The sequence below is a fragment of the Haliotis rufescens genome, unplaced genomic scaffold (assembly GCF_023055435.1).
Source record: "Haliotis rufescens isolate VD_foot unplaced genomic scaffold, xgHalRufe1.0.p SCAF_8, whole genome shotgun sequence".
Lineage (NCBI taxonomy): Eukaryota > Metazoa > Mollusca > Gastropoda > Lepetellida > Haliotidae > Haliotis > Haliotis rufescens.
The window spans coordinates 23712314-23856492 of NW_025964372.1; the positions used below are offsets into that span (position 1 = coordinate 23712314).

The following is a 144179-nucleotide window of genomic DNA, read 5'->3' on the forward strand; positions in this document are numbered from 1 at the left end:
GAAAAATATACTTGAAAAGTAGGTCCATAAAAAACAGGATTAATTTGATCTTTTTTGTTTGTATTTTAGTCAGATATCAAAGGTCTCTGGAGAAAAAAGCTAAATCCTGACGACACTTTAAACAATAACCCCGGTACCATATTCGACCAGGACACTCTCAAAACTAGAAATTGGGGGCTCTTTTTAGAATATTATTTTGGTCAATGGTGAATGTAAATTTCGTGGTTTATGCTGACCATGGCTGACACCCAGAAATATTTATATACAACAGATATATTTTTCCAGAATTTAATTGCCCATAATTATGGGTGCATATAACACACGAGAGCGTAGCATACGCAAATAAATAAGTCTTGTGTGCATTGATCAATCGGAAGGGGTGCTAATTGGGATTGTTCACTAGCCAATATATTAGAAAATATCGCCGAGGGTACTTATTAGAGCGAGGCACTTATTACGTCGAATATGGTATTTTGACTTATTGACCAAAAAAATTTTGAAATAAAATAAAACTGACCTGTCCTAATTGTTCTTCTTTTCATCCTACACAACATTTATGAAGGACAAATATCACTGGACACATTTCAGAGCAATCACAGATTCTCTCAATAAAAAACGGCATCAAAGCAACCAACAGATTAAATTTGAATAAAATAAACACAAAAAGGTCATCATAATTCATCCTTTTTCTGTTTGGGTTCAAAAGCCCAGAAAGATGAGGACAACCCTTTGGTGTCTCGCTCCCGCTTGGCGAACGCTGTGAATGTTGAGATACAGTTTCCTATGAAGTGGTCCGCCTTGCCCAGAATAGCAAGGTCAAGGTGAGGGCTGGCCGGACTACCCTGCTTCACAAACTTAACCTGAAATAGGAAAATGAAATGAAATAAACATGACTCAGATTATATTTTTAATAATTTACTACTGCAGTAAATCAATTAATTGAAAACAATCTTGTTTGGGTAGACAACTTTTTCAAACAGTTTTTCTTCAAAATGTTCAAAGAAAATCAGACTCGACCCCTTCACTAACATATCTTTTTTTAGAGTCTTTTTTATTCTAAATTCTACCCAGTGCAAAATTAGGTGTCCCGTCAAATTAAAAATTAGTGGTTATTTGAACTACATAAAGGGGATGTAACTGTTGCATCACTAAAACATAGTATATGGTTTAACGCTGCTTCTAGCAATTTTTCAATAATATGTGAAGATCCAGGCTCGAATAAGTCTTCAGCAACCAACGCTTGGCGACTGCTTGTTGTAAGAGTCATTGTATCCCAATTGTGTGGATCAATGCTCATGACATCAATCACTGGGTTGTCTGGTCAAGACTTGATTATTTACAGACCGCCCCCATATAGCTTGAATATTGCTGAGTGTGGCGTTAAACAACAAACAAGCAAACAAACAAACACAAGTAAACCAAGGGGAGACAAGAATGGGATACTTTGAACCCACATACAACCACCATCATTGTGAAAAAATACCTTTTTCATGGCCTTCTGCATGACATCTATTAAATCTCTATCATCTGTGGCGACGAAAACCGTACCAGCGTTTAACCTTTTGACCTCAGCCTTGACCTCCTTAACAACACTTTTATCGGACGGGTAACACGTTTCCTTGGTAGCCTTGCCCTTTTCTCCCCTGTAGCCGGTGCACTGAGGAGATGCGAACATGTTGTTGGAGCTGTCCATGTATTCACACGCTCTTTTCTGCAACAAAGCAGCGAAAAAGATATCGATTGGAATGTCTGCAACAGAAATATGGAATCAAGGTCACTATCCCCCAGAAAACTGCCTCCTGGAAAACTGCTCTCCTTGGAAAGTAGCCTCTGGAAATATGCCTCTGGAAATGCTGGAAAAGTCCTTTGGTAATGTTCCCCATGGTAAATGTCATCCAGAAACCGTTTTCCTTCAACACCTCAGTGTTCCTGTTTACCTGTAAAATTAGGCTTGGCCTGGTAAGTCATGTGACTGCCAGTCCCTGTGAACTTGCAAATAGAGTACTGTATAAATCTTTGTTGTTGAAGAAAACCTATATATTATTTTAACGAAGTCAGCCTGTCTGTTACCATCAGGGTTTCCCCTATCAATTTTTAGCGCCAAACAAATAATTCCCTTTTCTTCAAAGTTAATAATATATCTGTCGTGACTTCGTCTCGAAATATTAAAAAAACAGAAGAGAAAATAGTGACTGTACTTTGTGTGAATGACGTGTAGATCTAACTACAGATCTTACTTCAGAGAGGACGTTATTGCACTGAACATGATGTTGAAAAAATTATAAAGAATTATAACCTGGTAATTTTCATACATATTCTCATTTGTTGAAGTTGGGACTGACAAAAATTAGGAGTGACTGGTAATTTTTAGAGTCGTCAGTCCACGAGGACTGGCAGTTTCAAAAGCCAGCGGGGACTCTGCACCTGTTTGTTGTGTGTACAAGCAACAATCAATGGATGATGAGTTATGTTCTAGAAACGACAGACTAACAGATATTCTGCATTCACCCCAAAAACTGTTATAAAATAGCAAACCGTAAGGCTAAAAAAAGATAGTCTTGGTTCTCAGGCACCGCCCGCATCATCATAAAGTCTGCTATACGTTTCGTTTTTATTTCTATTTACAAAAAAATCATAGTACTTAAAAACAATGCGATTCAATATAACACCCGCACTGCTTTACTGTGTATCTCGTGTTATGGCGGCAATAGGAGTGGTATGCTTATTATTTATTGATGGTACTGTTTATTTGGTTACATACTCGTACGAGTTTGAACAACAACAACAAAAAATAAAAACAACGCCCGCCCGCACTATATTTTCATTAGTCATTGCCTGAGAACCAACTCTTTTAATTTTTTAAGCCAAACTGATGTATTTTGAACCCATGCAGAACTTGGGGAACTCACTTGGACAATTGGTATTGTTTGCAAAAACATCTCAGTTGAAACATGTAAGGTATTGAATTAAGAACCTTAAAATAGAATACAAAATAAAATAAAATAAATCCCTTGGTATCTAAACAGTGCCATATACATTTGAGTGAAACTATCACATCAACTATGCATAGTCTGAAAAGGACAAAGAACTTACAAAATCGACCCCATTCCTGAGATGAATCCCAATAAAAGGCTTGTCTTTTATATTTTTGGCGATGAAATCGTTTGCCATTTTCTCAAATTTATCCGACCAGCGGACATATTTCTGTAGTGGGACATCTGTCCGTTGGACGGGGAAGGCTCCGGGCGGGCCAGTGAAGGCAAGTACTGGGTACTCATCTCCAGGGTATCTGCCAATGACAACATTACAAACACTTCTGAGGTTAACTGAGTGTAAAAGTCCAGTTTCCACCTTTGCTGAACTAGGCTGGAATTTCGTGGCTTGATCGTTTGTTTGTTTGTTGTTTAACGACGCACTCAGCAATATTACAGCTATATGATGGCTGTCTGTAAATAATCGAGTCTGGTCCAGACAATCGAGTGATTGACATCATGAGCATCGATCCATGCAATTGTGATACGATGACATGCATCAACCAAGTCAGCGATTCTGACCACCCAATCTCGTTAATCGCCTCTTTATACGACAAGCATAGTGTTATGGCAAGCATGGGCTGCTGAAGACCTATACTACCCCGGATCTTAGATTGGTTAGAGATTGCAGACAAACATAAAAACACCCAACTTCCCCCTTGCAGTTTTCACTGTGATTTTTTAGATTCATTTTTGATATATGCCCACAAGACAGATTGTGCCAAGCTCCTCCCAGGGATAGCCTATTGGCTCAGTTCTCTATATTAAGCTGCCACCAGCCACAGCTATAGTATAGTAGGTGGCCATTTATATTGCGTATATCTCCACATCACATAGGGGCATGCTCAAAGCGTTATTATTACCTGGTCCCTGGATCAATGTGCATTCAACAATCATTCTCAGCTTCCTGGGGAGCATACAACCAAAGCTGCCTGTCAGGCCCAAGAAGGTTAACAACCACTTTGTCATCTCATCCTACCGGGTACCCATTCACAACTGGGTGAACAGAAGCACATTTTGAACAATGTCACTTGCCCAAGGAGACACCACATGTGCTACATGTGCTTCAGTGTGGGGCAGGACCGAAGCCCTAGTTCTAAACTCTCAGGAGCCAAGCTGCCGAAACGCAGTCACCCATCCAAGGACTCTCCGTAATCGACATTGCTAAACTTCCCCCGATTTGTGCGCTGTGCACAGGTCAACGTGCAACCACTACACTAGGCACTTTACAACCATGAGATGACCACGCAACCAACTGACGGTTACGATCACAAACACTTGACTACTTTCACACAGTCAAGTTGATATAGATCGATTGTCAATTTGAAATTCCACTTCATTTCAGCCATAATATTGTTACTCAAGAACTTTGTGTGGTACTGATTTCATTTTTTGTTTATAAAGCGTCATTTTAAACAACCCACAATATTATATAAAATGGATCAGCAAAACAAGAAATATATTGGTTTGGGTTGAATCAAGGGAGGGAACTCCATCCCAACTGACTGAAATTGTCAGCTCTGATTTTATCATCTAATCACATAATGTTTGGTATCACGTTGGCTTGGAATTGCTCTGCACATGTGTTAGTCAGTGCCTGTTGCATTTTCAAGGGAGGCGGACGTCTTACTGTGAGCTAGAATAATGCGCAACTTCAGTTACCATGGTTACAGAAGAACCAAACCTGAGAGCATATAATTACATCGGATAATTTCAACTCACAAAATGCCAAAGGTTACCAATAGCAACTACTTACCTTTTCTGCCAACGTTTAATTTCATGGGCATTCCCGGTTTCATAATAGAGAGGGGAAAAGAACTCGGACTTGTCAAAGTCGATATTGAATGTATCCCAAAAGGATTCAAATGGGTTGCCATCTTTTGCATTACAGTCATTCTCTTTGTCTCCATAGGTCCGCTCACTGTGACAGAATGCTGCAAACAAACAGAACACCATGTCAGACACAACACATGCCATTCAGACACAACACTTTGTACACCAGATCATATATTATGTCAGACACAACATACTCATGATGATGTCCTTCAGACAGAGCATGCCATTCAGACACAACATAATGTCATACAGACACAATATAACATCATTCAGACACAACATGTCATTCAGACACAACATAACATCATTCAGACACAACATAACATCATTCAGAAACAATATAACATCATTCAAACACAACATAACATCATTCAGACACAACATGTCATTCAGACACAACATAACATCATTCAGACACATGTCATTCAGACACAACATAACATCATTCAGAAACAATATAACTTCATTCAAACACAACATAACATCATTCAGACACAACCTAATGTCATTGAGACAACATAATGTCAGTTAGACACAACATTATGTCAGTTTGACAACATAGAGTCATTCAGATACAACATAATGCCATTCAGACAATATAATTTCATTCAGACAACATGTCAATCAGACATAACATGTAATTCAGACACAACATGTAATTCAGACACAACATAATGTCATTTAGACACAACATAATGTCATTCACAAACAACATAATGTCATTTAGACAATGTAATATCATGAGGCAACATAATGTCATTCAGACAACAATGTCATTCAGACAACATATTGTCATTCAGACAACATGTCATTCAGACAACATAATGTCATTCAGACAACATAATGTCATTCAGAGAATATAATGTCATTCAGAGAATATAATACTCAGGCACAACATAATGTCATTCAGACACAAAATGTCGATCAGACACAATACAATGTTACTGCAACTCTACAAAATGTCAGTAAAACAAAAACTAACTGGTGAACTAAAATGGCTAAATCCACATAACTACAACATGCACAATGGACAACAAACACTTACCAATCCCACATGAAAGGAACAGATATTCTCTCCTCTTTAGGGGTGGTGTCATGGAGGTTGGTTGCTAAACTATTTGAATCTAGTGACTGAATTTCTAACATCGGAGTCATGACAAGGACCCCGTGTATTTCTGTTTAACTGAGTGAGTGAATCATGTTATGTGGTAACTTTATTATTAGTGGTATGCAAGAAGGGTTACACGAGTTATGCCCCTTTGTAAACAGAGAATTTGTTCCATCTCACACAGTGTAGAATGTATGATCATGTATCCTTAGTAGGGCTGGGACGGGTAACTCGGGTACTCGGGTCGGGTGGTAACTGAGTAGGACCCGGGTACCCACAGGACGTGGTTAGTCACATGATTATATTGTTTAATGGCAAAAATTATCTAGCACTCTATGGTTACACTATAAGTGACATATGTTCACATTTCTTTCTGACTATATAACATTCCTTCTGACATTATATGTTTGCATAATTATATAACTTCAGTGAACTTCCGTGTATGCATGACCAGATCGGATTATACATGTATCTAAATATATTTTGACAGGAATATGGTCAAACGTTTCTCAATCGGACATTTTGTACCTATCTCTTGAGACCTACAGCGGATACCCGGGTAGTAAATTTGGACTCGTCCCAGCCCTACACTGAGTTACGGTATATATGTTCTTCTTGATTGTGATGTCAAGTACATGTGTTTCATGTTGTCATGGTAATGCCAGTTAGGCTGAGGTTTCAGTTATGGCTTAGGATTTGGTAAAGATACCATGTTTTGAACTACAGTCATCGCTCTTGTCATTATTGACTAATGAATTAAGATGATGAGTAACAAAACATCGAGTGAGTTAATATTGGAGTTATTGTTGTCAATGGTTGTACAGTGACTTGGAATGTACGTACATATGCGCTTCCCTGGCGGCCAGAGTGTTGGTGCCAGCTTCTTCATGAATCGCTCCATGGTGATGACACGATGGAACTTGGCTACCTCGCTAACTTTGAAGTATGTATCGAAGGAAACCTGGACCTGTTTAAGAGAGAAATGAAAGTGACAAATCTCAGGCCATTGCAACATATAAGTTTCAGCCTCATAAACCAGACTGCATTTGAATGATAATTCTATCCATTTTAGCTATTATACATATTACATTATTACAGACTATTTTTCAGTTGGGAATTTTCAGTTCAGGGGATCATTTATATAAGTAATCAAGCAGTAACTCTTGTGGTCATGAACACATGGTTTTCAGAAGAAAAGTCAAACAGATCTTAAGGAACCCATGCTTGCCGTAAAAGGCGACAATGCTTGTCTTAAGAGGCGACTAATGGGATCGGATGGTCAGGCTTGCTGACTTGATAGATCCATATCATTGTAGCCAATTCCGTGGATCGAACAAACAAAAAGACAGAGTGGTGTTTTCAATTGTTCCATGTCAGACTTACAGATCTTGTCTCGTATCTGCGATATTCTACCCATGGAGGAAGTATAAGGGTACGGTTGACAGAGGCTGCAAATCGCAGAGCTCCCAAGAACTGGTCTGCTTGGTTTCCAAACCTCCCTGAAAAATATGAGAAATAAATCAGAATTGAAGCACCCACTGGCATAGAGGAACTCTCAACTGGCACTGTTGTATTTTGGTTTTCAGGAACAGATGGAATCGAAATGCACATAACCATGATAACTGCTACATGTGCAAATGATTTGTATTGAAACAAGAATCTTCAGGAGATGACATATCCCCCTGGTCTGGTGCCACTTTCGGTTTATTGAGTTTTGCTGTGACCACTAGAGACGTACCCATACAAGGACAATAAGCAATATAGTCATTGCTGTGACCACTAGAGACGTACCCATACAAGGACAATAAGCAATATAGTCATTGCTGTGACCACTAGAGACGTACCCATACAAGGACAATAAGCAATATAGTCATTGCCGTGACCACTAGAGACGTATTCATACAAGGACAATAAGCAATATAGTCATTGCCGTGACCACTAGAGACGTACCCATACAAGGACAATAAGCAATATAGTCATTGCTGTGACCACTAGAGACGTACCCATACAAGGACAATAAGCAATATAGTCATTGCTGTGACCACTAGAGACGTACCCATACAAGGACAATAAGCAATATAGTCATTGCTGTAACCACTAGAGACGTACCCATACAAGGACAATAAGCAATATAGTCATTGCTGTAACCACTAGAGACGTACCCATACAAGGACAATAAGCAATATAGCCAGTGCTGTGACCACTAGAGACGTACCCATACAAGGACAATAAGCAATATAGCCATTGCTGTGACCACTAGAGACGTACCCATACAAGGACAATAAGCAATATAGCCAGTGCTGTGACCACTAGAGACGTACCCATACAAGGACAATAAGCAATATAGCCAGTGCTGTGACCACTAGAGACGTACCCATACAAGGACAATAAGCAATATAGCCAGTGCTGTGACCACTAGAGACGTACCCATACAAGGACAATAAGCAATATAGCCAGTGCTGTGACCACTAGAGACGTACCCATACAAGGACAACAAGCAATATAGTCATTGCTGTAACCACTAGAGACGTACCCATACAAGGACAATAAGCAATATAGCCAGTGCTGTGACCACTAGAGACGTACCCATACAAGGACAATAAGCAATATAGCCATTGCTGTCCACTTCCTCTGAATTGAGCTGACCGATGCAGGTGAAGATGAGGAACACTGTCAGGGTGATCATCACTGGAGGAAGGAGCATCTTGCTTGGAAACCTGGAAAACAGGACTTGGTTACCATAACAACACATCTACAGAATATACACCAGAAGACAGCTTCATAAAACCAGAGGTTTCAGAGGAGAGTAAGGGGCAATGTGAAGGTCAAAGGTTGTATTTTGTCAAAGAAATAATTCACACTAAAAACACATTATTCTAGTCTGTATACTACATACTTACTTCATATCAAATGTGATAATACATGCAGAAATGACTGAGTTAAGGGAAAACATCACATTTCAAATGTTATATTGTTAGCAGAATGTGTTAACTAAACATGCAACCTCTAAAGCATAACACAAAACAACCGTTACAGAGTGTATGACTTATTCAAAATACTTTAAAAAGCATAGTCTTGAATGGAAGTCCCCTGTTTGAAACTGGTACAGCAAAGCTTAAGAAAGCTGCTTTCTTCATGGCTAACATTGACTTCCTGTGAGTCATTTCATTGGCCGGTCATAGTTTTTGCGAAAGGTTGTTCTGATGTGACCTGTAATGGGATGTCCTCGGCGATAGCGAGAACTTCTATCCGATTTTAATGAGATTGAGGTTATCTAAGCATGTTAATAATCCTGTTTTCTTTATTTAAAGCATTCATTGTTTATTGTTCAGCAGGCTATCTCTGCAGCCGTTGTAATATGCAGCTACCAGCCGACTCTTCTTGCATCAAAACATGGGGCTGTGTACTCGCAGGCAGATGACCACAGATCACTGTGTCGGATTAAAAAGACTGATTAATGAGTGATTTCGGTAATTCGAGGCAAATTAGGTGTGTCGGAGTCAGAGTGCGAGACTGTCATCTTAGTAGCACTGATTTAATCGGTTCCCATCATAAGTGTCAGGTAAAACTGATTGTCGGATTAACGAGTGTTGGATTAATGAGACTTGACTGTACATGCAATGTGGCTGCACTGAAAGCCATGTCTTACCAACACTTTATCTATGCATCATTGCTCGGATCATAATAAAAACAAATTTAGCTTCAGAGACCCTAGTTTCAGGGGAGTTGAAAAAGCTGTAACACTGGAAGGGTTTATACACACGAAGTCAAGTTTCCAATGACTGGGCACGAGTAAGTTAATCCCCTGGGCGACTTTGTGAGATTTTGGCAAATAAAGGCTGAGCAATACAATAGACCATGTTGCATGTTGTTGTAAGCCATTAGTCCGGATTACACACATCACTGAACACAAAATTGTGGCATTTCAGATTTTTATTTACCATTTTATATATCATTAACATATCACAGTCATGCACACAAACACATAGATATGCGTTTGACTATGAGATAAATATATACAATCACTCAATACACCACACTTAATTTTCTAAATCTAGATGAATGGCATGTGAAGCTGATCTTGCAAAAAATGCAATGTCTATGTTTCCAGCACTTTGTAACAACTTTGTTCGACTTCCTGGGAAGAGCGTCACATTGAAAGGTCGACTTCCTGTGCAGACACCACTAGAAGAAGGGGTTATGTAAACATGATGAAGGTCAAAGGTTGAAGCTTGTGAGCAAAATAAGCATAAGTTAGGGCCTAGTCCATGGCTACTGTGTTTCCGTACATGTGTCCATTATTTCTTTGAAGTCACCCATAAATAAGGGTGGGGCACTGGACTTCTTTCCATCTTTTTTGCCTCTGCCAAGCCATGAGTGAGTGAGTGAGGGGGTTGGGTTTAACGCCGCTTTCAACAGTATTCCAGTTATATCGCGGCGTGTCAGCTTAATGTGGGAGGAAAGCCCGAGGTGATGCAGGTGTCAGACGTTTACCCAAAACCCATGAGCACGGGTATGGTGCTGACAAACCTAGAAACATAATTGGGGCGAAGAGGGATTCGAACACACAATGATAGGTTTCTGGCATGCCCAAGGGACGCAACTCTGCACAACGAATTGCGGCGTCTTAGACGACTGGGCCACAAGTGCCCCCTGCCAAGCCATGATATTCATGAGTCAGTCACTTATTGAAATTTTCCATTCCTATCAATACTGATAATAAAGGCTATTGATTATCAAGGCATGACAGCCACATTGATTAACCCAGATTCATAAACATGATTAAAGGTGTTGTTCTGATACCCAAACTATTCTAAATGTTAGCTGCTATTGGTTTTATTGATTTTCTTGTTGAATGCATCCAAAATACATAAATCGTTCAAATCTTCATAAATATACAGATGGTTAGCCTTACTACATGTACTAAATGTAACTCAAGTTAATCAATATCAACATCAATCAATCACTGTGCATCTGCCATAAGGGCATCTACGTACAATGTTATATATATTATATAGACTCCCTAGCTGCTACCAGTTCTCTTATCAAATGCTTATCAGCTAATAACGTAAACATGTGATATGATTATGGCAACAGATCTAATGTTAATTTAGTAAATGAACATTCTACCATGAATTTGGAAATTACTTGATTCTGATTGAGTAATCAGCATGATCAGAGGCTATTAAATCATAATAAATCCCCTCTGATTGAAACACCTGGTTCGACGGCCGCATCACCGCGGAAGCTAATATTCATAGAATAGTACTTTTTGCAGTAATTGTTGGTAGGCATATTTAAATAAATATATCTACACTTATAGGTTACAAAATGCAAATTTGCATTTACTACAATATTCAAAGGATGTGTGGCAATACATTTCGTGCTGAAAACACAATAGAAATCTTCAAAGAGAATGTATTTTAAGTTTTGGGGACAACTGCAAAGAGATTGGAATTTGGTGTTTCTCTATATACGACTGGGACATCATATCTTTTGCATCACAATGAGCAATATGACATCATAATGGTGACGCGCTGTGTAGAACGAAAGCTTTGCAAAGGTTGCTTAGTTTTCTTTAGGTGTGCCCACCTCATGTTAGCTTACCAAGTTGCCATGCTTATATGCTTTCGATGCCTGTCATATGATCAAGTGAAGTATTACTGTGTAAACAAACTGCTTAAGCGTATACAGCGCCAAATTTTGCTTACAGGCTGTTGTTGGTGATTATATAATTCAGATCGACAACCCACTCAAAACACTGGACTCAACCCATGTCACTTCACTCAATATATTTGCTAACACCAAAGAGTGTGCATTTTATTTAGTCATGGCAGAATGGAGATAAACATACTGTGTTTTCAATGTAGAGCTAGGCTACCTGTAGATTTAACCACGCTAAATTTAACATTTCAAACCTCACGCTGCGCTTTCGATTCCAAATTCAATTTAGCGCAGTTAAATCTACAGGTAACCTACCTCTACATTGAAAACACAGTATGTTTATCACCTAATTAGATCTATCAATTGCCTAAAACTGAACTTATGGCATTATAAACATTTTATTGATTAAATCATTAATTATTCATGGTCGTTTAACTTCATGGTAGAAACACTGACCACTTGAGTCCTTGCCATTGTTAAACAAGTAGATTTGCCTTCATGCTGGTGAGCATCCTTACTTTCCAATCACCAGTATCACTAGCAGCATTGACAAGAGGAATGATATTTTTACTGAGCGCTGCAAAGACGTACAGTGCAACGAAGAACGCGCTGTGAAGTGCACCGCACTGGCATCGTTTTAGCACAAAGCACAACAAACTGTCAATGCAAAAACACCTGCCTGTTCTAAGTGTGAGGAGGAAGTGACCGGCGACAGTGTCGGCTTGTGAAGTCCTGTACCGGTATGTCCAGCGGGGCACCTGTTGTTCAGCACGCGACAAAATTATATCCCACGCTACTTCCTGGACACCTGTCGATGCAACTCACCTGTACAGCAACCGTCGCATCACTCTCCGAGCAACAAGCCCTGCACAAACTGTACACGTGTTGCACCTTTATTTGTTTGTGTACGAAATAGGCGATTTCTAAGGGAGACTACTCTCTCTTGACTCTTTCAGTGTGGACCATGAAATATTATCAAAGGACCACGAGACGCGACGGGCTGGTGTGGCTGTAGGGGAATTCGTAATTCGTCGCCACTATCAACTCGTAGACAAAATCCACGATGAACTCGTAGACAAAACACATACAATAGGGAAATAGAACTGAATTGTGATTTATTAATTAGGCTTCGATATACTTACGTGGTTATTTATTTATTTATTATGGTTAATTACAAAGAATCCTTCAAATCCTTTAATAATAATAATAATCATAATCATAATAATAATAATAATCATCATCATCATCATCATCATCCATCTCGTGGAAGGTCAGGCCTATACTTACTAATGGATCAATGCAGGTTAGAGACAAACTCCAGAATGCCCATATCAAAAACAAATTTCGGACAGAATATAAATGTAGACTTAAGAAAAGAATTCAGAGCTTCAAACGTCAAATTAAGTCAAAGCCACAAATACTTTTCCTGTACCCGTCCTTTCTTATTCCTTTGGTGTTGTTGCTTGTACGAAACAAGAAACTTAGGGTATTGACACCCTCACACGAAGAATCATGTCAGACAATAGATCCCGCCACCCTCGCTCTTCCCTCGATTCACTCCCATATTGTCAGACATCCCATTTGTCAGCAATCTGACCATAGGTCACGCCACAAGGCAGCGTCATAATCCCCATCCTGTTGAACATCATGATCGTTGATATCTCCAACCCAAACTTCTAAATTAGCTCATGAGGAAGCAGTATGGGTAAATAGAGATATTTCACAAATCCGAAAAACAGGGGCAAGAGGTGGAGCTGCGTTGGGTCCCGTCTCCCAAAGACTTCTTGGAAATTAAAAAGTAGACACACTGGCGAAGCTAGCTCTAGACAAAGAGGAGATACAGCCTATTCCCGTCAGTAAACTTGAGTTAAAAAGCAAAATCAAAGCCTCCATAGCCCAAAGAATGCAAGCCCTGTGGGTGGCAAGTAAGATCGACAGAAAATTCAAAATTCAACCCAAGATCCACCAAAAGTCATACTCGTACTCAATGAAAGGAAAATTCTTACGCCTCAGAGTCTGTCACAAAAAGCTCTATGACAAGGTATGCCCATCCTGCAATCAACCCGAATTCATTGCTGTCTTGTTACTGGAATGTCAAGACCATGCCCCAGCCTGGGCTCGATTAGGACGAGAATTGCAGTTAGATCCGCTATCTGTCGTACATCTCCTTAAACCACGAGGATAGCGAAGGCCAAACTTACTATTTCTGAGAGATGGACAGCTACTCGAAAGTATATATACAGAGCAGCCAAAGATAAAAAAATGAAATCATATCAATAAACCAAATAGAAATCTTATCAATACAAAAAGAGAAATTTAATGAATACTAAAACTCACAATAGATATGTGTACCCTATACTCACACATACGTTCCAAAGAGGGACAGGTCAGCCGCAATTGCTGAGGCAGAATGCGGACTCTTAAACTCTTAAAGCATCAATGGATGGTATACGCAGAGTTGAGTACATTGAGTCTCAGAGAGGAACCCCACAAGTATTCTTTGATGGGTTCAACTACTCTAAAAATCGAACCAGATGCCAGACAACACACTGGAGATGTATCACCAAGACCCACGAAGAAATGTTCCACTGTTGGGGACTTCTTTAAAGATGTCTCGGACCACTACCATCGCTTATATTTACCAGTTATAATGAGATGGCGTGGTTTAATTAACGTGGAGGCTCTTTATGATAGAGCTGTTTTGAGCACTTTTGCACACATTTATTTGTCTGATCCTCTTAGGAAGGATGTCAAGAATCATGATGGAAACAAGGTATTCCACAGTTTTCTTAAACGAGCCAAAGATGTGGGATATAGTTTCATTGCCAGTGTGCACTTGTTTATGGTTCTGTACTGTTGGACGGTACAGAAATGAGTGTCAACCTGCAAGCGAAGTGCCATATCAAATCGGCCCAGACTCTTCAAGGAAAGGGTATAGGAACGGTAACTGCATCGTGTAAATGTGCAGTGTGTCGAGGAGAGAAGCAACCATGCAGACCACGATCTTAAGCGACATGTTGGAGTGGCTCGATCCTTTCTTTACCGTCTTCGCCATGCTTGTGGTATTGTCACATCGCCATGCTTGTGGTATTGACACAGAGTTACATCCATGGTACGACCCAGAATATATTGTGGGTGTCATGGAATATGATTAAAATAAAATTCTTTGGAATGGGCCTTATCCAGGCCAACAAAGCCGACCTTGTCCTTTTTGATAAATCCAATGAAATCATATATGAAATTGAATCTTCTGTCCCTTTTGACACCAGTGTGATTGACAAGACTCAGGGAAGACACGACACCTAGCTTTCGAAATGTCCAATCTCATTAAAATCAGATCTTAGTTCTCGCTACCGCTAAACGTAGCGAGAACTAAGATCTGATTTTAATGAGATTGTCGAAATGTCACGCTTGCATCCCAAGTACCAATTTTTAAGTTGTCCGACTCATGGTTCTCGGTGCCTTAGGTTTGGTACCTCCCAATCTTTTGACTGACATTGGGAGAGTACCCGAGTTTTCTGCTATGAATACCACCCTTCTGACAATCTGGGTAATGCAGAAGTCTGCACACTGTTCGAAAAGTTCTGGGTAGGTTCGACTAGGCAGCGCTTCCTGGGAGAAGTCCCATTCGCTGTCTGGCCTGCGTGTAGAGGAGGCAAGGGCCCTGAGCTGGTGATGAGCCTAACCAGCCTGACTGTGCTGGATCACCCAAACCCTCTTTGCTGCATTTTTTATTTTGATCTGTACATAATGATAATAATAATAATACGTACAGTAATCCACTCCAACCACTTACCGAACGAACATCTTCTTCTTAATACTGTTGCTTAGGTAAGTGAAATGCAGTGATAGTAATCATTTGTAATTATTATCATTTAAGTCCAATATAACTAAACCGTTAATACGAAATCATTCCTGTTTGTCTACGGATTCACCGCAAATTGTGTCTACGAGTTGGGCGCACATCCACGGAATGGGTTTGTAATAGTACTCTGCGTGACATTTACCCATTGTCTTTATGTAAACGTGTATTGCTGGACTGGTCTAGGTATAAGAAACATTTAGTTGGCAAGGTGAGTGAAGTGTAGTTTGAATGGTTTGATCCCAACTTGCTAAATCTTGCTATTGATGTATTGCGAGTTTCAAAGTATCGTGCGAAGTTTAAATGTATCTGGCGAAATAAAAATGTATTGAGAAATATGTATTTATCTTGCGAAGTATAAATGTATATGGCGAAGTTTTGATGTATCTGGCGAAGTTAAAATGTATGTGAAGTGTGTATTTATCTTGCGAAATTTATTTGCATCTTGTAAAGTTTAAAATGATCTTGCGCGGTATGCATATATAATACGACTTTTGCAGCGTGTAAAATGGATGTGACCGGTTTGCTGTGCCATGCATACAATGTGGCGTGTGCGACCTGATGAATTATACGAGGTATTGAGGTATTTTAGACAGTTTATTTGTAGAAAGTCAAAGAGGCCCACAGTACATTCAAAATGCAAATTCTATGTATTTCATAAAGTGCTATGAAATATATACAATTTCTCTAGATTTGTTGGAAAATAGATAGCCCGAGCAAGGTATTCTTATTTATCTGAAGGTAAACTGCACTATTTTTTCAAATGCCCTAACAACAATATGTTAAGAAACGATTCTTTTTTTTCTATTTGAAAGGTTACTTTTAGTGCTTTATGGGAATGGAAATGAAACAAAATCTGTCAATTTAGATATTTTGAATTCAGTCCATATGCACACCCAAAACGTTCTGGTAGATTTGCACTAATGTAATAACATAAGATTTAATTCATACTTTAAGACAAGTATTAAGTATTACATACTTAATGACTTGCTTTTCTTAAAAAATTGAGTACCTTTCCACCAACCGCAACAAACCGTTGACCGCTCGTTTATGATTTTGTTTATATAACCAACATGTATCAATATAATTTGATATATTATTATTTTGTTTCTGTTACTTTGTACTGGAGCGGTACTAAAATGAGTCAGATAACTTGTTTACCAATCCTGTTTCATTTATTAAATATATTTAAATCATGCTTATTTGATGTTGAACTTTGGAGTTTTGTTAGCGACTGATTCAAAACACGCACTTTTGTTCTTTTTAAAAACAATTTTAAACATATTTTTATTTCAACTGAAAATTGGGATCGGTAAACGAGACAGCGCTTATTTTGATACCTCTCCCTATATGGAAATCAAGTACCAAAGATAGTCAAGTGTATACATAATATTTACACAAACAATACGTTGGAGGTCAGTTATCAGCAGTGCCCGGTTTTGATAGTCAGAATGATGGGGTTAAACGTAATATTAAGTACAACATAATGTACACAAGAAACATATATATTACATGTGAGGGATTGATATATTAATTAACTTAATTAATCTTGTTCTGTGAGGAGGCCAAGAATTTCGTTTTACAGTAAACTACGGTTATAACGAAGTCAAAGGGACCACTAATTTTAGTTCATAATAACCGTAGTTCGTTATAAGCATATATACAACAAATGGCCGGGACTAAAAAATAAGTTCGTTATATCGGTCAGTTCGTTATAAGCGTGTTCGTTATAAACGTAGTTTACTGTATTTTCATATTTTTTCAGGACATCCAGCATTTTCAGTAAATCATTGTTGTCGTTAAACCCGACGAAACCTTTAAAATATCAAATTGTCGGTCCTATAAACATTCGCATTGGTTATGACTGATATTTGACCCAAGGTTTAGTACATAGCTAACTTTATCTGGCTAAAATACAACGGGATTTGTCCAGTACTGGAGAGACCAGTTGATAATATTTATATTGCATAAAAGTCCAATCAGTTCCGTCAAAAACGATAACGATTATTTTGCCGGGTTATTACTTTGCCAAGGTCGGTGTGTTTCTCTGATATATAAACCTGGTTCTGAAACATGAAACCTACCAATCGATAATATGACCATGTTGCCAAAAATTGATATAGCTTAGGTTAGATACTAGAACTGGCTTTCACTTTGAGTGAATTCATTGGAGTATGAAGAAATGCATTTCCAAACTCCACCGTCATATAGCTGGGATATTGCTGAGTGGGGTGTTACTTAAACAACAAACATCACACGTTCGTTTCTTCCTAAAGGAAATGAAACTTTCAAATTAACAATTAAAAACAAACACCTGATATAAATGATGTCCTCAAATCATTCCAATCTCCATCCTAAGCCACCAGACTTGAAAACATAAGTTTGTCCTATGTAGTGGGAATTATTTTACAACCAGTGGAACATGTGTTGACTCAATGAGCAAGGGAATCAATGTGTGTAAGGTCACAATTATAAAGAATTTCTAATTGAAATATTGTAAAAAATAGGTTCTGTATATGTGAAGTCAATATGGGGATAGTTTTTTATCGCCATTGGTTTGAAGCATTAAAATAACATTGTTTGTCAGCCTTGCTGTAGCCTTGGATATTGTATTGATCTTTTCTGTGTTTCAACAGCTGGTTATTGAGGGAGCTTGTGTTTTCCAGGGGGTCCAGACCCCTTCTGAAAAACCAAATGTTGTGTGTTGTGGGCAGTAAAATCATATTGGATATTGATATTTCCCTTTTACCTCCCTTTTAAAAATACTGGATCCGCCCTTGTATCTTACAATATTGTAAGATATATCTAAGTCCATATATAATATATTAAATATTACATTTTGCCCCTCCTAACATTATCTTACATTCCAAAAGATGCAGCAGAATAAAATCACTAGAAGTGTTCCTAATTGCGTGAATCGATGCTCATGATATTAATCACTGGATTGTCTGGTCCAGACTCGACTATTTACAGACCGTATTTACAGTCATATAGCTGGAATATTGCTAAGCGCAGCGTTAAACAACACTAGATATATAATATGTATAATACACTAGATAATCGAGAATGACATATTCTAAATATTATCATGTAACAATAGCATTTATTCCAGTTGTCAGTTGGTTGCAAGACTACTGTCATCTTGGTAAATTATACAACATCATTGCTGGTGGTGGTACAATGTCCTGTGCACAGCACACAGGTCACAAATCGGGTGAAGTTAAGCAACGGTCGTGGTGAGTCCTTGGATGGGTGACCGCATCTTGGTGGCTTGGTTCCTGAGAGTTTCTAGGGCAGCAGTGAATGGGTACCCGGTAGGATGAGATGGCAATGTGGTGGTTAACCTTCTAGCGCTTAACAGGCAGCTTGGGTTGTATACTTCACAGGGAGCTGAGAATGATTGTTGACTGCACATTGATCCAGTGACAGGGGTAATAATAGCGCTAAAATTTGAGCATGCCCCTGTGTGCTGTGGAAATATGCGCAATATAAATAGCCTGTTATTATTATTATCCTCTGGTAGATGTCATTGAGGCATGTTGTCCCTTAGCACATAGACCAAGGCTGTTGTACCATCATGAGCTCAAGAATAAAACAACCATACCAACCTGAATTCAAACAATAGAATTATATTTCCTGTGATAAAATATTTCCAACAGAAATCCCTCCAGCTCGGGGTAAACCAATCTACACCATCCATCATCCTATTCCTCAAGCAATAGTTTTTACAAGATAAAAGATATAAGGCTTCAGGTCAAGTTTCTATGTACATTTATTTCTGTTTTGAACAGTGTTGTTTGAGAACACCATATATCTGTTTCAAGTTGGCATCTGTGCGCATGGCCACTGCATCAAAGTGTGTTCTGCTGGCTCTGAAGCCGGAGGATCTGAGCAGTGTTACCATCCGATCAAGTCTGAAAGCAAAGAGCATATGTACATATTATGTAACAATGTTCAAGCCTAGATACAGCTTTTCGTTAAAGGAGGGGACCGATTTGTGAGAGGTAGTCATGTCCTTTGTGTTGCAAATGTCCCCAAATGAGTGATAAAGAAATCATGAGAATCTGGTATGGTTGATGTATAATTTCTCTAAATTATCATTTTGCATAATGAGGTGAGGTGAAATGGGGTTTAACGTCGCGTCCAAGATTATTGCACTTATATTGCAACATGCATGTACGTGTGTGTGTGTGGCTGCTTGTACTAGTCCGGACTGATACCGATTTATAGTGCTAGCTCACTGAGATACCATGCCGCAGTTTAACATGAATACCTCACTCAGACACAGTATACCGACTCCGAGACGACCAGTCCTTGTTTTAGCCCCTTAATGCCGAGCCCCAGACAGGGTAACAACAAGTACCATCTTTTAACGTCTTTTGGTATGACGTGGCGGGGGATCGAACCCCAGACCTTCCGCTCTCCGGGTGGACGCTTTACCAACGGACCACGGAGTAGTTTTTTGCAATTACCTATGTTGTCCCAGTGTTGTTAAAATGCATGTTCAGAACGGCCAGTGAATTCCTGGCTCAGAACCAACTGCAACAACAATAGCGTGACAGCATCATCATGGTTGAAAAAGCGTGCACCCTGCAGCCACCTGTGATCTCGAGTGAGTGAGTGAGTGAGTGAGTGAGTGAGTGAGTGGCTCTGTTATTTGTATGTAATTGTACTGTGGTGGCACGAAATGTTACTCTTGCTTTCAGTCACCGGTTGATTTTGGCTGGAAAATAGCTGACTGCACCATTTAACAACACTCACTCACTCATTTGGATCACTGGCACATTTCAGTCCCTTAAGGATTCATTTGGCCCCAAAACGAGGATTTGGGACAATGCACTAAAAGCGACCAGTCCTCATTTTATCCCTTGAATGCCGAGTACCAGGTAGGGTAACAACACTACCATCATTTAACGTCATTTGGTGTGACAGGGGATTGAACCACCGCCTTTCCGCTCTCCAGGCTGAGTGAGTGAGTGAGTGAGTGAGTGAGTATGGTTTTACGCCGCTTTTAGCAATATTCCAGCAATATCACGGCGGGGGACACCAGAAATGGGCTTCACACATTGTACCCATGTCGGGAATCGAACCCGGGTCTTCGGCGTGACAAGCCAACGCTTTAACCACTAGGCCACCCGACCGCCCCCTCTCCAGGCTGAGACTCTATCCACTAGACCATGGAGGTGGTTACTATATATATTGGTTAAATATTGCTAAATATTGCTATTGAATCCTTCCAATACATACTTTGGCACAGTGATGTCTCTGTAGTTTTTCCTCTGTAGTGTAGAGCAGTAGAATGGTGGACACATATCAGATTGTCTCCCTTTGCTGATAGAATTTGAGAGTGATCTCCCTTTAGAAGAGTCTTTCTCTTCATCGTCTTTTACTGATTTCATCTTTTTAGTTTGTGTGTCACATTCTGAAACATATTCACGTTTTCTGGATTCTGAGTTGACCTTGGGGGATTTGATTATGTTCAAGTCTTCTTGGGAACTGTCATTTTCAGTACCACTGTCCCGTAGAGACTTTGAATCTTCAACAGTCAATACAGATGACAAGTTAACACACTGTTCTTCCTTTGGCAGGTAACAAACTGACTCTTCTATCAAACTCGAGAGCAAGGATTTTGTTTTCACAGAGATTTTGAGGGATTCTGTCTGTTGAGTCATCTTGGTGAGAAAATCTGTGTCGAAGATGCCACCACACCTAAAATAAAAATGTTAAAAAAAGATTTAAGATGGACAATGATACATGGCTTGTAGGGCTGGGACGAGTCCAAATTTACTACCCGGGTACCCATCCCCCTATTAGCCGACCCTACCCGGAAACCCACTGTAGGTCTCAGGAGATGCCTTAAAATGTCTGATTGGGAACATTTTTAGCATAGCCCTGGCAAAACATATTTAGATTCATGTATTAAACAATCTGGTCATTCATACACTGAAGTTGAATTAGGTTATATCTCTATTCAACCATATGAAAAATCAGAAGGAATGGGTGCATAGTCAGAAAGAAATGCGAATATTAGTGGCTTGTAGTGCAATCTTAGAGTTCTAGATAATTTTTGTCATTAAACAACATATCACATGACTAAGCACGGGTCCGGGTAGTCCTGTGGGTACCCGGGTCCTACTTAGTACCCACCCAACCAGAGTACCCGAGTACCCGAGTTACCCATCCCAGCCCTAATAGCTTATGCCCGGTCTAGACGTCTTTTTGTGGCATGTGTGAATGTGTGTTAAAAGTCTCAAAGACTGAAAACACCTTCTTGAATGCTACAACTGAATGTGTATATTTTTATCATCCTACTGTCCCCTGTCTGTTGTATATATGTACATATGCTGTGTTTGTGCATTTAGCATGTCCCTTGGTGATGTGGAATTTGGTGCTATAGAAATAGCCATATTATTGTTATTATTATTAGATTGTACTCTCAGTAAATAGGGTAATTATAAACTTCTCGATATATATTGTAAGATTTGAGTCAGCAAACAAAGACATGTTTGAAGACTGTGAAATCTGACTCACTTTAATTTTTGAACATTGACTATTTTCTGATTTTAGTGAACCACTAAGCATAGTGCACAAATTCATGTCATTCAATCCCAATATATAGAAGTCAGATGTTCTGTAGTCCAGCAGTTAAGTTATATAATGTGACGTCTGAAAACATGATCAAGACTGCCAGTTGGCTTAAATTTCTGTCTGCAAACGATAGATATTTCTAAGAAGGCACTAAACAGTTCAAGTGAAGTAATAGGTCAGCAGATATTTTCCAAATCTGTTCATGTTTTTAATCAAGGTGCTCATGTGATTTGATACATTTCGTGAAGTAAGACCCGTTTTATCACAATATAGATCCTGATTATCGATCAGATCGTCCTGACTGGGCGCCACCATTTTATGTGAAGCAAACGCAGGTGATACGAGAGGTGGAATCTGATTGGTAGGCTTAGAAGGGACATAACTGGTAATAGCCACTGGTGGCGCTACGATCTAGCCCACTAATTCCAGCTTAGTTTGGCAAGGTTGGAAACTGGACTTTTAAAGTCAGTTAACTCTCTTGCCTCTGGAAGATGGGTCACCTCCTGCAAATGTATGAACTCACCACATTGGACCTAGGACAACAGCCGTTCTGCCTGGGGAGGTCACATGACAGTCACATGGCAGCAAGGAATATGGGTCCTCTGTAACAAATGTTTGATAGCATTGTGAAATTATTCATTCATATTTGAGAGAACAAATACTGTTAATATCCTAGCTGCAATGAAAATAAAGACTTTTCATAAAAAATGAGTGAGTATATCAGTAAGAGATCGTTCAGTTTTTTGATGCACTAATGTGCTGAAAATAATAAAATAATGACCCTCCCCTAATGCTGGTCATATATTTGGATGACCCTCCCCATGTCCTTGTACATTTCTTTCATGACTCTCCGTGGAAAGACAAAATGCAAAAGGATCATATATATTATTATAACATGTCAACGTGTACATGCCCCCCCCCACCAATTATGTGTATTATTTTTCATGAGACTGTCATATTTTTTGGTAACCCTCGCTTATTCCCTCTGACCCACCCCAGCCTATAATAATGACTGGTCCCTAAAATCACAACATTGGGTGAAGCAGTACAAAGATGGTCATTACTTACAAAACCTACTGGTATGGGTACAGAACTGGCAGACGAAGGATCAATTGGTCTACTGCCATTACCTAGAGGATCCTTCTGGTCTGGGTAGAACTATCTATAGGCCTTAATTAGAGGAGTCTTCTGGTCTGGGAAGAACTGTCTACAGCCATTACCTAGAGGATCCTTCTGGTCTGGGTAGAACTGTCTATAGGCCTTACCTAGAGGTGACTTCTGGACTGGGAAAAACTGTCTACAGGCCTTACCTAGAGGATCCTTCTGGTCTGGGAAGAAGTGTCTACAGGCCTTACCTAGAGGAGACTTCTGGTCTGGGTAGAACTGTCTATAGGCCTTACCCAGACGATCCTTCTGGTCTGGATAGAACTGTCAAAAGGACTTACCTAGAGGAGACTTCTGGTCTGGGTAGAACTGTCTATAGGCCTTACCTAGAGGATCCTTCTGGTCTGGGTAGAACTGTCTACAGGCCTTACCTAGAGGAGATTTCTGGTCTGGGTAGAACTGTCTATAGGCCTTACCTAGAGGATCCTTCTGGTCTGGATAGAACTGTCAAAAGGACTTACCTAGAGGAGACTTCTGGTCTGGGGAGAATTGTCTATAGGCCTTACCTAGAGGATCCTTCTGGTCTGGGTAGAACTGTCTACAGGCCTTACCTAGAGGAGACTTCTGGTCTGGGTAGAACTGTCTACAGGTCTTACCTAGAGGAGACTTCTGGTCTGGGTAGAACTGTCTATAGGCCGTACCCAGACGATCCTTCTGGTCTGGATAGAACTGTCAAAAGGACTTACCTAGAGGATCCTTCTGGTCTGGGTAGAACTGTCTATAGGCCTTACCCAGACGATCCTTCTGGTCTGGATAGAAATGTCTAAAGGACTTACCTAGAGGAGACTTCTGGTCTGGGTTGAACTGTCTATAGGCCTTACCTAGAGGATCCTTCTGGTCTGGGAAGAACTGTCTACAGGCCTTCCCTAGAGGATCCTTCTGGTCTGGATAGAACTGTCAAAAGGACTTACCTAGAGGAGACTTCTGATTTGGGTAGAACTGTCTATAGGCCTTACCCAGACGATCCTTCTGGTCTGGATAGAACTGTCTACAGGTCTTACCTAGAGGAGATTTCTGGTATGGGTAGAACTGTCTATAGGCCTTACCTAGAGGATCCTTCTGGTCTGGGTAGAACTGTCTATAGGCCTTACCTAGAGGATCCTTCTGGTCTGGGAAGAACTGTCTACAGGCCTTACCTAGAGGAGATTTCTGGTCTGGGTAGAACTGTCTATAGGCCTTACCTAGAGGATCCTTCTGGTCTGGGTAGATCTGTCTACAGGCCTTACCCAGACAATCCTTCTGGTCTGGATAGAACTTCTACAGGCCTTACCTAGAGGAGACTTCTGGTCTGGGTAGAACTGTCTCTCTTCACAGATCTGACAGTGGATGAGTTGACGGACTAGCCCCACAGACGCATCAGCGTGCACCGGTCCTCTTAACACCCTCACTGTCACCAGGAGGAAGTCGTCGAAACTGGCACAGAACAGCACCTGAATACCCTTGCTGCAGCTAGCAGCACTCCTGGAACATAATGTCAACACTGTAGCTTTTTCTGGAATATTATTTTAAATCATAAAGACCATACAAGGAAAAGGAAAAAAGAGGGACCTCCTCACATCATGTTCATTAAATTGTACACTGATGCATACATAGAGTACATCATGTACATGCTCATCAATGAATTCTTTTAAAGCTGCCAATGTAAATGTTATTTTTTATCATTTAAACATTTTGCCAAATTATTTGGCATCCACTAGAAAAGCTGAAATAAAAAATCATGAGTGCTGTTTTGAGTGCAAATTAAAGCTGAAAGTGATACATTTTATTTTATTCCTTATTCAATCTTTCTACCAACAATTTAAAAAAAATTTAACTTATAAACATGATACATCTGTCAATCCTCTGGCCTTGAGTAACACTATCTAACAAAATATCAATGGAGTTTGAGGAGTCACCAAGGTTTCTCTCCACAATATCTGCCATACCGAATTCCATGTTCACAGAATCAGATGTTTCAAGCCAGCAATTATTGAATAAGTCAGGGGATGCAAATTAATCTGAGACATTTTCTAGCCCAAATAGGGATAACATACATACATCGCCTTACGAGTGTGAAATTCTACCCCATCTTCCCGAGGCAAGCATAACCACTAGCCTATATCAAGGCCTAGTTTCTACCCTTGCCACATCAAGGCCACTTTTCTTGGCTCGACCCTGGTGCCACCTCGCGTGGACCACGAGTTGTGCCCCTTGTACCTAAAACGCGATATCCAATCAGATCACTGTTCTAATCTCTTAGAGCTTCACAAAGGATGGCGACTACCATAGTCGACGACCAAGGCGTTCAGACAATGAAAACATCCGCAATTTCATCCCTTACACAAAAACATAGATAATCATTGGAGGGTTGAGTTTGTGAAACGTTCTCTGATTTAACTAACGATATGTGCCATAGTCCAATCATATTTAGCACTGGAAAGTGGGCTTGATGTGGCAAGGGTGGAAACACGACATTGATAAAAAGGCTTGGGGATGCTCTTGCCCCAGGAAGATGCTGGACCCGAGGGTACCATTAACTTCGGAATATTTGTGTCTGGTTGCAAGTTTGTACATTCTGAGTTAATACACCAAAGAGTGCCGTTAATGAGCACAACATGTTACACAGGAATTCATGATATGATATTCAGAAAGACAGTCACTGCTGTTGAGCAACTATTGAAACACAATGGGAGATTTGTTAATCCCTGAAAATGATATAAATGTATGCCCTTTCAGCATACTTACCCGTACAAGTGACTCACAGGGGCCATAACTGTCTGTCAACAGGTTTAAAAAAATGGAGCCACATGGCTCTGGAGAAATAATGGTTGACATGTCTAAAATCGGATCAGAATTCTGAGAACAACATTTATAGACTAGGTTCAAAGTTTTAGCTCCATATGGCTTGTACTTTCAGAGGAGTTGTCAGAAAAGCAGAAACATAAGAAAAATGGGTATGTGATGGGAAAGGGTAGAAGATTGAGAAAAGAAGAAGAAGTTGGTATATGCAGAAAATGGCTAGTATTGACCTTTCCAATATTGCCGCCATTGTGGAGTGAGTGACTGAGTGAGTATAGTTTTATGCTGCTTTCAGCAATATCCCAGCAATGTCACAGCAGGGGACACAAGGAATGGGCTCCACATATTGTACCCATGTGGAATTGAACCCAGACCTTAAAGCGAACACTTTAACCAGTGGGCTACCCAACAGCATCCCCTCCCAGCCCCCTACCATTATGGACATGTATAAAATATGTTCAGAATTCTCTAAACAGTTTCAATGACACCTCTCTTTCATACAGGTTTGTTTGTTTGCTGTTTAACGTTGCACTGCAATATTGCAGCTATATGATGGCAGTCTGTAAATAATAGAGTATGGATAAAAAAATCCAGCGATTGACATCATGAGCAACGATCCACGCAATTGGGATACGATGACATGCATCAACCAAGTCAGCGAGTCTGACCACCCAATATTGTTACCCGGTAGTCACCTTTTATGGCATGCATGGGTAGCTGAAGACCTATTGTACCCCGGATCTTCACGGGTCCTCAAACAGACAGATAAATGACCAATAAAAGGACACAATATTTATAAGATAACTTGACTTTCCATCAGTTGAACTAAAAAAATCCTTTGGAAAAATGTTAATTGGTAAATAATTGAAATGATCAAAGTCATGCAGCCATTAATCATGACCAATATTCCTCCAGTGCTGACCTTGCCATGCATGCCGTGACAATCCTTGCCGCCATTTCCTTGGAGTAGTCAGTTTTGATGACATTAGCACCGTAGTTCCGCAACACTATGTGTGGAGTCCGTGCAAAGCCGGAGACGTTCGGCACCACAAGGGAGACAACTCCATTGTTCTTGGTGTTGGCGAAAACAGGATCAAAGTAGCTGGTGGGGTTCTTGCGTGGGTCCAGATAGCTTTGTTAAAAAAATACTTCATATGATGTGTATACAGTCAAGTCCAGCTAAAACGGTGCAATGAATACCATATATGTCCGCAGATAAGCCAAATTTTCTCACGGGTTCATAATTCTATTTTCAATGATACACAAAATGGCGTCTCGTTGTTGATTGCAACATAACGATCATTATGAGGTTAAAAAAAGACAACAGAAACAGCTTCCCACATTAGGGGAGTGAATGACTGGTTTGTTAAATCTTTATTAGAAATTATAATGACTTTTTCTATGTAATTACAACGTTTTTCATCTTATAATATTAAATATCTGCAAGTACCGGTACAGTCTTGCAGTCCAACTTTGCGGTGTGTCATTGCCTTTCACTTCCTGGTTCAGCTTATCTACGGGTCATATCATGTTCTTTCATATTTCAATGGTCAAGTTAATACCTCGGCTTATCTACAGGGTCGGCTTATCTGCGGTCATATACAGTTGTCAGATAGGAAAAATCAAGTTTCAGTTTTCACCCATTATCATCATAATTAATTAAATATTTCAGCTGAAAAGAATTATCACCCTCAAGCATGGAGAGTCCTGAGCAGACACCACAAAAATATAGAGTTTGATATTGATCCATGTGCGTAAGTTGCGTTTAATGCCGCTTTTAACAGTATTACAGTTATATCGCAGTGTGTCAGCTTAATGTGGAAGGAAAGCCCAAAGTGATGCAGGTCTCAGAGGTTTACCACTTCGGTAAAACCCACGAGCACAGGTATGGTGCTGACAAACCTAGAAACATAATCGGGGCGAACCGGGATTGGAACCCACAATCATAGGTTTCTGGCATGCCCAAGTGACGCAACTCTGCACAGCGAATCGTGGCGCTTTAGACGACTGGACCCCTCCAAAACTTTTGTGCCTACAAGCCAGAACTATGCTCTTAGCTTAATATTCAGTAGTTTTAGAGGTAGTCATCAAGCAAAACGTACAGTAACACATGACCTGACTATATAACATTGGAAATCACTATCTGTATATTACACCAGTGCAATAACTACTAGGTAGAATTTATGACTAGGAAAATCCTATACATCTGTCAAAATACCACAAAAATATCAGCCTCATGTTGGAATTAAGCAGTGCTTGGAATGAGTGCTTGATAATTACCTCTAAAGGTTATAATATGGACCATTAATAGCTGAGGTAACAGAACAGAATTGTCCATGCAGTGAAACAGGTCATACGAAAAGGTTTGACGAAACCAAGGGAAGATAACTCCAGCCTGTGTGGAGAATGATGCTCTTTGTTTTCGCTTAACCCCACTCTCAACATTATTACAGTCATATGATAGCAGTCTGTAAATAAATCTTCGCTTGTCATGCCGAAGACCCGGGTTCGATTCCCCACATGGGTACAATGTGTGAAGCCCATTTCTGGTGTCCTCCGTGATATTGCTGGAATATTGCTGGAATATTGCTAAAAGCAGCGTAAAACCATACACACTCACTCACTATAAATAAGTCAGGTCAGGAACTAGTGATAGATATTATGAGCTACAATCCAAGACATCAAGGTACAATGACACATATTTCATCATCTCACCGAGCTTGACCTCCCGATCTAGTAAGTCACCTTATTAAGTACTAAACTGAGGAACTATTATAGGTGTACATGCCTCCTGACCAGCATAGGCTACTGGGGACCTGTTCTAATCCAGAATCCCCACAGGGCCACAGAATGATGGGAAACTGTAGTAGTGACTCACACAAAGTCAAACGCCTCCATCTGCAGCACAGCGAGGGGAAGAGCTCGGCACACATGTAGTGTATTGTCATCTTGACTTTCCAGGGGCAGCCCTGGAGGTCGGCAAAGGTCAGGGGTCAAGGTTGCCACCTGAAGGTCATTCTTGCTGCAGTTGTGTTTGACACAGTTGTGAGGGCTGGAGTCTGTTATAGTGACGTGAACTTGGCTTTTCAGTTGCTTCTTCCACTGCATGCCAGCCAAACCTGAAGACAAAACATCAGATTGCTAAATAACGGATTCAATTACTTATATGAGTGAGTTGGGTTTAACACTACTTTTACAACCTTGACACTATTCCGGGCCATAATACAGTGTACCAATGTGGAGGATCAAAGCCAGGACATTACCGGTAAGTACACTGGGCAATCATGGATTGTTTTTACTCAAACTGCAGTTTTACTTTTTTTCCCATTTGAAAAAATACAATTGTAAAATATGATAATAAGCTGGACTGGACAATTGATATGATAACCAACCCAGTGATATGATAACTCAAACCCAGTGAAAACACATTGGTGCAGCACACATGGCAACCCCCCTCAGTTAAACATGTTCAGATTTATAGTTGGGTTGGTTTGTTGTTTAACGCCAGCTATATGACGGCGGTCTGTAAATAATCGAGTCTGGACCAGACAATCCAGTGATTAATATCATGAGCATCGATCCACGCAATTGGGATCAATGACATGCATCAACCAAGACAGCGAGTCTGACCTCCCGATCCCGTTAGTCACCTTTTACGACAAGCATAGTCACCTTTTACGGCAAGCATGGGTTGCTGAAGACCTATTCTACCCTGGAATCTTCACGGGTCTGTTCAGATTTATAAAATATTTACCTTGTGAGCAATTAAAAAAACTAAACAGTTAATTACTCATAACTGTCAATCAGAGGCTTCAGCAGTCTCCAACTAATTCAACGTTTATCTCAAACCATACCTCCTCCATTGAAGTATGATTATAATGAGTCTACCAGTTTATATATATATGTGCATGTGTGTGCATGTGGGTGCGTGTGTAGACATATATCTTGATGAAAACATTGATATAAGTAGTATCTGATACTACATCAACATTAACAGCGAGGATACAAAAAGCATAGTCGCTTTTTAGGGCAATGGGTTTCTGAAAGAAGTATTCTAACACAGATCTTCCCAGCGCACCAATTGCATGAAAATGTCAAATACTACTGTGGGTAACAAGCAATCAGTATCATTCAGGAACCGTGAAGATCCGGGGTAGAATAGGTCTTCAGCAGCCCATGCTTGCCGTAAAAGGTGACTATGCTTGTCGTAAGTGGCGACTTACAGGATCGGGAGGTCAGGCTCGATGACTTGGTTTAATGCATGTCATCTTTTTCCAATTGCATGGATCGATGCTCATGATGTCAATCACTGAATTGTCTGGTCCAGACTCGATTATTTTACGGACCGCCGTCATATAGCTGGAATATTGCTGAGTGCGGCGTTAAACAATAAACAAAGAAACAAACAGCATCATTCAGTCCCCACGGGAATATTCCTCGCAAATGTTGAGTAGCATATGTGCCAATGCATGTACCTGATCCACTGCTTGTGTCCACAGCATACAGGGGGGTCTCTTTTGTCCTACTTAGCTCCGATACAGTTGCTAGAATCAGCTCTCTGGAAGAATGTGTACGAAAATAATTTAGAACTACAATTGACTTGAATTGAATTAACTTGATATGGCTATTTATTCAAAATTTACACATCCAACTTTGTTAATTAGCCCTTTAATCCCAAACAAGTATTCTGACTGATTAATGTTTTTTCCACTGGGGAAATCCTTGACAGTATTGGTCAAAAGAATTGGTCTGAAGGATTACATGTCACAGTTGACCCGTTGACTAAGTAACATAGATTGGGAGGGGGGGCACTTGTGTGTCATCAAGGTACGGATACTGTAAATGTGCATACTTTCGCTAAGCATCATTCACTTGCTGAAAGACTCCTATTCACTTGATTGTCTTGAATCAGGCCAGGGTTTTCTGTTATGCACACATGTGCGTCCAGTATACACAAATGTGGAGAATGGACACAGAAAAAGAATATACGAGTCCCAGGGACACACAATAATATTCACTGTACCAACATCGCATCAAGAACAATTATAGGTGTCTGTCATTTCATCCATCAATCATGACCACTGTCCACATGATCATTGATTCATTCCCGGCTCCAAAGTAAATATCTAAACGTACAATACACGACACCATGTCATTACTTACAGGACCCTCATATTGCCTGCTAGGAACCTTAAAATTAGTTATTGGGGGTCCCCTGGACTCCAACTGTTGTAAGTCAAGGTCAAGGTCAAGGTCAAGTCAAGGTAAAACCCTGGGTCAAACGCACATACCTTTTAAAGTTATATCGTGTAGAATATCACTTTGTTTAATCTTTATTTATCATATATCATATGTAGCAGAATGTAAAACAGTATGTATTTTAACTTATGTATTTTAAACTTAGGTAAATAATTGAGTTAAGTATGGTAATAGGTCCTTAAGCTAACCTGAGCACTCTCTACTAATCCTTAGGTAAAGTAAGGGGGATAGTTATGTAAGGTCTTTAGTGATCTGGTCCAGCCACAGCTGATATTTTAGTCTTGTTGAGTACACTTTTATCATTTTAATTGCATATTTCTTATAAAGTATAAGTTGCCGTATGATCCACATGATACGCAATGTTGTAAATATATTACTTATTCTTCAAAGTCATGATACGTTAGTGAGTAGTGTGATACTAATTACACTGGCCATGACTTAATGTTAAGCAACCATATTGTTATAAGGTGCTTTCAGTAATTTATATAGTTTATAGCTTGAAGCTGTACCTATTAGAATTGATTTATTATTAGCAATAATTTATAGCTTACAGCTATAAATGTAATAATATATTGTACAGTATTTTAGTACACTAAGTCTTGTATGAGTTAGTTGATGATTATGTACATAGTTCTAGGAAAGTATTAGTAAATATGTACTGATGTAGTGCATATAAATATTAGGTTTATATTACTGTGTGTGTGTGTGTGTGAGAATGTGTGAGAGAGAGAAAGCGTCTGTGTGCGTATTATATACATTTTACTTAATTGTGTCATTTCATTATTAGGCATAGAGGCACATATAAAGCCATACTGTTGGCACTGACGTGATGAGCCTGCGTCCCTGAGACGAGGTTGGTATTTATGTGCTAATAGTTGTATGTATATATTGTTGTATTTTTAGGTGTATTGTATCATATAAATGGGATTTGTAGCTGTAATATATATAGAGCTGATGGTTGTTCTGATTATATATGCTTAAATTCATGCTCATGGTAACAAGTAAATGAAATATGTTTGTTTAATTATACATGTTATAGATTCTTGTAATTGTATATTACTAATTCAACCTTATTATATTATGTTTTAGGGAATTATCATCCATAGCCATATTGTGGTGGGATCTCCATATCCCTGATATGAACAGACCGAATAAATCCCATGAACCCCCAAACAAGTATTCGTCGTCATTACCTAGACGTTATACCGCTGTAACATATATATAATTAAAAAAAACTTATCTCTAGTGTGTGTGCAGGGGCGTTTATCTACAATTGTGAAATTTTGGATTTGTGTGTAAACAATTACAATCTTGCATCAGCTGTTATGGGTCATTTACAAATCCAAATCATATCTCAAAATATGTTTTCAAGGAAAATGTTGAATAAACCTACCAAATCAGAATTTCACCACTATCTATCCTTAAAGTCAGATTCGACTACGATTCTTAGTTTTACAATGAACCATTGCCATCCAACTTTCCCGTTGTTCGTGGATACCATGTGCGGATACATATTAACAGTGAACAATCACGGGTCACTCGTCAACCATACAACAAGGTGCGGATACGAGCTAAAATTATTTAATACGACCACAACTGCTTGAGCGGGCTCTAAATTTTTGAGTGATAAATAGCTTGTATCTTGCTGAAGTGTAGTCTTACTGCCAATGCCATGGCTCAGACACAAAACTTTTGAAAATTAAAGTTACCTGAAAATAAGCAGTTTTGGATTGTACAGCTTAGATTTTTCGAGTGGAGTGTTGCCGTAGTCATTTCGGCAAAAAACACCACTTTCCGTGATCCATTTCTCGCTTTTAACATGTTCCTGCATGGGCGCTGCCATTTTGATTTTTGTGGTGTTCTGTAAAAGTAGAATTATGATCCGAAAAGTTCAATTTCAATGATAAAAGTTTCGTTTCATTGCCCAAGCCAGCCCAACAAACTAATTACACATGTATATTTTGTTCTGGCTTCAATGTTCAAGTAATTTCTATTGCTGATCTAATACATTTAAATCTTTATTTCCATATTCTTTCATATTAAATAATACATTTTCTTTCATACCACAATGGGTGATACATAATATTTTTGTATATTGTCCAAAATGTTATTGTTGTTTTGAGTGTATGATACAACCATACTGCTATATACATCCCATTGCCTATCACCAAACAAAAACCCCAAAACATTTCTTTAAAATGTCTGAATTGAAAGTAATACAATTTTCCACAAATGAATATAACGATGGTAAACTATTTTATGGACGTACATTTTACGTTTTGTGAACGTACACTTCTTTCAGTCTCACCTCTTTTCAAGCCAAAACATAATAATTGCTTTTGTTTGTCAGACTTTGGAATATATAGATGACTATACTTCTTGTTTTTAATTCAAAATGAAAACACTCCAGTTGGCTTCAGAAGGTACAAAACAAATATTTTATATAGTTGTGTAAACACAGATGGGACAATTTGACATACTGTTGACTTTCCTCTACGCTTTCACTGTTCACATTTTATATAAAGTTTGCAAGTACTTGATTTAGAAAGTTTAAATAAGATATAGACAAGGCATTGTACTGAAAGTTTATGATAGAACTAATGAAAAATTAGTAAACAAAATTAGATATTTAAAAAACCCAGTTTACTGAGAAAACCTTCATATTGTTTTTGTTTGTTGTTAACACCACACTCGGCAATATTCCATCTATATGACGGTGGTCCGAAAGTAATCAAGTCTGGACCAGACAATTCAGTGATTGACATCATGAGCATCGATCCACGCAATTGGGATACGATGACATGCACCAACCAAGTCACCCGATCCCGTTAGTCGCTTATTACGACAAGCATAGTCGCCTTTTACGGCAAGCATGGGTTGCTGAAGACCTATTCTACCCCGGATCTGAAATTGTTGAATATTGGTGTATATGATGTTGTTTCACATTATAGTTGCCTTCCGTTATTACTTAAGAGCGGACATTATTAGATGACAGACAGCTACGCGAATCTCAAAGAAAAGGGAAGAAAGAAGCGTGGTTTATTTCACGATAAAACATTGTCCTATCATGACGTCATGTCTTGAGATTCGAACATGCGCTCTTATTCTGATGGGAGCGGTCGGGTACCCTAGTGATTAAAGCGTTCACTCGTCACGCCGAAGACCCGGGTTCGATTCCCGACATGGGTACAGTGTGTGATACTCATTTCTGGTGTCCCCCGCCGTGATATTACTGGAATATTGCTAAACGCCACGTAAAACCATACTCACTCATTTTGATGACGTCGTTAATAAGATAACGTTATTTTTAAGAGGGAAGTGTCTAGTGACTTCTTCCACATAGATCTAGTAGCTTGGCTACGCAGATAAACAAAATGGCCCGAAAGGATCTCACCCAAAAGCGGCATAAGGACAAAAGGTACAGATATCCGACTTGAAAATTGTGATCATATCCAGAAAATACCAAACTAAACACCCCTGTTCATAAAATAGACTTGTCCGACGTTGCCTAGGTCGGATTATATTCAGGGGGTCATCTTTATTATATACAGGTAAATATTTTTTCAAAATTATATTTTATCGACATATCTTATAGAAGCTGTAACGTTGATATCTCATACATCAATTAACATCTGCGCCCGCATGGTTTTATAACATCTACAATGTTTTATTGTACAAAAAAACAAACGACCATGAGTCGTTTATTTCTTAATTATTCAAACTTGAAAGAATTATGTGGACAGGCTTATCTTGGCACAATTTCAAGATGGGTTACAGTAAAACATAAACTGTGAAAACAGCTCATTCTAATTTTCCACTAATTCAATATTTTGAAGGAAAATGTATCATTATGGGGCTGGGAAACAGCTATAGACTTTATTGTGTGATACGAGACATAAGTATACGCCTCTCAGTCAATCTCATTAAATTCAGATCTTAACATTGATATTTAAATCAACACTTTCAATCAACATGAAAGCAGCTTTAGGAAAAAAACATGTTTTCACAGTTTATGGTTTTAAAAGTGAGTATTAATAAAATAGGATCATTTAATAAAGACATGTTTCGGACAAATATTACCTTTCCAGAACCTAATTTTGACAAATATCGTTTCTTTTTGTGGTCAAAGGGAGATAACTTTGTAAAATCCTAGTATTTCCGAAATCATGCGTTTATTATCAACCTTGTCGGTTTGTGGTCAAAGGGAAGTAATTCCGAAAATGATAATAAAGAGTTGTGTCCCTTGTGTAAGACCCCAACAAGCTCCTTCCCAGCGCGTGACACCTTCGTTACACTCTCGGTAACATCGCTGCCACCAGTGTGGGCGCAGCCATTACAAGAATCTTGAAATTTGCCCTCAAACCCCATATGTAGTAACGTTTATACTTTTGTTTATGTCTTTGGGAATGCCATCATATTTCAATTTGAAAAGGTTTACGACTGACCATGTTTTCCAGACGAATTTACTTTGTTGTTTTGATAATCAGATTGGTTCGAGATTGCAGACCAACGGAAAATCAACCAACTTCTCCCTTACATTCTTACTATATCAATAACACGATAGTTTTAATGAAACAGAAATTCAAATTGACAAACGAAGAAAGTAATTTAGCAGCGATAAGTGTATTCGGTGCACGACAGTCGACACTTGTTTGTAAACATAACGGTCATTCGGTTGCGAGTTCAACTCCAAGCATGGTTGTGGCCACCTATTCACAGTTGGGAGTTTTGACTGGTGGCAGCGATAGTATAGAGAGCTCCGGGAACGTACTATCGCTGTGAGGAGCTTGAGACCCCAAGGGAGGTAGCTGTAAGATCACTTCAGAGTGACTTCCCCTGAAATAGTTAAGTAGCATGTCTTTTGGTTTGGTTTGTTGTTTTACCGCACACAGCAATATTCCAGGTATACAATGGCGGTCTGTAAATAATCAAGTGTTGACCAGACAATCCAGTGTTTGACATCATGAGCATCGATCCACACAATGGGGATAAGATGTCATGCATCAAACAAGTCAGCGAGCCTGACCACCCAATCCCGTTAGTTGTCTTTTGCGACAAGAATGGGTTGCTGAAGACCTATTTTACCCCGGATCTTCACCTAGCATGTAATGTTTAGAGTTAGTGGTAGAGAAGACTAGAAGTCCAGCAAAGAGTCACTGTATCTGGTGGACTGGAATATACTCATTTTTTAATTTATTCCTTTGTGTAGATTCTTACTGTTTTGAAAAATATTAATTGGACATAAAATACAATGAAAACATTTTTATTGTCTGTCTAAGACAGACAGTGTCTTTTACTTTTTCCCTTCTACCTTGTGAAAGGGCAAGTAAAAAAATGACGGCGATTTTGTTGCGAATATTACTTTTCCTGGATACATTAATCAATTTCAGAGAGAGAGAGAAATTCATAATATTCGTCGAAAGTATTTAAATGTCAGTGAAAGTGCTGAAATCACACGCTCTGTAATCGGCTTCCAAAACAAACCTATATGGGGGCGTGGCCTTAGGCACAGCGGTGACAACTGTTTTCATTGGCTGATTCTTTAACTGTTCTACTTATACTGTGTCTGAAATAAAAAATATCAACATTGCATACATTGTTGAATGTGTGAAACGACCTTTGATCTTGACATTGTGAATATTTAAAATAACAATAAATAATCGATAACTTGCGTTTAATTACTAACATCCTGTTTGGTTGGACAAAGTTTTGTTCCGTCAAAACATCAGCTGTCCTCGGACCTATTCAACAAAATAAATGCTTGTCTGGGATGAATCCTCAGAGTAAACAAACGAAGGCATCTTCTGTGTTGTTACTGAGGTGACATAAGTTATACAAGGTAATCAAATGGATGAGCAGGCAGCAAAAGGCGGTCCTATTTTTAAAGGTCCGATGCGGAAGCAGGCAGTCTGGGCGTCGGCCCGATCTTCATGATCGTTGAAATTGCGCAGCGCGTCAGAAACCGGTAACCCGTTTTTAACCTCCAGTAAGGGGATTCCCCACAGTGGTAGACTTTTTGTTTCAAAGACGATTTCGCTTGTTTTGTATAGTCTGTTTTGACGGTATTTCGGTTTTTTTCAAATTCAATTTTGGTCAAGAATATCTGATTAAGTAAGCCCTAAAGTATTACAATCGGCCAAGTTGCCAAGTTGACTCTACCTGCCCTTGAATACATCCTGTAGTGAGTATCGTGTTAAATTAGCGTCTCAGGTCAATAGATTCAAGACTGTCGGATTTTCATGGCAAATGGTACTAACCGAAACACATGTCTGGATATGTATATCTCACATTTAAACCTTTCATGTTGTGAAAAAGTGGAATAAGGTAATTTGACAAATGGTAAACGAAGTGGTATGGACTGATTTACTCGATAATGTAGTGGCTCCGGAGATCTCTTTTTGTGCTGGGCACGGGTGGCCCAGTCGTCTAAGGCGCCGCGATTCGCTGTGCAGAGTTGCGTCCCTTGGGCACGCCAGAAACCTATGATTGTTGGTTCGAATCCCGGTTCTCCCCAATTATGTTTCTAGGTTTGTCAGCACCATACCCGTGCTCGTGGGTTTCACCAAAGTGGTAAACCTCTGAGACCTGCATCACTTCGGGCTTACCTCACACATTTAGCTGACACGCCGTGATATAACTGGAATGCTGTTAAAAGCGGCGTTAAACCAAACTCAGTCACTCTTTTTGTGCCCACGAGGATACGACCAAAGTGCTAAGTGGAAAAATAGAGGCTCAACTTACAGCTAGCTGTACTTCTGCCTTTTATTTAGAAATGGTGAAGCTTTTGGTGACAAAATAATGCTTCAATACAAATAAGCACGTTAGGTTCTAGTATTTCATTTTGGTGAAACAAATATATCAAATATATGACATTGGTAAATGTTTTGGAATCACTCGAGTATTGATCTTCATGTATATGCAGACTTTTTAAAAAGAAAACGCCATTCAGTTGAACCATCGTCCATGTTTCGATCATCATGTTATTTTTTTACACCCTTTCCGGACGAATTCATAAACGATATGACGTAAAGGTATTAATAGTAGCAGCAGCAATAATCATATCAATATGAACAAAACATGAGAGACTAACAACGACGGTTAACTTATCATTACATCATCCGGTTTATACAGGTTAGGTTTGTTTACTTAAGGGTCCGTCTAGTCGGTATTGAGTTGAGAGTGGATTCAAATCTACAATGCCATCCCTCCAAAATAACAAAAACATGAACTGAATAGCTTGAAAACTGACGGATGTCGTGCCTTGTCAATTAAGTGTTTTTTTCACTCATATAGCTTTCAACAATCATTCAATTAAAGATATCTCCTAAACGGTGATCGACCATGTGATTGCTCCCTTTGCGTGTAGCCGTGTGTGCTTGTAGTCGTGTTTGTTTTTGTCAGTCACAGATTCATGCCAGTGGGTCACTGTAACCGGTTAAAACTTGTGAGGACCACTCCGTCAATCTCAGGCTCAGCCCTTAAGGTCACGGAAGCGGCAGGTGCGTCACATCGCCCGCCCTGGCCAGTCCAGACAGGTACATGCTGGTACGGCGACCAACTGGTGGTGTACATGACACGACATCGTATTTACATAACATGTTTCTGAACCCAACACACTCGCACTGATTAAGATGTTTACATCGCCTGGAACAGTGCTGCTGAACGATAACGACTGCTGGATATAGTTTCACGTGAGTACATGGGTTGGTTTGGCTAAGAATGACGAACTAGTTGCAGGTCTGATGTAGGAATTATGATCTATCGATAGTCTGTTGAACTGATCATTTCTCGTGATTTTAAAACATTTGTCTTGAATATTTAATGTATTCCCAAGTGATGGCACTGTTCATTCAGCGGCGTTGTTCTTTGCCGTTCAGTGTTGCGTTCTTAAATCGTGCCTGGATCTGGGGACATGGGTGGCCTAGTCGTTGAAGGTGCCGCGATTCGCTATGCAGAGTTGTGTCCCTTAGACACGCCAGAAACCTATGACTGTGGGTTCGAATCCCGGTTCGCCCCGTATGTTTCTGGGTTTGTCAGCACCATAGCCTTGCTCGTGGGTTTCACCGAAGTGGTAAACGTCTGAGACCTGCATTATGTCACAGCCTGCCTTCCAGATAGGGATGGGAGTAAGTGAGTACGGTTTTACGCCGCTTTTAGCAATGTTCCAGCAATATCACTACGGGGGGACATCAGAAATGGGCTTCACACACTGTGCCCATGTGGGGAATTGAACCCGGATCTTCAGCGTGACGAGCGAACGCTTTAACCACTAGGCTACCCCACCGCCCCTCCAGATGGGGATGGAGGCCACACTATATCCTACGCCTACTGTACTTCCCATACACTGATTGCAGACGATGTCGATCCCGCTGACGTTCCGAGAGGTCGATGACGCCGATTATGACGCCGTGATGGGCGTCCTGCCTGACGCGTGGGAGGGCAGAGACTATTTACCTGACAAATATCCCGAGTATGTTGCCGACCCGGACTGCACCTGCTTCGCCTGTGAAGTGGAGGGAGACATGGTAAGCTTTACAAAAACAAAAGAAGCTGTGAGGTGAAATAGGGTTTAATGTCGTGACAAGATTATTGCACTTATATAGCGACGTGCATGAATATGTGTGCTGCTTGTACTAGTCCGGACTGATGCCGGTTTTATAGTGCTAGCCCAATGAGACATCATGCGGCACTTTACCATGAATACCCCAGTCAGACACAGTATACTGACTCCGAGCCGACCAGTCCTTGTTTTAGCCCTTTAATGCCGAGCGTCAGACAGCGAAACAACAAGTGCTATCTTTTAACGTCTTTTTGGTATGACGCGGGATCGAACCCCGGACCGTTCGCTCTCCGGGCGGACGCTCTACAGCTAGGCCATGGAGGCCCCCCAAAAGAAACTGTGCTTTAATAGAATATCAGCATAATGTTAATGCAGTTCAAGATAGATAGATGGATAGATAGATACAATCCATGAGGATTCGAATCCCAGATTCACCGTTATAACGTTTCTTGGTTTGTCAGTACCATACCCGTGCTCGTGGGTTTCACATGCATCACTTTCCTCCCACAAGCTGACACGATGTGATATAACTGAAATACTGTTCAAAGTGGTGTTTATCCAAACTCAGGGGCGGTGTGGTTAAAGCGTTCGCTCGTCACGCCGAAGGCCCGAGTTCGATTCCCTAAATGGGTACAATGTGTGAAGCCCATTTCTGGTGTCGTCCGCTGTCGTAGTATTGCTGAAATATGGCTAAAAACGGCCTAAGACCATACTCATTCACAATATGACTCCTTCTTAAGTAAGGGGTGGGGTGGAATTGTCAATGAATTGGTTCAGCAGATCGCGGGTTCGAGTTCCGGAATCGCTCCCTCCCACCCTCACTCACTCACTCACTCTGTTCGCAGGTTGGATTTCACGCTGCCCTGATTGTTGACAAGGGAGAGACGATGGTGAGGATTGGAGGTCGGGTCAAGGTCACGTACCAAGGTCAGGGTATTTTTCAGGCGCTGCTTAGACACATGTATAAAGCACATGGAGACAACGACCAACTGAAGTATGAAAGTATCGTCGTCATTGACACTCAAGCCGAGCGGCTACAGCGGCAGTATGCGGACCAGCATGGCTACTCCCACATCCTGCAGAAGGTATACACATATATTTTCATAGCGAGTGATTTGTCTTTTACGCCGCTTTGAGCCCAGCCTGGTTCCAAGGGTATGCTGCGCTGGCGCTGGACTGAGCGCAGCGCAGCATACCCAGGGAACCAGGCTGCTTTGAGCCAAATTACAGCCAAAACACGGCGTGGGACATGTCAGCTCACGTTTCCACCACTTGGGTTCAGGCGGGAAGACTGGGAGGAAGGTGGACACGCAGTTCGTCTTATCGCCTCTTTGAAAAGTATTTCACATCTGTCACCTTACTGTTAGATGAGCGTTCGCCCGGAGAGCGGAAGGTCCGGGGTTCAATCCCCGGCCGCGTCATACCAAAAGACGTTAAAAGATGGTACTTGTTGTTACCCTGTCTGGCGCTAGGCATTAAGGGGCTAAAACAAGGACTGATCGGCTCGGAGTCAGTATACTGTGTCTTTGTGGGGCATTCATGTTAAACTGCGGCATCGTATCTCAGTGAGCTAGCACTATAAATCGGCATCAGTCCGGACTAGTACAAGCAGCCAGCCAGCCACCCACACACACACACATGTGCACACACGTCGCTATATAAGTGCAATAATCTTGGACACGACGTTAAACCCCATTTCACCTCACCTCACCTGTTAGATGAAACGTACAAGTTTAAATTTCGTGAAATCAACGAACACGGGTATAACACCGACAACGCAAGGATCATCATCGTGTCCAGGTTGGTATTCGAACACCATCAATCCTGGCACGGCTAAGGGGCGCAACTCTTAGACATATCTCCCGAACGTTTCACTGAAAGTAAACGTCTTTCTTATCTTTTACAGAAAAGGTACTTATACAAATTCGAGTCAACAGGTGTCCAGATGGTCAATTGTTGGCCCCAATCAAGAGTCCCTCATCGAGTGACCGCCAGTGACATGTCGGCCATCATCTCGTCCGGCAGTATCTGCAGGACACTCTTCCCAGACGGGCGAGTTTTCCTCCACTGTAAACCGTACAAGCTGGTGGCGTCCAATATCAGACATTTCATGCATAAAACTTTAATTTTAGCCTCTGTTGATGGAAGTTGTCTCCCTTGTGGTAACCACGCATGTGCAGAGGAAACTGAAAGTACCAACTATGGCGGCCATTCAAATCAGTTTCTTGAAAATATTGCGCTTTTCTCCATCGGGGACTTCTATCATCAGAAATCAGGCCTACATTACAACATCGAGCTGTATGGAGACGATTTGGAGTCACTTCCAGAACATCTGAGTCGTCACATATCCTACATCAAGTCAATAGCAACGCCATCTGTAGACCTTGTGGTGCATACGCATGTACGAGCGGATGTTCGGTGCATTGATGACGTAATGAACAAATATGGCGTTATGCGTGACAACATGTACGTTGAAACCATTCACTTGTTTGAGAGACCATTTTCCACAGCTCTAAAAGAGACTGAACCAGAGATAGCATGAAGATATTCTGTAGAGGAGATTGTAAAATCTTATACTGATGGACGAAAGTAAGGGAACACAGCACTGCAGCATTGCAGTATTTGTGTACAGGAAATATACATCATGTGTATTCATATTTGTGTGTTATTTAATATTATATCACGATTATGATTGCCCATTAGAGGTTTCAAATATCAACAACAACAGCTGATTGAAACAGCTGATTTTAAGCAGTTCATACATATTTGTTAGAATGCATCACGTTTTCATATTATTTAATACAACCATTTAAAGTTCATCAAATGTTAACCCTCTGGATGCCGAGTTTTTTTTCTGACGCACATTTTTTTAAGATCGGAAAAGTGAAGGTTGTGCGAGAATTGCGCTCACGCGGCACTGGATCTACCTCTGGCTATAAAACTACGCAGAGGTGGAGAATATTAAATTTCTTATTTGATAGTGTAAATTTAACTGTAAATATCAAACCGTTTTTTAAGAAAGACACTCCTAAGTGTTGTCCGAGAATTGTTTCTGCGTTGAAAAACAGTAAATTTCTCCGCTTTTTAGCGTACACCGATAAAAGTACTGTGCGACAAAAAAAATTATTAAGAAGCTTTACGGAAACTGTGAGCGAACAAAATACTGCCTAATATCTGAACGACATAACTACATATCAAATGGAATTATATGCGTATGTATAACGACATACATTCAATTCCAAAAATAGCATGCCGTAAATGACGAAAACTGATTTTTCTCTATGACGTCAAAAGGTGACAGAGAGGTTACACACGTACAAAGAAAAGGGGGCATAACTCCGCTATGCTTAGCTCTAGTTTGTTGTAACTCAGGTCACTTGGTGAGAATTAGCTGTGGGTAAGGACAATATATTTTCGTGGTGTTTTGTTCAGGAGGAACCAAACTATTCCAACACAAATATCGATATTGAAACTGTACACGTTTAGTTATAAAATATACCTATAAGAAATGATGAAATCGTACTTCATAAAAAGGAGGTAATAGAGAAATGGATGGCCTTTTCTAACCTATAACTTAGTCCTTAGATTCCAACATTCTCCTGATTGTGTAAGTGTAATTTGACTAATGTTGCATCATTATTAATGGAACACAAGCCTTATCATCAAATGTTATGAAATACCCTAAAAATAACACGATTCCTTTTGACGTCATGGCTGGTTTCATGTCTTTGATAACGTCGAAAAAAGACGACACTGGTATTTTGATTAATATATATCTCCCCTAATTTTCGTTCATGGTGTGGAAAATCTCTATGTGTGGAACGGAATTTGACGCTTTTTCGACACAACATAAAATGACTGCTCTCACCAAGTAAATAATGTCTTGAATATGTAAACAATTAGATAGTTTATTGTGTATCTTAATTGGACAAGACACGCACCTGTTTGGCATCAATTTACGTAATGAAATTCCCAAAAGAATATTTCAAAACAACCAAAATTATATTCAATATTGGACATATATTTGTTCATGATTATGTTATATTTTCTTACACAATAAAAGATGCAAGGACGCTCTATTGGTATAGAATTATCAGGATAATCGTATACGTTTGAACCAACGGGGTACCTGGCATGGGTTTTATTTTTATACATTTTACAATTCCTGGAGAAATAATGTAAACTGTTTACTATCCTGTGATCACAATATTGAAAAAATAATGTAACTATCGATTATATAATGCAAAATGAGAGGAATAATTCGTAAATTGTTTGTGACTAACGCGCACCTGGCGAATCGTTAGATATCATCCAACGACATAAAAGACAAATCCAAGACCAAGACATTTCAGAAATGTGTGCATATATTTTACCGAAAAATATTACCAATTTTGTTAAAATAATATATTCAGTTTTAGTTATAAAATAAAATGAAACGGCTATTCGTGGACATTGGTTATATGAACTTATAATATTGACTTATTACACAATGCAAGAAATACGTACATGCTGCAGTTACATTTACACTTCATCTTGTAACACTTGTCCAAAGGAAATAAATATCGTAGTCGACACTATAACCTATCACATTGTTATGTAAACAATGTTCAAACAAACAGGAGATTATCAAAGGTTCGTTCATACATGTTGTGGCCTATATATGTACGTATGATTTCATTTTGAACATTGACAAATATCCAAAGTGAAATTAATTGTGTGAACAAATGTATAAAAGACATGCAAAATATACACCATAACTGAAACTGTAAACAGCATGATACAGTGATCGTGTGCACTCCCATTCAAGGACCTTCACCTCAAAGAAATTACCAAATATGTACAACAATGTTGACGTATGACATCACTACCTGTGACCCACTTTTACAAAATGGCGTGTACACTTTCAACAGTACGAGGGGACTTTCGTTGATTCAGGGATCGTATAAACATAAATGTGACATGTAAGTAATCAGAAACATTCTGACAATCTATGAACTGTTATTTGATGTCATAATTTTCATTGAAACAAACGGAAATAGTCAGAAATTCCGATAAATACCGTTGTCTTTGTGCGTGATTTTGCGTCAGTCATGGCGTCAACCAGAACGGTAACTTTGACAACTTCTGTTGAAAATATCAAATCATTGCAATGTATCTATTTGAAATTCCCTAATTCTTCCTACGATTCTCTTCCCATGCATATTCTGAAAATGTTGAGCCAATATCTTGAACGAATAGACGAATGGATAGCTCAAAACAGGAGAATATGCTACACTGTGTAAAATCTGAATTTTGCTTTGTTTACATTTCAACCATGTGCAGTTTTTCGAGCACGGCGTTCGTTTTCACACCTAACTTATTTTGCTTGATTTCATCTAGCCACTTTGTATTGGTTACAAAGACCACTGGTCATTTGATTCTAAAATGTATGAGGATTTCAAGGATGTAGGTATCGCAGATAAGTTTGAAATATACGCGATGTTACAGGTGTCTCATAACCGATGTACCTGGAACGTGATTTTGTAAACACTATCCAATATGGCGGGAAGTTCACTTCGGCGTTCGTGTTTTCTTTTTTCCCAAAACATTCTAAACGATTCTAGGGTTATCGGAGATGTTTTGGAATGATCATTGGTGATTTCATAAAAGACAGATACCCGTGATCACTAATATGCTATTTTTGAAATTCATGTCTCCGAGTAAATATCCGAAATTTAGATTTCAAAACATGCTGTAAATAACGCCGTGAGTGGTGATTTAGTAATGTGTAAAAAATGGCGACATTTACGATGTACCTAATTTTCAGAGGTCATGTTCAGTACTTTTGCTTGGCCTAAAATGCCAGTGGGTGATATCACAGAACAGGGAATTCCCCACCTTATTCAAAACTGTAAAGTGTATTTGTGTGGGTGATGTATTTTGAATTTTATTCGACTTCAAAGTGAGGGCTGTAGAGGAGGGACATATATGTCCCTCTGGCATCCAGGGGGTTAAAGCACCTCCTTGAGTGTTGTATTTGTATATAAATGTGTATTTATCATCCAAAACTGGCCATGGCTCCCACAGGAGACATCGCTTGGGTGAGATCAAGCGATATCTACATTGTAGATATCGCTGCAATGAAATTGCATCACAATGCTTTGCAGGCCATTGTGACATCACTGGGGTCGTCACAATCAAATGACATCACTAATGGCTCTGTTACTGAAGCTTGTAGCAGTTCTTTTTACGCTTAGACACATCTTATTACTGTCTACAAACTGAAAAAGTTGGAAGAATGATGTTGGATGATAAAAAGAATCTCATACTTGTGTCTTTTGATATCAAATATATCAACACTCGTCGATAAAAGTTTAAAACTCCGAGGTTTGCTTTTATCGACTCGTGTAGATATATTTGTTAAAAAAAACACTTGGGTGAGATTCTCCATTTATCTCTTGTGATATCATTGTTCTTGTAAAATACATGTAATAAGTGTGTGCGCGCGCGTGCGTGCGCGAGCGTGTGTATGTGTGTGTGGATTCAACACTAATACTTATAGAGAGAGGGACTCGCCTAAATGTTTATGTTAGGGAGAGAGAGCCACTTTTCTTCCCCTTTTCTCCCACCTCCCCACCCCGATCCTTTTGTACTTTTGAGGCAATAAATTATGTAAACCAAGTATGGTAACACAAAGCACTGCTGCAGTGGAGTGTTTACGTACAGGACGTGAACATCATGGAAAATACTCGAATCAGATTGTCCGTTAGAAGTTGCAAACCTCAACAACAAGCTCTGATTGATACAGTTGATTGAAAGGCCGCTTCACCGCGGGAATTATGAGAAAGTAATTCTTAGTCAGTCATGGTCGCCAGGCACTTTCAAATAGTGATATGAACAAATGTAGGTTATCAAATGCAGAATTGCGGTTCTAATTATATTCAAGGCTGCGGTACAAAGACATTTGGGCAGGAATCAACTCCGAGAACTAAACCGTGCTAGGTTAATGTCCTTGATGGGTTTCCAGTTAATGTTTGCCGGCCGTGAAGATCCGGGTTAGAATAGGTCTTCAGCAACTCATGCTTGCCGTAAGAGGCGACTATGCTTGTCGTAAGAGGCGACTAGCAGGGTCGGGTGGTCAGGCTCGCTGACTTGGTTGATGCATGTCATCGATCCCAATTCCGTGGATCGATGCTCTTGATGTCAGTCACTGAATTGTCTTGTCCAGGCTCGATTAGTTACAGACCGCCGTCATATAACTGGAATATTGCTAAGTGCGGCGTTAAACGACAAACCCCCCAAAAAGTTAATGTTTACAAAGGGAGTCCGAAAGACTAGTCCAGAGTACCAGTGGAAAATGAGTTACGGCATTCGAATCCTATTTCGACTCAATCTCATTAAAATCAGATTTTAGTTCTCGCTGCCGCTAAACAAAAATCTGAGGACATCCCATTACGGGTCACGTTAGACCGACCTTTGGCAAACTCTGACCGACCAATGGAATTACTGACAAGAAGTCGACATTAGCCAATCAGAACGCAGCTTTCTCGTGCTTTACGGCACTAATTTCAAATTGGCGCCTACGCTTCGAAACATATTTTGACAAAATCTCGCTTAAAAATTTGAAATCTGAACAAAAGAACGTTCTAGAATGGCTAATATATGGTCTAGATTGTATAGATTCGGTCGTTAAGCCCGTAACTATCGTTCGGAATACCCCGTTTTAACGTTTTCGAGGCTGCATGATCAGAAATCACATTCCGACTGTCACTTTAATGATCTGGTAAGCGACGCTCTGATTGGTCGGATGAAAGGTCGTTCTGACGTGACCCCTAATGGGATGTCCTCTGATATTTGTTTAACGGTAGCGAGAACTAAGATCTGATTTTAATGAGATTGATTTACACTCCCATCGGTTTTTTAAATGATTTTACCTTGCTAACACTTCAAATGAACAAACCCAGGCACATGCTTTAATACTGATGCCGATTTGTCTTAGGCGCAGCATAATCCTGATTTGGGTCCCTGAAAAGGGAAGGTCGATGGTTCGATCCCCGGCCACGCCAAACCAAAGGACGTTAAAAGATGGTACTTGTTATTACCCTGCCTGCTGCTCGGCATTAAAGGGCTAAAACAAGGACTGGTCTGCTTGGGGTCAGTATACTGTCTGCGTGGTGTATCTATGTTACACTGCGGCATGGTACTTCAGTAGGCTAGCACCAGACAACCTGACTACATACACGCACGCACGCGACGTTAAATCCCATGTCACCTCCCTCCCCTTGGCGTGCCAGGATCTGCTGATTGCAGACACGAGCGATGTCTTGTCAGAAACCCACGAGCGAGGGTATGGTGCTGACAAACCTAGAAACATAATAGGGGCGAACCGGGATTCGAACCCACAATCATAGGTTTCTGGCGTGCCCAAGGGACGCAACTCTGCACAGCGAATCGCGGAGCCTCAGACGACTGGGCCACCCGTGCCCTCAACAACAAACAAACAAACAAAGCGAGAGAACATGCCCACTTTAATTACACAGACTATAACCACAAATGCAGTGAGGTGTAGCCCTTAATCACTTATAACAACATTCAGGCTGAGGCCACCGTAAAGTTTAACCAAATTAAAAATTGAATTTCGGTGCTGGATTTTGTCCGCCATGGATATTGCGATTGTCAGCCTTGGTCGTAAACGACCGAGTCCTTCAGCTTTCGCATGCGTTCCCGAAATTGTATTGAATTTTATAACTGTTAGGAATTGAGATGATGATTTAATATACTTTTAAATCTGACGGGTCGATGCTTTAACACCTCACGTATACTAATTGACGTCGTTAACCAGTTACACCATTTCAAATCACCTCAAGGGCGGTCGGGTAGCCCAGTGGTTAAAGCGTTCGCTCGTCACGCTGAAGACCCGGGTTCGAATCCCGACATGGGTACAATGTGTGAAGCCCATTTCTGGTGTCCCCCGCCGTGATTTTGCTGGAATATTGCTAAAAGCGGCGTAAAACCAAACTCACTCACTCACTCACTCAAATCACCTCAGGAAATATATACTGCAATGAAAGCTTGAGTTGGGTGTTACCTATTTGAACAGCAATATTTCCTTTATATTTCGGAATGGCAACTTATTGAAGTAGGATGGCACAACGTGACTATCACTGGTCGCTGACGTTTACCAATTTTGGATGATACTGATTTACCAAGAGTCTTTTACAAAGCGAATGTGGGATTCGAACCCATGGAAAGCGGATCCTCGTACGAAGAGTTGAGTTGAGTTGAGTTGAGTTGAGTTGAAGTGGAGTTGAACGTCGCATTCAAGATAATTGCACTTATATAGCGTGTGTGTGTGTGTGTGTGTGTGTGTGTGTGTGCTTGTACTAGTCCGGACTCATGCCGATTTTATAGTGCTGAGATACCATTACTCCGTTTAACATGAATAACCCACTCAGACACAGCATACTGACTCCAAGCCAACCAGCCCTTGTTTTAACGTCTTTAGGTATGACACGGCCGGGGATCGAACCCCGATCTTCCCCCTCTCCGGGCGGACGCTCGACCACTACACCACGGAGGCGGCCCCCTGGCAGGAATAATAATAATAATAGTCAGCTCTGTCTATAAATCGGATAAAGCGTAATGTTAGTTTGTAGGTTACAAGGCGGCAGGGTGCCTAGTGGTTAAAAGGCCCGTGTTCGATTCCCCACATGGTTGAAGCACATTTCCTGCCGCCACCTAATGGTAAAGGCGGCGTAAAACAATACTCGCTCACTAAATTAATAACAATATGCAAGGTAATGAATTATTGTAGACGTCAACAGATAATTTCGATATAACAAACCGATCTAAAGTTTCCTTTGAGGTCGTCATATCCTTAGTTGATTGAGTGAAAACGGGTGTGGCTTCTGTGTGACTACTGTATGACACATGCATTGTATGTTGTCTGGGAAGCCCTATTACCGCAACCACGGTAACACTACTCCTACCCCGTTATAACGCATCATGCACTATGTATATCGAGTGAATAGACGTCTAAGTCAAGTCAATCTGGCCCAGGTATTGTATAGGCAGGGCGCCTCCCTGTACCCGTACAGCAAGGCTATTCAGCTGTGGCCGTTATTGTGATCACCTCGCCTTACGGGTACGTAAAAACCGCTATAGCTGTCACGTGACTAGGCTTCCTACCCTGCTGTTGGTGTTCGGGTAGACATGATACTGTCAATTATCGGGAACTCAGGTATGACGAACTCTTCTCTTTCGTTTTAATGATCATATTACCATCTACTATTTAGAAAGTGTATGTTAGAGATCGCGAAGAATGTAGTGTCGCTTGAGTATCAAATAGTTGCATCTGATTAATCATTACCTCGCAAGGATATCTATGTGTGACAACAGGCTTTGATTTCTTGAATGATATACGCAACATGTATCAGAACCGCAGGGATCTGGTATGAGTTTATAATCTATCCACACATGCCTATATATGTCATCAATATTTTTATTTGTAAGCAAGTTTAGATTTCCCGAATGATATACACTGCAGGTGGGCCTATTTTTTTTATTCATGTTGAAAGTTGTGACGGCAGGGTTAGATTTCTTGAACGATATACACGTTGATTAAAGGTTTTCGTTTCGTCTGAAAACTGGTCCGATTTATGACATTTGAAAACATGCCTATATTTTTTTATGGTTAAAGTTGTGACAGCAGGGTTAGATTTCTCAGTGATATACACGTTGATTAAAGGTTTTCGTTTCGTCTGAAAACTGGTCCGATTTATGACCTTTGAAAACATGCCTATATTTTTTTATGGTTAAAGTTGTGACAGCAGGGTTAGATTTCTCAATGATATACACGTTGATTAAAGGTTTTCGTTTCGTCTCAAATCTGGTCCGATTTATGACCTTTGAAAACATGCCTATATTTTTTTATGGTTAAAGTTGTGACAGCAGGGTTAGATTTCTCAAGGATATACACGTTGATTAAAGGTTTTCGTTTCGTCTCAAATCTGGTCCAATTTGATACCTCTGAAAACATGCCTATACTTTTGTTTACAAAGTTGTGACAGCAGGATTTGATTTTCTCAATGAAATACACTTCCAACTGACAAATAGTGGTGCAATGAATGGATGTCATTTTGCACATCGTGACTTGTTTAGCGTAAGAGGCATTGTTTGTCAATTCATATCGGAATTTGTATACAGATAACAACAACAACAACAACAACAACGTGTAGACCTTTGTTTTGCTGTCAGCAGAAATTAATATGGCGTCAGTTAGGAGGACAACGCGACGTTTTATTATTCCACGCCAACCTTGAATCCGGAATTTGTTAATCCGGACAGTTTCTCGTTGACAATCGTCGGATTAAACATTTTCCGGTATAACGAATCGTTGTTATGGGTAATGTCACTTTGTATACACGTAAACGTTCCCAGAGGTAAACGTCCAGTGTAGGGTGTTTCCGGATAAACGAGGTCCTGATTAATGCGGTTTCACTGTGTAATCAAGTACAGCGAAACACCGTTAATCCTGCAGTAATTGGAAAGTGGTATGTCCGTTTTAGCGGTGTCGTGACTAACTAGGTCTCACCGTATTGGTATTTCCACTTGGTTATGTATTTCTTTAACATGCGATGGTAAATCTAAAGTCACAGTGTTGTAGAAATTATAATTTTGAGAAAGTTCCCACAGCATACAAAAATCTGAACAAACCCAAAGCAGCCATTATAAGCAATCAAAGACTGTATAGTGGGAGCTTCTTTCAAGCATGTTTGACACACATTGTGTTATTTTTGTGACATGTTTAATCGTTTGTTCTTGTATACAGCCTTGTGTAGAAGGGTGCGTTTCGGCAACTATCGTTTAGTAACCGTGAATGTTGTTCAGTTGTTCATACTGTTGTAACAGGTCTTTACTGTTAGTGAACGCGATCACCTTTAAAGTTTGAATGTATGATTGTTTAAATGTTTAAATGTTGACCCGCGTTTTAAGAGTTATACATATACGTGTAGTTAAAGGGGAAGTGTACACGCAAAAATCACTTTCTTTCTTTTTCTAAACAAAACGCAATTTTAGAATTAGTTAGTATCTGTGTTTGAAAATATACACTCATTTTTTTCACAGTGAAAGTAGGAAGCTCACAATAGTGTTAAAATGATATGCCGTTATGAGGCCTTCGTTTTACGAGCGAAATAGGCCTGAGTTATCCCCCTTAGATTATGACGTAATTGGTGCCAATTCAACTGGGTCCCTGTCTATTCTCAACGCAAAAGATATCAAGGACCAGTTTGCGGTAAAACAACATGGTCTACGACACACTCCGGCGCAGTGGTGACTCAGCATAACACAATTCTGGCTGGCATCTGAGACGCTAGAATCACAAAACTGTACCTACACCACGTGAAGCGGCTCTAACAAAGCATGATGACGTCATAATGTTTATCAATTGGCACCAATGACGTCATATTGCAAGGGGCATAAGCCATGGTGTTTTTGTTATGGAAATAGAACACTTGGTAAATGTGAAAAATATAAATCGTTTTAATGCAAAAAATATGTTAATTAAATATGATGTTTTTATATTTTTGTCTATGACACTTGTTTGTTAACACTTTTAATGTGGAAAAAGTACAAGAAAAATTGGTTCATTTCCGTGTGAACTTGCCCTTTAAATGAGTATATTACGTAATACATATGTCGACGCACATATTCTATCACCCCATGAGAAAACACAACAAAGCCAGCCCTTACATCAATGCAGCCATGGTTGTCCATACCGACCATGTTAAACACGCCTTACACTGAAGTTCCGCACCTACCTGTACAATATGCTTACATTAACCGAGGCGTGACGAAACGAAATATACTATTTATAATCGGCAATGTTGTTTTGTTAGTCGAGGTAAGGTCGTGGCCGAGATCCCTGTATGAATAGGCACACATCAAATCGTGACACACCCAGTTTACAGTGCTGACAGAACGGGCTCGATATAATAAAAGGATAAGGGTGGGATCCATCTCAGATCTAGGATACAGCGGTATGGCGCACACACGAAGTTGTGATGTATTTAGAACGGGGATGGCTCGACCATAACGGAAATATTTCATAAGATTGATGGCTCCTGGTCAATGTAAATATTGTTTTGGACCTTAATTCACACATGTTGTTGTTTTAACGCCGCTCCCAGCTCTTTTACAGCTATATGGCGGCGGCCTGTAAATATTCGAGTCTGGAGCAGACAATCCAGTGATTGATATTATGAGTAAGGCACCACACCGTCGGGGTGCGATGAGACGCAACCAACCACGTTGTAAGAGGCGACTAACGGAATCGGGTAGTCAGGCTCACTGTCTTGGTTGATGCATGTCATCGTTTCCCAATTACGTGGATCAATGTACATGACGTCAATAACTGGCTTGTCTGGTCCAGACTCGATTTTTTACAGACCGCCGTCATATATGTGGAATATTGCTGAATGCGACGTTAAACAACAAACAAACAAACCACGTCAGCGAACATGGCCACCTGATCCATGTTGCTATCCCCGACAAGCACAGGTTGTTGGTGACCTCTTCTAACCCCCGGCCCCCACTGGTACCCCTCATTCACGAAGCTATTTTAGTGTTGAGAGTGTGTTATCTCCAATACTACAACACATATGGGGTAATGTTAACACACATATGATAGCACACATATGGGGTAATGATACCACACACATGATACCACACATATGAGGTAATGCTAACACACATATGATAGTACACATATGGGGTAATGATACTACACACATGGTACCACACATATGGGGTAATGCTAACACACATATGACAGTACACATATGGGGTAATGCTAACACACATATGATAGTATACATATGGGGTAATGCTAACACACATTTGATTGTACACATATGGGGTAATGCTAACACACATATGATAGTACACATATGGGGTAATGCTAACACACATATGATAGTACACATATGGGGTAATGTTAACACACATTTGATTGTACACATATGGGGTAATGCTAACACACATATGATAGTACACATATGGGGTAATGCTAACACACATATGATAGTTCACATATGGGGTAATGCTAACACACATATGATAGTTCACATATGGGGTAATGCTAACACACATATGATACTAGACACATGGGGTAATGACACCACACATATGATACCACACATATGGGGTTATGTTAACACACATATGATAGTACACATATGGGGTAATGCTAACACACATATGATACCATACACATGGGGTAATGATACCACACATATGATAGTACACATATGGGGTAATGCTAACACACATATGCTAGTTCATACAGGGTAATGTTAATACACATATGATAGGACACATATGGGGTAATGCTAACACACATATGATTGTACACATATGGGGTAATGCTAGCACACACATGATAGTACACATATGGGGTAATGATACCACACATATGATAGCACACATACGGGGCAATGCTAACACACATATGATAGTACACATATGATAGCACACATATGGGGTAATGCTAGCACACACATGATAGTACACATATGGGGTAATGCTAGCACACATATGATACCACACATATGATAGTACACATATGATAGTACACATATGATAGCACACATATGATAGCACACATATGATAGTACACTTATGATACCACACACATGATAGTACACATATGGGGTAATGCCAACACACACATGATAGTACACATATGGGGTAATGCTAACACACATATGATAGTACACATATGGGGCAATGCTAACACACATATGATAGTACACATATGGGGTAATGCTAACACACATATGATAGTACACATATGGGGCAATGCTAACACACATATGATAGTACACATATGGGGTAATGCTAACACACATATGATAGTACACATATGGGGCAATGCTAACACACATATGATAGTACACATATGATAGTACACATATGATAGCACACATATGATAGCACACATATGATACCACACACATGATAGTACACATATGATAGCACACATATGGGGTAATGCTAGCACACACATGATAGTACACATATGGGGTAATGCTAACACACATATGATAGTACACATATGGGGCAATGCTAACACACACATGATAGTACACATATGGGGTAATGCTAGCACACACATGATAGTACACATATGGGGTAATGCTAGCACACACATGATAGCACACAAATGGGGTAATGCTAACACACATATGATAGTACACATATGGGGTAATGCTAACACACACATGATAGTACACATATGGGGTAATGCTAACACACACATGATAGTACACATATGGGGTAATGCTAACACACATATGATAGTACACATATGGGGCAATGCTAACACACATATGATAGTACACATATGATAGCACACATATGGGGTAATGCTAGCACACACATGATAGTACACATATGGGGTAATGCTAACACACATATGATAGTATACATATGGGGTAATGCTAACACACATATGATACCACACATATGGGGTAATGCTAACACACATATGATAGTATACATATGAGGTAATGCTAACACACATATGAAAGTACACATATGGGGCAATGCTAGTACACATATGATAGTACACATATGGGGTAATGCTAACACACATATGATATCACACACATGGGGTAATGATACCACACACATGATACCACACATATGGGGAAATGCTAGCACACATATGATAGTACACATATGGGGTAATGCTAACACACATATGATAGTACACATATGGGGTAATGCTACCACACATATTGAACCACACATATGATACCACACATATGATAGCACACATATGGGGTAATGTTAATACACATATGATAGTACACATATGGGGCAATGCTAACACACATGTAATAGTACACATACGATACCACACATATGGGGTAATGCTAGCACACATGATACCACACATATGGGGTAATGCTAGTACACATATGATACCACACATATGGGGTAATGCTAACACACATATGATACCACACATATGGGGTAATGCTAACACACATATGATACCACACATATGGGGTAATGCTAACACACATATGCTAGTACACATATGGGGAAATGCTAACACACATATGCAGTAGTGATAGCAGTGATATGAACTCTTTGAAAGAGATATACTGACATGTTTTACACTATTTGTGTAATAACGAAAAACTATTATCTAGAAGACTTCATGGAAAATGAACACTCGACCAACTTGAACCACGTGATTCACAACTGGAACCTCTCAAGATGATTTCACTTTGTTTTACAGATTTCCATTCTATGAGGAATTGAGAAAGGACCAACATAAGTTGTGGCCAACTAAGGACACTCACTTAATTGATAAGTGATTTTCATCATATCGTCATAACTCTCTAAGCAACCATGTACAGTGGCGGTCGGTTGAATCTCGGGTGGCAGAGTGACCGCGTCCACCGAGCCGGGTACTCCACCCGCTCCAGCAGGGCGAGCAGAGCCAGCACATACACAGAGGGGCCTACAGACCCCGTCCTACTCAGAAGGACCCTGGAAGAGGTAAGATTCTAACAGTAGCAATATGCGGTGACGTTGTCCCTTCCGTACACAATGGTTCAGTGGTTCCGTCTCACGTTGTAACCGACCCGTGACGATCCAGGGTAGAATAGGCCTTTAGCAACCTATACTGGTCATAAGAGACGACTATGCTTGTCGTAACGGGATCGGATGGTCAGACTCGCTGACTTGGTTGATGCATGTCATCATATCCCAATTGCGTGGATCGATGCTCATGATATCGATCACTGGATAATCTGGTCCAGACTCGATTATTTACAGACCAAAGTCATATAGATGGAATATTGCTGAGTGCGGTGTTAAACAACAAACAAAGATTTTCAACCATTCAGACTATCAATATCACATTTGATTATCCTTAAAATCCGAGGGCATGGTTGACAGTGATCAAAGAAGACCCGTGGCTTCGACTTACCCGACACTGAGCCTCAGTTTGTCAGTACCCTACCGTGCTGATGGCATCACTGATTTGCAGAGATCATTCCCATAATTGTCCCCACTAATTTGTCTTTGAAGCCCAATGGAATCCGTTTCGACACATAATCGAGGATGGTGATTCTCTGTCGTTGACGTTGTATATTTCGCCTGAGTGGTAAAAATGGACCTTCGCCTTTCCATCCACATCAAACTACCCCGACAAGAAAGAACTGATGTACCTTTCAAAGCAGCGTTGAAACTCAAATCCCCAAAGTTTATAATGTGATTCAAACCAGTTTCTTTTTCAAACACGTCTGGAATAAATGTTAGAATTGTTGACTTAAGTGAATTATTTCTCCACGCTGTATCTTCAGTCTAGTCATCAGCGTTTTCACAAGAAATACAATTACATGTTAAACGTTTGAAGGATTATTAAATAAAGCGTACTTTGTGTATATACTGAGATCTAAATTACTACAAGAACTGTCGATTTTCATTTCAGCACTTCAGACCACTCTTTCAAGGGGTGAGTATGAAGCTTTTACATCTCATCTGTAAATAATCTTGTAAAAGGAGGAGGCAGTAATTTACAGCAGTATGTAAGACCCGTGAAGATCTGGGGTACAACAGGTCTTCAGCAACCCATCCTTGCCGTAAAAGGCGACTATGCTTGTCGTAAGAGGCGACTAACGGAATAAGATGGTCAGGCTCGCTGACTTGGCTGATGCATGTCATCGTATCCCAATTGGTGGATCGATGTTCATGATGTGAATCACTGTATTGTCTGGTCCAGACTCGATTATCTACGACCGCCGTCATATAGCTGAAATATTGCTGAGTGTGGCGTTATACAACAAACAAACATCAGTATGTACAGCGGACACCCGTGAATCCGGACTTTGATAGGCTCTGGGACTTAGCAGACTGTGTATCATCTAACCCCAGTGACGTGGAGTGGTGATCATGTTATCAGTCACCGGTTTACCTGGTCCAGACTCGATTGTTTACAGGCTGCTGTGATATAGCTGCACTATTACTGACTGTGGCGTTAAACAACATTCAGTGACGTATATTGACCAGTATTGTGGTATGAAATATATAGGCGCTGTACCTATTTATACCTACAACATTCGTCACATGAATTATAATTCGATAAGATAACGTGTAAATAAAACGTTTACTTACAGTACAACTGTTATTGTAGTTCGTATACGGCGGTGAGCAGATTACCAACAATGAGTTGCGACAACATCTTCTGGACGACACCTACAGACGCCTCCTACCACGTGACAAGTTGTATGCCGTTATGGATCTCGTCGACTACAACCCCAGCAAATCCATCAGCTACGTGGCCTTCGTCAGACTTGTGAGTAACTCCTCGAGAATACAAATCCTCAATGACTGACGCCGGTCAGGCTCATCACTTTGGTATATACACCATATACATTTAACAAAAGAGCAGTATCGACTCTTGAAACGAATGATGCAATTTAGTTTTGTTTCTGGCATGTTGAAATTATTTGTTTTTTGCATGTGGAAATGTAATCTTGTTTCTGACATACTGAAATTTAGCCTTGTTCCTGGCATGTTCAAATCAAGTCTTTTTCTTGGCATGCTAAAATTTAGTCTTGTTCCTGGCACGTGAAATGTTGTTTTGTTTAAGGCAGGCTGAAATTTAGTCTTGTTCCTGGCATGCTGAAATTTAGTCTTGTTCTTGGCATTCTGTAATTAAGTCTTGTTCCTACTTTCTGAAATTAAGTCTTGTTCTTTGCATGCTGATTTTTAGTCTTGCTCTTGGCATGCTGAAATTTAGTCTTGTTCCTCGCATGATGAAAGTAGTGGTGACCTCTGACTGAAAGATACCTTTACACATTCTGTTTCTAGGTAACGGGAGAGGAAGCAGATGGGGACAGATTAGATAACTCCGACGACGGCGCCAGCGAGGACCTCAACGACGTGAGCATATTGTACGACGTCTGCCGCAACACCACGGATCCACAGGACCTTTTGGAGTTTTCTTCTGGATTCTCCTGGCTCCCCCCACCTTTCTTCATCTTGCTGATCACTGTAGCGCAGGTGGGTGATGCATTCATTTCTTCATATGCAGTGAGCACCTTGCCGATAGAGCAGGGCATGCTTACCCTTTTTGCGATAACCCTTCTTCTTCTTCTTCTTCTGCTTCTTCTTCTTCTTCTCCCGCGTCTTCTTCTGCTTTTTCTCCTGCTTCTTCTTCTTCGTCCTCTGCTTCTTCTTCTTCTTCCCCTTTTGCTTCTCCTTCTTTTTCTTCTTCCTCTTCTGCTTCTTCTTCTGGGGGCGGTCGGGTAGCCTAGTGGTTAAAGCGTTAGCTCGTCACGACGAAAACCCGGGTTCGATTCCCGACATGGGTACAATGTGTGAAGCCCACACTGGTGTCCCCCGCCGTGATATTGCTGGAATATATTGCTAAAAGCGGCGTAAAACCATACTCACTCACTCAGGTAATGTGGACGAAAAGGATGTGCTGTCCTGTGATCGAAACGGTAATTTTGAACCCAGAACATTACCTAGCAGTGTAAAGAATAGAGAGATCTATGTGTATTGATATAGCCAAGACCCGCTTTGACATGACTCGTACATTTCTTAGAGCGGCGTCACACACAACACATTAACTGTAGCGCAGAACGTTCATCCTCCGCAGATTATCGTCTACGCTGTCTACGCAAGTGAGCAGACGACGCCAGTGACGGCCATGGACGGCGTCCCCATCGACAGCCCCCTCATCTACAACCCCGCCCGCAGATACGAAGTGTGGAGGTTCATCAGCTACACCTTCCTACACCAGGGGTAAGCTCAGGTTTAATGGCTGTTCTTGAGTAGCATTAATTAAAATATGAGAGATGCATTGAACTGTATGTTATGAAATGCTTCCAGATGACGAGGGCGGTGGGGTAGTCTGATGGTTAAAGCATCGTTTTGTAATTGCAAAGGCCCATAAATCACACGAGTGAGTGAGTATGGTTTTACGCCGCTGTTAGCAATATTCCAGCAATATCACGTCGGGCTTCACACATTGTACCCATGTCTGGAATCGAACCCGGGTCGTCGGCGTGACGAACGAACGCTTTAACCACTAGGCTACCCGACCGCCCCTCGTAAATCACACGAAGTGTCCATACTCGACCATCATGTCCATAAGAATTCAGTCATGTTCATAAGTTACAACATTCAGAGGCTTTGTTCTGTTCTCATTGACTAAACTCTCCTTCTGTCCCATCCCATCTTCCCGAGTCAATGGAGTTAACTGACTGTAAAAGTCCAGTTTCCACCCTTGCCGAACTAGGCTGGAATTCCTGGGCTCGATCGTAGCGCCACCAGTGGCTATTACGAGTTATGTACCTTCTATGCCTGGGTTATTGACCAATCAGGTTCCACCTCTCGCATCCCTTGCATTTGCTTTAAACAAAATGGCGGCGCCCAGTCAAGACGATCTATATTGTGATAAAATGGGTTTTACATCGCGAAGTGCTTCAAATCATGTGAGCACCTTGATTAAAAACATGAAAAAGATTTGTGTTGACAACGAGTTGGCGGTGCTCATGTTTTGCAAATCCTGCAATCGACCCAAATCTGCAACACAGTTTACGAACAGGATTTCGATTTCGTTGCGCAATTTTGATTGGACTATGCATAGACTCGTTAGTCCAGCCAAAATGTAACTCAATAATACCAGCCTAGTTCGGCAAGGGCAGAAACTGGACTTTTACAGTCAGTTAACTCTCTTGCCTCGGGCGGAAACTGGACTTTTACAGTCAGTTAACTCTCTTGCCTCGGGCGGAAACTGGACTTTTACTGTCAGTTAACACTCTTGCCTCGGGCGGAAACTAGACTTTTACTGTCAGTTAACTCTCTTGTCTCGGGAAGATGGTCCCATCCAATTTAACAAAGTTGTCGATTAAGAAAAGAAATGTTCGAGATTCATTCCTAAGGGTGCCAAAATTCCCTGGGGTGCACAAAAGTTTTGATTCAGAGCTAAAACGGTAAACTCTCTGTTGGTTTGTATACCGACCGTCCGAGCCGTGATGGCTAAAGGGGGCAATGCCAAACACACATGCAGATCGACACAGACCACAGCTGCAAAGTTAATGGATTCCTTGTGCGTGCCAGAAACCTATGATCGTGATTATCGAGTCTGTTTTGTTTGCCAGATACGTGGATCTTCTGTTAACCGTCATACTTCAAATCCTCATCTGTTTCCCGTTGGAGATCGTCTTCTCGTTCTGGAGAATCGCCATACTGTACATCATCGGCGTCATGTCAGGTGGGTGTGCTTGTTTCAGTAACACGAGGTGACAAAATGGGGATCTGGTGGGCACAAAATGGAGATTAGGTGGGAATAAAAAGGGGATTCCAGTCTAATTCTGGTCGTCATAATAAATACAATGAGGCTTTGTCTCTGTGGAATTCAGGTAACCATAGAAACCCGTGAAGATCCGGGTTACAATAGGTCATCAGTTACCCATTAGGCTACATGCTTGTCGCGAGGCGACTAACGGAATCGGATGGTCAGGATCGACTGCTTCGTTTCCCAATTGCGTGGATCGATGCTCAGGAAGTGAATCAACTGGATTGTCTGGTCAAGAATCTTATTAACAGACCACCGTTTATAGCTGGAACATTACTGAGTGTGGCGTTAACAACAAACAAACAAACAAACCATACACCATTGTTTGTGTTTAGATCCAAATTGTTGTTTTAACTTGAATCAAAATTGCTAGGACTGCACTTTCGGCCGGAGCCTAATTTCTTTTTAATTGTATTTGATATGTTTTGCTGTGTTTGCTTCTTATCCTTTCTGCGTGCGTGTTCCAGGTTCATTGCTGCACTCCATCAGTGACCATAAGACGTCATTGGTCGGAGGCAGTGGGGGCACATACTGCATCTTAGCTGCTCACTTTGGGGCAATGATATACGTAAGTACGACTCCTCTCAGAAATGTTTCCATATGTCCTACTCAGACATTCCTGCTTTCAGTCTTCTTTAGATTTTCGGTATTCCACACATTATTGTATGTGTGTTCATTTCGTTGTTGTTTAACGCCGCACTCAGCAATATTCCAACTATAAACGGTGGTCTATAAATAAGAGTCTTGACCAGACAATCCAGTTGTTCACTTCCTGAGCATCGATCCACGCAATTGGGAAACGAAGCAGTCGATCCTGACCATCCGATTCCGTTAGTCGCCTCGCGACAAACATGTAGCCTAATGGGTTACTGATGACCTATTGTAACCCGGATCTGTACATAATCGAACCCGTCATGATCCGGGGTAGAACAGGTCACCAGCAACCCATGCTTGCTGTAAAAGGCGACTAACGGGATCGGGTGGTCAGGCTCGCTGACTTGGTTGACGCATGTCATCGTATCCTTATTGCGTGGACCGACGCTCATGATGTCAATCACTGGATTGTCTGGTCCAGACTCGATTATTTACAGACCACCGTCATATAGTTGGAATATTGTTGAGTGCGGCGTTAAACAACAAACAAACAAAACGAATCTGGACCAGACAATCAATCCAGTGATGAATAGTGTGACGAAATATCCACACTATCGGGGTACGATGACCCTCTATCAACCAAGTCAGCCTCTTACGAACAGCATAGGTTGCTTGGGACCAATTCTAACCCGCAATCCCCTTTGGATTGATAAGTGCTAGAGACACTGCTAATAATCATCTTTCACAACAGGATATCATTGAATAAAAGTGTGCATGTAAATCACAACGAACCATAGACGCCGGTACATATATATTGTTCCACAGAAATAGAACATATGTTAACTTTTAGCAACAAGACATAATGCCAGCCCCACATTCATGTCTTGACAATTGATTTACACACAAAGTCTTGTAACATCCCTTCTATTCCTATTGGCCCTGACCCGTGAAGATTCCGGGGTAGAATAGGTCTTCAGCAACCAATGCTTGCCGTAAAAGGTGACTACGCTTGTCGTAAAAGGCGACTAACGGGATCGGGTGGTCAGGCTCGTTGACTTGGTTGATGCATGTCATCGATCCCAATTACGTAGATCGATGCTCATGATGTCAATCACTGGATTGTCTTGTCCAGAGTCGATTATTTACAGACCGCCGCCATATACCTGGAATATTGCTGAGTGCGGCGTTAAACAACCAACCAACCAACCTATTTGACCTATTTTAGATGGAGGTGGCGGACAGCTTTCTTGTTAATAAAAAAAAGCTTTCGCTTATCACGTTAATAGTCCCGATTTTGATTCCCTGCAAAGAAGCAATGAGTGCAGCCCTTCGTTAATGTCCAACCGACCCCTTCAAGCCTTGATACAGCTGTAATATTGATGGGGAGTGACCCAAGAGCTGCGATTATCCTAACTAACATTTTAAACACGCTGGACTGTTAAGGCTGTTTGTGCAACGATGCCCTGTTGTTCAAATTGTACTTCTTCTTCTTAACTACAGAATTGGAAGGAGCTGAAGAAGGCCGATGACAGCCCCATGAAGAGGATATTTTGTCACCCTCTTTTTCGGATGGTGGTCATTGTCCTACTGGGTATGCAGACTTCATGTCCGTTCTGTAGCACTACTAGATCATGTTATGTGAAACAGTATACATCGTGTTAATACAGGGGGATGGCCAGCGGTTGGGGGGTTTCTTTAAGAACACATTACGCTACATATTGTCAGGAAAATTGTATGCCACAAACATTGCATTGTTGCAATGTTGCAATGTGTGTTTCGTAAATTATATTTTGGCCTATAGTGTTACTTAAAATAATATCTGGTTTTGCATCAATTGTAGCCCCTCTCTCCTCCAACGGTGTTGAAATTGTAATATAACTGCGGCATGACACAACATTCACTGATCCCAGTTTGTATGTATTTCAGGGATCATACAGATCAGCCTTGCGTTGTACAGGAGATTCTTCGCTGATGACATCGTCAACATGGGGATAGGCCACTTCGGAGGAGGAATTCTCGCGGGTCGGTCCATAAACAGCATAATATATTTAGTACTTTTCCGTAAGGGGCCGTACATTTGCTGTATCCCGTACACACCTGGGCCCACTTGCACAAAGCGATCTTAGTGCTAAGATGATCTTAACTCCCATTTACATAGGCTTACGATAGTCTTAGAGCTAAGGTTGTTTTGTGCAAGTGTGCTCACGAGCCGTCTGTTCATGTTTGATGTTCAGTTTGTTGGGTGGTTCCCCCATTGCAAGACAAGTCTTAACCGATCGCCATACATGCAGAATAAGGTTATATCGAAGATGGATATAACGTACTAATTAGAACTATGTACTGACTTCTTTACGATATGTTTTCACATAAACGTGAGTAACAAAGTCTGAATAACGAATTATTGTCTGTCGATCTATTTGTTCACCTTAAATACAGACACAAGGCATAAGGTGCACAGCACACGTTAATGACAAAACTCAACTTATAATCATGAACACAATTTCCTCAAATTCAACCAATAGTGTATGCCATCTTGTTATTTATTGCGATGTCAGGGAAATTAAATAGTATCTTGTGTCGACCGAGTCGTTTTGGGCTGTGGCAAATTTCAATACGACAAAACGACTCTTAATAATAATTGCTCTAGATTTCCTGATTACCCATTGGATGATTTCATAAACGTTAACTTGTGGTTTTAATGTTCAAATCTACCACGTGTGGTTCTATTTTAGAACTCGAGTTCATAAATACTCATTTGATTATTTCTCCTGTCATATGGAGGTGTCACATGAATACTATTTGATCAAACCCCATTTCCCATGTCATGTGGAGGTGCGATGTGTATATCATTTAATTAAATCCATTTCCTATATCATTTGGAGGTGATATGTGAATATCATTTGATTGAATCTCATTTCTCATGTCATATGTAGGTGAGATGTGAATATCATTTGTTTAAATCCATTTCCTATGTCATGTGGAGGTGATATGTGAATATCATTTGATTGAATCTCATTTCCCTTTCATGTGGAGGTGCGATGTGAATATAATTTTGATTAAACCCTATTTCCCGTGTCATATGTAGGTGCGATGTGAATGCCATTTTATTTAATCCAATTGCCCATGCCATGTCAAGATGCAATATGAATATCATTTGATTGAATCTCATTTCCCATGTCATGTGGAGGTACGATGTGAAGACCATTGAATTAAATCCCATTTACCTAAGTCCTGTGTGACTACGAGATCCCATTGATTTATACCCATTTCAAATATCCTGTGCAGGTGCGATGCTCTGTGAAGCTTTCCTGAAAGATCGCCACAGGTACCCGTGGTACACCAACGCCGGTAGAATGAACCTCTTCATGTTCCTGATCTTCGCTGGGGCCTGTGCTGTCTTCAACTGCTTATATCTAGGGTATCCTGCAGGGGATTACAGTTAGAACATCAACCAGTGTGTGTCGAGCAAAGGCTGTGATAGATTGCTACGTCACAGTTGAAACAGACTGGATGAGTATCTGGGACCAGGTAAATACAGCTCTCAACAAGACATGGAAACAATGATGCTTTGCCGAAAGCGTTACCCTGAATACCGAGAAGGAGAAGATTATTGGAGTACGTTTCTTCCTATGATTTCAAAGGACTATACAGTAGTATAGTTATCGTGCATTCGTTAACTGGTGGTTGTTTCGCTTTAAACTAGGATACCGCAAATTCTCTAATAGAAGCTCGTATCGATTTGAGTCCGGATCCAAGACTGCTGTGAAATGAAATATAGACAAGCTTCAAATAATAACTCGGCCCATATCGTATCTTAGATACCCAACTTATCGTGGATGGAGTTTTCCTTAACGACAGGGAATGTGCCAGGACATGTGGAAGAAGTGATGCTGTTTTGGAGGCAATGAAGATCTCACACACACACACACACACCCACCCACATACCCAAATCCCCCCCCCCCCCCCCCACCCCACCCCACCCCCACCCCCCCACCCACCCACCCCCCAACCCCACCCCCCCCCACACACACGTGGTCTTGGTGCCATACACCTTTGCACATATTCTGTCAGTTGAAATGTATTAACACGGCTTAAAGATTGTTATTTATGTAAATACAAAGAGATTATGTCTCGCACTTGTGTCATGTATAATGTGATGTAATGCACTTGGGCTTAAAAGATGAGATGCTGTTTTTTTTTTTAGCTTAGTAGTACTCTGATGTCACACGCCATGGACGCAACAGCAACTTTTGGGTTTGAGTAAGTGGGTGAGTGAGTTGGGTCTTCCGCCGTTTTGAAGAGAACTGCAGTTCTCTCATGGCATTTTGGTTTTGCATATGCATCACGATGTGATATCGGCCAAAAGTGTATTTTCATTTTTGTTTCATGTCTCCATACTCTCCTGTCTTATTTATTTGCAGGAGTTATTTAAAAAACAAATTGTATAGTTATGGCATTCTAGTTAATTGAGGGCCATATTTGTTTTGAGGGAATAAAACAGTTGTATTTAGTATGTGTTAGTTTTGACTCTGGTTAGGTGGATAGTTTTTGTCACTCTAAATCTTTGTGCATAATTGTCAGGGTAACTATAAGCAGTGTGGATACCCTTCCAAACATTGTCAGCGTTATTTCAGGCAGTTTGGATACCCTCCCAATAATTGTCGGGGTAATTTCAGGCAGTTTGGATACCCTCCCAATAATTGTCGGGGTAATTTCAGGCAGTTTGGATACCCTTCAAATAATTGTCGGGGTAATTTCAGGTAGTTTGGATACCCTCCTAAAATTGTCTCGGTAATTTCAGGCAGTTTGGATACCCTTCGAATAATTGTCAGCATAATTTCAGGCAGTTTGGATACCCTTCCAAACATTGTCAGGGTAATTTCAGGCAGTATGGATACCCTCCCAATAATTGTCGGGGTAATTACAGGCATTTTGGATACCCTCCCAATAATTGTCGGGGTAATTTCAGGCAGTCTGGATACCCTCCCAATAATTGTCGGGGTAATTTCAGGCAGTTTGGATACCCTTCCAATAATTGTCGGGGTAATTTCAGGCAGTTTGGATACCCTTCCAATAATTGTCAGGGTAATTTCAGGCAGTTTGGATACCCTCCTAAAATTGTCGGGGTAATTTCAGCCAGTTTGGATACCCTTCGAATAATTGTCAGCATAATTTCAGGCAGTTTGGATACCCTTCCAAACATTGTCAGGGTAATTTCAGGCAGTATGGATACCCTCCCAATAATTGTCTGGGTAATTTCAGGCAGTATGGATACCCTCCCAATAATTGTCGGGGTAATTTCAGGTAGTCTGGATACCCTCCCAATAATTGTTGGGGTAATTTCAGGCAGTCTGGATACCCTCCCAATAATTGTCGGGGTAATTTCAGGCAGTTTGGATACCCTTCCAATAATTGTCAGGGTAATTTCAGGTAGTTTGGATACCCTCCTAAAATTGTCGGGGTAATTTCAGGCAGTTTGGATACCCTTCGAATAATTGTCAGCATAATTTCAGGCAGTTTGGATACCCTTCCAAACATTGTCAGGGTAATTTCAGGCAGTATGGATACCCTCCCAATAATTGTCGGGGTAATTTCAGGCAGTATGGATACCCTCCCAATAATTGTCGAGGTAATTTCAGGCAGTCTGGATACCCTCCCAATAATTGTTGGGGTAATTTCAGACAGTTTGGATACCCTTCCAATTATTGTCAAGGTAATTTCAAGCAGTCTGGATACCCTTCCAATAACTGTCATGGTAATTTTAGGCAGTTTGGATACCCTTCCAATAATTGTCAGGGTAATTTCAGGCAGTTTGGATACCCTTCCAATTATTGTCAAGGTAATTTCAGGCAGTCTTGATACCCTTCCAATAACTGTCATGGTAATTTCAGGCAGTATGGATACCCTTCCAAACATTGTCGGGGTAATTTCAGGCAGTTTGGATACCCTTCCAATAATTGTCAGGGTAATTTCAGGCAGTATGGATACCCACCAAATAATTGTCATGGTAATTTCAGGCAGTATGGATACCCTCCCAATAATTGTCAGGGTAATTTCAGGAAGTATGGATACTAATACGAAATTTGATGATCAAAACCCCCAAAGCAGATGACAATAAAACCGATCGCCCAAACGCATTACGGCAACGGCCATGGTAATCCGATGCACGTGAGTCCCGTGCAATACTAAAATTGTAAAATCCACCCAGATCGGATAACATTCATTCGTTATTGAATTGCTACCACATGCCAAGAAAAAATAAGCGACACCAAGCCCTTGGCTTTATAGATGAGATGCTGCTTTTTTCAGCTTAGTAGTACTCTGATGTCACACGCCATGGTTTTAAAGTGGCAACAGCAACTTTTGGGTTTGAGTAAGTGGGTGAGTGAGTTGGGTCTTCCGCCGTTTTGAAGAGAACTGCAGTTCTCTCATGGCGTTTTGGTTTTGCATATGCATCACGATGTGATATCGGCCAAAAGTGTATTTTCATTTTTGTTTTATGTCTCTCTACTCTCATGCCTTATTTATTTGCAGGAGTTATTTAAAAAACAAATTGTATAGTTATGGCATTCTAGTTAATTGAGGGCCATATTTGTTTTGAGGGAATAAAACAGTTGTATTTAGTAGGTGTTAGTTTTGACTCTGGTTAGGTGGATAGTTTTTGTCACTCTAAATCTTTGTGCATAATTGTCAGGGTAACTATAAGCAGTGTGGATACCCTTCCAAACATTGTCAGCGTTATTTCAGGCAGTTTGGATACCCTCCCAATAATTGTCGGGGTAATTTCAGGCAGTTTGGATACCCTTCAAATAATTGTCGGGGTAATTTCAGGCAGTTTGGATACCCTTCCAAACATTGTCAGCGTTATTTCAGACAGGTTGGATACCCTCCCAATAATTGTCGGGGTAATTTCAGGCAGTTTGGATACCCTTCAAATAATTGTCGGGGTAGTTTCAGGCAGTTTGGATACCCTTCAAATAATTGTCGGGGTAATTTCAGGCAGTTTGGATACCCTCCCAATAATTGTCAGGGTAAGAAAAAATAAGCGACACCAAGCCCTTGGCTTTATAGATGAGATGCTGCTTTTTTCAGCTTAGTAGTACTCTGATGTCACACGCCATGGTTTTAAAGTGGCAACAGCAACTTTTGGGTTTGAGTAAGTGGGTGAGTGAGTTGGGTCTTCCGCCGTTTTGAAGAGAACTGCAGTTCTCTCATGGCGTTTTGGTTTTGCATATGCATCACGATGTGATATCGGCCAAAAGTGTATTTTCATTTTTGTTTTATGTCTCTCTACTCTCATGCCTTATTTATTTGCAGGAGTTATTTAAAAAACAAATTGTATAGTTATGGCATTCTAGTTAATTGAGGGCCATATTTGTTTTGAGGGAATAAAACAGTTGTATTTAGTAGGTGTTAGTTTTGACTCTGGTTAGGTGGATAGTTTTTGTCACTCTAAATCTTTGTGCATAATTGTCAGGGTAACTATAAGCAGTGTGGATACCCTTCCAAACATTGTCAGCGTTATTTCAGGCAGTTTGGATACCCTCCCAATAATTGTCGGGGTAATTTCAGGCAGTTTGGATACCCTTCAAATAATTGTCGGGGTAATTTCAGGCAGTTTGGATACCCTTCCAAACATTGTCAGCGTTATTTCAGACAGGTTGGATACCCTCCCAATAATTGTCGGGGTAATTTCAGGCAGTTTGGATACCCTTCAAATAATTGTCGGGGTAGTTTCAGGCAGTTTGGATACCCTTCAAATAATTGTCGGGGTAATTTCAGGCAGTTTGGATACCCTCCCAATAATTGTCAGGGTAATTTCAGGCAGTTTGGATACCCTCCCAATAATTGTCGGGGTAATTTCAGGCAGTTTGGATACCCTTCCAATAATTGTCAGCGTTATTTCAGACAGGTTGGATACCCTCCCAATAATTGTCGGGGTAATTTCAGGCAGTTTGGATACCCTTCAAATAATTGTCGGGGTAGTTTCAGGCAGTTTGGATACCCTTCAAATAATTGTCGGGGTAATTTCAGGCAGTTTGGATACCCTCCCAATAATTGTCAGGGTAATTTCAGGCAGTTTGGATACCCTCCCAATAATTGTCGGGGTAATTTCAGGCAGTTTGGATACCCTTCCAAACATTGTCAGGGTAATTTCAGGGAGTATGGATACCCACCTAATAATTGTCGGGATAATTTCAGGCAGTTTGGATACCCTTCCAATAATGGTCAGGGTAATTTCAGGCAGTATGGATACCCACCAAATAATTGTCATGGTAATTTCAGGCAGTATGGATACCCTCCCAATAATTGTCGGGGTAATTTCAGGAAGTATGGATACTAATATGAAATTTGATGATCAAAACCCCCAAAGCAGATGACAATAAAACCGATCGCCCAAACGCATTACGGCAACGGCCATGGTAATCCGATGCACGTGAGTCCCGTGCAATACTAAAATTGAAAAATCCACCAAGATCGGATAACATTCATTCGTTATTGAATTGCTACCACATGCCAAGAAAAAATAAGCGATACCAAGCCCTTGGACGATTGCAATCTGGACAAACCGCCCGGCAAGTAGCCAATGCATCAAGTCCACGTAAGGACCATATACAGGCTCCAGCAACGGTACCAGACCACCGAAACGACAGATGACCCACCACGTAGTGGAAGACCAAGGGTCACCACCCGACATCAGGATCGTCAGATTGTGCGACAGCATCTTCAAGATCGCTTTTTACTGCCGCGGAAACTGCTCGAGAGACCATGGGGACACACAAGCGACACATTAGTGCGGACACCGCGCGTTGACGATTGACGAGCAGACACCTCCACTGTCACAGGCAACACCGAGGACCCACGTCATCCCCGGGACCGTCTTCAGTGGGCAACACAGCACCAGCATTAGCGCCACCAGCAGTGGAGAAGAGTCCTCTTCTCAGACGAGAGCCGTTACTGTATCTCAACAGCAGACGACAGAGAGGGAGAGTCCGAGGACGCCGTGGGGAACATTATTCGGATGCTTGTGTTGTTGAGAGAGACTCGTGGGGTGGTCCGACCACCATGGTGTGGGGCGGAATTGTCTTGCACAGAGGGTCGGCCCTGTGGTCTTCCAGAACATCGGTCCAGGGAGAGGAATGGTGTCACAGCAGCTCGGTACATTAATCAAGTCTTGAGACCAAACGCCATACCTCATTTGGCACGTCGCCGCAACCACGAGTTTCAGCATGATAACGCCCGTGCCCACACTGCGAGAGCTACAAGAGACTTCCTCCAGCAGAAAGGCATCAGAACCATGCAGTGGCCTGACCTCAGTCCCGATTTAAATCCCATTGAGCACCTGTGGGACGAGATTCAAAGACGGCTGAATAACGTCCGACCAAGGCCGACAACTGTAGCTGAATTGAACTGCGTCAGGCGTTCCTCAGAGTGTAAGCTCAAGTGCCTATGGCCTTCATCAACCGCCTCATCCATTCCATGTGTCGACGTTGCCCAGCAGTCATCAATGCACATGGCGGACACATGAGATACTGACTTGTGATACCATTTTCTCAGAGACTTGTGTTGTGTTTCACTTTAAGACATTTATCACTTTAATTTCAACCTTGATGATCAGTTTTGCCAAGTTTCATCTTTTTAATATGTCTCAAAGTATGTTTACAGTGTTTGGACAAATATGGTTTCTCATATATCTATCCATGGTGACGTTTCTTTTGCGATTCATTTAGCTGAACGGCTAGAGTTACTTTGGGTGACTTGATTTGGAGTGACTGTGGCGTGATGTGTAGTACATTGAGATGGGTTGTGTGAATGACTGATTGTTACCGTGACGGCTGTGCGTGACGTGATGTGTAGTACATTGAGATGGGTTGTGTGAATGACTGATTGTTACCGTGACGGCTGTGCGTGACGTGAGTGTAGTACATCGAGATGGGTTGTGTGAATGACTGATTGTTACCGTGACGGCTGTGCGTGACGTGAGTGAAGTACATTGAGATGGGTTGTGTGAATGACTGATTGTTACCGTGACGGCTGTGCGTGACGTGGGTGAAGTACATTGAGATGGGTTGCGTGAATGACTGATTGTTACCGTGACGGCTGTGCGTGACGTGAGTGTAGTATATTGAGATGGGTTGTGTGAATGTCTGATTGTTACCGTGACGGCTGTGCGTGACGTGAGTGGAGTACATTGAGATGGGTTGTGTGAACGACTGATTGTTACCGTGACGGCTGTGCGTGACGTGAGTGAAGTACATTGAGATGGGTTGTGTGAATGACTGATTGTTACCGTGACGGCTGTGCGTGAATTGAGTGAAGTACATTGAGATGGGTTGTGTGAATGACTGATTGTTACCGTGACGGCTGTGCGTGACGTGAGTGAAGTATATTGAGATGGGTTGTGTGAATGTCTGATTGTTACCGTGACGGCTGTGCGTGACGTGAGTGGAGTACATTGAGATGGGTTGTGTGAACGACTGATTGTTACCGTGACGGCTGTGCGTGACGTGAGTCAAGTACATTGAGATGGGTTGTGTGAATGACTGATTGTTACCGTGACGGCTGTGCGTGACGTGAGTGTAGTACATTGAGATGGGTTGTGTGAATGACTGATTGTTACCGTGACGGCTGTGCGTGACGTGAGTGAAGTACATTGAGATGGGTTGTGTGAATGACTGATTGTTACCGTGACGGCTGTGCGTGACGTGAGTGTAGTATATTGAGATGGGTTGTGTGAATGTCTGATTGTTACCGTGACGGCTGTGCGTGACGTGAGTCAAGTACATTGAGATGGGTTGTGTGAAGGACTGATTGTTACCGTGACGGCTGTGCATGACGTGAGTGAAGTACATTGAGATGGGTTGTGTGAATGACTGATTGTTACCGTGACGGCTGTGCGTGACGTGAGTGTAGTACATCGAGATTGGTTGTGTGAATGACTGATTGTTACCGTGATGGCTGTGCGTGACGTGAGTGAAGTACATTGAGATGGGTTGTGTGAATGACTGATTGTTACCGTGACGGCTGTGCGTGACGTGAGTGTAGTACATCGAGATTGGTTGTGTGAATGACTGATTGTTACCGTGATGGCTGTGAGTGACGTGAGTGAAGTACATTGAGATGGGTTGTGTGAATGACTGATTGTTACCGTGACGGCTGTGCGTGACGTGAGTGTAGTACATCGAGATTGGTTGTGTGAATGACTGATTGTTACCGTGATGGCTGTGAGTGACGTGAGTGAAGTACATTGAGATGGGTTGTGTGAATGACTGATTGTTACCGTGACGGCTGTGCGTGACGTGAGTGAAGTACATTGAGATGGGTTGTGTGAATGACTGATTGTTACCGTGATGGCTGTGCGTGACGTGAGTGAAGTACATTGAGATGGGTTGCGTGAATGACAGATTGTTACCGTGACGGCTGTGCGTGATTTCGCCGTGATATAGCATAAACAAACAAAATCATTGAAAATGGGAAGGGTTTAAAAAAAACGGAACGAATTTTCTTGCATTCTAACCATTTTATTGACCAGGCATCGGATCCTTATGCTCTAACCCTTTCCGTTTTGCGACCCATTCGTCGACTGTAACCCACCAGCAGATTGCGACCCACCCGTCGACTGTGACCCGCCAGCTGATTGCGACCCACCCGTCGACTGTGACCCGCCAGCAGATTGCGACCCACCCGTCGACTGTGACCCGCTAGCTGATTGCGACCCACCCGTCGACTGTGACCCACCAGCAGATTGCGACCCACCCGTCGACTGTGACAAACCAGCAGATTGCGACCCACCCGTCGAATGTGACCCATGAGCTGATTGCGACCCATTCGTCGACTGTAACCCACCAGCAGATTGCGACCCATCCGTCGACTGTGACCCACCAGCTGATTGCGACCCACCCGTCGACTGTGACCCGCCATCAGATTGCGACCCACCCGTCGACTGTGACCCGCCAGCTGATTGCGACCCATTTGTCGACTGTGACCCACCAGCTGATTGCGACCCATTCGTCGACTGTGACCCACCAGCAGATTGCGACCCGACCGTCGACTGTGACCAGTCAGCTGATTGCGACCCACCCGTCGACTGTGACCCACCAGCTGATTGCGACCCACCGGTCGACTGTGACCAGCCAGCTGATTGCGACCCATTCGTCGACTGTGACCCGCCAGCAGATTGCGACCCACCCGTCGACTGTGACCCGCCAGCTGATTGCGACCAATTCGTCGACCGTGACCCGCCAGCTGATTGCGACCCATCCGTCGACTGTGACCCACCAGTTGATTGCGACCCACCCGTCGACTGTAACCCACCAGCTAATTGCGACCCATCCGTCGACTGTAACCAACCAGCTGATTGCGACCCACCCGTCGACTGTGACCCACCAGCTGATTGCGACCCATTCGTCGACTGTGACCTGGCAGCTGATTGCGACCCATTCGTCGACTGTGACCCGCCAGCAGATTGCGACCCACCCGTCGACTGTGACCGGTCAGCTGATTGCGACCCACCCGTCGACTGTGACCCACCAGCTGATTGCGACCCATTCGTCGACTGTGACCAGCCAGCTGATTGCGACCCATTCGTCGACTGTGACCCGCCAGCTGATTGCGACCCATTCGTCGACTGTGACCCACCAGCTGATTGCGACCCACCCGTCGACTGTAACCCACCAGCTGATTGCGACCCACCCGTCGACTGTGACCCGCCTGCTGATTGCGACCCATCCGTCGACTGTGACCCGCCTGCTGATTGCGACCCACCCGTCGACTGTGACCCGCCTGCTGATTGCGACCCACCCGTCGACTGTGACCCGCCTGCTGATTGCGACCCACCCGTCGACTGTGACCCGCCTGCTGATTGCGACCCATCCGTCGACTGTAACCCGCCAGCTGATTGCGACCCACCCGTCGACTGTAACCCACCTGCTGATTGCGACCCATCCGTCGACTGTGACCCACCTGCTGATTGCGACCCACCCGTCGACTGTGACCCACCAGCTGATTGCGACCCATTCGTCGACTGTGACCCACCAGCAGATTGCGACCCGACCGTCTACTGTGACTGGTCAGCTGATTGCGACCCACCCGTCGACTGTGACCCACCTGCTGATTGCGACCCACCCGTCGACTGTGACCCACCAGCAGATTGCGACCCACCCGTCGACTGTGACCCACCAGTTGATTGCGACCCATCCGTCGACTGTGACCCACCAGCAGATTGCGACCCACCCGTCGACTGTGACCCACCAGTTGATTGCGACCCACCCGTCGACTGTAACCCACCTGCTGATTGCGACCCATCCGTCGACTGTAACCCACCAGTTGATTGCGACCCACCCGTCGACTGTGACCCACCAGTTGATTGCGACCCACCCGTCGACTGTAACCCACCAGTTGATTGCGACCCACCCGTCGACTGTAACCCACCAGCTAATTGCGACCCACCCGTCGACTGTGACCCACCAGCTGATTGCAACCCACCTAATGTCGAGGGCACTACTATTGGGTTCATGGACTCATTAATGGCCCGAGTCTCAGCTGCAGATTTCGACTGAGAACCACCCTCCCCAGCTCCCGACTCTGACTGAGATGGTGTAGTCGAATTCATAGTAGGCGATGTTGTATTTGTGGCCGATGTAGGGGGAGTTGTTCGCGTCGTCGTGATGTCGGGCTTCCGTGTATGAAAACCCGTACCTTGCCAGCTCATCTCTGGAATCCTCAAATCTGACAACCCCGTCCCAGTGTTTGCACCGTTCGTACTTCCTGCATCTGTAATGACAAAAGTTCCCATGTTTTCAATGTCACAGATCACAACGTCGACATTCATCAATCATCTTTTTTTCTGACGTTCTCGTATTATATGACAAGCATACCTACCCACCACCGTTTCATTACAGATCCAGCACACGGCTGCGTTTGTCCAAAGCAGTGATGGATTCCATCGGAAACTAAAAAGTTTTAAGATATTGGAATTGGAAACTTTAATGTCATTGCAAAGTACAATATATTCGCCAAGGACGGCAGCTGTTTTACATAACCCTTGGTGTTACTGTGAACAGAAAGGGTTTCAACTGCAACCGCTAGTGTAAACATGCGAACACTAAGCGTGGCATGAGCAACTGTTAGTGTCACTGAAACACTAGGGGTTGATATTGCAACCGCTAGTAATAACCAGAAAACACTATGCTGTGCATACATCGTGCAGTTGCAACCCTCAGTATTCAAAATTTTCAGATGAGACGTGAAAGTAGTTTTTGTTACATGTGGACCTAAAAAAGTAGATAGTCAATAATTCACTTTCTGTGTTGAGAAAATTTACCCAAATGCCAAGATATTGGTATTTCTAATATCACTGCTCAGAATACCCAAACAGTAACACTAGTAATTTGTACTATTTAAAAAAAAAAAAAAAAAAAAAAAATTAAAATGTGTGTAAACATTCTTAAAACATACCCATCCATCTTTTCGTAATTAGCCCTGCCTTTGATATCACTTTGTAGTATCAAATAATAAGAGACCTATTCAAATAGCAAATCATTAAGAACCTGCGTTATGATTCGTCAACCACCGCCAGTGAGAATTACTCGAAACTCATGGTCTATGACTATAATATACCATGTTTAAAACATATAGGTCTCGGGGAGTCATTTGAAACATTTCATGTTGAGGTCAAGATCAATCATATTCAAATGACTTATGTGCTATAAAAGAGAAAATTGGTATCATCTTCTCTACACTTAGGTTGCGAGCCCTGTGACGTTTGACGTTAAGCAAAGGTTAAAACCTTTGGAAAACCTTGTTGCCGACTTTCCGAGTAAACCGTTATTTCAAATTTCACGAAACTTAGCACATGTGAGTGAGTGAGTGAATATGGTTTTACGCCGCTTTTAGCAATATTCCAGCAATATCACGGCGGGGGACACCAGAAATGGGCTTCACACATTGTACCCATGTCGGGAATCGAACCCGGGTCTTCGACGTGACGAGCTAACGCCTTAACCACTAGGCTACCCGACCGCCCCTTAGCATATGTCATCTCTACACTGAGGTTGCAGGCCCGGTGACCCGGTGACGTAAATTGGTCACAAGGTCAAGGTCAACTTTCGGAAAAAATATTTAATTTAATTTTTCTTTCTTTTCCCTCAGATAGTGTTAGTGCATACCTGATATGTTTCTGCAAACATTTTTATGCATCTTACATGAGAATGAAGTTCACAGATAGGTCACTCTAAGGTCAAATCTTGTAACCAACCTGAAGAAAAAAACTACTGGCTATGATTTCATGACTCTTGGTTCATGTCATCTCCATGCTAAAGTTGTGGGCCTAGTGACGTTTGACGGAAATTGGTCTGCAAATTTAACACCTAGTGTCACCATAAGAACACAAGGGGTTTCAGTATCAACCCATATGTTAACTTTCGAAATGAATATTATCATTTCTTAGTTATTTTTCACTCTCTGATGATCGCCACGCTTGGTAACAGATGATTTCTGGTGGACCGATGGATCACAAGGAGAATCAGATGTCGATTATCAGAAACAGTATTGTCATTGCATCTTTACAATAACAAATAATACCAGGACGTACATTTGACTGTACAATTAGCCCCCGAGCTCGGGGTTTTCACTCCTGTGTTATCGCAGGTGACCCTCAGTACACCGTTTTCTTTGTAGCCGTTTTCACACGAGTAGCTTCGGGACATTGCTCCCCCTGTTTGAAAGGTAGGTCTGCCGGATGGAACCCAGTGATCAGGGACGCCAGCTGTCCAATTCCTGCATATCGGATCTGCACAACATATTTGTAAACGTATCGAGAAACCCTGCTGTTATTTGATAGTGTTATCTATTCATTAAAAACAGTTTAAACCTCAGCCTTTGGCTAATTATCTTTGGATTTAAAGATAATTTTGTTGCAGATGAATCCTTTGACCTGATATTGTTAATGGAAAAAAATTACACTTACAAATGCAAAGTTTCTAACGCCGCTCCAATCTTGATACATTTCAGGATAGATATTATGTTGAGAAGAACAGGTAATATGCTAAAAGTCAACAAGTGACACTTCTTTCAGAAACCAATGCTGTACCATTCTCTTTATGAGTCTTATACTTGGACAAGCATCATTTGCTTAAATTGAAACTGGTCTTCTTTGTCTATTGCTTGTACGATGTGTCATACATTTGTTGCATCCACATACACAGAGAGTGAATGTGTTGTCCTTATCCCCCTTTTTTAAAAAAAGAGAAAAAACTCCCTTCCACTCATTTACCCACCTAAAGTAGAAATATAGAAGACCATTGAGACTGCCTCATCTGTTTCATATTTAGATCTATGCATAAAGATTCAGAGTGACACAATACTCTCCACAAGACTGTATGACAAGAGGTATGACTTCAACTTTCCAATAGTCAAATTTTCCTTTATGTTGAGCAATATTCCAGCAGCTACAGTCTTTGGTGTTTTACATTTTGCAACTTTTGAGATACAATCGAGCATGCTCTTTCTTCCAAGATTTCAAAGAGCGTCATACGACTCTTCCTCAGAAGTTGTTTGATCAAGGTTACAGTAAAGCTTTCAAAAGGTTTTAAGGTCGACATGTGGAGGACATTTCCAAATTTGACGCATCAGTGACAGAAATGATGTCCGATTCAATTCACTATTTTGACGTGTCCCATATATTCCCATGTTTTTCAGCAGTGGTGCAGAATACGCTCACCTTTTCGCGAACACCTGGTACCATTACTGTTTAATAGTAATTCATAAACACATGCTCATGATACAGTCGGATTTGAACAATCGACTCTGCTTTATGCAGAGATTTCTATTGGACATGGAAAGGTGAGGTGAAGTGAAATTGGGTTTAACGTTGCGTTCAAGATTATTGCACTTACATAGCGATGTGCATGCACGTGTGTGTGTGTGGCTGCTTGTACTAGTCCGGACTGACGCCGATATATAGTGCTAGCTCTCTGAGATACCATGCCGCAGTTTAACATGAATACCCCACTCAGACACAATATACTGACTCCGAGCTGACCAGTCCTTGTTTAAGCCCCTTAATGCCGAGCGCCAGACAGGGTAACAACAAGTACCATCTTTTAACGTCTTTTGGTATATCGCGGCCGGGGATCGAACCCCGGACCTTCCGCTCTCCGGGCGGACGCTCTACCATTAGACCACGGAGGCGGTCTGGACATGGAAAGGGTTTTGTCGCTTTATTTACACCATTTATTTTTAGATGTGCAACCATGGGCTGTAAAAATAAAAAGATAATTAGATATATTTTGTATTCATTAATTCATTAAATTCATTGAAAGTACATTTGTTTTACATCTCCATTCGCTTTACACTGATACATTGTACAAAGGTCAATGCATTTTTATCAATTACGATAGTAGGTATATTGTTGTAATAAACGTCAGTATCCTTTGACATTAATTTTGTACTCTATAACAGTGGGTGAGTGCGATAAAATGTAAAGTCACGTGTCGTATTTCCGCTAAATTGTGACCTGTTATTTACTTGGTTTTTGCAAACTGTATTCAGCAACTGTCAACAGGGAGGGTGGTATGACCAAGAAACGAACCTTTATTAAAGTGTAGTAAGACTTACAACAAGCTTAACAAATGTACTATTGCAGTAATAGTAAATTATGAGAAGATTCTTTGAAAGATGGATAGTAATCGCTTAGTAAATTGTACTAATCTGCGAAAGGCCACTTACTAGTCTTATTAGCTAAAATTAACTAATTGGTTAGTAATGGCTTCTTACATGTTAGTGTCTGTGTGTAAACGTCACAAACTATTTCTGTCAGTGAAAGTTAGGCCCTAGGGACTATGGGGGCTTACGGCACCTCTGCTACCTGCACAGAACCCCAGCAGGATTTACACCCCCCCCCCCCCCCCCCCCCCTTCGACGGTTAGCAGGTTAAGCGGACAATGAAAATAAACAATAGTCTACAATTGAAAACGGAGGTAGATATGGGGATTTGACTGAATTAGTGATAAAAATACTTACGATAGACCACCTCTTTGCAATTTGACTCTGATGTTATGCCTGGATCGATGTCTGTTGAACCTGTTTTCTGTTTATAGAACAAACAGACTCCCTTCTCAGAACCAGTATCTTTTTGACTGGGTCTGAAAGTTCCACACTCAAAAGGATTGTCAATACAGGGAGCTGCGGTAGTTGTCGGAGCTGTAAAGTCACAATAGACAGCCACTGCGCAGTTTTCCAAGTCGTCCAGACATTGTCTTTGACAAAAACTTTCTCCCTCGTTTTCGACTCTTTTGGCAAACTCAACTGTTGCATTGATGCCAAAGCTCATGCTTAAGAGATCGTTCGTACTAATGTCGCTGTAAGGAGACCTGTGATATATTGGTAGTCCAAAACTACTTGGAGGCTGCATTCCTGCTGGAGCTGGAGCTGGAGCTGGAGCTGGAGCTGGAGCTGGTGCCATAGCTTGGACGCTTCCTGTCATAGGGTTACATGAATTTATTCTTAAACAATGTTATAATAGTATTAATTTTGTTCTGTTAAAACTCAGTAGAAGTTAATAGCATTGCGTTTTAACAATAATAAGTTGTCAGGGAAGTATTCCTACTGAATGTAAGCAGTAGTGTGGAAGTTACCATATTTTCATACTTTTGGAATCAAGTGTAATCTGGAATCTGGAATCTTAGTACGAGTACCTACAGAGGCGTTTTTTCTGATCATTTAGACCCTGTAATCTTGACGTCAAGCGTTTTAGCATTTATGCATTTCACACTTTTTATTCACGTGAAGATTCCGGGTTAGTATTGGTCTTCAGCAACCCATGTTTAAGAGGCGACAAACGGGATCGGGTGGACAGGCTCGCTGACTTGGATGATGCGTGTCATCGTATCCCAATTGCGTGGATCGATGCTCATGATGTCAATCACCGGATTGTCTGGTCCAGACTCGATTATTTACAGACGGCCGTCATGTAGCTGGAATATTGCTGTGAGCGGCGTTAAACAACAAACAAACTAAACATTGGCCAGGCTGGCACAGTAGAAACTGTTCTTATCCAGAGATTAAGGAGAAATGGAGAACTCGTGTATGTTACTGCTGGCACTGGTTTGGTAGTTTAGGGGAAGAACTCTTTATGATTTGCCTGGGTTGAGTGATGGACACAGAAATCCTGACTTCTATAGAATACGTCTTAATGATGAAAAGAAGAATGTCTACAGGAGGATTAAGGAGAGCGGTGTGCTGATCATTGATGACATAAGCAAGAATATTATAAAATAATTAAATTGTCCTTGTGTTCATTGTATTTCCTGCATTTTGATGAGCTGAATTGGTCACGTGTTATTGCATTCATTTCCCAATGAATGTAAAAAATGAAGCCACGCCCACCAAAGCGGACTACTTTTAAAACTACCGAATGTCGGGGAATCCCAATATTACAGCACTGGGCATTTAGCGAAATTCATGCATATTATTTATCCAAACAACCATTTGAGACCGAAGGTGGAGAAGGAATGAAACAGCAAACGGGTTTTTTTCCGCTCGCCTCGGTTCCACAACTTTCATGTCTTCTAGTTTCATTTCTAACTTTCTTTACCAACTGTGTCTTCCCGTTCTCTGGGAACTAAATCATCATGAAATCATGAGAATCATTTTCCCAACAAACACGCAACCCCACAAACTGTGTGCCGTGGAGTAACATGCACGTGCAGTTTGCGAATCACGAGTCGAGGAGATGCCAAAATGAATATGTTTTGAAAGATGCATTATTTCTTTCAGAATGAATATGTTATTACTGAACTTTATATGAAGCACAATTACCTTCTTCCGTTAGTATATATTCTTATGTATAAATGTACCCTGACCTTCTGTGTATACATGTCCTAAAGGTATATGGCCTTCTCATTAATAGGAAATGAAGATTGACTGACCAGAAAATCCAGAGATGGATATTATGAGCAAAGATACCAGGTACTCAATCAACAAAGTCAGCGAGTCCGACCATCCGATCAATGCAGCCGCCTCTTATGACCAGCATAGCTTGGGGACGTGTTCTAGCTCGGAATTCCTACTTGGGAATAGGTATATGGCCTTCTCATTAATAGGAAATGAAGATTGACTGACCAGACAACCCAGAGATGGATATTATGAGCAAAGATACCAGGTACTCAATCAACAAAGTCAGTGAGCCTGACCACCCGATCAATGCAGCCGCCTCTTATGACCCAGCATAGCTTGGGGACGTGTTCTAACTCGGAATTCCCACTTGGACAACACTTTATGTTACTTAACATCCAATATTTCCTGTGTTCTTTTTATTTTTCCGGGTTTTATTGGAGGACAATTTCAGGAACTTATTATTGAACAAAATAAGCTAAGCTTGAAAGGGAAAGGTAAAACAAACTTTAATGTCTTCAGATTTGTGTTATATGGCAGTGTAATTTATTGTTAACTGTATTACATTGTTTTATCACATTCAGTAGACGTTCATTACATAGAATCGGACAATGGTTAGATAATAGGAATTAAGTACTATTTAATGTAAACAGTGGCGAGGAAGTTATTACATTTTGATGCTAGAATTATCTGTAAACTTTCAGAATAGCATGGATGAATGTCAATAGTAATTGAAACATGTGGAATATTCTGTGATGTTCAAGTGGCACTGGAACCGGTCTGGCACTTTGTAGAAAGTGCTGGAAGGTAGTTAGACTATATAAACTGACCGGGCGCCACCCTGTCCCATCTCACAGTTTCTCGGACATTACATTTATACTAACTTTTGTGCAGTGAACCCATTTCCCGGGATTCCTAGCCAAAAGATATCTCGGAAGCTTGACAACTGTTGTGGCGAGGTGATTATTGTATTTGTCATTGTCATTTCCACTGCTTCCACTGTTATACCGCAATTGAATAGCGTACTACCACTCAATTGTATACTGCCGTTGTATCTTCTGTATTGATTTGTAAACCTTGTTAATTGTGTAATAATATTGTTGACTGTATACCAGTTGTTGGTTGTTTGTTTGTTTCACACAAAATTCTTTAACGTACAGATTTCACGGTTAACATATTGTTTCAATTTGGGAATCAACATGTAACAGAAAGTAGGGTCTCGTCCGGGTTCGAAATTCAACAGATGACAAATTATTTTTCAAAACATTTCATTGTCTAATATTGTGTGAAGCATGCAATCACTATGGTGTTTTGTTTCGTGTTGAGGCGTTTGTAGGCCAACCTTCAACGGAACAAGTCTTTGTGCTCAAGAAGTCTGAACTGGTCGAAGTGGCCATATGTTACAAACTTGACATCCAGTCATGTAGGATTAAGGCTGATGTCAAGAAAATGTTGACAACATACCTGGTTGGCAAAGACATTTTGGCAGCTGATGCTTTGGCTTTGATTGAAGAAAAAACAGATGTTTTGGCTTTAAAGAGATTAGAATTTGAAAGAGAAAAATGGGCTGTTGAAAAAGATATTCAGCTTAGAGAAATGGAAACAGAAAAATTGGGAATTGAAATTGAGAATGAAATATTGAGAATTGAAGCTGAGAATGGAAAATTGAGAATTGAAGCTGATAACTAAAATTTAATAAAGCTGGAACAATTTGAATTACAGAATGAAAATTGTAGCCTAGATGAAAAAAAATCGTTAACAGACTGTTCCTTTGAACAAGCATAGTTTGATAAATCTATTTCACTGCATTGTATGATATAGCTCAAGAAATAAACATGCCTACCTGTTGGAGAAAGTGCTCCCGACAGGGGACTTGATGACGGTGCAGGTGCGGGTGCGGGTGCAGATGCAAGTCCACCTGACAGGAAAGGGTTCACGAGAGCAGGTGTTGGAGCGGGTGCAGGAGCTGGGTTGGGAGGCGCAACCGGTACAATGCTACCAACTGGGGCAGTATTAGTCTCGGGAAGATTGAACTGGCCTCCTGAAAAAGTAGGAAAGCCATACTGGCTTGGAGTGCAGGCCAGAAGGATAACGAGCGCAAACAGAACTTGACCCATTGTCAAGACGTCTTCTTCACCGCGTCAGACCTTCACTGTCACTGATTATGGCTATGTTTTGTGTCGCTTAATACTAGTATTCATAACTCACAATTACGTCACATCGTGGCCATATATGGTAAGGTAATAACACAATCCTCCAAATCGTGTATTTGTATGTTATAATAACCTATCGGACTGTTAGATCAGCTAATCTGTCATGCACAAGAACACGTGTAAGATACATTACAACCCTGGACTGGGTAGACTGAACCTCTAAAAAATAGAATACCAAGCTAACATAGAAATATGAAAAAGAAGAAATGTACAAATTGGTAAATTTTGAATTATGTACATAGTTGAATTATATAATTTTAGTTGCGTTTAACTCGTAATTTAGATAGTTAGTGACTGTTTCCTCGAAAGGGGTTGAAGTAGCGTAACATATCTGATCCCGTTAGTCGCTTCTTACGACAAGCATTGGTTGCCGATGATCAATTCTAAATCTGGTTGTAAATAAACTCTGTGATATGTAGTTATTTTATTGTCCATCGTCAACAGGTTTTATAATGTCATTAATTTGTTCTAGTTACGATATGGCTGAAATATTGACGATATGACATTAACTTGTCAATCGCATTTAACTCACAGCGTTGTCATTTATCAACCAGGCAATATAATTTCGTGTAGATGACAACGTGAATAATCACTTTTAATCACTTAACTAGCCCGGACTAATGCCGGTTTTATAGTGCTAGCCCACTGAGATACCATGCCGCAGTTTAACATGAATACCCCACTTAGACACATCATACTGTGACTCCGAGCCGACCGGTCCTTGTTTTAGCCCCATAATGCCGAGCGCCAGGCAGGATAGTACATTCTTTTAACGTCTTTTGGTATGACGCGGACGGGGATCGAACCACTGGCCTTCCGCTCTCTGGGCGGACGCTCTGCCACTAGATCACGGAGGCGGTCACTTTACCCTCGAGATCAATTCTTAAGATACCATGCACACATACCCCCCCAAATGCGCAAATGGAAACCAGTGATTCAACCAACTGTGGAAATGACAATCACCCCGAGAACCATTGATAATAAAGTCATCAGGAAACATGAGTGAGTGAGTTGGGTTTTACCCCGCTTTTAACAGTATTCCAGTTATATCACGGCGTGTCAGCTCTATGTTGGAGGAAAGCCCGAAGTGATGCAGGTCTCAGACGTTTACCACTTCGGTGAAACCCACGAGCACGGGTATGTTGCTAGCAAATCTACAAACATACTCGGGGCGAACCGGGATTCGAACTCACGATCATAGGTTTCAAGGGACGCAACTCTGCACAGCGAATCGCGGCGCCTTAGACGACCCCCCCCCCCCCCCCCCCCCCTCAGAAACTGACAGTGATATACTAATGATACATTGACCCTTGACTATTCTTGTACGCATGGATATATAGTCAAAAGTTTGAAGACAACCACTGAACAAAAGTGTCTGTCAGCACTGCCATTCAATATTTCTGCTTTAATACTGAGGACAAACGTATGAACAAATATGAAACCGCAGCTACACACAATGTTTCTAAATCTCCGAGAATGAAATTAGTGTAGAACATTGTTGGATTACACAACAGTTAAATTTACTCCTCAAAGTTTCGGTGTACCTCATAAACCTTTTAAGGAGAATGATTTTCTTGTGCCATACCATTTCTAAATTGTCTCCAAAACAGTGAAATCGTAATGATGAAATGAAAATGAATTTCCATATAGAGAACCATACCTGCCAAAATTCAGCTGCCTCAGTCTGGGAATTTCAGAGATGCTTACAGTGCCAAAATATGCATTTAAGAAGTGCCAAAATATGCATTTAAGAAATTTGAGTGCATTACAGTATATTTTGAGCCAAATAGGCTGAGCAGTGGTCATAATCATGTTTTTCATTATAAAAGTCGTGGTTACCGTATTAAAAATCATATTTAAACCTCTTGAACATTTTCAAATGTCATCACTGGCGTGAACTAGCAAACTTCATTTGTTCAATGGTTGCTGAGAACTTGTCAGTGCGAGCATAGAGGATGGTCAGGTTTACTACACCTATAATGAGGTGCCTTGTACTGTTTGGTGTGTGTAACCAATTCATTTCACCTTCATTTTCCACCGTTAAAGATCAGTACGATGTCTATTTGTGGCCCCAGTTTGAAGTTCTTTTGTGATATTGATGATCCCCATGGTCCATAATACAGTTTTCTGGTAAAAGGTTTTGGGATTGTCTGTCCAGACTCGAGTGAGTGAGTGATTATGGTTTTACGCCACTTTTTGCAATATTCCAGCAATATCAAGGCTGGGGATACCAAAAGTGGGCTTCACACATTGTACCAATGGGGGATTGGAACCCAGGTCTTCGGCGTGACAAGCGAACGCTTTAACCACTAGGCTACCCCACCGCCCCAGCCAGATGCGGTTATTGACTGGCGGCCGTCATATAGCTTGTGGCAAACAACAAACACCATAGACGTGGGCCATCGGCCAATGGTACATCAAGTATCAACAGCCAAAGTTGTTGCATTTATAAACAATACCAAGAAAAGTTACCGAACCTGTTCGCCCGATCCAATTTAGTCGCCTTGTATCATATTCAATAGAGTCATAGCCGTGGTCGCAACAGGTAAATGTGGCTGTGATAAGCTGTGTTAAATGCGGTCAGGTTGAGGTAATCTACAAAAAATAAAATTTCAACTTTATATTGTCTGGTCAAGATTCGATGAAGTACTTGTTGACGTCATATAGCTGGAATATTGCTGAGTGCGGCGTTAAACAAACAAGCAAACAGACGCACGCACGCATACACGCACATAGACAGCAACACACACGCAAACCAGGACTGTGGCGGGGACACGAGTATCCGAAAGGGGATCGGGCGCATATGGTCTCGAGTACTCGAGAATGGGAGATAACTCCAAATGAAGCGTGATCACAAGAACAGATTATTCTCTTTAGTCGTACATGTGGCCGTGGTTGGTCGTATAAATGGAAGAGAAATGTTCGTATTCTGCACGATATCAATTTGACCTTGATACACTAAAAAGAAACAAAATGCCGTTTATCTTGCATACTGCTAAGGCACACAGGGACTTCAACCAGCTCAATGTGTAAACATCTTCGTATAAACACACAAATCGACCCCGGTCAAAGTAAAACACATCTTCACGAGGCAAGGGTGTTTATTAACTATAAAAGTCCACCTTCCACCCTTGCCGAACTAGACTGGAATCATTGAGTTTTATTTGGGCTGGACTAACGAGTATGTGCATAGTCTAATCAAAATCGCGTTACAAAATCGACATCCGGTTCGACATGCCGTGCAGATTTCGGTCTATTGCAGGATTTGCAAAGCATTCGTACCGTCAACTTGGCGTCAACAGAAACGTCCAAATCGTTTCATAATTTTAATCAAGGTGCTGACGCGATTTAATGCACATCGCAAGGTAAGACCCGTTTTATTACAATATAGATCTTGTTTATCGGCCAGATCGTCTTGACGGGTTGCCGCCATTTTGCTTGAAGCAAATGCAAGTGATATGAGAGGTGGAATCTGATTGGTCATTAGGAGGGGCATAGAAGGGAATAGTCACTGGTAACAGCCACTAGTGACGCTACGATGGAACTCAGAAAATCCAGCCTAGTTCGGCAAGGTTGGAAACTTGACTTTACTAGTCAGTTAACTTCCTTGCCTCGGGAAATTGAGTAAAACACAGAGCACACTTGGCACACTTGGACTGTGGTACATTTAAACCAAAATCAATGAACAGGACTTCGTACGAGCTTTTCACCGGCAATGCGTATGTATGTCTACAGACTCTGAATACAGGGCAAGATTTCCATGACCCTTGTTTTGCACTCAATCAAAATTATTTGATGCCATGTCTTAAACAAACCAAGTCATGCATAGTACATAGATCATGAAAGATGGATATGTTATGTCATATTCAAAGATGAATAACTGTTTTATTAGTATCTGGATTGTAGAAGAGTCTGACAAGAAGAATCTGTAACCTGTTGTCAAAATCATTCATATATGTTTGCGTTTCAGTTCTAAATAATGGTATTTAACTGTATTTCTCTTTAGAATTGGTGTCTTGTGTACGACGTTCTCCCCTAAAGTCAAAGGTTGAAGCATTTTCTTGTTTTTAAGTTTGGTACTGACAGGATCTGAAAGTCGTGATGTCAGTCTTAACCTGCAATCACGTAAGTCAAAATACAGATCATGATTTCAATGATAAAACCTAATCTATCGTCCATCATGGCAGTTGCGTAACAATTTCCCGTGCCACGAGCAACATGTCCGTGGGACCTTTACCTACACGTATGTATTACGACAGATAATATCTTGTCTTTACCTAACTATTCGGAGACGATAAGTTGTTTTTTTTGCTCGACATTAGGACCAGGGCCTAGATTTTTTCGAAACGATCTTAGCCCTAAACTTATCGTAAAGTTATCGTAAAGAAATCGTAGGCTATCGTAGCCTTTTTTTACAAACTATCGTAGCCCTAAGATATCTTAAGTTTGTCGTAAATCTAAGATAGACCTATACCAAGGTTATTGTATCTTCATCCAAGATGGTGGTATACTTTGCTCTGGACATTTTTTATGATGAAGATGACAATGATTTGATGACAAGACCGAGGATATTCCGAAACAGAACTCGTCCCCTCGATACGCTTGACGACTTCGAGCTATTCTCCCGCTACAGATAGGTGTCGTAGCTCTGAGCGATCTGCGACAGGTTTACGATTGTTTCGAAAATCTATCTTATCTTAGTCTTAAGATATCTTATCTTTGAACGTAAGTAGTTAAGATTTATCTTAGCTAAGATCGTTTCGAAAATCTAGGCCCAGGCTCGTCCAGCTGTGTGAGTCTGTGCACCTAATAGATCTCTGGGCACTACAACATGACGCCGCGAAGGCCTTACTTACCATTGTAATGATAGTGCTAGTAACATAGCTTACTGCATTGAGTTTGAAGTTGGTTGGTTGGTTCCAGCAATATTCCAGCCATATGACGGTGGTCTGTAAATAATCGAGTCTGGACCAGACAATCCAGTGATTAATATCATGAGCATCGATCCACGCAATTGGGATCGACGACATGCATCAACCAAGTCAGCGAGCCTGACGACCCGATCCCGTTAGTCGCCTCCTACGACAAGCAAAGTCGCCTTTTACGGGATCATGGGTTGCTGAAGATCTTGTCTACCCCGGATTTTCACGGGTCGAATTTGAAGTACTATTAGATATATATCAGGACTCAAAATTGTTAATCGAACCGAGTCTAAAGGTCTGTCATTGACGTTTTCCACTTGGAGTCGGGATTATAACAAAACTCAGTTTTAGACCACTAGACCACGGAGGCGGTCTATGGAGAGGGACATCTATCGACTTATATATGAGCACTAAGTTACAACTCCGTACAAACATATCGTATCATAAAGTATCAGCTCGCTGTGGTATATAATATACACGTAGTGCCAAATTGTTACAGCACTTTGCATAGTTTCAGTCTATGTAGATCCGTGAAGATCCGGTGTAGAATAGGTCTTCAGCAACCCATGCTTGCCGTAAAAGGCGACTATACTTGTCGTAATAGGCGACTAACGGGATCGGGTGGTCAGGCTCGCTGACTTGGATGATGCATGTCATCGTTTCCTTATTGCGTGGTTCGATGCTCATGGTGTCAATCACTGGATTGCCTGGCCCAGACTCGATTATTTACAAACCACCGCCATATAGCTGGGATATTGCTAAGTGCGGCGTTAAATAACACACACACAAAAAAAATCAAACTATGTAAATTAGTGCCAAATTACTTTGGCAAGTTATCATATGAACATTTGGCCCACATGACATGATTCGATAATCTCCGTCATATAGTTGGAATATTAATTAGTGCGGCGTTTAACAACAAAGAAAGAAAGAAAGAAAGATTCGATCATATCAGGAAAGCGCAGATGGTATGATGTAGAATTTTCTGTTGAATGTACATGTACATGTATGTGTTTCCAACTTGGTTATCCAACTTGGTTACCCGTGAAGATTCCGTGGTAGAATAGGTCTTCAGCAACCCATGCTTGGCCATAAAAGGCGACTAACGGGATCCGATGGTCAGGCTCGCTGACTTTGGTTGATGCATGTCATCGATCCCAATTGCGTGGATCGATGCTCGTGATATTATTCACTGGATTGTCTGGTCCAGACTCGATTATTTACAGACCGCCGTCATATAGCTGGAATATTGCTGAGTGCGGCGTTAAACAACAAACAAACCAAACCACAACATCTGTGTGTGGTTGGATATTATGTTTTACAATCTGCATTATTTGTTTATGATCGATCTCGGAGAAAGCTGCACACATTACTATGTCCAGGACTCACCTTTACAGAACTGGCAGTGGTCGAATGCTAGCCAAAGAATCCGTTCTTTGTCGTGTCAAAGACCAGAGTCTCCGACACAATGAAAGCATAACTATATAATTATCCACAAGGCTTTATTTCACAATGTCCACAAGTTTATCATAATCATGTGTCAAGCTGTTATACATTAAACACAGAGAAAACGACACTCCAACGATGCAATGAAATAACAAATTCTATTGCCAATTGTCAATGGCAAAAACCATGTACCTTTATATGTGGGCTAATGACCTTGAATACAACAAACAGAATAACATTATTATTCATACTACTGTTAAGCCAACACAATACATAAATACGCTCATATTTACAAGTACATACGATGGACATGGTGACCAATTTCCGGGCGTTAACCTGCAAATGATGATGTATGGAATCTTATAAATGTTGACGAAAGTTTTGTTTTGTTTTGTTTGTGTGCTGTTTAACGCCGCACTCAGCAATATTCCAGCTATATGGCGGCGGTATGTAAATAATCGAGTCTGGACCAGACAATCCAGTGATTAATATCATGAGCATCCATCCACGCAATTGGGATCGATGACATGCATCAACCAAGTCAGCGAGCCTGACCACCCGATCCCGTTAGTCGCCTTTTACGACAAGCATAGTCACCTTTTACGGCAAGCATGGGTTGCTGAAGACCTATTCTACCCCGGATCTTCACGGGTCGTTGATGAAAGGGGATAAATATAGGGAAGGAATGTACATGAGAGATACACGTTGTACCGAGGATTCCTATATCACACGAGTTCACACGACAGTAACCCTGAAAACAATTAATACAACCAATTTTATCTTTTTGAAACACTGTCAAGACATAGAATAGAACATGACCCAGTTTCGTGAAGACGTGCGAAACCGTTTAATAATGACCTCCGAAAAAACACGCAGCCTTATGTTGATCTGAATTTGTAAATATTTCTTTGGGTATAAAAACATAACACAAAGGCACAGTCACCAGCCCCACTTGCACAAAACAATCTCCGCACTACAATTAATGTAAATCCTAAAGATCACGATCTTTAGTCTTCGGCTACAATCGTCATCAACTTGCACAAAGCGAGTGTAGGCTAAGATCATTGTAAGCTACAATCGAAACTTACAATTGGTCCGGACCAATCTTTAAGTAGCTAAGATCGGTGTAGTCCCAGAATAAACTTGAGAAAATGGCGTGCAGGATAGGGTCTGCTTCACATAAATAATCTGCTTTACGTTCAAACATTGCCCTACTGTTTTATTGAACTTTATTCGATTAGAATTGACACTTTAACAACACGAAGAATACACCACAGATTTAACGTAAGAAATATCGTCAATTGCGACAGTGAACCACATAACTATCGAGTCAATAGATAAACGTATCACTTCCACCCGACACTGCTGAAAGAAGTGTGAAACAACAAACCTTTTCGCTAATCAAGGGAAGGATAAAAACGTAACTTGTCTGCAACGTCCGTGACCTTTAAGATAACTCAAGGGCAGCTAATCTTAGTTGATACTCTCGATGGGAGTTGTTTCCCTTTGTATACGCCATCGCCCAAAGAGTCGAATCTACAGTAACTACTTGCCCGGTGTATTAATGTTGTAAAATCACTGAGCTCCGCCTGTATTTCTTTTGGGTCACATTCGTGTCAGTGATTTTGTCTTTGGTTCATCATCATTAAAACAATCTACAATTAAATACAAGTTGAAGTACAAAATCATACAGGTTTAATTGTATAATCGAGTGGGCCGAGGTACGAGCAGTTTTAGTACATGAATTATAAATAAATTCATTCAAGTATTCATCAAACAAGGACACACACATGATGAGACATTTGAAATTTGAGTGAATATCCTTAAAATAGCAAAAGTAAAATCCACACTTTTTATGAAATAATTATTAATGTAAATTATACCCAGTGAATATATATTAAACTGCTTTCTCGAAATTATATTAATTGTTCTTATTTCCCTTCCCTGGATTCTTTACAGACCCCTGTCTTTCTGTGTTTTGAAACGATAGTCATAAAATCTTTTCTTGTACTAGCAAAACAAAACATGTTGGATATATTTAGAATTTTACGAAAAGCTCTTAAAAATGGATTACGATCATACATTTATGTATTATAAGGAAATATTATTTTTGTTTATTTTAATTTTTCAAATAATTGTGTCACTAAATCTAGAGTTAAATGTATGAATGGTTTTTTTTCGTGTTTTAATAGTTTCATAAAACATGAGTAGGTATTTCTCTAGTTGCAATATCAAACTCATAATTCCTAAATCACGAAAATATCAATGCAGAAAAAACATTCTATGCCATCATCCTAGTAACCATTTTCTTCAAATTACTGGGACCTTTTAAAAAAACTGTACAAGGTGCGGTGGCGGGTTGTACGAGTTGTGTGTCCTGACCGGTTCCAGTATTGGCATGCGCAGCAAACTATGCGACTTTGCAGACAACTGTATAGACAGGAGTCGAGTTAAAGATATTTTTACTCCCACCGTCGAAGATTTCGGTCTTAGCTGAAACTCCAAGCCATCTTACAATCGCGCTAAGATTGCTTTGTGCAAGTGGAATATGATAATTGTAAGGTTGATAGTAGGCGCCTAAGATTGTTTTGTGCAATTTCATGCCCTGACAAATCATAATCATATAATGGCTCTGCACATGTTAATATAATAAAATTTCAGATCTTGTGTTTTCTGAGATTTTTTCTAGATCCAAAGATATGTTTCTGATTTGTTTTATTTACAGAACCTCATTGTGTCGGTACACAAAATGGCAGTGTTTATTTCAGTCATATTAGAAATGGATTCTTATGGGTCATTTTGCTTTTAACGCCAAATATCAGTCATATTCTGATGCTATAGACAACACATCAGGGTCATCCTTTTCAAAACGCCATACCATCAGCCTAGCTCGCAAGGGCCGTCTGTCTAAGTGAGGTAAGAAGATCGAAGTTACTAGTACAGAAAAGTTTAAAAGCCAATCCCACATGAAGAATAGCATTAATGGTAAGTTTGGGGACAGTACAAAGCATTTATAACTTTTAAATAGTATTATGCTTAAAGGTATACATGCTGAAGGGTAAGGAGGAATTATTGCTTAGTGTTGATTGATGCCAATGATATAGCCACTTGGCTATCACCATAAAATTCCCATATAACCTTAAAACAGGCCCATATATATATCAATCTTACTCCACTTATTTAAATATTTCTATATTGTGCCTGAGAGTTAGAACTCTTCTGTGCTTTATATATTGAGATGCAAATGTCGGGAGTATTTTTTTTTAAAAGCAGAACTTTTGAATTTCTTTCACCAAGGACCGATTCTATGTAGCATGAACGTAAGGTGTACTGTTACTAATAACATGCTGACGTAACTATCAAAGTAGATACGTGTCCAATGTCATTCATTAATGCTTTGGACATGCATCGATGCTTTCAAAGATGAGATGAACAGTCGTTGATATGACGAGGATGAAACCGCATGTATTTTAAAGAGCCCCTCGGTCGTGCGCTGCTCGGCGAGCCTGTAAAATAAATTGAAAATATGTTCTGGAATGAAACACCCAATCAGTACACCTTCATTGTACTTAAATGCACCTTTCGGCGTTAAACAACAAACAAACAAACAAACAAAAAGTTTAAGTCCTTTATGTCGCGAAATAATCCAGTAGACATGTGGAGGACATTTCGATTTTTGACGCATAATTTTGACTTGCATTTGCATGTGTTTGTGATGAGAGCCATCGGTGGGGCAGGATACACCGCCCTTTTCTCGAAAGCCTTGAGAGTCATTCATAAACATGTTGATTTCTTACGATTATGGAAAGCGTTCGTCACTTTATTGTACAGCTTGATGTACCTAATATGAAACAGAACAGATTAAAGTAAATGCTCCTTATGTAACATAAACTTACCATTTCATGGTAAAAAGCAAATTCGTCTTTTGATACCAATTCATCATCTGAAACAAACGAATGATGCACTTTGCTAGATGTCAACTATTCACGTGGGTGTTCAAGTGAATATTCGTGTTGCTCCATTGATCATGAGTATCAATTTGTGCGAAGTTGAGTCCCTTAGCATAACGTCAGGGTTCGAAAACTGAGATACCTTGAATATTGCTGGAATATTTCTGAAATATAGCTGGCATATAGCTGGAATATAGCTGAAACATAGCTGGGATATTACTGGAATACAGCTGGAATATAACTGGAACATTGCTGGAATATAGGTTGCATATTGCTGGAATAAAGTTGGAATATAGCTGGAATATTTCTGGAATAAAGCTGGAATATTTCTGGAATATTTCTGAAATATAGCGGGAATATAGCTGGGATATTCCTGGAAAACAGGTTGAAAATTCCTGGAATAATCCTGGAATATAGCTGGAAAATTGGTTGTATATTGCTGGAATAAAGTTGGAATATAGCTGGAATATTTCTGGAAATCAGCTGGAATATTTCTGGAAAACAGCTGGAATATTTCTGGAATATTTCTGAAATATAGCGGGAATATAGCTGGGATATTCCTGGAATACAGGTTGAATATTCCTGGAATAATCCTGGAATATAGCTGGAACATTGCTGGAATATAGGTTGCATATTGCTGGAATATAGCTGGAATGTTTCTGGAAAACAGCTGGAATATTTCTGGAATATTTCTGAAATATAGCGGGAATATAGCTGGGATATTCCTGGAAAACAGGTTGAAAATTCCTGGAATAATCCTGGAATATAGCTGGAAAATTGCTGGAATATAGGTTGTATATTGCTGGAATAAAGTTGGAATATAGCTGGAATATTTCTGGAAATCAGCTGGAATATTTCTGGAAAACAGCTGGAATATTTCTGGAATATTTCTGAAATATAGCGGGAATATAGCTGGGATATTCCTGGAATACAGGTTGAATATTCCTGGAATAATCCTGGAATATAGCTGGAACATTGCTGGAATATAGGTTGCATATTGCTGGAATATAGCTGGAATGTTTCTGGAAAACAGCTGGAATATTTCTGGAAAACAGCTGGAATATTGTGGAATATTTCTGAAATGTAGGATGAATATTTCTGAAATAAAGCGGGAATATAGCTGGGATATAGCTGGGATATTGCTGGAATAAAGGTTGAATATTCCTGGAATATAGCTGGAATATAGCTGGAACATAGCTGGAATATTCCTGGAAAACAGCTGGAATATTTCTGGAATATAGCTCGAATATAGCTGAGATATAGCTGGGATATTGCTGGAATATAGGTTGAATATTGCTGGAATAATGCTGGAATATAGCTGGGATATAGGTTGAATATTGCTGGAATATAGCTGGAATATTGCTGAAATAAAGCTTGGGTATTGCTGGAATATTTTTGAAATATAGTTTGAATATTTCTGGAATATAGCTGGAATATTGCTGGAATACAGGTTGAATATTGCTGGAATATAGCTGGAATATTTCTAGAATAAAGCTGAAATATTTCTGAAATATAGCGGGAATAAAGCTGGAATATAGCTGGAATATAGAGGGAATATTGCTGGAATATTGCTTGAATAACGCTGGAATGCTGCTGGAACATTTCTTGAATATAGCTGGAATATTGCTGGAATATTTCTGACAAATAGGTTGAATAATCCGGAATACAGCTGGAATATTTCTGGAAAAATGCTGGAATATATCTGGAATAAAGCTGGAATATTGCTGGAATATAGCGGGAGAAGTGCTGGAATAAAGATTGAATATATCTTGAATTTAGCTGGAATATTGCTGGAACATTTCTGGAATATAGCTTGAATATTGCGGGAATATTTCTGAAAAAAAGGTTCAATAATCCGGAATATAGCTGGAATATTTCTGGAATATTTCTGAAACATAGGTTGAATATTTCTGAAACATAGCGAGAATATAGCTGGAATATAGCTGAAATATTGCTGGAATATTGCTAGAATATAGCTGGGATATTGCGGGAATATTGCTGGAACAAGCTGGGATATTTCTGGAATATAGAGGGAGTATTGCTGGAACATTTCTGGAATGTAGCTTTTATATTGCGAATGTTTCTGAAAAATAGGTTGAATACTTCTGGAATATGGCTGGAATATTGCTGAAATATTTCTGGAATATAGGTTGCAAATTGCTGGAATAAAGCTTGAACATAGCTGGAATATTCCTGGAAAACAGCTGGAATATTTCTGGAATATTTCGGAAATATAGCTGAAATGGAACATGTAGCTGGAATATATGCAGGTAGACAAAAATCATACGAATGATCTTTTACAAAAGTAATCTGGACAAACTTGTAAAATGAATATACAAACACACTTAACACACTGAAACATTAAACAACCTTGAGGTTCAGAAATTGAATAGGAAAATACGAAACATGTTTGTGGGTGCCCTGAGAAACAACAATTTCCCTACGATAATGAATTAAGCGGCGATTCATCTCTATTCATAGCTGTGTGCTACCACAGCATTAATATTCTTACCGTCGATGTCCACTCTTTTATGTACGTCGGTGACATCGTTGGCTCTGATGACGCCATCTGAATCAAAATCCTCTGCCTCGAAGATAAACTTGTACTGTCGTCCAATGGTATCCGCCACCTCCTTTGACGTCACTATTCCATTATCTGAATGCAGAGAGTGTAACATTGGCATCAGCGATATTCCATCTCACGTGTGGTACCGTAACCTAAATTTTATAGCATATGTAACAACCATGTACAATGTCTGTTTGTTGTTTAACGCCCCACTCAGCATATTCCAGCTATATGACGGCGGTCTGTAAATATTCGAGTCTGGACCAGACAATCCAGTGTTTGATATCATGAGCATCGATCCACACAAATGGGATACGATGACATGCATCAACCAAGTCAGCGAGCCTGACCACCCGATCCCGTTAGTCGCCTCTTACGACAAGCATAGTCGCCTTTTAGGCAAGCATGAGTTGCTGAAGACCTAATCTACCCCGGATCCTGACGGGTCCATGTACAATGTTATTCTACTACAAGATCAGGGGCGGTCGGGTAGCCTAGTGGTTAAAGCGATCGCTCGTCACGCCGAAGACCCGGGTTCGATTCCCGACATGGGTACAATGTGTGAAGCCCATTTCTGGTGTCCCCCGCCGTGATATTGCTGGAATATTGCAAAAAGCGGCGTAAAACAATACTCAGTCAGTCAGTACTACAAGATCATAATATGCGTATATAATACAGTCTTTTGCAAAGGATCTTTTGCAAAGTTAACACTGTGGAAATCAAAACTAAACATTAAAGTAACTGTATTTGGAACATATATTATGCTTGTTTTTCCGACATGAAGGTCAAAGGGCTTCGTGACCTTCACCTCAGTACGGGTGTTACAGCCAGACAGGACATCTTCGTCAGTTCATTTTGTTTGGAATGTGTTTGGGGGGCATTTTAGAGGTCGCCATTCGCTGCGCAGAGCTACATGCGTTAGGCGCTTAAGAAACCGATAATAGTAGGTTCGAATCCCTCATTCAGTTTGACAGCACCATACCCGTGGTCGTGGATTTGACCAAACTGGTAAATGTCTCTTCCGCATTAAAATGAGAAGCAGTGATATAACTGAAATTTAGTTCCAAGCAACGTTAAACCAACCTGAACAGTTTTCTTGTAACATAGTATATGAAAACAACAGTACCCCTTGCACGATGTATTTTCAAGTTTTGATTTCAACTTACTGTCTTTGTCCATAGAGTTGAAGTGCGCTTGCGCCGCTTGAAGTGAGTAGGTTCCGTTTCCGTCGACGTCGAGCATGCGATAATAATTATTCAGCTGGTCGTAAACGTTTCTCTTTATTTCACTACAATGAGAAGAAATGGTCAACATTATGAATAGTTTTGTGACGTGTTACGTTTGTGCTATGCTAGTATCTTATTTTCCCTCCCAACCCACTCCAGCAACTGTCCCAAATCATCCCACTACCAGGACAAATATGCCCCCACCCCAACCCAACACCACCACCACTTCCCAACCAGCTCCGACGACAAATACTCACTTCCACCATAATCCCAGGGTAAACACTCTCTCCCACCTAACTCTCAGGGCAAGCACTCTCTCCCACCTCCCTCTCAGGACAAATACTCTCTCCCACCTGACACCAAGGACAAATACTCTCTCACACCTCACGCTCAGGAGAAATACTCTCTCCCACCTCCCTATCAGGACAAATACTCTCTCCCACCTGACACCAAGGACAAATACTCTCTCCGAACTCACGCTCAGGACAAATACTCTCTCCCACCTAACTCTCAGTACAAATACTCTCTCCCACCTCCCTCTCAGGACAAATACTCTCTCCCACCTGACATCAAGGACAAATTCTCTCTCCCACCTCATGCTCAGGACAAATACTCTTTTGAACCTGACACCAAGGACAAATACTCTCTCCCACCTCCCTCTCAGGACAAATACTCTCTCCCACCTGACACCAAGGACACATACTCTCTCCCACCTCACGCTCAGGACAAATACTCTCTCCCACCTCCCTCTCAGGACAAATATTCTATCCCACCTCACTCTCGGGACAAATACGCTCTCCCACCTCACTCTCGGGACAAATACGCTCTCCCACCTGACACCAAGGACAATTACTCTCTCCCACCTCAGGCTCAGGACAAATACTCTCTCACAGGACAACTATTCTATTCCAACTCACTCTCAGGAGAAATACTCTCTCCCACCTCCCTCTCAGGACAAATATTCTATCCCACCTCACTCTCGGGACAAATACGCTCTCCCACCTCACTCTCGGGACAAATACGCTCTCCCACCTGACACCAAGGACAATTACTCTCTCCCACCTCAGGCTCAGGACAAATACTCTCTCACAGGACAACTATTCTATTCCAACTCACTCTCAGGAGAAATACTCTCTCCCATCTCACTCTCAGGACAATTACTCTATCCCAACTCAGTCTCAGGACAAATACTCTCTCACACTAAGGAAAAATGCTCTCTCCCACCTCACTTCAAGGACAAATACTCTCCCTCACTTGACTTCAAGGACAAATATTTTCTCCCACCTCCTCTTTCTTCAACACTCATAAAATGAACATAGAATCTCGAGTTTTGCAACCCGGCTCTCACTTACAGCTCTAGGTTGCCGACCGTGACCTTCACCTTCTCTGGTTCTATCAATTGGCCACGCACTGAAAATAACATTCAAGTTGACACGCAATAAATGTATGTATACGTACAAAAACTTCATCTGACAAACAATTTGCACAGTGCGTTGACAAATTATCTCAACAATTTTTAAGTCACGTTGCCGTATACACTCTTCAAACGCACAGGTAGTATGTAGTTCATTGAACCTGACTACACAAGAAATCCGGTATATAAATTGGATATATGTTATTGGAAAATGATGGTGGCCTGATATTCGACAAACGATGCGTCAAAACGCAGCCATTATCGATTTGAAATGTCTTAAACGGCATTGTTTTCACAGTTGTTAAAAAATGTCAAGGCGGAAAACAGTATAGCAAAATGCACGTGCAAGTTATGGCATTCGTAACTCGTGGTAGTGGCTATAAAAAGGCAAGCATAAGCCAATAATGTTTCATTCAATTTTTCATATTCGAAAATGCCGAGACCAGCGCTGCCGATCGGAACATGCTATAGGACGTATCCAAAGAGAGGAATCGCAGTCTTCTGTTGCACGCCACTTCAACGTCCACTACAGCACCATTTGCCGCCTTTGTGACCCATACACACAGTTCAATTCAACTGCAGACCGTCCGAGAACCGGCCGACCAAGAGTTACCACCCCTGCACAGGATCGCTACATTCGACTGTTCCACCGTCATCGCAATGCCACAGCTACGGAGACTGCAGGACGCATCCCTGTTTTGAGGAGGATATCGGACCAGACTGTCAGGAACCATCTCCGCGAGGCTGGAATCCGACCCAGAGGACCAGTTATCGTCCCTGTTTTGCAAAGATCCATACCTTACAGCCTTGGGATTTGAGAAACTGGAGACGAGTGTGGTTTAGCGATGAATCACGATTTCTTCTTCAACGGCGGGATGGAAGACAACGTGTTTATCGTTGTCGACATAAGCGTTTTGCCCCACATTGTGTACGTGAATTCGACAATCGGTGCCGGTAGTGTCATGGTGTGGGGGACCATATCCTACACCACGAGATCTGACTTGGTTGTAGTTCATGGAAATTTGACAGCAAATCGCTACATGGATCAAATTCTTCAACCTCACCTTCTTCCAATCATTGACCGCCAGAGGGAGCTGTTTCAAACAGGACACCGCTCTACCGTACACAGCTCCTGTCAAAGTTGACTGCCTTTATAATGACACATCAACGCCCTGTCCTGGCCATCAAGATCTCGAGATCTCAACCCAATCGAACACTCCTGGGATGAACTCGATCGACGTGTACGTCAACGTCAGAACACGCCGCAGACATTTCCGCAACTGACCAACGCGTTACACGCAGAATGACGCAGAATGGCGCAGAATTCCGCAGGACAGAATTTATACACCTTTTCAGTCAGTGCTGAGGAGATGCTGAGCCGTGATAGCTGCCAGGGGCGTTCACACGAGATACTGAGTTCAGCGCAACCTTGTGGCCTTATGTGACATGACAATGAACAGTTTTCAATGCCTTGGTACAACGACAATATGTGACTATCGAGCTAAAAAAATCATATTTGTATCTATGATATTAAATTAAATAAAATATATCGACTTTATTAGTTACAATAAATTTACAAAAAATCTACCTGTGCGTCACTGTTTTTGAAGAGTGTATATCCATTTCTTGCTTTTATTTGTTTGTTGTTTAACGCCGCACTCAGCAATATTCCAGCTATATGACGGCGGTCTCTAAATAATGGAGTCTGAACCAGACAATCCAGTGACTGACATCATGAGCATCGATCCAACCCATTGGGATACGATGACACAATGCGATTGGTCGCCTCTTACGACAAGCATTGTCGCCTTTTACGGCAAGCATGGTTTGCTGAATACCTATTCTACCCCGGATCTTCACGGGTCAAGTTGTTTTCGTAAGAACACTTACAGACTACAACGATGACGCATGATACAATGAGAGACGCCAAGAGAACCGCAACTATGAACAGTGTGAACTTGTAACACGCAGTCTGAAACAAATACAGAAAAACAAGAAATTAAAGCAACTCTCACCAAAAGGAATGTTTCTGAACTCACACGAAAAGCGAAATTACAAAAAGGGACCTCGCTTCGGATTGTTATGGTCGTGACAGTCTGCTACCGCCCTTGCCTAGGGAAGGTGTCTTCCGTTGACCTGAACCGATACAAACATGGTTTGTTGGTTTGATGTTTAACGCCGCACTCAGCAATATTCCAGCTATATGACGGCGGTCTGTAAATATCGAGTCTGGATCAGACAATCCAGTGATTGACATCATGAGCATCGATGCGTGCAATTGGAACCGATGACATGTATAAACCAAGTCAGCGAGCCTGACCACCCGATCCCGTTAGTCGCCTTTTACGACAAGCATAGCCGCCTTTTACGGCAAGCATGGGTTGCTGAAGATCTATTCTACCCCGGATCTTCACGGGTCTGGAAATACATCTTGCAGAGTTAACTTAGAACTCACATCAATCATCCATAAAAGGTAGGAAGACATATGCATGCACATATTTAATCACACAGGATTGATGCGAACATTTTGGTGTTTGTAAAGCGTTTGTCAGATCGCAGTGAGGCGAGGCGCAGTAGTTGGAATTAATGCCGCTTTGAACAGTCACACTTAATGGCGGCGTTTTAGCTGAATCTTTTAATGACATTTTAGAAGCCGTAGTGTCAATGAAGACAGAGTGACTAATTTAATGCGTCCTTTCGGAACAAGTGACAAGCAAGTATCAAGCAATATGCGAAAGGATCTCAAGCACCCGTACCTTCACGTTAAAGAAAAAAGAATTTGAAAACCTTAAGTCAACGCTCTCCATCGCAAGTCAGCTTTATGTGGAAGGAAAACCGACAAAAAGACGTTTTCGTGAAACCCAAATCCAGGATTCGAACCTACGATTAGCCAATCCTTGCCTGCTAATCGACGCCACTTTGCACAAGTGATTGTGACGCCGATAACCACTGGGCCGCCTACATGGAGGAGATCCTTTGCAACAAAATAATTCAATCCGAGTGAGCGCCAAAGGTAGACATATTTTACTAGAGCTTCAAACATATTTGCTGGCATATTTTCCAACATTGATTGGTTGATGACAGGGCGTGACCTACATCAACCAACACGTCACGTATGTGACATATGTCGTGCATCTGTATTAGCATCATGTTACGTTTGTCGTTATCTAATCAATTTCTGTTTCACGCAGTTTGTCCGGACTATAATCATGTACATGTGTCCTTTCCTAAGGACATCAACACACTGCACCACATCCAAACTCAATACAAGACATGAACCTGTGAACAGTGAATTCATGCCCACTGAAGCATCCATGTGGTGTAACCATTATGAAAGTTTTGAATTGAAATGGCAAGTTGAACAAGGGTTCTGTAAATCGATGTACAATGTATATGTATCGTTTTCTCATTTATCATTACATCTGCAGGTGTCTCCAATGTCCTGGGCTGCTATCATCGGAACGTGCCATTGTTGACCCTTAATTGAATTTTTGAAATTAATTCATTGTACTGCACCGGGAAACGTGGTCATGATATGGTCGGAATCGTACAATGGAACTTGTTTTTAGTAGATAAATTCTCATGACAGTGGAAAGGTTTCCACAATTCGCCCCGAGTATCCTCCAGGGTCAGGCAACCTGCATTCGCGTCACCGAATTTGCAAAGTCATACGACCATTAATTATGTTTTATATAGTTTTCAAGGGCGGATCAAGCATGTTCAATAGGAAGGGGTCTAAAATATCAAAACCCTCGGTGTGTGTGTGTGTGTGTGTGTGTTTGTGTGTGTGTGTGTGAATTGTCTAACATACCACTATTTGTTTTCAAAAGGGGTAAGGGTTCCCCCTCTGAATCCGCCTATGAGCTACCGATTTGGGGGTAGGTTTCTGGGTGGACCCCCTCCCACCCCACTGAAGTTACAAATGTGGACCCCCCCAAACCCCCCCCTTTCCCATTTCCTGGATCCACCTCCTGACTTAGTATAGTATAGAACTAAATTTCGCCACAGACCACCGGTGCCTGAATTACCGCATATCTGCATTCGCACGCGTGAAGCCCATTAATTGTCCCATGTATGCCCCTCCGTCACATGGCTGGAACATTGTCTGAGATGGCTAAACCCTTCTCGCACGCTCACAATCGCTCGTTCAGCGGTACTTACCATAAAGTGAATTGATTGTACTGAAATTACGATTTAACAAGGCTTGTAATGGAGGTAATGGGAAGGTCGTGTGCAGATGATATCAATCCACTCACAGGGTTGAATAACGGCACGGGTTATTGATTACGGGGAAATAGGTGTTACCACTGGTGGTCGACAGTCGCGTTAATGAACGTTGGGGAGCTGCTCATGAAGAGTCATTTACCCGGATGGTACATTGTATTCTATTGTATTTGTTTGTTTGTTGTTTAACGCCGCACTCGGCAATATTCCAGCTATATGACGGCGGTCTGTAAATAATCGAGTCTGGACCAGACAATCCAGTGATTGACATTATGAGATCGATCCGTGCAATTGGGGTCGATGACATGTATCCATCAAGTCAGCCTGACCAACCGATCCCATTAGTCGCCTTTTACGACAAGCATAATCGCCTTTTACAGCAAGCATTGGTTGCTGAAGAACCTATGCTACCCCGGAATCTTCACGGGATGAACACTACAAGTATATATAGGGTCCGATGCAAGCAAATATATGTCTGATAGAAAGCGTTACACAGCGAATAAAGGCATCATGAAACTATTTGTTTGTTTGTATGTTGTTTAACACCGCACTCAACAATTACTCAGCTATATGACGGCGTTATGTAAATAATCCAGTATGGATCAGACAATCCAGTGATTGACATCATGTGCATCGATCTACACAATAGGGATACTATGACATGCATCAACCAGGTCGGCAAGCCTTACCACCCGATCCGTTAGTCGCCTCTTACAACGATTTAAGCATATAAACGTGTAGTCGCCTTTTACAGCAAGCATAGTTGCTGAAGACCTTTTCCATCCCGGACCTTTACGGATGCATCATGAGATTGACTGCATACAGCTACTACGACTGACGGAAATGTTGATTTCCACATACCATCGTTTGGAAATAAATACAAAGCACTGTCAACTGTGTGAACATCCTTAAGGGTTCGTATCAAAATGTTTCCTACTAAAGCTTTGATTTTGGAATTCCTGTGACGTTTAATCAAGTCTCGCGATAGTTGTCTATGTTACAAGATGTTATTTGTTTTGAAAATGTAAAAACGTATTGAAACAATCAAATATAGGTCAAAAAGCATAAAAAGATATCTTGTAGTTTGGAGCGAATCCCTTGGAGATGTTGTTCCTACAACACGTGCTATGAATTTGTATCACGCCCCACGCAGGTCACGACCACGGATATCTGACCTTTCTTTAAGCCAAACAAATAGTACGCGTTTTGGCGATCAGTCAGTGTTTCCAAACATGGTTTGCGGCATCTGGTCGCGATCGAAATAGGTGAGGTGAGGTGAAATTGGGTTTAGTGAGTGAGTATGGTTTTACGCCGCTTTTAGCAATATTCCAGCAATATCACGGCGGGGGACACCAGAAATGGGCTTCACACATTGTACCCATGTCGGGAATCGAACCCGGGTCTTCGGCGTAAATTGGGTTTAACGTCGCGTCCAAGATTATTGCACTTATATAGCGACGTGCATGCACGTGTGTGTGTGTGGCTGCTTGTACTAGTCCGGACTGATGCCGATTTATAGTGCTAGCCCACTGGGATACCATGCCGCAATTTAACATGAATACCCCACTCAGACACAGTATACTGACTCCGAGCCGACCAGTCCTTGTTTGAGCCCCTTAATGCCCAGCGCCAGACAGGGTAACAACAAGTATCATCTTTTAGCGTCTTTTGGTATGACGCACCGGGGATCGAACCCCGGAACTTCCGCTCTCCGGGCGGACGCTCTACCACTAGACCACGGAGGCATCTGATCGAAATAGAGCAAAACATAGCACGAGGTTCATAGATTGCAGGTAAGTCTGAAATATCACAGCAAATACAAGGGGCGAAATAGATGGGGTGAAGTAAGTGAGAGACTGTTGTTTTACGCCGCTACCGTCAGATTTAAGTTAGGCATGGTCGTATGACAGGCGGTCTGTAAATAATCGGGTCTAAACCAGACAATCCAGTGAATGATATCATGAGCATCGATCCACGCAATTGGAATCGATGACATGCTTCAACCAAGTCAGCGAGCCTGACCACCCGGTCCTGTTAGTCGCCTCTTACGGCGGGATAACTGTTGCTGATGTGACTGACTGTGGGCGACCGCGAGTTTGTTGATATTAGTTTAGTCCGTATTTATAGCAGTATCACAGCTATGTCACTCAAGTCTGCCAAAAAACGGAGACTGGGTAACGTGAACCTGTTGCTGATTGCATGAGCAACGATGTACGCCATCAGGACACCATGGCAACCCGAGTCTAATGTATTTCAACACCTAAGTGAATGAGTATGGTTTCACGCCGCCTTTAGTAATATTCCAGCAATACCACGGCGGGGTGAATCAGGAATTGGTTTCACATATTGTATTCATTTTTTGGAACCGAACCGGGACCTTCAGCGGGACGAACGAACGCTTTAACTACTAGGCTACCCACATCCCTGCCTTCAGTTACATGTGTCGGGTACAGGGGACCCCTTTTAACCACAAACGATTTGTTTGTTTGTTGTTTAACGCTGCACTCAGCAATATCCCAGCCACATGACGGCGGTATGTAAATAATCGAGTCTGGACCAGACAATCCAGTGATTGATAACACGAGCTTCTCTCCACGCAGTTGAGATACGATGACATGCATCAACAGAGTCAGCGAGCCTGACCACCCGATCCCGTTAGTCGCCTCTTACGACAAGCATGGTCACCTTTTACGGAAAGAATGGGTTGCTGAAGACCTATTCTACCCCGGATCTTCACGGGTCTTTTTTTCAAATGCCACTCAAAGGCCGTATGTAGATAACGGCATAAGCCGAGTGATCTTTACTGATCAATGTAACATCAGATAGCCAAGTTTAAATGTGGTTCAGTGTTTCCTTCCCCTGACGCTGAGACGAAACCCAGTTAAAATATTTTTACAAGAAGCGCACAAGTTGTCTGCGTCATTCGGAGCGTCTCTAATCAGATTGTACGTGACACTGAGCACTGTTTCGGATATGCACATCAGTTGGTAGAAGTGGAATAGGAACATGCGCATCGACGCCGACAATATGAACATAACAGAGATAATTATGTGATTGACATTCAGTAATATGCAAACGACAATTCCCAAATGTCAATTTAATGGAAAAATAATTCCCCCTGTGTCGCTGGTTCCTAGTCAGGGAGTGCAGATTTGAAACTAATCGTCCTCATTTCAATAATTGATAATTCGGACGAACCAATCACGTCAAGTGGGACTTTTTCAGTTGTTTGTTTGTTTGTTGTTTAACTCAGCATTATTACAGCTAAATGACGACGGTCTGTACATACAAAATTGACTCTGGACCAGACAATCCAGTGATTGACATCACGAGAATCGATTTACACAATTGGGATACGATGACATGCATCAACAAGGTCAGCTGGCCTGACCACCCGATCCAGTTAGTCGCCTCCTACGACAAACATGGGTTGCTGATGACCAATTCTAACCCGACAGGGTCGTTTCAAAAGAGAACTGAGAAATCCGAAACAACTGTCATAAGTGATAAGCTGCTGAACCCAATTTACATTAATTACAAGATTTACGATAACTCTCAAGCTTCAACAATAGAAGATGACCTACGCCTTATCGTCCATAATCGTCGACTTTGCTCTATTGTGTCATTTCTGCTCTCTTTCCATGGGGTATTTGCTTTGTGGAACTATTTTATAAAGGAAAATATTTTTCATTATTTTGTTTAAAAAAAACCCCAAAACAAACGTTTCATGACTGCCTTTAATTAGACCCCCTACAAGCATGCTGAGTTTTAGCATTTGGAGTGACATTTCTTGGAAATGCAACTCTCTTAACCTGAACCGGTTAATAACGACGAATAACCCATTATATTTTCGATGAACATTTATGTCCCGAAACGTTTACCTGAAGCAAAGTACAGTATTCTAAACACAATAATCCACAGCAGGCTTAAAGCTCAAGTGGAAGTTGTTCGGATAGATAATCTGCGGAGCATAGGTGAGGTGGTAAAGTGTGTGCGTGTGTGTGTGTGTGTGTGTGTGTGTGTGTGTTTCATAGTGCTAGTTCAATGAGGTACCATGCCACAGTTACCCCTCTCAGATACAGTGTGCTCACACTACTACGACACTCTCCCTTGTCACTGATGCGTCAAATATAGGTCCTCCACATTTCTACCGTAACATGTTTTAGAAGCTGTACTGGGGCCTTGAATGGTATCATTTTGATCAAACCACTTTTGAGCAACAGTCGTGTGACGCTCTTTCGCAGAAAAATCATGCTATATTGTGATATGTACTAGTAACCCAAAAGGCTGGAGCTGCTATTGCTCGACATAAAGGGAACGTTGACTATCGAAAATATCCCTCTAGTCTTGTGGGGAGTTTTGTTTCACTTTATGCATAGATCTAAATATGAAACAGACGAGGCGGTTTCACTGGTCTCCTTCATTTCTAGTTCAGGTTGGTAAATCAGTGGAGGGGAATTGGCTATTTGATGGTTATTGAACGATATCAGATCATCAATATAGCTGAAACTTAAGTTAAACTTCTTGGCCAAATTCCCTTGTTTATAAAAAAAATATCGATAAGAAACTACGGATATATTGATAAATGTTCGGCTTTACTATTCAAGTCAAGAAATCGCTATCAAGTCAATATTATTTTACTGGATTTGAACAGCATCACTACTAGTGAGTGAGTGAGTATGGTTTTACGCCGCTTTTAGCAATATGCCAGCAATATCACGGCTACTAGTAGGTAAATAGAAGTGAAATTCTAGGATCGGGCAAGCTCGTAATCCTTCGTGTTGTGTTTGGGTGCGTTCTACAAATTCTGTTTTGCTATTATACATTTTAATGAACGGTACTTTAATTTGTCAACATTCTCACAATATTTGTTGGAAACTTCATCTACCTGAGTCAAGGGAGGCAACTGACTGTAAAAGCCCAGTTTCCACAGGACCTTTATAGTCAGTTATCTCCCTTGTCTTGGGAAGATGGTGAAACTTGGGATATGTCTCACAACTTAAAGCTTTACATTATTTTGAGAGACTTTTGAACAACAGATTAACCACTTTGACATACAATACAACATACCAACATACAATATGCTTTGAATTTACAAAGATGTGTATCCATTCGATTACAATGAATATCAAAATCGTGATGGCGACACATTCCTCAAGTGACATTTTGCTGACATTTGAAATTGTTGCATAGAGAACCAGAGGGGCCACAATGCTGACTGATTGACTGACAAATGCTTTTGAACGTTTTATAGGTGTTCAACAAGGCTATGTTACAACTTGCCCATACTTTCTAGAAACAAATACAAACTATTATAAAGTAGAAAAAATGCCACTGGCCAATTACCATTTGGACATCCGGCGAACAATATTCTCAGAACATAATAGTCCAGCCAATGGCAGATCAATATTCAGAACTTTTAGAGAGATAACATGACCTTGATATACATATTTATGAGTGAGTGAGTGAGTGAGTGAGTGAGTGAGTTAGGCTTAACGCCACTTTTAACAGTATTCCAGTTATATCGCGGCGTGTCAGCTTAATGTGGGAGGAAAGCCCGAAGTGATGCAGGTCTAAGACGTTTACCAATTCGGTGAAACCCACGAGCACGGGTATGGCGCTGACAAACCTTGAAACATAATCGGGGCGAACCGGGATTCGAACCCACAATCATACTTAGGTTTCTGGTGTGCCCAAGGGAACATATTTATGACAATACAGTAGATTATTGTAGCTCATTGCAAATTGTACAATGTATTAATTAGAAGGCTCCATGCCATAGAGATGGCGTCTCTTTAAGGACAATGCCCATCGATGTTGACATTTTGCTTTAGGATGAATATGGCTAAAGGATACCTATTTCTGCAGAAGGTAACATTGCGTCATCTGTTTCATCAAAATTCATCAAATTCTAATACAGGTTTGGCTAGTTATCACCCACGTCATTTTCATGCGGTCCGACATGGGTAGGTACCATGGAGTAGGAACCATGAAAATTCAACCTCCAAATATCTTTAAGACATCCATCAAAGCACAAATATTAGGTTGATTAAATTTCACCGAGGAGGAACTGACAGAATCACTAAAAATGACTGGTGACGCAGGCCGTAAATAATAAACCCAGCGTTACGCTTCAATATATATATCGCCATGTTAATACTTTTTCAATTGTTTCCATACATGCGCTATTCGCCAAAACGCAACTGAAAGGACACGCCCGGATCTTCCGATCATAAATATAGACCACGTGACGCGTTGAGGCCCTGTCTTCGACGATGACGTAAGCACGTGACGGGCGAGAAGCACGAGCACCACGCGGAAATGACATTCACAACATTTGCATGGTGAAATGTGTATCAAGGAACGGTTATTGGCCCTTCTGTGATATTTTGTATGGAGAAAGGGCAATATGTGTCACGAACTGCTATTTATGTACAATAAAACATTTGGATTTGGTTTATAATACAATGTGGCATGACTGCCACCAGTTTTGTGCACGGAGATCAAGAAATTAACAGTTCAACATTTACTGCCTTTGATAGTTTTTACGTAACGTGCTCGACGAGTGCGGCATGACGAGTGATTGATAAATATTATTGCTTTATGCTACAATCAAAACTATATTTCGGACAATGTCACAGGGCCATTTACAAATGATCGAGCCAGGCGAACCATATTGGTTTGGCAGTCTCCAAACACCTCATTTTAATACTGGTAGGGGATATATGATTGTCTTAAGAGGCAAACTAACGGGATAGGGTGGTCAAGCTCGCTGACTTGGTTGGTGCATGGAGTGTGGCGTTAAGCAACAAACAAACAAACAAACAAACAAACAAACAAACAAAAAATGAATGGGGCCTAGTCGTCTTATGTGCTGCAAATCGCTGTGCAGAGTTGCGTCCATTCGGTACGCCAGACACCTGTGTTGTGTTTATGGTATAGTTTGTTTGTTTAACGCCGCAATCAGCAAAATTCCAGCTAAATGACGGCGGTCTGTAAATAATCGAGTCTGGACCAGACAATCCAGTGAGCACCGATCCACGCAATTTTGGATACCATGACATGCATCAACCAAGCCTCTTACGACAAGCATAGTCGCCTTTTACGGCAAGCATGGGTTGCTGAAGACCTATTCTACCCCGGATATTCTCTGTTCCATTTAGTAGTGATAAATAGATCTACTTTTAAGCAAACATGGGGTCCGTGTAAACACTTGCGGCGTAAAACAGTATTCACTGTTATTGCCAGAATGTCAATATCACTTAAAAAACTGAAAAAAGTTCTTAAGTGATATTAACAACTGTATGCATTGTTCACTAAATGCACCAATGGTCTCTAATATCTGATCGATTGATGCGACAGGTGCTTTCACAAATTACACCAGTTAGTAAATGGAATCATGAATACTTATACTAACGTCGATATCTCTCTCTTTGCTTCTGACACACGTGTATGTAGTTAATAATATATAAACTACATTATATAACTGTTAACGAGGTAATTGATTATTAGATGGTTGTGTAATTGATCATAAATTTAACATATCAGTAAAAGAATTGAAGAATATTATAACCGCTCGCCGCAATACGGATGAATTGCTGGCAATCAATTAGTGAAATTGACAAGGTGAGTGGAATTCCCCACTGACTGACAGAAATTGACACACTAGGTACGGCTATTTACACTACTAGTTGTAAGGAGTAATCGACAGAGCTTGTCTACTTACACAAAGGCCATTTCAATTAATAAATATGCAATTTTATGTGCGTGAATTAAAAACACTTGGTTAACAGTTTGCCAAGGACCGTTGTTGACAAAGCAACAATTGACGGAAGCTTTTGTTGCTATTTTTAGCTGTGTCCATTTCAGTAATGGAAAATATATACCACATGTATGGCGCTGGAGTCGGCCCCATAAACCGCAATCGCATACATGTTAAACGTGTTATTACTGTACGATACAAAACAGACGTTACTGTGCATTACCGTGAAGGGCATATTCCATTATTGATTATAGTTTGTAGGAATAAACAAAACAATGTTTAAACCAGATCGCAGCTGTGTCCACAATCAAGTGTACGTTGTCGACAGCTACATTTATCACACATTACAATGACAAGGGCAGGATGATTTCTGAATAATAAAATGGATAGGTTGGCATAAACGAACTTTCCATAGTATGTTGATTCCACTTAGATATCATGCATATTTGATGTGTGTTTGTTTGTTTGTTGTTTAACGAAACACTCAGCAATATATATACGGCAAGCATGGGTTGCTGTAGATCTATTCTGCCCCTGATCTTAACGGGATGAACACTACAAGTAGAGACCGATGCAAGCAGTAGATGCCTGATAGCAAGTGTAACACAGCGAATAAATGCATCATGTTTGTTTGTTTGTTGTTTAACACCGCATTTAGCAATATTCCAGCTACATGTATATGACGGCGGTCTGTAAATAATCGAGCCTGGACCAGACAATCCAGTGATTGACATCAGTAGCATCGATCCACACAATTGGGATACGATGACATGCATCAGCCAAGTCAGCGAGCCCGAGCACCCGATTCCGTTAGTCGCCTTTTACGAAAATGAGTGAGTGTGGTTTTACGCCGCTTTTAGCAATATTCCAGGAATATCACGGCGGGGGGCACCAATATGGGCTTCACACATTGTACCCCTGTCGGGAATCGAACCCGGGTCTTAGGCGTCACGAGCGAACGCTTTAACCACTAGGCTACCCGACCGCCCCCTCTTTCGACAAGCATAGTCGCCTTTTTCGGCAAGCATGGGTGCTGAAGACCTATTCTACCCCGGATCTTCACAGGTCGCATGTTTGATGATTTGCGTTCAACGAATCAGATGCACTAAAATAGTCGATATGTTTAATTATTTTAATGCAGGTAAGTTCTCATAAAGAGTTTATCTATTTTTTATTTTACACTTTTTTTAAACAAACGGATCTTTTAATTTGACTTTGAAAACTATGTACGTGAGGATAAAAACAGGCTACTTCGGAGTACTGTCTGTCTGGCCAGAATCTATCATTTTGTATTTTATTCAGGTTTCTGCACATAGAAATCGTGACACACGTGCAACTCGCGACAGTTCGTATTGCATATGGGAACATCTTCTCCGCGCAGGTGCGGTCATCAGAACTTGAACTAACATCAATTTACAAAAAAGTGGTATAATAATAATTTTGGCGTTTTCTGTTGCTCTATGTGACAGGTATAAAACTTCTCCATGCAGTTTTGGTTGAAATCCCAAACAGCGGAACTATTAAACTAACGAGTTCAGGACAAAAGCCTATTTCTTAACCTTCATTTTCAAACAAAATATCATGGGCGTGTTTATGTAACCTATTTTTTTAATTCACACTAAGTGGATTAAATTATTTGCGAAAATGGGCTAAAACAATAATGCTTCATTTTGTTTCGTTGTGTTTCGTTTGGAATGTTAGGTACTCTTTTCGATCAGAAAAAACCCCACTTATTTGTAAACATTTGGCCGATTTGATGAAGAAACACAGCATTAACTTTAAGTGTTTATCACTAAACGATATTAGAACTATTTCTCCTTTTTAGTTGTGTTTTTATCTTTAAAAGTAGGAACTAGCGTAAACTGGAAATGTAATAAATTTGGATGAGGTTTGGTTCTGTGAGTTCCAATCCAATCCAATCGGGCTCGGGACAAGCCAGACCAGTGATAGATACTATGAACAACGTCTCACGGCGTCGGAGAACGATGGCACACAGTCATCAAGGTCACTAAACCTGATCGCCAAATCATTTTAGTCGCCTATTGCAACAGAAACAGGAATTTTGTAACGTATTCCAAAACTGGCCCAGTCGTCTAAGGCGCCACGATTCGCTGTGCAGAGTTGCGTCCCTTGGGCACACCAGAAACCTATGATTGTGGGTTCGAATCCAGGCTCGCCAAGATTATGTTTCTAGGTTTGTCAACACAGTACCCGTGCTTGTGGGTTTCACCAAAGTGGTTAACGTCTGAGACCTGCATCACTTCGGGCTTTCCTCCCACATTAGGCTGTGATGTAACTTGAATATATATATACTGTTAAAGCGGCGTTAAACCCAACTTATACACACACTGAATCCCCAACGAGCCCTCTAGTCTTCTGTATTTGTGTTAAGATTTATCTAAGCTAGGTCGTGAAGATGTGACCAGCCTTGTTCTGACGGTCTGGGTCAGTGTACAGTGGTCACTACATACCTCTACATTCAGATTCACTCGAGTAATTCCGTTGGCTATACAGTATTTAAACAAACGGATCTTTTAATTTGACTTTGAAAACTATGTACGTGAGGATAAAAACAGGCTACTTCGGAGTACTGTCTGTCTGGCCAGAATCTATCATTTTGTATTTTATTCAGGTTTCTGCACATAGAAATCGTGACACACGTGCAACTCGCGACAGTTCGTATTGCATATGGGAACATCTTCTCCGCGCAGGTGCGGTCATCAGAACTTGAACTAACATCAATTTACAAAAAAGTGGTATAATAATAATTTTGGCGTTTTCTGTTGCTCTATGTGACAGGTATAAAACTTCTCCATGCAGTTTTGGTTGAAATCCCAAACAGCGGAATTATTAAACTAACGAGTTCAGGACAAAAGCCTATTTCTTAACCTTCATTTTCAAACAAAATATCATGGGCGTGTTTATGTAACCTATTTTTTTAATTCACACTAAGTGGATTAAATTATTTGCGAAAATGGGCTAAAACAATAATGCTTCATTTTGTTTCGTTGTGTTTCGTTTGGAATGTTAGGTACTCTTTTCGATCAGAAAAAAACCCACTTATTTGTAAACATTTGGCCGATTTGATGAAGAAACACAGCATTAACTTTAAGTGTTTATCACTAAACGATATTAGAACTATTTCTCCTTTTTAGTTGTGTTTTTATCTTTAAAAGTAGGAACTAGCGTAAACTGGAAATGTAATAAATTTGGATGAGGTTTGGTTCTGTGAGTTCCAATCCAATCCAATCGGGCTCGGGACAAGCCAGACCAGTGATAGATACTATGAACAACGTCTCACGGCGTCGGAGAACGATGGCACACAGTCATCAAGGTCACTAAACCTGATCGCCAAATCATTTTAGTCGCCTATTGCAACAGAAACAGGAATTTTGTAACGTATTCCAAAACTGGCCCAGTCGTCTAAGGCGCCACGATTCGCTGTGCAGAGTTGCGTCCCTTGGGCACACCAGAAACCTATGATTGTGGGTTCGAATCCAGGCTCGCCAAGATTATGTTTCTAGGTTTGTCAACACAGTACCCGTGCTTGTGGGTTTCACCAAAGTGGTTAACGTCTGAGACCTGCATCACTTCGGGCTTTCCTCCCACATTAGGCTGTGATGTAACTTGAATATATATATACTGTTAAAGCGGCGTTAAACCCAACTTATACACACACTGAATCCCCAACGAGCCCTCTAGTCTTCTGTATTTGTGTTAAGATTTATCTAAGCTAGGTCGTGAAGATGTGACCAGCCTTGTTCTGACGGTCTGGGTCAGTGTACAGTGGTCACTACATACCTCTACATTCAGATTCACTCGAGTAATTCCGTTGGCTATACAGTATGCCTCGAGCAGCAATATGGAGTTGTGACAATGCATGGTTTCACAGGAAACTGCCTACTGACGGTTCCCTCTGTATATAGTTCCCGATTTTCTGGTCAATATCCCGTTTACTAACAATATAAGACATCCCAACCTATAATGTTTTGTTTATTTGTTGTTTAACGCCGCACTCTGCAATATTCCAGCTGTATGACGGCGGTATTTAGTAATCGAATCTGGACCAGACAATTCAGTGATTGACACCACAAGCATCGATCCAGGCAATTGGGATACGATACATGCATCAACCAAGTGAGCGAGCCTGACCACCCGATCCCGTTAGTCTCCTCTATCCCGTATATCCCGTCCTACCAGAAATATGACATATCCCGTCCTACCAGCAATATGACATGTCCCGTCCTACCAGCAATATGACATATCCCGTCCTACCAGCAATATGACACGTCCCGTCCTACCAGCAATATGACATGTCCCGTACTACCAGCAATATGACATATCCCGTCCTACCAGCAATATAACATACATCCCGTCCTACCAGTTATATGACATATCCCGTCCTACCAGCAATATGACATATCCCGTTCTACCAGCAATATGACATATCCCGTTCTACAAGCAATATGACATGTCCCGTCCTACCAGCAATATGACATATCCCGTCCTACCAGAAATATGACATACATCCCGTCCTACCAGTTATATGACATATCCCGTTCTACCAGCAATATGACATATCCCGTTCTACAAGCAATATGACATGTCCCGTCCTACCAGCAATATAACATACATCCCGTTCTACCAGAAATGTTACTTAGTCTCTTCTACCAACAATACTAGTCTGTTTTTCAAATACCATTACATTTCCCGTTCCACCAGCAACATTACTGTACCGTTATACATTTTCATTTTAGTTTTGACATATTCGCTTCAATTTTCAGCGATTCAGTACCTACTTTATACATGATTTATCACATATTTGTATGACAAATCGTGTTTATTTGCAAAAGGTTACGATAACAGTAAGTGAAATATCAAAATATTGAAAAACAGACTCCATGTCCCTTATGGGCCACCGTACATTCTACCAGCAATATTACATATTCCTTCTGCCAGGAGTGCAGTAAATCTCATACAAATCGTTTTGAATTTTAGCCATCGACTTTATTTGCATCTTCCCACTGTCCTCTTTCCCCACTACTCCCCATCTATTGACGCTGACCTGTAGCTGGCAGAGTCAGTGGTCAGTCAGTGGTCAGTGTAAGTAAACATCTCACCTTTCTACACAAAGGCTTCTTCTTCCCGTCAATCACCTGCACCATCCCGGAGTGTCCCTGCTTCGTCATACTTCCACGTTAATCCTTATCCACGTTAATCCTAATCCGGGAAGAAAGTCCACAGGTTCCTCTTTGCAACAATGACTGCAGTTTCCGTTCTACTCACTCACTCACTCCAGAATATCACTTCCTGATAATATAACCGGTTCTAAGTTTAAACTGCTTGCTGTCAGTGTCCAAATCAGTCAAAAACTAAACCCACGCCTGATGTGGAGTCTCTGTACAACACGAGCTGTCGTTATCACGTCCTCTTTCACAGCGTACTCAGTGCCAATAACAAACAGCCAAGCTTCACTGTATCCCGACTCCACCCTGCTGCATATTCCCCGCCAATATTCAACTGATGCGCCAACCTCCGCGCTCGCTGTCAAGCCGTACCGCTAATTCAAAATTGATAAAGCCTATCGCATTGCTGCAGACTATGGCGTTTCCTTTGTCACTGGCATTGAACAGCGCGAGTACATCTGCAGGAACAATCCATCGCCGCGCGTGGCGTACAGTGCAGGGCGCGGCTAACTTCCCCTCGGCCGACATGTGGCTCGCATTCGGCCTGATGTGGGTCAGAGGGCTATTACTGAAGGACGCCATTGGACGAAACATATCATTTTGATGACGAATAATTAAAAAAACAAATTTGGGCAGGACATGCTTACCCTTTTCGCGAACACCTGGTACAGATGCGCATGATATCATTCAATGATCTCTTCATATTCTTTTCACCACTAGTTTGTCTTTCACGGCCCATAGCATCTGTTTCCTTGGATGATCGAGACTAGTTATTCTCTGGTGTTGGCGTTTTATATTTATGTGCGGTAACTGTAATATGTAACACATTTTCTTAAGTGAGTTATCTACTGATAATTGTCTTTCATATAACGAGCTGACCCTTAAAGATCCGGGTTAGGATAGGCCTTCAGCAACCAAGGCTTACTGTAAAAGGCGACTATGCTTGTCGTAAGGGGCGACTAACGGGATCGGGTGGTCAGGCTCGCTGACTTGGTTCATGCATGTCATCGTATCCCAATTGCGATGCTCATGATGTCAGTCACTGGATTGTTTGGTCCAGATTCGATAATTTACCTACCGCCGTCACATTGTTGAGTGCGGTGTTAAACTACTAACTAACCTATAACGAGCACGGGCGCACAGATGGCCCACTCACCCAGTGCACTATAATTCGCTGTGCAGAGTTGCGTCCCTTAGCCGTGCCAGAAACCTATGCTCGTGGGTTCGAATCCCAAAGTGGTAAAGGTCTAATGAAAGCATCACTTCGGGTTTTTTCTTTCACTACAAACTAACACGTCGTGGTATAAGTGAAATAAAACTGTTCAACCACGGCGTTCACTCACTCACTCACGCACTCACGCACTCACGCACGCAAGCTCTCACACACACACGCACACACACACACACACACACGCACACACACACTCACTCAGCATGATGTGTGTCACAATTTTCAATTTTCAGTTAGAAGAACAAATAAACTCGGCATATGTTTTCTAGCCCCTCAGTTCGACTGATTTGGTTGAATGTGCCAAGTTTTGTGTTTAGAACACTTTTATTTCAGGACATTCATAATTTTCAACAAACAATTATGCTATTTTTTAAATTTGCGAGAAGTTATTTTTGGCAAATTATATTATTTAAAAACAAACAAGTTTCTACCCCACCCAATTAGAATATCAATTGGTTGGTCCGGTTCCCCAAATTGCTTGGATATTGCTAAACGCATTGTAGGCAGATAGCGGCGGACGATATTACCAGAACGGGTATTTGTGTGGCATATAGCATACATTCATTTTGTTTTAAACACGAGCATTAGTTGGAATTGGGTGTGATCATTTAGAATTGTCTGATTCATTACACACCATTGGACAGAGAATGTCGCGTATCATATCAAGTCTCCCATGTGTGACATACAGACACGAAGATACACGTCAGGACGAAGACCATTGATTAAATCATCTAACCAACAGAGAGTTTTCAGCACCAGAAAAAAACGGCAATCAATTTTACTCTCATGCATTTTTTATTATTTGGGTGAAATATAAGACTTCTGAAGGAGCCTGTAAACTGACGGTTACTTTGGTTTCTCCCCGTTGGGGATTCCGGGGCAGAACAGAGCCCCGGGCCCTCGTGGTTGCCGTAAAAGCCAACAGGTAAGGTGAGGTGAAATGGGGTTTAACGTCGCGTCCAAGATTATTGCACTTATATAGCGACGTTCATGCACGTGTGTGTGTTTGTGTGGCTGCTTGTACTAGTCCGGACTGATGCCGATTTATAGTGCTAGCTCACTGAGATACCATGCCGCAGTTTAACATGAATACCCCACTCAGACACAGTGTACTGACTCCGAGCCGACCAGTCCTTGCTTTAGCCCCTTAATGCCGAGCGCCAGCCCGAAGTGATGCAGGTCTCAGATGTTTACCACTTTGGTGAAACCCATGAGCAAGGGTCTGGTGCTGACAAACCCAGAAACATAATTAGGGCGAATCCTGATTCGAACCCATGATCACAGGTTTCTGGCGTGCCAAAGGGACGCAACTCTGCAGAGCGAAATGCGGCGCCTTCGACGACTGGCCAACCAGTGACTCTATCGATAGGTTACCTGGGTAAACGTGTCATCGTCCCCCGATGGCGTCACGGTATGCGTGGAACGGTGCTCATGATATTAACCACTGCTTTGCCTGCTCAATGCTCGGTTATCTTAACAACAAACAACAAACGAACGAACGAACATTATAATCGAATAACCATTTCTTATGTTTCATTTTAAACCACCATCAAATATGGGTGCATAGTTTCTTTTGCCCGGCTTTTTGATATAAAACACCCTATCAATGTTATCGAACTGAGGTAATGATATTGTCGAGCCTCGACTTTGTAACCAGTGCCATACGTGAAAATGGGCCATCATCTGTGGCCATCATAAGCTGCTGGACTGGTAACACCATTTTTGTATATGGCCTATCCAAGGTACTGTTGGAACGATTTGAATCAAATTTGTTGGGACTGCTCATTTATCAAGCTTACACTCCCTTTAATTGAGCATTAGGACGGATCCCTTGTTTTTACTGCACTAGATTCCAGACAGCGAATTTAATATCACGTGTTTATTTTTTAAAGTCAGTAGGATTTAGAAGAATAAAAGTATGAGCGGATCAATGGTATTGCATGTCAGTACTTCAGAAGTATCGAACGTCAGCGGTGCGAAGAATACAGCAGCTGCTGCTTTATATTCACCTTAAACAGGCGAATTGCGTGTTTATGCAATCTTATGAAAATTCATGACTTAAAATAAATAAATACATGAAAATATTCCAATATAACGGGAAGGGGGTGGGGACATCCAGGCATGGACTTGTGGATGGCATTTGTGGAGGACGTTTTCCAATTTGACACATTGGGGATGTTCGATGCAATTTCCTAGTTTGACTCAGGTCATGACTTGCCTTTGCATGTGTTTGTGACGGGTGCCACCGGGTACGCGATGATTGTATATTGTTATAGAAATGTTGCAGGGTGTGTGTGTGTGTTGGGGGGGTTGGGGGGGGGGGGGGGGGGGGGGGGGGGTGTTAGATGAGCAGATAAAGTGGTCACCTGTCACACCAAATATCCGGGTTCGATTCCCAACCAGGTAATGTTCATGATGTACGAGTCGTATCTCATTGTCCCCGCCATGGTATTGATAGAATATTAATTATGGTGGGGGAAAAGGTTTCCCTCTCGTAATATGCATGAAGTATCATTTATGTTTTCGATACGGGATTCAAGGGCATGTCATGCAGGCACGTATTGAATAATGGATCATATCTTTTCCGATTTATAATCTAATCTCTTTATAGTAAAGTAGCTATTCGTGTCCAAGATAATACGTTTTTTAATGGTTATTTAGCCATAAATGAGACATCGGAATAATGAATGAACAGGAAAATAATGTTAAAAAAGTTAAAGTATTCATATTCATAAGGTGCTCTGCTACGTAACAACTGGTACTGATGAACCGCCGCAACATGAACCGCTGTCAATACTTCCGGGCTTGTATACAGTTCCTTCGTCTCAGTGTATACCTGCTGCCACTGTGTGATGTTGTCGCTATTTTTAACCAACGTATCCAGTCATCGCCTGGCTCCAGCTGGAGGGAACCAGCGAGTGCCCTGACCAATGAGTGATTATATATAGTCGCACTAACAGGGATATATCTCGTGCAACATGTGCTGCAGCTTGGGGCCTCTCAACACTCATGCTGAGGTAACGGTACGGTTCGCACAGAATAGGACTCATTTCACTTCCGCCACAGCTTCATTTCATTTCAATAAAATAGAAACGCTTTAATACTACTTTTTTTGCAGAACATCTATGTATTGATAATGGTTTTGTTTCCTTTATTTGCTTGTTTAACGCCGCACTCAGCAATATTCCAACTATGTGACGGCGATCTGTAAATAATCGAGTCTGGACCAGACATTCCAGTGATTGACATCATGAGCATCGATCTACTCAACTTGGATACGATGACAAGGCCGTAGTAAACTTTTTTGGACAGGGGTGTGTGGGGCAAATAAGATTATTCATTTGTTATTCAAGTTACCTTTCACAAGGAAAATTGTTTTCTATAAAAAAAAATCAGTCATTATTTCGTGATTTCGAAAAAAAACCCCGCAAATATTCTTGCTGAAGCCATAAATACGAAACGCGCATGTTGAAGTCCCTCCTCTTGACCCTCCTAAATATCCCAAGGATACCGGTCGAGACCCTCGCAAGCATCCTCTATTCTTGTAGTTAACTACCAATCCACTGAGCCTGTTAAGTGGTCACGTGGCTGTTGACATAGAAACACGATAATATTGGAAGTTCGTTCTCTGCGTGGAAGACCAAAAAGGTTCAAATATTTACCTTTCTTTGTCCTCTGTTTTCGTGAATATCATTTCCGCATTGCCGCTCTGACTCATGTGGGTGTGGTCGCGAGTGTTCACAGACAGCACAATGCGTTTAGGGTGTACTCGGAGCCGGGATGTTCCTGTGTTCTACAGGGACGGTAAACGTGGAAACACGCTCCATGAGATTGTTTATGTCTTTGCTGAATTATTTTTGTATGCAGTGTTTTGTCGTGAGATTTATCTCAGATTTGTTTTCTAACACTGAAACATACCCCCCCCAAAAAAAACAACAACAACAACAAACAAAACAAAACAAAACAACCCAACAACAACAAAACAAACCACAAAAAAAACAAAACAAAAAAAACAACCCCCAAAAAAACAAACAAAACAAAACAAAAAACAACATCAAACAACACTGAAACATACAGGTTAAGAAAAGATGCGATTGATAGGCTTATATGAATGAAATCGATAAAACATAAGATATTTAAAAAATATTTTTCTTTATGAAAAAGGACAATATTATATTGTCATGTTACTTGCATCTTAATGGCTATCTTTGCTTAACCAACCATAATAATCATCGACATTTTTTTTCATGACTTTTGCATTCAATCCTGGCTAATCAGTTTTATACTGTAGATTTATCCACTTGAAATTGTAGTGACCTTCGAATCTATTTTTTATGGTTGACTTGGTTGATTGCATGTCATCGTAGCCCAATTGCGTAGATCGATGCTCATGATGTCAATCACTTGATTGTCTGGTCCAGACTCGATTATTTACATACCGCCGTCATATAGCTGGAATATTGCCGAGTGCGGCGTTAAATAACAAAATAAACCCAAACAAACAAAACAACAACCATGCCAAGTACCTTCTGTAACGCCCTTAGGCAAGACGCGGCCAGGGATCAAACCATAGACCTTCCACTCTCTGGTCAATTTATAATTAGCGGACAGTTCTCCGTCACCATGTTTCGTTCATTATCCAATCCACGATGATTTCACTGCGTCAGTGAGTTACAATTTTACATCCGCAATATTTCAGCGATGAGAACACATTATTCTTCTAAAATACATCTATAAAGGACAGAGAATATTTAGGTAGTTCACTGGAAAAGGTTCGATTCGGATTTACGGGGTGTCACACATTAGATCCACTGTGCACACATATATCAATAATCAGAGTACAGAGTACATAAAAATCCGCGAAGTATTGACATTGCCTGGCTTCACTCTTACATAACTGACATCGTCAGCTGTTCACATGAGCAATACATTAACTACGCTCAATTTATCAAATCTATGAACACCTGCACTGACACGTACGTTAAACATTAAAGGTAGTGGACAACGCAGTAGCTTTACGTGATCAACAATGTTATATTTTGATGGAGGACATTCCATGGGGGGCTTATAGTGTGTGTGTGTGTGTGTGTGTGTGTGTGTGTGTGTGTGTGTGTGTGTGTGTGTGTGTGTGTGCTTGTACTAGTCCGGACTGATGCCGATTTGTAGTGCTAGATAGTGCCACTGAGATACCATGCCGCAGTTTATAATGAATACCCCACTCAGACACAATATACTGACTCTGACCCAACCAGTCCTTGTTTAGTCCCCTTAATGCCGAGCGCCAGACAGGGTAACAACAAGTACCATAATTTGGCGTCTTTTGGTATGACGCGACCGGGGATCGAACCCCGGACATTCCGCTCTCCGTTCTACCACTAGACCACGGAGGCGGTCCCAAAAGATTGGGGAAGGTGAGTGGTTTTTGTTTTTTTTGTTAAGAGAGGAGATATTTTTGGGTCACTTTCTTCTGTTTGTTTGTTGTTTAACGCAACAACCAGAAATATTCCAACTATTTGACGGCGGTCTGTAAATAATTGAGTCTTGACCAGACAACCCAATGATTGACATCATGAACACCGATCGACGCAATTGGGATAGGATGACATGCATCAACCATGTCAGGTAGTCTGACCGCCCGATCCCGTTTGTCGCCTCTTACGACAAGCACAGTCGTCTTTTTCGGCCAGCATGGGTTGCTGAAGACCCATTCTAACCCGGATCTTCAGGGTTACTTTTTCGGTGAAAAGGAAGAGCAGGACAAGTGTTTTTCACATTTTTTATCAGAATTTTTTATATCCTTTTTGAACAATAGCGATAACGGAAAACTAAATACAAAATTACCAGCTTATAATAAAAGTTCGTTGTTGTATCATAAATTTCAAATACCAGTTTTCCTCCCTGTGGCACAGACATATAATATATAGAAAATATGACATAAGAAATCATATATGTGTCGATCAAAAGCTGAGCATAAAGGTCTACGTTTTAGACAATACGATGGAAGGCTCCACGAGCGTCCAGCTTACTTCCCTGATATATCGCGAGATTTATGACTGTGTTGATGCAAGGCGGAAACCCGTCTCCGTCTGGCCTGACATTCGAGAATGCCCAAGTTTCCTGCTTACGTAAACAAGGACGAAACTCGCATATTTTATAAACTTGCAAAACAAAGACGCCTGATATATATTATGATGAACCTTTATCTTGTGCTAAGAAGTACGACAATCACCAGTGCGACACTGGTAGACAAGTGTGCAACATGTGCTCGCATCATCTGCGGCCTGAGAGTATGAAGCGAATTACATAGAAATAAATCGGCACGAGCTTTCAACGCGTAAATGCAAATGAATAATACAAGACATAAGCTTTTATATGTCATATATACATTATTATGCGAATGAAGACATATGAAATAAAAAAGACAAATGCTTTTCTAAATAATCATAAATTATTTTTTTTATACATGAGCTTGTGTTTATGAATCACTATGATACCTGGTGTTCGTGTAAAGAAATTCGAGAAAGTTGTGTAAACAAATAAATAATAATGCATTTTTATAATGATTGAATGAATGATTATAAGAATTTTTGAAGTTTTTATAATGCATGAATGAATGAATATGAGAAGAAATTATGCATGTTTATAATCCACATGGTCAAGACAAGTGAATTAATATTAAGTCTATGGATTGCTTTCGAATATTCTCGATTTTAACTGACCAATAAGAAGTTTCAAATCACAATAATAACCTCTATTTGAAACAACTTATGTAACGGTCGCATCAGCAAGGGGGGCAATGTTTAAGTTTGTGTTTCTTAATCATTGTTTGTAGGCATTTACATAGGTCTTCAGCAACACATGCTTGTCGTAAAAGGCGACTATGGTTGTCGTAAGAGGCGACTAACGGGATCGGGTGGTCAGGCTCGCTGACTTGGTTGATGCATGTCATCGATCCCAATTGCGTGGACAGATGCTCATGATATTAATCACTGGATTGTCTTTTACGACAAGCATAGTCGCCTTTTATGGCAAGCATGGGTTGCTGAAGACCTATTCTAACCCGGATCTTCACGAATCTGTTGGTATAATGGGATATATCACACACGTGTGTTGCGATTTTATGCACATTTTAGAAAGGGCGGGAGATATGGACGACGTTGTCTTGTTGCCTTTCAGCTGACAGCGAGTATAATTATAACAGTAACATTTTGAAGTAAATTAGGGGAGGGAAGGATTGTCTGAATGATCGAATCTCTTGCTAAAAGAATCTTCTCAAGACTGTCTTCGCCGTACACAGTAATATTTTACAGACGCTTCTATACGCATGCCTTGCACTGACTTTCAGTGATCCATTCATATTTTGTTTGTTTGTTTGTTGTTTAACGCCGCACTCAGCAATATTCAAGCTATATGACGGCGGTCTGTAAATAATCGAGTCTGGACAGACAACCCAGTGATTGACATCATGAGCATCTATCCACGCAATTGGGATCGATGACATGCATCAACCAAGTCAGCAACCCTGCCCACCCGATCCCGTTAATCGCCTCTTACGACAAGCATGGGTTGCTGAAGACATATTCTAACCCGGAATCTTCCCCTATAAACCACACCATGCTGGGACTGCTTGAACCAAACATTCCTATAATCGAGTGAACACATTTTTAGACATGCCACTACAGGACAAAACGCGTGGATTAGTCAAGAGCACGTGATGCTGATTTGACAAGTTCTTTTAGTGCATACCGCATACCACAGTTAGCACGAAGCCCGAATCCAAGATACCTGTAACTTTCTGAATACTCTAAATTAATGTCACCATAAAAAGCATATTACACTGCGACATGTTTTATGTGCCTGAAACGGACAATGGACTCAATGCTAATTTCCCCATTTACGTGCCCAACTGTACAAGATATTAACAGCATCAGGGGTCAGAAGTACTAAGAAATGGTCTCCAAAGTAGGTTAGCATAGAAAGGGACGATACCCTCAACCTATGTTGTATACAAGTATCCTTTGAATATATTTTACAATATAAGATGGCTACGCGATAAATCGCAAAGAACAATGAAGAACAAAGCGTCGTTTACTTCATGATAAAACATTGTTCTATCATGACGTAATTTCTGGAGATTCGAACATGCGAACAAATTGATGACGTGGTATATTGGACGACATTATTTTTGAGCGGGGAGTGTGTAGTGAGTTGTTTCCCATTGATGAAGCTGGGCAACGCAGATAAACGCTAGGGCAGAACGATAGCATCAAAAAGCGGAAGAGATTTGACAAATGGTATTTGGAGAAAAGGTACAGGTAATCGACGTAACGATTGTGAGAAAATGCGGGAAAAACCCACCTGTGCATAAAATGGACTTGTCCGACATTGCTGAGGTCGGATTCTATTGAGGAAGTCATTGATATTTAAATACGGGTAAATATTTTTGAAGCTTGTAATTTTATCTTGATCCCTAAGAAGGCTGTACATAATGTTGATTTCTCATATAAGAAATAAACGACTCGTGGTCGTTGTTTATCGTACAATATAACACTGCAGGGAGAATAAACCACTGATGGTTTATTCCCCCTGCAGTGTTATATTGTTCGATAAACAACTCCCACTCGTCTTTTATGTCTTGAATAAAAACTTTCTACACAAGTGGACTGTGAAGATCCGGGGTAGAATAGGTCCTCAGCAACCCATGCTTGCCGTAAAAGGCGTCTATGCTTGTCTTAAGATGCGTCTAACGGGATCGCGTGATCAGACTGCTGACTTGGTTGATGCATGCCATTGTATCCCAGTTGCGTGGATCGATGCTCATGATGTCATCACTGGCTTACCTGTCCAGACTCGATTATTTACATACAGTCGTCAAAAAGCTGGAACAATAAACAAACAAAAACAAACAAACAAACAAACAAACCAATTCTACATTAGTAACTACGTATACGTACATATATTTAAGTCTAACGAAAATTGAACGCAGGTTAACCAATAAGACGTAAAAAATGTGCATCTGTGAGTGTTTATATAATTAAATGGAGGCCTGTCTCCAGTATAACCACAAGTTGCGTCATTTCCAACATCCACAACCGAGTCGTCTTTGCTGTTACGGAAAGAGGCGACGTCTGTCGATTGCCACAAGGGCATGTACCGTAATAACACGAGTGGTCACGAATGAACATGACAGTGTGATTAATGTCCTTGCACTTCAGGATCCTTCATGGGACCATCAAGTTAACAATGACAGATGTCCGAAGACGACGACCAGGCTCCACCTGTCGGAAGCACCGCAGTGACCCGCGATTGATGTATATGTCTATAGCTGATGAATAATAACGTGATCCCTCTTCCGCTCCTTCCACTCCCCACTGTACAGTTTAGTCGTGAATGTGTCGCCTGTGTTAAATGTACTTCCCCAAAGCTCACGAGGCCTACGTCGTTGCGAGTGATTTAACACAGCCTCACAAGGAGCTGACAGGTTAATGTTAGAATCATGTACCACTAATCTTCGAGAGGCATGTTTTCGGGAGTAGTGACCCAGTGACTGTTTTAACACAGTGATATATCTGTTGTGTGATGCTGGGGTTATAGTGGCACATTCTCTTTGTCATCCTGTTACAGTTTTGTTCTTGTGTCCCCTTTGGAAGCCTCATCCAGCTGAGAATGGGTACCCGGTAGGATGAGATGAGTATGATTCTAGTGTGAGATAGGCAGCTGGGATTGTTTATTCCTCAGGGAGCTGAGCTGTACCCTTTGATCCGGGATGTTTTACGCCGCTCTGAGCAATATTCCAGCTGTATGACGGCGGCCTGACAATAAGCATCTCTGGACCAGACAATCCAGTGAATGATATTGTGGGTAACGATCCACACCGTCGGGGTACGATGACACGCAATCCACCAAGTCATCGAGCCTGGCCACCTGATCCATTTGGTCGCCTCCTATGACCATTATAGGGAACTGGGGACCCAGAATCCCCATGGGGTAGTTCATGAATTGGGATCCCGTGGGGAGCAGAAAGAGTCCCTTGTACCCAGGCTTGTCCGAAGAGCTGAATGATGAGAATCGAGAGATCACAATGTGTGACCAGGCTGAGGTGAAAATGAAATGGGTTTAACGTCACGTCGAAGATTTTTGCACTTATATAGCGACGTGCATGCGCGTGTCTGTGTGGCTGCTTGAACTGGTCCGGACTAACACTGATTTTATAGTGTAAGCCCACTGAGATACCATGCCGCAGTTAAATATGAATTTCTCACTTAGACACAGTATATTGATTCCGTGCCGACAAGTCTTTGTTTAAGCCCCTCAATGCCGACCGCCAGGCAGGGTAACAACAAGTACCATCTCTTAATGTCTTTTGGTATGACGCGGCCGGGGATCTTACCCCGGGCATTCCGCTCTCCGGGCGGACGCTCCACCACCAGACCACGGAGGCGGTAGCTATTCGATCAGGCGAAATGGCGGGAAATACCAAGGACAATTGAATCAACAGTATGCCATCAAGGAGTCATGCATGTATCGCCCGACATGGTGGATACACCAGATATTGATCCACACGCTCGAAATATATTTTACAGAAATGACATCACTGTCATATCAACTGTTCCATTATTTTTTGTCGTTAATATGAATACCTCACTTAGACACATTATATATATATATATATATATATATATATATATATATATATATATATATGGTTGATGCATGTTATTGTATCTCATTTGCGCGGATCGATGCACACGATTTCAATCACTGGATTGTCTGGTCCAGACTCGATTATTTAACAAACTGACGGGCAAAAGAAAGTATACGCTCGTGTTTGATGGTGGCTAAAGTGAAACAATCAAGAAATGGTCATTTGGTTGTGTTTTGGACCTAGATTGCAGTATTGTAACGTTTTTATAACGTTTGTAATATTTTGATTTAATTACCTCTTCAAGTGTATACTTTTTTGCCCGATAGATTATCTGCCAAGTGTGAATGAAATAATCATTTACCATATTGAATTTGTTTAACTGTGCAATTACCAAGACCAAGCACACATACGTTCCACAAAAAGATTTTATTCTCATAGTCACAATAATATGATACATGCAAATAAGATCCATATTTGTTGAAGTATCAAAAGCCATGCACTATGTTACCAATCCCTTCAAGTTGCCCGTATGCAGCTATGGTATGAACCGATGGAGTGGCTGAATGAACGATACACAGGTGGACACGATGAAATGCATGTGTAAATACAATGCAATGCCATGTACGGAGGTACCCCGCCACAGGCAGATGAAAACGTCATTCAGGTGCGACTCAGTGTATGCTATCAACCAAGTAGAGATCCAAACAACAAACTCATCATCATCGGGTTCTGCATCATCTGCGACGACTGGGTCCCCATCATGTACATCAGCGGTGAGATCTCGCCGCCACCGCCTCCCATCATTGACCTGGAATGGATTATTGAATGGAGATCAGTTAATGTAATGTATTCAGGAGTGGGGTGAGGAGGGATTGGGTTGGTTGGGGTTGGGTGGGATTGGTGGGGCGAGGAAAGATTGGGTGGGATGAGGAGGGTTTGGCTGGGGTGAGGAGGGATTGGTTTGGTTGGGGTAGGGTGGGGTGAAGAGGGATTGGGTTGGTTTGGGTGGGTGGGATTGGGTTGGTTGGGGTGAGGAGGGATTAGGGTGGGTGGGGTTGGGTTTGCATTGGTGGGGTGAGGAGGGATTGGGGGGATTGGGGTGGGTGGGGTGGGGTTTGGAAGGGTGAGGAGGGTTTGGGTTGGTTTGGGTGGGTGGGATTGGGTTGGTTGGTGTGAGGAGGGATTGGGGTGGGTGGGGTTTGGTGGGGTTTGGTGGGGTGAGGAGGGATTGGGTTGGTTTGGGTGAGGAGGGATTGGGGTGGGTGGGGTTGGGTTTGCATTGGTGAGTCGAGGAGGGATTGGGGGGGATTGGGGTGGGTGGTGTGGGGTTGGTTTGTGTGAGGAGGGATTGGGATTGGTGGGTTGGGGTTTGGTGGGGTTGGGTGAGGTTTGGTGGGGCGAGGAGGGATATGCATGTTCTTTACACTTACCACAATGTGTACCACTAGTAAACCGAACGTGGATACGGGCAACCAATTCAACGGATGTACGTTGGACTGAATGACGGTAACCTTGCACTTGCTCGTGTGTTTGTTTGTTGTTTAACGCCGCACTCACCAATATTCTAGTTTTACGACGGCGGTCAGTAAATAATCAAGTCAATAATCAAGACTAGACAATTCAGTGATTGATATCATGAGCATCGATCCACGCAAATGGGATACGATGACATGCATAAACCAAGTCAGCGAGCCTGACCACCGGTTTGCCTGACCACCCGATCCATTAAGTCGCCTCTTACGACAAGGATAGTCGCCTTTTACGGCAAGCATGGGTTGCTGAAAACCTATTCTAACCCAGATCTTTACGGGTTAAGTAACCTTGGAAACATTAACTTACATCATCAGGGGAAGTGGCATTTGTCCTTGTTGACCGTTACCTGAAAAGGACGACAACATGTAAACACAAGTGTTCAACTGTCGCTGGTAACAATATGGTTAAACGATTTTATATATAATTGTCCGTTTTCAGTATACATCAGTAGTACACTGTTGAACATTTGTTTGTTTGTTGTTTAACGCCGCACTGTAAACCGCCTATCCCAGCTCATAGGCCTTGATCGTCCCTTCCAATACTACATCGGCTATAGTGAATTTTCAACTCTACTTGAAGTATTTGTTTGTTTGTTGTTTGGCGGTCTGTAAATAATAGAGTCTGGACAGACAACCCAGTGATTGACATCAAAAGCATCGATTCACGCAAATGGGATTCGATGACATACATCAACCAAGTAAGCGAGCATGTTCACCCGATCCCGTTAGTCGCCTCTTACGACAAGCATGGGTTGCTGAAGACCTATTCTACCCCGGATTCTTTACGGGACATTTGCATCAAAGGGTACATAGAAACCACCCCCCCCCCCCCCCCCCCCCCCCCCCCAACTAATTCACAAATGACAAATGATATAATGAACTTTAGATAGTTGACTGCATACCAGAAAACAACTGCTATATTTTGTAAAGCATGCTCAATATTGAATTGGTCTCGTTGATTCAAACTGTTTTCAAAGTAGAGCAAGGCTATCTGTAGATTTAGCCACGTTAAATTAAATTTGGAACCGAACGCTGAAACTAGCGCGGCCGTCAAGCTGTGTCAATTATCGTTTTTTTTCTTGTGATTCTTGCACGGATCTTTGTATTAGTAGTAAGAATATCCATTGAATGATAAGGGATAGTTTTGGCCCTAATTAAATGACACATTTATAAGTTACAGAAAATGTTATGATATGAACATTTCACATAATTTCACTGAAAACAGGACTGGTCTTCTTTCTCTCACATGCACATATTGGGACACCATTCTACAATATATGGAAATATTTCATAACTTCCACAAATGTCTAAGGAGACTGAACACATCCCATTTTAAACCTGTGTTTCCAGAAACTCAAAAGTATTTACAAAAATCCACATACTGTTTTCATGTATATATACTACGGAAGCAAAATATATAAGAACAAATAATAAAGAAAACATTGTTTCGAATTCGCAAGTTAAAGTATGTGGCCAATGGTCGAGAATATTCTCCTTTCTCAAAACTCATTTTTTTTTGTTTTACAAAATACATAAAGGTGTGTCTACAATTAGCATGACACATAATTCAACTCATTTGAAATAAGTCCAGGTAATTTATAGCGCTATGAAATTATTTCGCCCATGAGCGAAAACAGTACAGCCCATGGGCGAGAATATATTCTTTTGCTTAAAACCCAGCATCGACAGTTCAGTGCATTTCTAAGGAACTGTGAAAAGTCCTCACCCATTGCCTGCAGGTACAGCAACGTCCCGAGTCCTCCCTCCGCTCCCCCGCCTCCGAACAGGGAGCTGAAGATGAAATAGGATGAATGAGTGATGAGTGAGCTTAAACAACGCTTTGAACAGTATTTCCGTCAGATCCCGGTGTGTCTGTTTAATGTCGGAGACAAGCCGTTTACTACTTTCGTGAACACCACCAGCAAACAGCCAGGTATGGTGCTGACTGATGAATGATCAAATTTCAACGATCATAGGCTATTTGTTTGTTTGTTGTTTAACACCACACTAAGCGATAACCCAGCTATATGTCGGCAGTCTTCACATTTTCGAGTATGGGCCAGATGATCCAGTGATTGACATCAGTAGCATCCATCTACGCAATTGGGGTACGATGACATGCATCAATCAAGTTATCGAGCCTGACCATCCGATCATCGTAGTCGTAGTCGCTTCTTACGACAAGCATGGGTTTCTGAAGACTCGAGGGAGGCCTTTGAGGGTAAGGGCTTAAAGATGTGCGCGTTCATATTTTTATTGAAACAATGAAAATACGGACAAAAATTACAGATATAGATAATTGAGAAAAGAAACGTTGGAAATGACATTGTGTGATCGTATGTGATGAAGAGAAAAAGTGAAGGGACGAAATGGAAATTGAGATGATTGAGTTTAAATCTAAAGTCGCAATGGCATTATTTTAGTCCCACAGAGACGAGAACGGGTATTAATGTCTACAAGCTTGTCAAACAAATGTTATATTTGGGATAACGCTTCCTTAGTAAAGTGCAGATTCTCCGGCGGCTGGTAGTCTAGATTACGTACTTTGTGTACCCCTCTGACAGGTGTAAATTGGCACTGCTCCCATTGCCGAAAGCTATGAATACACAATGCCATTTAGAAAGTGGTCAAATGTAACAAATGTTTTATTTGGGATAACACTTTCTTAGTAAAGTACAGATTCTCGTACTTTGGGGGGATGAGTCCCGTCCGGGATTCGAACCCACGCTGCGAGATTTGTTATCCCAAATATGGCATCCCTCAACCCGAAAAAAGAACGAGAATCTGTACTTTACTAAGAAAATGTTATCCCAAATATAACATTTGTTACATTTGACCACTTTCTGAATGGCATTGTGTAAACAAGCTTATCACATAAAATCAAAGTTGTATCTAGAAGCACAGTTGTCAAACATATTTAAGCACAACAATAAAGAAAAGGAAAGGGTAAAAGGAATACTCTATCTCAGAAGAAAGACATAGACCTATTCAATCTTTCTTCCGCATCAATAGAGCGAGCGAGCGAGTATGGTTTTACGCCGCTTTTAGCAATACTCCTGCAATATCACGGCGGGAAGTCGGTTCCAGACCCTGACATATATATATATATCCAAAACAGCCCATGCAAGCCTATAATAGTGGGCAAGTCTAGATTACTGCAGTATCGGGAAGAGAGTCTCTGGGCTCCTTTTTATTATAATATATTTATTTATTTAACAACTTTTTTTTGTAAGATGTGTTCATTTCAGAGACTAGATGTTACTCTACACGGCAGGGGACACCGGAAACTGGGCTTTTCATATTGTACCCATGGAATCAAACCCGGGTCTCCGCGTGTCGAGCCAACGCTTTAACCACTGGGCTACCCCACCGCCCTTGTATCTGTATAGTTTAATGGGTCATTTAATTTCATAACCAAGTATAGAAGAATCCGTAGATCCTTTTGGGTAACATGTATACTTACAAGAGTAAAGGCAAGGGCATCTGAGACTGTTGTTGTTGCCTTTGTCGTTGTTGTTGTTGCTGCTGTTGGTGGTACCCTGTAACAAGGTAAATACGTTTATCATTGAATATAATTATAAACAATTCATTTACAATTTCCTAACACATTCCAACAAGTTACACTAAGTTGTTTAAATGGGCCTTCGAGACAGGTGAGTGAATGTTGTCTATACAATGACGCCGCAGTCTTCACTTCTCTAGCTAAATCACGTAGTGTAAGTTATCAAGTCAGAACGAAGTAAACCAGTGGCAGATAGCATGAACAACAGACCACATCGTTGGGGCACGATGACACACAGTCACACATTAATATTCTGTCTACCTGATCCTAATTTAAGTCACCACAATGGGGATTCCAGAGTCGGATTTATCCCCGTAACCTTTGCTTGTAAATGGATATGTTGTCAAGCTCGGTAACTTGGTTGTTTGCATGTCACTGCATCCCGACGGTGTTGGACGTTTCTAATAAACTTCAGCCAGACGTTTGTCTGGGCTAAGCTAGATTGTTTCCATACCCCAATGAAAAAGCTGACTGCAGCGTTTAACAGTATTCACTCTCGCACAAATATAAAGATAACGCATTATTTCAGGGCATTATCATTTGCAGAAGACGAGCTCTTCCATTAACTGCCCGACGAAGGCAGTTGAAAAGACCGAGGGCAACACGAATGTCACTGACCAACTTTTACAAATATGGAAACGTCATAGAACAAACCAGATGACGTCACTATTCAACGTGACGTCACCTATACCTATCCTATGACGTCACCTAACAACGGGCGTGATAATTGCCCGTCGTCAAGCAATATGAGGGCATTATCAAGTTACAGTGGCCTGCTCATATAAGGGTAACGCTATTTTTCAGGGCATTATCATTTGCAGAAGACCGAGGTCTTCCATTAACTGCCCGACGAAGGAGGGTATTGAAAAGATCGAGGGCTTCTGCAAATCATGATGCCCTGAAAAATAGCGTTACCGTTATTATAGCTAAAATGGATAGAATAACAACACTATCGGTTTTGAAACATTTACTGCAATCAACACGAATTTCATTGACTCAATTTTACAAATATGGAAACGTCATAGAACAAACTAGATGACGTCACTATTGAACGTGACGTCACCTTTCCCTATCCCCATAACGTCACCCACCAACGGGCGTGATAATGGCCCGTCGTCAAGCAATGGAGGTAAATAAATTTTTGATCATGATTTTTCATCAGGTGATAGGAGGATACACTGAGAATCGCACCTGGGTATAGTTAAGTAACTTACCGTTGAATGGATTATACTGGTTCATTTGTCCCATCTGGTTCATTTGTCCCATCTGGTTCATTTGTCCCATCTGACCCATCTGGTTCATTTGTCCCATCTGACCCATCTGGTTCATTTGTCCCATCTGACCCATCTGGTTCATTTGTCCCATCTGACCCATCTGGTTCATTTGTCCCATCTGGTTCATCGAGCCTGAGAACTGGTCCAATGGCCCGCCACTCGTGAATGAATTATACGAAGGTTGTCCCCATGGGCTAAATGGACGCTGGAAAGGGTTGGACCCGAAGGGTGACTGCTGGTATGGACTTCTTTGATATGGATTAGGACTATAAGGATTTGATGAAGGTCTAGATCCAGCCATTGCCATGAAAGGGCTGCTTGTTGCAAAAGGTAGTGGTCCACTTGCGGAAGGTGCTCCACCTGTTGATGATGACGCATTTGGCATTGCACCGGCTGGTGACGATACTGCGCCAAGCAGTGATGATGATGGTGCACTCAGCAGCGGTGCTCCGCCTGTTGGTGGTGGTGACATGTACTGGATTGGTGCTCCACCCGTTGGTGTTGATGACGCGTTCTGCACAGTAGCGCCATCCGTTGGTGATGATGGCGCATTCAGGAGAAGTGCTCCGCCCATTGTTGGTGGTGGCATGTACTGGTATTGAGCTCCTCCCGCTGGTGGTGATGGTTCATTCAACAGAGGTGCTCCCCCCGTTGGTGGTGGTGGCATGTACTGGTATGGAGCTCCTCCCGCTGGTGGTGATGGTTCATTCAACAGAGGTGCTCCCCCCGTTGGTGGTGGTGGCATGTACTGGTATTGAGCTCCTCCCGCTGGTGGTGATGGTTCATTCAACAGAGGTGCTCCCCCCGTTGGTGGTGGTGGCATGTACTGGTATTGAGCTCCTCCCGTTGGTGATGGTGGTTCATTCGGCAGAGGTGCCCCGCCCATGAAAGACGTTGGCCCACCTGCAGCTGTCCCTTGAAGTTCCAAAGGCAGTGTGGCTGTTCCTACAGGTGGGTTTGTGAATGGGATTGGCCCTGCAGTGTCGTTTGTTGGAAGAGGAGGTGGGGCACCTTGACTTAAAGCTGCAAAATGTAAGGTTGTAATTCGAACACCTACATTTTGGCATTTAACATTTTGGTTGAGCATAGCACCTGCTAAACAATATAAAAGAATATTCAATTTCTTTTTAATGGTCATGGAATAGTATTGTATTGTATTGTATTGTATGTTGTTTAACCCTGCAACCAGCAATATGCCAGCTATATGTCGGCGGTCTGTAAATAATTGAGCCGGACAAGACAATCCAGTGATTGACACCATTAACATCGATCCAAGCAATTGGAATACAATGACATGCCATGACAATGACCAAGTCAGTCCCGTTAGTCGCCTCTTACGACAAGCATAGTCGCCTTTTACGACAAGCATGGGCTGCTGAAGACCTACTCTACCCCGGATCTTCACGGGTTTCGTCATGGGAAGTTTCAGGCTGCTCAATAACGTCCTAGAGTTAAACATTATAATAGCACAATTACACTTACCTTGGGTCAGAAGACTGTTGTCTGCGGGTAGTGATGGAGCGGCTGACCCCTGCTGAATGGGATTAGGATCATATGGTGGTAGGATGGATGCGGGTTCTGTCCCGGTACCCACAGGGGCTGTCCCTGAAGGGGGTGGGGGTTCCTGGCCTGCAACTGTAGGGGTGAAAGGTTTAGCCGTACCGTCAACCCCTATCGGCGCTTGTGCGGTAGGGTCAAGATTAGTTACTGCATTTTGGGCGGGATCAACGGGGAGATTTTCATTCGGAGTATAGGTTGTGCCTGGTTTTGTTTGGGGGATAGGATCAGTAATGACGGGATCTATGTACACTGGCTGGGGTACGCTAGGGTCGGTCAGCTGGGTGGGTACTATTGCTGGGGCGGGCTGTGGTGCCGGTCCGTTTGGTACGATGTTGGTGAGGGAAGGATCCGCAGGAACCACGACGGTCTCTGAGCCTGTGAACATATGAATAATGTAAGTAAGGATAAGATTTATGGATGAACAATAAGGAGTAATAAATGTTTCGGTGTAGGTTCCAACACCGTTATCAAGCAAGTGAAGCTACACCGAAACATCGCACCTGATTTTAATAAAGAAGTTGTTCATCCATAAATCCTATCCTTACTTAGTACTGCAACTTCTAAATGTCTCTCAAAGAAATATGAATAATAAAGTTTCACGCCACTTTTAACAACATTCCAGAAATATAGTGACGACGTCAGTAAATTACTTCACATTTTCTGCCCACGTTGGGAACTGAACCATGTATTTGGCATGACGAGCGGACGCATTAACCACTAGCCTAACCATCGTTCATGCCTGTTCAAAATCGTCCAGAAAACAACACGACAATATTTAACAGATCTAGAGAGAAGATAAAGACACAAAGAAACCAACTCGAAATGAGAAGACCTCATTATTTTAATAGACACTAATCAGTTGTACGTGTTGGTTTATCACCAGGAAGACCGGATTTTACTACTTATAGAAGTAGGTTTTGCCCCATGCCATATCGTTCTGCAATACAAATATCAAAGCCAACTTGTCACTCCATATAATGAAATTAACTCAGACAAGCTCTTATCTCCAGTCATACGACTCAGTATACCAATGTTATTGATAATGTCCGTGAATTCGTGAATTGGTTTTACCACATTGAACGACCATGAAAGTATTGTGAAATCAATGTCTTCCATCAATGTGGCGCTATATTAATAGGTAATCATGTTTTAGTAGTAATTAACCTACAGTCAGATGCGATTAAAGTTTCCAATCAAAACAAAAATAATAAAACAGTCATAAACAGAATACAAATATCAACAAGTAATTTATAAGTACATGTTCATTGTTCCTAGAGCTAGTTTCTTTAATGACTACCAACGCTACCAAGTCATCTTCAAAAATCCCGCTCACTGGTTGACTCCGAGAATAATAACTTCGATATGAGTCGAAGCATCGTTGCACATCTGAAGTATGAACATGAACATGAACTAAAAATACCAATGACTATTTGTATTCAACCACAACATAATTACAACAGAGTGGCAACTCTATATTGACTATATTCTGGAGTATTGTGATTCTGAAGAATCTGCAGGATAGTTTGTAGCCGATGGCCACATATTGCCTGTGGTTCTCATTGCTTCTTGATAATATTTCCTGTTGAATTCCAGGAAACGTTGTTGTAGTTAATGTTACCTCCAAGAGCTGCATTGGCGGTGTTTGGGTCCATGACGAACATGTCAACGCTGCCAGAAATCTGCTGTGTGGACTGTGGTCCCGTCGGCATCATAGCTGATGTCATCTGCACACAGAAGCTCACCTGCCAGACAAACACAACAGAAGAAACTTAGACAAATATATATTTAACCAGGCTACTTTCTCCAGTAGCCAATAACCCTGCCTGACTTAAAGTCTACAATGGTCGGATAGAATAGAGTCAAACCATCTTTCAACCCATATTAATATTCATCATATATATCTAACTTGGCTAAGTCATGTTTGAATAAATACATGTAATATGAACAGAATATGTTTTGGTTCTTATAACTTTTCTTTATTATGTCAACCAGTTTCTAATTTCACCTACCATGCCAATATTTTGCAATGAACAAAAGGTGCATTATGACCAGGCTGTACTATATATATATGAAGTACGAAACTGGTAATTTTATTACATGATTATAATTTATACCAGGACATAACTGAAACTGATGATCTGTTTCATTACGTTTCCCTCGCCCTTAAAAAGGTAGAATACAGTGAGGTCTAATTTTATTTCCATACATATGTTACTTTTTCTGTTTTCGATATGCAGTTATTTCAAAGGGAGACTTTGCTCCATGTTCTGGTGTCATTTTCTGCCGAGGTCAAGACATTGAAATTAATACAATATGTGAAACTTATACAGTGTCTCTTGGAAAGTATCGTAAGAAGGTAATTACACATAGCACGTTACTTTCATTATTTCCTTACAACAAACATTTCACAATACCTATATGCTTTTAAGGGATCATTAAATTATAACTAACAGTTTGAAACTAATATTTTTCGACAACCTATCCTTCGGACGTAAACATATTCTGCAAGCCAAGTGATTTTAAACAGGCTTTCCCGATGCAATTTAACTAGGTCATCAGGAAAGTCGTGTCGTATGTGACGAACGAAAGAGACATTTCCCCTTCTCACGTGTTACCTGTCTCAACTGTGAGCAGGTAAGTCCCATATGCCTGTATATGTACACCTGTCAATCACAACTGTCACCCGTCTATTCACGTTGACAGGGGACAAAATGACGTCATGTACTCTCATAAAGGGAAACATACATTGCAAGGATTACTGTAACATGAAATATATTTCTGCACATTTAACGCTTAATATTTTTCTGCAGTAATCTAGTTTTTCTCAAAGAAATAATTATTCATAATAAAATGAAACGCTACTTGCTAAAGAAAAGGAGTTTTAATGCTTTACAAATGTCATTTCGAAGTGACATGCATCCGTTCAGTTGTAATAGTTTCTACTGATATCAAGGTAATCAACAAAAAAGAACCATTTTATCAAACGAACGAACAACAATACAAACCAACAAACACTATTGAAATATTAGTAGATTAGCATCTTTAAATTAAGAAATATTTCCTCATATTTCCTCAGTTCATATTTTAAATTAATCACGAAGATTTTTATAATTCAGACAGCTAATACTGATTCTGACTTGTGTTTGTATTGCATATAATACATGAGTGCTGATTAGAAGAATGTCATACTTATATAATCGATAGTTTACATATGGATATGATGTTATGTTCATTGAATAACGTGTCGAGAACGCCGGAACGTCAACAATGGTAGTCTGTGACGTCATTACATAAAACGTCAAAGGACATGTCTTTGTATTTCGTCAATACTGGTATTTCTGTGTCAATAATACCGTAAAATGTTTGGAATCGTGATTTCTCATGTTCTCCACTGAAAATATGCTCTCGGGAATACACACACACAAATACAAGTACCCGAAAGTCAATGAATGTGCAATATTTGTTTAAAACTACACATGCTCCAACTGAAACATTGAAAGAGCTTACGTGTCAAGAGGAACATTATCAGTGAGCAAGCGGGACATTTGAAAAGAAAGTCATTTCAAAACGATAATCGTGTCTTTTTTCTTTAATGCTCATTGCTCATGATATCAATCTCTGGATTGTCTACAGATAGTCGTCATATAGCTGGAATATTGCAGAGTACGGTGTTAAACAAAAGAAACAAATGTTTTGTTTAACGACTTTCCCTGTTGCCTTGGAGAGAAAATGTTAGTGCATTTATAACATAAATATACTTTTATAGTTTTTTTGCTGGACATCAGCTTGTAAACAAATAATGAGTAGTAGAACCAGTATTTTGGGTTATTTACGATTTGTACCGTAAGATAACATTGTCGTTCATTTGCCAAACCTCATTTGAGGTAAACCTATTCCGGGATTGACCTACATCCGGGACAGTACAAAGTGAACGTACCCTTGAACAGAGGTCGGCATAGTAACAACACACAGTATGAAACATTATAGGATTTTGTATGGAGACACCATGCGAAGCCGCTATCACCGCCCATATAATTTATGGATCACCATTTATGCCACCAACCTATGTCTCTTGATCGATGACCTATCGTGACGCTAGGTGTTACATATATGTCAACATGAGAATATCGTGTTTGAGTATCTACACTAGTGATTTATAAAAACACGAATACTTACAAGACATGTACTTGCTATCTAAAATATATAAATACATTCTAGTTGATAAATATATTTCTAGTGGTTGAAAATGTGAGGATTTTCTCATTAACTATGATTGGTTGGTTGGTTGGTTGTTTAACGCCGCACTCAGCAATATCCCAGCTATATGACGGCGGTCTGTAAATAATCGAGTCTGGACCAGACAATCCAGTGATTAATATCATGAGCATCGATCCACGCAATTGGGATCGATGACATGCATCAACCAAGTCAGCGAGTCTGACAACCCGATCCCGTTCGTCGCCTCTTACGACAAGCATAGTCGCCTTTTATGGCAAGCATGGGTTGCTGAAGACCTATTCTACCCTGGATCTTCACGGGAGTTGCGTGAGTAAAAGTTGTTTTCCAACGCTCTTAAAAGTATTCAAGGTATTTCATGTCGACCTGTTAGTAATCGAGTCTTGACAGGCAAACGAGTGGTTGACAGCATGAGCAACGACCCATGCTGTCTTGGTGGCAGCTAGGCCACATATTGTAATACATAACATATGATAGCCACGCGATAAACCGCAAAAAATAATGAAGAACGAAGAGTGGTTTATATTACGATAAAACATTGTTCTATCATGACGTCTTTTCTTGAGATCGAACATGCGCTTGTAACTTGATGACGTGGTATATTGAACGACGTTATTTTTGAGAGGGAAGCGTCTTGCAATTGTGAGTTGTTCCCCATTGATGTAGCTTGGCAACGCAGATAAACGCGATGGCCGAACGATCGCACCTAAAAGCGGGAGAGAAATGACAATCTGTATTTGGAGGGAGGGTCCGGGTGATCGACGTGAAGATTGTGAGAATATGCGGGAGATACCCACCTGTCTATAAAATGGACATCGGATATCGATTCCAATGAGAGAGTCATCATTATTTAAATACGGGTAGATATTTCTAAAACTTGTAATATTATATTATAATCATCCTTGAGTAGGCTGTACATAATGTTGATATCACAAATAAGAAAAAAACCGACTCGTGATCGTTGTATATCGTACAATAAAACACTGCCGGGAGAATAAACCAGGAGGAGCGAGTTTTATCGTGAAATAAACCACGAGTCGCTTATTTCTTAAATAACCACCTCATCCCCAAGAATCGGCTCATACGCTGATAAAGGGTGCACTTGGAACCATTCTGCCCCAGATACCCTACCGTTTTCGCTGATTTTTTTTACGATTCATGTGCTTAATACGGTCCAGTGAGTGAGTGAGTGAGTTTGAGTTTTACGCCGCTTTCAGCAATATTCCACCAATATCACGGCGGGGGACACCAGAATCGAACTCGGGTTTTCGGCGTGACGAGTGAACGATTTAACCACTAGGCAACTCGACCGCCCCTTTTCGGAAAAGCAATTCTGCCGAACGAAAAGGTACATTCAGGCTAAAGTGGTGATCGATGGTAAAGAGGTCGAGTTAATTTAAGTGGTAAAATATGTTTTGGAACCAGCATATATCAGGATGTAGTCCCTCACGGAACGAAACGTTAATACGTACAAGATTGGTTGGTTTGTTGTTTAACGCCGCACTCAGCAATATTCCAGCTATATGACGGCGGTCTGTAAATAATCGAGTATGGACCAGACAAACCAGTGATTAATATCCTGATCATCGATCCACGCAATTGGGATCGATGACATGTATCAACCAAGTCAGCGAGCCTGACCACCCGATCCCGTTAGTCGCCTTTTACGACAAGCAGTCACCTTTTACGGCAAGCATGGGTTGCTGAAGACCTATTCTATCCCGGACTTATACGTACAAGAAGAATGTCAAGACACAGCAGAAACATGTTAATTTTGTCCGCTTCCCCTAGAATGCATTTTGACACAATGGCCCATTTGTGTGCTTAAACTAAAAGTTTACGAGAACGCCCTTTGGATATACATGTACATATCCCGTGGTTATAAAATGTATCCTGCAGTGACATTAAATAATAGTAGTTGCTCTCATAATAATTCAGGACCATGCACCTGCGTAGAAAAAATGTTTTATAAAACCCCATGTAGCAGTAAAGTTTGCGAAAAAACATCCTTCAGTTAAGTATAAAAGAATTAAAAAAACCCAGAAACTGGACATTTAACTTTCCATTCAAACACTTGTGTTTCACGTTGGAATGCGGCGTAAGGATGTATAACGGATACCCCCCCCCAAAAAAAACAACAACAAAAAACAACAAAAAAACAAACAACAACAAACAAACAAAACAACAAACAAACCAACAACAAAAAGCGAAAAAAAAATCAAATAAAATTAAAATAATAAAAAAATATCAGGTCTTTGAAAGGCATTTAGAAGTGATACACATAAGGAGGAGAATATATGAATGTCAACTTCTTTATTATGATGAACTTGACATCCATATATTCTCCTTCTTTATACTAAAAATAATAAAAATATATGAATAAATATATAAATAAAAATGAAAAAAGGATAAAAAATAATATCAAAATAAACATAATAATATAAAAAAATAAATGGAAAGTATACTGACACTTTTGGATGTAAAAAATGTGTTTATAAATGACGTAGGTATATATCGAACGAAGGTGTAAAGAGAACGAGAATAATAACACCAGAATCACAATGCTTTAATTTTTAAAGAAAATTCCTAAATCTAATCATCGCATTCAAATTTTAAAATACCATAGGCTGTGCATCCTTACGCCCAAGATGTCATGACTTGTGATATCGTGATACCTTCAGTTTACTAGATTCAGCACATACAAACTATGTTTGCATTACAGTATCGTCATAATTATAAGTATTTATAACGTAAATAAATAAAATAAGTAAATCGGTAAGAAAACGCCATGAAATGGAAAAATAAAGTTTAAACATTGACCTAAAAGATTCGGATCCCAGATTAGCTGTCTTGTAATGACGTCATACTTAAAAACGTTGCAGGGCTTCTCTCATTCATGCTTACTTTTACAAACTCAACCTGTTATTCAATGGGTTTCAGTTCACTTTGTATTTGGTATATTACGCCATATCTGTTGCAATGTGTCTCTAAGTCAAATTCCTCTCTCCTTATCGTGTTTCAAAGGACCTGAAATTCCTTCTCACGTACTCATATCAGCGACATAGAATCTTTCTTCAGAAGATTTGTATACACGATAGTTTATTTTTTTTCAAGCTACGATGTAAACTGTCGATGACGACATTCTTTATATTGCCTGTTCAGCTATATCCGTGTTATCAACATCATGTTTGTATTTTTAGAATGTTTAACATAACAAACTTGTTTGAATGATGAACAGAGGATAGGCATCAGCAACTCACATGCTGCGTTCTATTTATGACCTCTCATTTGTTACAAATGACGGAATATTTTGTTTTTTTGTCACGACCCTCCCTAGACTCATGGTTCAGTCTGGGGATTTGAAGGACTGCAACACACGGAGACGTGTACGCTGTCACTAATTCCAAGGATGTGCTTGTCATCTTGTGGACGAGGACTGAAGCTAGGCTGACACTACACGGACCCAGATAAATAGTGTAATGGTTGTAACATTGGAGATAATGGTAGTGGTTTCCTCCTGTTACA

The 144179-nt window shown here is 41.2% G+C and overlaps 8 protein-coding genes and 1 long non-coding RNA gene across 16 annotated transcripts in view; 3 read left to right on the plus strand and 6 right to left on the minus strand.

The window, feature by feature from the left end:
- Positions 1-299: 299 nt before the first annotated feature.
- LOC124139305 (GDP-fucose protein O-fucosyltransferase 1-like) lies at positions 300-17866 on the minus strand. Of its 6 annotated transcripts, none has more exons than XM_046506272.2 (8): positions 17817-17866; positions 8563-8693; positions 7360-7475; positions 6820-6943; positions 4789-4966; positions 3094-3289; positions 1484-1711; positions 300-860 (listed from the first exon to the last, which is right to left on the minus strand). In XM_046506272.2, the coding sequence occupies exons 2-8, from the start codon at positions 8678-8680 to the stop codon at positions 672-674; spliced, it is 1149 nt and encodes a 382-aa protein (XP_046362228.1). In that variant the 5' UTR covers positions 8681-8693; positions 17817-17866; the 3' UTR covers positions 300-671. The 6 variants fall into 6 exon arrangements, with proteins under 6 accessions (XP_046362228.1, XP_046362226.1, XP_046362227.1 ...); XM_046506270.2 differs by lacking the exon at positions 17817-17866 and adding an exon at positions 12466-12561; XM_046506271.2 differs by lacking the exon at positions 17817-17866 and adding an exon at positions 12320-12552.
- A 1390-nt stretch (positions 17867-19256) lies between these two features.
- Positions 19257-33147, minus strand: LOC124139304 (TRMT1-like protein). The gene is made up of 8 exons (XM_046506269.2): positions 33001-33147; positions 30508-30590; positions 28911-29151; positions 26955-27164; positions 24525-24715; positions 22614-22692; positions 20750-21211; positions 19257-19416 (listed from the first exon to the last, which is right to left on the minus strand). The coding sequence occupies exons 1-8, from the start codon at positions 33132-33134 to the stop codon at positions 19275-19277; spliced, it is 1542 nt and encodes a 513-aa protein (XP_046362225.2). The 5' UTR covers positions 33135-33147; the 3' UTR covers positions 19257-19274.
- LOC125376970 lies at positions 31435-32490 on the plus strand. The gene is made up of 2 exons (XR_007219432.1): positions 31435-32144; positions 32381-32490. It is a non-coding gene; the product is annotated as an uncharacterized LOC125376970 (long non-coding RNA).
- Positions 33148-37970: 4823 nt separating the features above from the next.
- On the plus strand, positions 37971-42537 carry LOC124139303 (histidine N-acetyltransferase-like). Its single transcript, XM_046506267.2, has 4 exons — positions 37971-38982; positions 39646-39816; positions 40697-40936; positions 41758-42537. Exons 2-4 carry the CDS (start codon positions 39649-39651, stop codon positions 42391-42393), a joined length of 1044 nt encoding a protein of 347 aa, XP_046362223.2. The 5' UTR covers positions 37971-38982; positions 39646-39648; the 3' UTR covers positions 42394-42537.
- Positions 42538-49847: 7310 nt separating this feature from the next.
- On the plus strand, positions 49848-65690 carry LOC124139302 (rhomboid-related protein 2-like). 2 transcript variants are annotated; one of them, XM_046506266.2, is made up of 11 exons: positions 49848-49974; positions 56140-56402; positions 57340-57363; positions 58042-58203; positions 58722-58913; positions 59515-59660; positions 61022-61134; positions 61686-61786; positions 63313-63403; positions 63739-63834; positions 65098-65690. In XM_046506266.2, exons 2-11 carry the CDS (start codon positions 56253-56255, stop codon positions 65253-65255), a joined length of 1233 nt encoding a protein of 410 aa, XP_046362222.2. In that variant the 5' UTR covers positions 49848-49974; positions 56140-56252; the 3' UTR covers positions 65256-65690. The 2 variants fall into 2 exon arrangements, with proteins under 2 accessions (XP_046362222.2, XP_046362221.2); XM_046506265.2 differs by having other exon boundaries at positions 49897-50070.
- Positions 65691-73353: 7663 nt separating this feature from the next.
- Positions 73354-74829, minus strand: LOC125376988 (uncharacterized transmembrane protein DDB_G0289901-like). Its single transcript, XM_048389745.1, has 2 exons — positions 74740-74829; positions 73354-74692 (listed from the first exon to the last, which is right to left on the minus strand). Exons 1-2 carry the CDS (start codon positions 74827-74829, stop codon positions 73364-73366), a joined length of 1419 nt encoding a protein of 472 aa, XP_048245702.1. The 3' UTR covers positions 73354-73363.
- LOC124139344 (flocculation protein FLO11-like) lies at positions 74745-83852 on the minus strand. Its single transcript, XM_046506347.2, has 4 exons — positions 83549-83852; positions 79834-80289; positions 77405-77602; positions 74745-75585 (listed from the first exon to the last, which is right to left on the minus strand). Exons 1-4 carry the CDS (start codon positions 83820-83822, stop codon positions 74870-74872), a joined length of 1644 nt encoding a protein of 547 aa, XP_046362303.2. The 5' UTR covers positions 83823-83852; the 3' UTR covers positions 74745-74869.
- A 7788-nt stretch (positions 83853-91640) lies between these two features.
- Positions 91641-117090, minus strand: LOC124139301. The gene is made up of 7 exons (XM_046506264.2): positions 116549-117090; positions 101333-101414; positions 99381-99438; positions 97969-98090; positions 96749-96892; positions 94183-94229; positions 91641-93792 (listed from the first exon to the last, which is right to left on the minus strand). Exons 1-7 carry the CDS (start codon positions 116615-116617, stop codon positions 93757-93759), a joined length of 558 nt encoding a protein of 185 aa, XP_046362220.2. The 5' UTR covers positions 116618-117090; the 3' UTR covers positions 91641-93756.
- An 11807-nt stretch (positions 117091-128897) lies between these two features.
- LOC124139299 (vegetative cell wall protein gp1-like) overlaps positions 128898-144179 on the minus strand; it is a 19034-nt gene continuing 3752 nt past the window's right edge. The window contains exons 2-8 of one of the 2 annotated variants that reach the window (XM_046506263.2): positions 138037-138160; positions 136341-136793; positions 134799-135848; positions 133486-133561; positions 131749-131813; positions 130330-130369; positions 128898-129298 (exon numbers count right to left, since the gene is read on the minus strand). In XM_046506263.2, the coding sequence (XP_046362219.2) occupies positions 129175-129298; positions 130330-130369; positions 131749-131813; positions 133486-133561; positions 134799-135848; positions 136341-136793; positions 138037-138160 (1932 nt within the window). In that variant the 3' untranslated portion in view covers positions 128898-129174. Of the gene's footprint in view, positions 129299-130329; positions 130370-131748; positions 131814-133485; positions 133562-134798; positions 135882-136340; positions 136794-138036; positions 138161-144179 lie in introns of both variants that reach the window. The other variant, XM_046506262.2, reaches the window with a different exon arrangement.

Excerpts from the sequence above, each read along its gene's own strand:
- LOC124139303 (XM_046506267.2), top strand. The coding sequence starts at position 39,649 with ATGTCGATCCCGCTGACGTTCCGAGAGGTCGATGACGCCGATTATGAC. Across the intron at positions 39,817-40,696 it reads GTGAAGTGGAGGGAGACATG|GTTGGATTTCACGCTGCCCT; the intron begins GTAAGCTTTACA and ends CTCTGTTCGCAG. Across the intron at positions 40,937-41,757 it reads ACTCCCACATCCTGCAGAAG|AAAAGGTACTTATACAAATT; the intron begins GTATACACATAT and ends TATCTTTTACAG.
- LOC125376988 (XM_048389745.1), bottom strand. The coding sequence starts at position 74,829 with ATGGGTCGCAATCAGCTGGTGGGTCACAGTCGACGGGTGGGTCGCAAT. Across the intron at positions 74,693-74,739 it reads GGATGGGTCGCAATCAGCAG|TCGACGGATGGGTCGCAATC; the intron begins GTGGGTTACAGT and ends GGCGGGTTACAG.
- LOC124139305 (XM_046506270.2), bottom strand. The coding sequence starts at position 12,485 with ATGCGACGGTTGCTGTACAG. Across the intron at positions 6,944-7,359 it reads GCAGATACGAGACAAGATCT|GTCCAGGTTTCCTTCGATAC; the intron begins GTAAGTCTGACA and ends TCTCTTAAACAG. Across the intron at positions 4,967-6,819 it reads GCCGCCAGGGAAGCGCATAT|CATTCTGTCACAGTGAGCGG; the intron begins GTACGTACATTC and ends GTTTGTTTGCAG.
- LOC124139302 (XM_046506266.2), top strand. The coding sequence starts at position 56,253 with ATGTACAGTGGCGGTCGGTTGAATCTCGGGTGGCAGAGTGACCGCGTC. Across the intron at positions 57,364-58,041 it reads TCAGACCACTCTTTCAAGGG|TTCGTATACGGCGGTGAGCA; the intron begins GTGAGTATGAAG and ends CTGTTATTGTAG. Across the intron at positions 58,914-59,514 it reads TGCTGATCACTGTAGCGCAG|ATTATCGTCTACGCTGTCTA; the intron begins GTGGGTGATGCA and ends CATCCTCCGCAG.
- LOC124139344 (XM_046506347.2), bottom strand. The coding sequence starts at position 83,822 with ATGGGTCAAGTTCTGTTTGCGCTCGTTATCCTTCTGGCCTGCACTCCA. Across the intron at positions 77,603-79,833 it reads TTGCAAAGAGGTGGTCTATC|ATCCGATATGCAGGAATTGG; the intron begins GTAAGTATTTTT and ends TATGTTGTGCAG. Across the intron at positions 75,586-77,404 it reads GGCTAATTGTACAGTCAAAT|ATGCAGGAAGTACGAACGGT; the intron begins GTACGTCCTGGT and ends TTGTCATTACAG.
- LOC124139304 (XM_046506269.2), bottom strand. The coding sequence starts at position 33,134 with ATGGCAGCGCCCATGCAGGAACATGTTAAAAGCGAGAAATGGATCACG. Across the intron at positions 30,591-33,000 it reads CCAAAACTGCTTATTTTCAG|AGAGCTGATTCTAGCAACTG; the intron begins GTAACTTTAATT and ends ACATTCTTCCAG. Across the intron at positions 19,417-20,749 it reads AGAGACATCACTGTGCCAAA|ACTTGATCGGATGGTAACAC; the intron begins GTATGTATTGGA and ends CTTTGCTTTCAG.
- LOC124139301 (XM_046506264.2), bottom strand. The coding sequence starts at position 116,617 with ATGACGAAGCAGGGACACTCCGGGATGGTGCAGGTGATTGACGGGAAG. Across the intron at positions 96,893-97,968 it reads CAACTCTATGGACAAAGACA|ATAATGGAATAGTGACGTCA; the intron begins GTAAGTTGAAAT and ends CTCTGCATTCAG. Across the intron at positions 93,793-94,182 it reads TTGCTTTTTACCATGAAATG|GCTCGCCGAGCAGCGCACGA; the intron begins GTAAGTTTATGT and ends TTTATTTTACAG.